Source organism: Arachis ipaensis, chromosome B6 (assembly GCF_059453495.1).
Source record: "Arachis ipaensis isolate K30076 ecotype BB chromosome B6, ASM5945349v1, whole genome shotgun sequence".
Taxonomy (NCBI): domain Eukaryota; kingdom Viridiplantae; phylum Streptophyta; class Magnoliopsida; order Fabales; family Fabaceae; genus Arachis; species Arachis ipaensis.
In genome coordinates, this window is record NC_142441.1 from 17,521,418 (window position 1) to 17,665,596 (window position 144,179).

The 144,179-nt window shown below is 34.2% G+C and overlaps 10 protein-coding genes, 2 long non-coding RNA genes and 1 pseudogene across 15 annotated transcripts; 5 read left to right on the plus strand and 8 right to left on the minus strand.

Moving 5' to 3' along the window:
• Positions 1–16,737: 16,737 nt before the first annotated feature.
• LOC107646432 (glycine-rich domain-containing protein 1-like) lies at positions 16,738–25,528 on the minus strand (annotated as a pseudogene). The gene is made up of 8 exons (XR_015885912.1): positions 25,498–25,528; positions 25,214–25,406; positions 20,161–20,221; positions 19,443–19,813; positions 18,771–19,311; positions 18,427–18,610; positions 17,992–18,147; positions 16,738–17,447 (listed from the first exon to the last, which is right to left on the minus strand). The product of XR_015885912.1 is annotated as a glycine-rich domain-containing protein 1-like (transcript).
• Positions 25,529–26,935: 1,407 nt separating this feature from the next.
• LOC148554746 (protein FAR1-RELATED SEQUENCE 6-like) lies at positions 26,936–30,683 on the plus strand. The gene is made up of 9 exons (XM_088490470.1): positions 26,936–27,058; positions 27,785–27,844; positions 27,934–27,993; positions 28,092–28,828; positions 28,924–28,967; positions 29,027–29,273; positions 29,946–30,282; positions 30,472–30,540; positions 30,627–30,683. The coding sequence occupies exons 1-9, from the start codon at positions 26,936–26,938 to the stop codon at positions 30,681–30,683; spliced, it is 1,734 nt and encodes a 577-aa protein (XP_088346596.1).
• A 9,002-nt stretch (positions 30,684–39,685) lies between these two features.
• LOC107645767 (linoleate 9S-lipoxygenase-like) lies at positions 39,686–49,099 on the minus strand. The gene is made up of 11 exons (XM_088490472.1): positions 49,072–49,099; positions 48,080–48,340; positions 41,983–42,107; positions 41,813–41,836; positions 41,574–41,723; positions 41,092–41,252; positions 40,798–40,916; positions 40,394–40,714; positions 40,204–40,289; positions 40,012–40,119; positions 39,686–39,928 (listed from the first exon to the last, which is right to left on the minus strand). The coding sequence occupies exons 1-11, from the start codon at positions 49,097–49,099 to the stop codon at positions 39,686–39,688; spliced, it is 1,626 nt and encodes a 541-aa protein (XP_088346598.1).
• A 7,527-nt stretch (positions 49,100–56,626) lies between these two features.
• LOC107646431 (ABC transporter G family member STR2-like) lies at positions 56,627–59,092 on the plus strand. The gene is made up of 3 exons (XM_016350613.3): positions 56,627–57,130; positions 57,192–57,907; positions 58,111–59,092. Exons 1-3 carry the CDS (start codon positions 56,663–56,665, stop codon positions 59,090–59,092), a joined length of 2,166 nt encoding a protein of 721 aa, XP_016206099.2. The 5' UTR covers positions 56,627–56,662.
• A 6,332-nt stretch (positions 59,093–65,424) lies between these two features.
• LOC107646429 (protein FAR1-RELATED SEQUENCE 9-like) lies at positions 65,425–66,729 on the minus strand. The gene is made up of 2 exons (XM_088489962.1): positions 65,893–66,729; positions 65,425–65,658 (listed from the first exon to the last, which is right to left on the minus strand). The coding sequence occupies exons 1-2, from the start codon at positions 66,727–66,729 to the stop codon at positions 65,425–65,427; spliced, it is 1,071 nt and encodes a 356-aa protein (XP_088346088.1).
• A 123-nt stretch (positions 66,730–66,852) lies between these two features.
• LOC148554747 (protein FAR1-RELATED SEQUENCE 5-like) lies at positions 66,853–67,917 on the minus strand. Its single transcript, XM_088490473.1, has one exon. The coding sequence runs from the start codon at positions 67,915–67,917 to the stop codon at positions 66,853–66,855; it is 1,065 nt and encodes a 354-aa protein (XP_088346599.1).
• A 7,801-nt stretch (positions 67,918–75,718) lies between these two features.
• LOC107645766 (peptidyl-prolyl cis-trans isomerase CYP19-3) lies at positions 75,719–77,660 on the minus strand. The gene is made up of 2 exons (XM_016349865.3): positions 77,275–77,660; positions 75,719–76,388 (listed from the first exon to the last, which is right to left on the minus strand). The coding sequence occupies exon 2, from the start codon at positions 76,361–76,363 to the stop codon at positions 75,839–75,841; it is 525 nt and encodes a 174-aa protein (XP_016205351.1). The 5' UTR covers positions 76,364–76,388; positions 77,275–77,660; the 3' UTR covers positions 75,719–75,838.
• Positions 77,661–92,269: 14,609 nt separating this feature from the next.
• On the plus strand, positions 92,270–93,516 carry LOC107645765 (AT-hook motif nuclear-localized protein 20). The gene has a single exon (XM_088489370.1). It carries the CDS (start codon positions 92,525–92,527, stop codon positions 93,329–93,331), a length of 807 nt encoding a protein of 268 aa, XP_088345496.1. The 5' UTR covers positions 92,270–92,524; the 3' UTR covers positions 93,332–93,516.
• Positions 93,517–99,023: 5,507 nt separating this feature from the next.
• Positions 99,024–103,917, minus strand: EIN4 (Signal transduction histidine kinase, hybrid-type, ethylene sensor). Its single transcript, XM_016349863.3, has 2 exons — positions 101,403–103,917; positions 99,024–99,905 (listed from the first exon to the last, which is right to left on the minus strand). The coding sequence occupies exons 1-2, from the start codon at positions 103,161–103,163 to the stop codon at positions 99,375–99,377; spliced, it is 2,292 nt and encodes a 763-aa protein (XP_016205349.1). The 5' UTR covers positions 103,164–103,917; the 3' UTR covers positions 99,024–99,374.
• Positions 103,918–110,747: 6,830 nt separating this feature from the next.
• On the plus strand, positions 110,748–114,135 carry LOC148554748 (uncharacterized). Its single transcript, XR_015885889.1, has 3 exons — positions 110,748–111,182; positions 113,202–113,402; positions 113,685–114,135. It is a non-coding gene; the product is annotated as an uncharacterized LOC148554748 (long non-coding RNA).
• A 900-nt stretch (positions 114,136–115,035) lies between these two features.
• Positions 115,036–117,365, minus strand: LOC107645761 (uncharacterized). Of its 3 annotated transcripts, none has more exons than XR_002348391.2 (3): positions 116,965–117,357; positions 116,285–116,693; positions 115,036–116,162 (listed from the first exon to the last, which is right to left on the minus strand). It is a non-coding gene; the product is annotated as an uncharacterized LOC107645761 (long non-coding RNA). The 3 variants fall into 3 exon arrangements; XR_002348390.2 differs by having other exon boundaries at positions 116,274–116,693; XR_001621577.3 differs by lacking the exon at positions 115,036–116,162 and having other exon boundaries at positions 116,341–116,693; positions 116,965–117,365.
• Positions 117,366–117,605: 240 nt separating this feature from the next.
• On the plus strand, positions 117,606–120,802 carry LOC107645760 (vacuolar protein sorting-associated protein 32 homolog 1). The gene is made up of 8 exons (XM_016349861.3): positions 117,606–117,816; positions 117,925–118,096; positions 118,824–118,923; positions 119,433–119,518; positions 119,593–119,684; positions 119,891–120,005; positions 120,138–120,333; positions 120,530–120,802. The coding sequence occupies exons 2-7, from the start codon at positions 118,025–118,027 to the stop codon at positions 120,327–120,329; spliced, it is 657 nt and encodes a 218-aa protein (XP_016205347.1). The 5' UTR covers positions 117,606–117,816; positions 117,925–118,024; the 3' UTR covers positions 120,330–120,333; positions 120,530–120,802.
• A 15,507-nt stretch (positions 120,803–136,309) lies between these two features.
• Positions 136,310–139,209, minus strand: LOC107645759 (uncharacterized). The gene is made up of 5 exons (XM_016349854.3): positions 139,173–139,209; positions 138,564–138,701; positions 138,272–138,388; positions 137,408–137,583; positions 136,310–136,363 (listed from the first exon to the last, which is right to left on the minus strand). The coding sequence occupies exons 1-5, from the start codon at positions 139,207–139,209 to the stop codon at positions 136,310–136,312; spliced, it is 522 nt and encodes a 173-aa protein (XP_016205340.1).
• Between the last annotated feature and the right edge of the window lie 4,970 nt (positions 139,210–144,179).

Below are 144,179 nucleotides of genomic sequence, written 5' to 3' on the forward strand. Positions count from 1 at the left end.
AAAATATATATAATATATATAATTAAGATCAACGGTTAAAAATCACTGTAATACCGATACGACGGTACATTTGAAAACTTTCCTAAGTTTTATACAGAGCCCTCTTAACTTGATAGTTAAGTTTCCATTGGTTTGTTGAACATCTTTCAATGATGGCAAATTGACAAATTAATGATAACCATAAAAGAGAATTTCTTACTCTGCTTGTGACATCACTCTATCTACAGTATGAAGTTGGAAACCGCTTTAAAAAGGTACAACTTAGAAACGGATCAGCATTCAAATCAAAGAAAATTTGGATTTTCTTTATGCTTTCTTATAAATGATTATATAGGTGCGCCACAAACCCACAAGGTCAAAGTAACTACAGTAATAAAAAGGATAGTATTACAAAATTGACCTGGGAATAAACAGTGTACTTGTTGCGGTAGTGGCGACAAAATTCTCGATGGAGATTATAAAATGTTAATTAGTAGATTTATTTTAGTTTAGGGATGATAATGATGATGTTATTGCTTTTGCATTATTATCTGTAATGTTATTACTATACATATAAAGTATATAAATTATACTTATATTTATTAGAATTTATATATATTAGTCAACACAGTTTACATTTATATTTATTAGTTTGCACTTATAAATTAATAAAATTTATTTATTAAAGATAATTTAGTATTTATATTAACTATTTATTTGGCCAAAATTATTAAAATCTGTTGGCCTCCAAAGACTTTTTGTTATTATTTGTTAGTTTGTTTTTACAAGAATTGTTACCCAGACAATACAAATCGTTTAATCTGGATGAATAATAATAATAATAATGCGTGAATCCTCACATTTTACAATTGATGCTATAATGATTAATTAAAGGTGCTGTTCCTTGAGCTGCACAGCGGTAAGTGCATACAAATTTGATGAAGATGATGATGAACTCGTTGCTTTCTTGTTTGTACCACTGCACTGTATCTGCAGCCACACGTGCATGAGAAATTATAGAAAACGGAATTCATCTATGTATGTTAACTTTTTGCTTATGCCTTATCTTTGAACGATAATAATTAATTAAATGCGAGGCACTAACACACAATAACTAAGCTTGCAGTTGATGACGTTCAAAGTTTAAAACTAAAAAGTGAAATCCAATTAAGAATCAAGATTCGCCGCCACTACATCCTGACCAAAGCAGTTCCATGAGAAGATACCTAAATCGTCTAGAACATGAAAACAAAAGTCTCGTGCAATAATCAATAAATGACTTTATTTATTTTTGGCTGGAGTAATCAATTCACTAGTTTTTTTAAATAGATATTAAAGATTCAAATTTTATTTTGTATATATAGTAAGAGAAAATCTTCGCATACAAGCGATTAAGGCTTACAAGCCTTACAAGTCCAATTAACAACTAACCCCCAAAACGCGCTCCTAGTGTTATGTACCTTTCACGTGCTATATAACAGAACGCGCGAATATATAACTTCTAATTTTCAAAAGATTTCGTTTCCTTCTTCGTTCTCCTTCTTGCCAAATTTCTTCGTTCTCCTTCTCGCGCGTCTTTTCTTGCCTTTTCCATCGTTCTTTTCCCTGCGTTTATCATTCGTTTGTTCTTCGTTATTGACGTGAGTTTCTCTTTCTGTAGCTCTAGGTTCGTTTTTTTTCGATTTTCTAGTTTCTGAAATCAAAGTTTGAACTCGTTTTGAAGATAATGGATGATTCAACCTCAGATTGTCAGCTGAATCAGGGCGAAGTAGATTTTGAATTTGAATCTAACGAAGTTCATGAGGTTTGATTTACATTCAGCTTATTACGATTACTCTGAATTTGATGCAGTTATTCGTCTATGATTGTCTAGCTGAATAATTCGTGAACATTGACTGTGAAATTAATGCGTGAACATAAATCTGTGGATTGAATCTAATGTATTAGTTTTGATTAATTATCTGCAATTTATAGCAGACGATCGGATGTAGATAAGGATTTTTTGGATGTATTTTAGGGGAAGTGTGTGTGTATTTACAGTTTATGGCTTTTTTTGTTATTTAAGTTGAGTTGTTGTCATTTGGGTGTAGATAAAAAATTATTGGGTGTATTTTTAGTTTTTGACATGGTGTATTCTGCAGCCTCTCTGTGTTGTTGATGACTAGTTTGTTCCGAAGGTTGGAATGACTTTTACCACCCTTGAAGATGCTGGAAAATTTTACAGGGACTACGCCAAGGCTGCAGATTTTTCTACAAGATTTCGGAGCCCAAATAAGAAGGGAAACGAGATTAAGAATCAATTGATTACATGTAGCAGAGAGGGAAAATGGAAATCTAAAATATCTCCGATCGAGAAGACATATCCCACAGTTGGTTTAAACTGTCCTGCAAGAATTTATATACACACATTGAAGGATGTTGGTGCTTGGATCATTTCAAAGGTTGTGCTGCATCATTCACACCCTTGCTATCCAAGTAAAGCAGAGATGCTCAAACAGCACAGGGAACTAAGCATGTCCATTCGTCATACAATAGAGAATAACGAGGAGGCTGGTATTAGACCAAGCAAAACTTACCAATCATTTGTTGCAGCAGCCGGGGGTCACCGCGAGTTAAATTTTATTGAAAAGGATGTGAGGAATTACATTACGAGAGAAGTGCGGAATATTTCTGAACAAGAAGATGCAAAGGAATTCGGGAAATATTTGTTAAGAATGAAAGAGAAGAATCATAATTTCTTTTTTGAGCTTGAACTTGAGGATGATCAATCGATTAGTTGGCTTTTTAGGCCGATGCAAGAAGTAGAGCTGCCTTTGAGTATTTCGGAGATGTTATTTCATTTGACACCACCTACAATACAACAGGTAATAAACTGTCCATGTTTATGATGCTAAATTAATGTTGTTTTATGAATCTACCGCAGAGGTGTATATTGGATGTTTTTGGGTGTATAAAATCATTTTTTGGGTGTATGTAATGATTTTCATTCTGCACTATGGTAATTTATTTCAAGTATAATTTGGTTTGTGGTTCTTTTGTTGGGGTGAATCACCACGGTCAGTCAACACTTCTTGGATGCTCTTTGATGAAAAACGAAGAAATTGAATCATTCAAATGGCTATTTCAATGTTGGCTTCGTTGCATGGGAGGAAATGCTCCGAAAGGGATTCTCACCGATCAATGCGCATCAATGAAAAGGGCTTTAGAGGCTTGTATGCCAACAACAATTCAGTATTGGTGTATTTGGCACATCATGAAGAAGATTCCAAGCAAATTAAACGGGTACAAGGGACATACTGAAATTGAACAAGAATTGAGCTAAGTTGTTTGGAATTCTCATAGTAAAGATTCATTTGATAGGAATTGGAATGATTTTCTACTGAATTTTGGTCTTGTGGATAACAAGTGGCTTTCAGATAATGTTGTTTAAAATCTGTAGCAGAGGTGTAAATTGCATGTTTTTTCGGGTGTATTTATAGTATATTTTTGGGTGTATTTTACAGATCTCTATGAAAATCGTCATATATGGGTTCCAATCTATCTGGATCACCACTTCTGGGCAAGGATGAAAAGCACACAAAGGAGCGAGAGCATGCATTCATTTTTAACAAGTTTATTACCCGGAACAGCTCGCTTATTCAATTTGTCAAACAATACGATAATTGCCTCAGAAGCAGGGAGCAAGCAGAGAGAGAATCAGATGCTGCAGATTTTTATACGGTCATACCATGTGCAACCAAATCCTCCATTGAAGCTCAGTTTCAAGATGTGTACACTCATCAAAAGTTTAGGGAAGTCCAAGCACAATTCAGTGGAAAGGCAAATTGCATCACTAGATTAACGAATTCCGCATTAGGCTATTCAGTATACGAAGTTGGAGAACAAGTTTCCAGCTCAATTTTCAACAAGTTTGTGGTTACTTATGACTCAGTAGCAGCCGAGGTAAAATGTCAATGCTTATTATTCGAGTCAAGAGGGATATTGTGCCGTCACGCACTAAGTGTGTTAAGCTTTGAACGAGTAAGCCAAGTGTCATCAAGATATATATTGGAACGATGGAGCAAGAAGGTAAAGAGGCGACACACACACATCAAGAGCAGTCACGACGAGCCATTGTTGGAGCCAAGAAGCAAGAGGTTTGACGAATTGGTTTTTCGTTCACAAAATATTTGCGAATTTGCATCAGAATCGGAGGTGCTTACTGCGATTCTGCACCGTGCGTACGATAACGTCATGGTTGAGATGTAATCATTGAAAGCCAAAAGGAAGGGGACATCTTCTTTATCTCACGAAGATGCCAACTTGGAATCTGTTAACGAGCTTCAAAGCCCTCCAAGGATTCGAACAAGAGGACGTCCCAAAAATAGGCTAGGTTCAAAGTTGGACAAACAGATTGCAAATGCCTCAAAGAAGAAGAAAACGAAAGCTTTAAACGAGGTAAAAGTGATGTTCTTTAAATATGTGGTGATTGAGTTTAATTTTCTCGTTAATAGTTTAGCTAATATGTGAGTTTATTATATACAGTTAAACCTCTTTGATGCTGCATCAGTGGTACGTTCAAATTCCAGCCAATATCAAGGACGTGTTATGAATTATCAGTTCAGGGAACCAGCAGCAGCGGATAACTTTTTGGGTGTATAGTTACAGAATATGGGTGTAAAAGCACTGTTCTTTTGGGTGTATTTCTGAATTTTCTTGTGTTTCACATTTTACATATATATATATATATATATATATATATATCACAATCTGCTGTTTATGTTATAAAATATTGTTTGTTTTTTTACTACGGTTTAAGAATTTTAGGGTTTAGGGTTTTAGGGTTTAGGGTTTAGTATTTAGGTTTTAAGGGTTTTATGGTTTAGGGTTTACGGTTTAGATTTTAGTGTTTAGGGTTTAGGGTTTTAGGGTTTAGGATTCAGGGTTTTAGGGATAAACCATCAAGGGATAGATGTTTGGGTGTATATTCAATTTTCTTTGGGTGTAAAAAATCTTAGGTTATGGGTGTATATTTGGTTTGATGTTTTCCTTCTTATTATAGTACCTGTAATTCAGACATTTTGAATACAGTAGAGAGAGTTTTACTCATAATTGGCAAATTTTTACATCATCTGTTTAATTTCTTACAAGACTATATAACAGTTACATTAATCAGCGTCAATATCATTAGAATCTATCTGACAATATGGACTCAATAACAATGAGGATGGCTTGGACAGTCTTATTGCATTACTTCCCCTAATGGCTTCAGCTTTGTCTTGATTCATTTCATAGAATAGAATCCGGGAAGCATATTCTACTCTAAAGTGGTCCACCTCGTCCTACAGTTAAAAAGAATATTCTGTTTAATCAACCATGTTAATTGAGTAAAGTAATACAGAGTTATTTAGTTTTAAACACATTTACCTAGGTCCAATTGTCCCACTCATACTTCAACCTTTTAATGTTTTCGGGCTGAATTATCTCAAGCCACTTCATTACATAAATAGCACAGTCATAGCTGAAAACCAAGAAAATAAATTACAAATTACATATAGGAAAGTTTAATTTTCAGAGTGAAAGATTTATACCTTATCTTTTGGCCTGAGATGTTAATGTATGGCGGTTTAATTTCCTTGTCCTTGTCCTTTTTCTTTAGAGGTGCCCCCAGCATATACTCTAATTCGTAAAATTACATATCCCTTAAAACACAAAACAAATTAGTAATATATGAATAAATTTAATAAATAAATACACCCAAAGGAGCACAAACTTACACCCAACTATTAAAATACAGAACACAGAACCAACTTACAATGAATGTATTTAGGGCCGTTCTCTCATCGGACAGAGATCTCGTGTGATATGGGTCGAGTATATAAAATTTCTGCTTTCTTGTATCAGCCAACCATAACCACCAATGTTGTGAAATGTGAATGGCAAATAGGTGCAAAAATCTAAAGTATGTCCAGATTGAACACTATTTTAGTTTATTTGGCACATAAGTAAAGAATGGTAATAAGAAGTTTTAGAAATGAAAACTTACATAATGATGTGAGGCTAATTTTTTAAGGTCCAAGAAGGGTATAAACATTAGGTAGTCTTCCACCCTGAATGGCTTATTGGTTTTAGGCTGTAAGAATACCCCTTCTGGATGATTTCCAATGGCCATGTTCTGCAAATATTGTGAACCACCAAATGAATACAAAAAATACACCAAAACGAGTGTAGAAAATACACCCAAATGAATACACAACTCACACCAATTGAACACAGAAAATACACCCAAATGAACACATGAAATACACCCAATTTAACACAAAAAATACACCCAAAATTCGTTGAAGCAACCCTTACCACAATATCAGGGGGGGGAGACAATATACTTCCTCTTGAAACCTTTTAATCTCTTGCTGGTTTAGGATGAGGCACATGGCAGAGACAATCTAGAAAAATATGCCGAAATCAATTTACATCAATCAACATTGCAGTTAATTTTGGTGATAAAAATATTAAGGTTATTGTAATATTACCTCAGCTTCTATATGCGTTTCAGCTGCGAGTGATGCGAGGTGGATTTTTGACAAAATGTAACTATCTTGAGCTTTGAGTGTGCACACGGTGTCATACTCATTAGTTAGTCCATTTCCGTATGTCTTCACTCGTATGGCCCAGATGTAGCATTTCTCTTTCATGTCAGCCGTATCTTCATTCGTCCTTGCAGGAGTTTCAAACTTCTCGAAACTCTCTCCGCCATTCTCCTTTCGAATCTGTGGACTTTTTCCTTTTGTTGTCACCCCACCACTTGCAATTTTTTCTACCAGATCCCCTAATTGTTCTAGCAGTTTTGGGGTTTCTGGAGTTTTTGCCCTCCCTCCATCTTCCGTTTCCGCCCCCTCCTGCGTTGCTTCTTCTTCTTGGCTTGAATAAGTCAAGCCAAGGCTGAATGATGGCATCAGACCTTTTTTAGGAACGTACGATACTGTCCGTGCCATCATCATCAGTGCAGCAACGTCTTCTGGGGCTAGATTACTGCGTGATCATGTATAATGTATTATAAGAATAAGAATATACGAATGATAACGAAACATTTATTTTACTCTGATGAACTTACATTTTAGATGGAGCTGGTGGAAGCGTGGGCGTGCTTTCTTCAGGTTTTGGGGTGGTTCAGGAGTGCTGCGGGTTACATAAAATTAATCATGTTATAAAAAAACTATTCAGAGATCAATTGTGAAAATATACACCCCAACAGGGGCAATATACACCCAAACTGTAACCAAATACACACCCAAGACTATTCATTACCTTTTTGTAGTTCCTTCATTATTTTTTTGACTTGAAGACTTTTCAGGGGTTGGTTCATTTTCTATCACAGGGGTTAGTTCAATTTGTGGCACAGTGGTTGTTTGGGACAGTGGTAGACAAACTTAAATCGGAACTCTAAACAAGAAGAAAAATAAAAGGTTAACAAAGCCCCCGAAAATAAAATGGTTATAAGGTTGAAATTTTCTTGAAAAGCTCACATTGCAAGCGCTTCTGTTTGTGACCGTGTCTCTACCCGCACAACCATCATGTTCTCTTCAGCTGGCTCATCACTGGCTGACTCTTCAACCAGACTCAACCTAAAATACACCCTAAGAAAGTCAAAAATACACCCGAAGCATTCAAAAGAAAGACAGGCTTTGTTTTTTGAGAACTTACACACTTCCAGTTTTTGCTTTTTTTTTCTGCCTTTTTTTCTCGAATAAAACATTAAAGGGCTTTTTTTCCTAAAAAAAATACATACAGAATTAGAAGTAGAAGGTAATAAAAGAATAAAAGCAACGGTTATTAGAAAGAGAAATTACATGCTCTCTGCCGGTTTGTTTACGCTACTTTGATCTGTGTGTCCTTGAGACGAAAGATCATTACTTCCTAAGTTTATGTCCGATATTCTAAACATAATAGAGTACATATTATTCATAAAAAATACCATACTGTTAAATCAGGATAACAAGATTTTATCAAATAAATCTTCTTACCTTTCAGATGAGACATAGTGACCTTTTGTCGATCGCGTGTCAGCTTCCTTCTCCATGGCAAACAAGAAACAATTATCAGCAAAGAAAACACCTTAAAATCTGAAATATACACCCCAACCAGACATACCCTTGTGCAACAGATTTTTCATTCTTTTCCCTTAAGAATTCATCTAATTCTTCAGTTCCAATTTCAGATCTGACAGTACATGCATTAAAGAACATGTTAACAAATATAATTTTGATGATAGACGGTAATATAGCTTACAAAGTACTGTACCCATGATAGGATTGAGCTTGCTCAGGAGATGAATTCTCAACAATGACCTTTTTCTTTTTGGATTGTGTCCTGGGGGGGGGGGGAACAAGTATGAATAAAAAATACAAAATTAAATTGATCCGAAAATACTATCCAAAGAAGTGCTTACTTTTGTGGTTTTCTCTGAGTCTTTTTCTTTGTTTTTTGCTTCTCTACTGGTGATGATTCTTCGCTTCTAAAAGTTAATAAGAGACGCTCTGTTAATACATGAAATCTTGATAATAAATCTAAAGGAAAGCAGTAATAATTTCAGAACATTTCTCATCATTTGATTCAGATTCTGAATCAGAATCTTCCTGAATCTTCTTTCTTTTTTTGGACTCCATTCTGAAAGACAAACAATCATTATTCAAAAATATACTAAAAAGGACAAAATACACCTAAATGAATGCACAACATACACCCAAATAAATGCACAAAATACATCCAATTGGATAAACAAAATACATCCAAGTATCTTACTTACTTTTTGACTTTTCGGGTGGGTTGTTTCCTTGTTGAATCCTCTGAGTCCTCTTCAGTCTCAGACTCAGAGGTAGAATGCACTTCACTTTCAGTTGTTTCAGTCTCAGATGATGATGATGAACTTGCCTTTCTTTTTTTTTTTGTTTTTTTGGTTTCTTCTTTTTTTTTTCTTTTTTCTTTATTTCTTTCATTTTCTCCTTTGTTTCGGCCATCTTTACAATTCCCTGAAACATTAGAAATATTAGTTAACAACATTAAGGTAAATAAAATACACCCAAGATATTTTGTTCACTTACCATATGTTCCTCCATTTCTGCCCTCATTCTTTCAACAAACTGCTCTCTAGTCCAGTTGGCAATCCAGGGTTCTGGAGGTCTTTCTCCCCCCTTCTTGTCTTTATTTTTTGATAGATGGAAGTAAACTATCATCAGGGCAAACAGGCAGCCGTCAATTGCCTTTTTCTTTTTCAGATTGTAATCTGTTATGCCCTTAATGATAAAATTCAGAACATGTGCTCCCCAGTTCTCCTCTGTTATTGTGTCCATCTTGAAAATTGGTGCCAGGTGCACATGGAGAGATTTTTTTTATTGTGGTTGGTAACAGGAACGCCATCTGTATATAGAGGATAAAAATCCTCTTGAACATGAGGCGATCCTGTTCATTATCAACACCAATAGCCATCATCTCATCTGTCAGATTTTTGAGGGTCTTCACCTGGAATCTTCTAAAAATTTGTTTGTTGTCTTCAGAAAGATCCTTATAATTGACTTTATGAGGCAGTAGATCTCCTACAAAAAGGAAAACAACATTGTATGAAAATCACTTGAAATACACCCAAGCATCACTTGAAATACACCTCAATATGGCTCATATACACCTATGTTTGTAACGAGTTACCTGACGCGTTGATGCCAAGCGCAACCCCTATTGTTCTTGGTCTTACTTTAAACGAACCGTAGCCGATTTCGAGTGTGTTTTTCCCTAATTTAAAGGAGTTAGCCAACTCCTTTAATATTTGGTGATGCACCCTTAGTGGCGGGATGTGCATCAGGCCACCAAATCCCAAATTCCTAACAATTGCTTTCTTCTCCTCGCTCATATTTCTGAATTTCTCACTCAATAGATGGGTTGCACACTTAAGGTCCTTGGTTTGCTGTAAACAAAGCAAAATTAGAGTCAGATATATTTCTATTATGAAAAACTGATTTGATCCAAGACATATATTTGTTCTTATATTTTTTCCAGTTGGGTTTTTGCCTGCCATTTTTTCTGAAATGAAAAATACACCCATAGATATCAGTCAGATACACCCATAGATCAGCCACATACACCTATACGGATTCTCATAAGTATTTAATTAGATCATTTCAAAATGATGTTCAATTCACTCAAACATGCATAAATATACAAGGTCAAGCAAACATTACAAGGTCAAGCAATATACACCCAAGGACAAGCAATATTAGAACAGTTGCAACAGTTGATTATATTACATTATATTAGTTCAGAAATATACACCCAACAAATTATGTCATATACACCCAACAAATTACTCCATATACACCCACCAAATTACGCAATATACTCCCAAAAATCAGTTACGAGAAGAACTAGAACAAGAAGAACAGTATAATCTAGAACAACTAAGAAGAACAGTAAAACATAGAACCAAAAAGAACAGTAAAACCTAGAACAAGAAGAACATTAAAAACAGTAAAATGAGAGCTAGAACAAGAAGAACAGTAAAACCTAGAAGAACGTAGAAGAACACTAAAACCTAGTTCTTCGATTTCGAAATGTGGAAAATGAGTAAAATAGTAACATACTTTGAGTAATATTTCTTTGTTTTTTCTGGAGATTGTTGATGGAGAGTTCTATCTTTTGTTGATGGTTTCTGCTAATTTTCACGACGAGTTTTATCTCTTCAGTTTGGAATGTTGCTCGAAACTTGACGGTTTGTGTTTTCTTCGAAGGAGAAGAGGAAGAGTAGTGCGCCATAACGAGCGCTTTTTGCGAAGCGTAACCGTTGAGTGACGCGCGTGGCATTGACGCTCCATTCAAAGGGAGTGAGTGCGCATGTAGTGTTTATGGGCTGGGCCAACTTGTAACGCTTGTAGGCCTTTTTTGCTTGTATGTGTAGCAGGCTCCGTATAGTAATTTATTGACCAATAAACTTTTAAATAAAACTCAGTTCCACAACAGATTAATTTTTTATTTATCAAATTAAAGAATACTATAAAAAATAAAAAATAGCTTTATTTATCTTTTTAGAATAAAATTTAGTTAATATATGTTATAAAAATATAACAACTACAAAATATTTTCTCATTAAATTTATTAAATATTATCATATATTATGTTTTACAGTAAAATTATTTATACGTTATAAAAATACATGTTAAAATCATTAATCAAAAAATTTTTATAAAAAAAAAATAATAAAAGTTAAATTTTTATAATGTATTTATTGTACCTTATTATCTACCAAAATAAAAAATGTGTTACTAATAATCTTCACGTATACTTTTAATGATAAAAAAAGAATTAACTAATATGTATGTATTTTAAGAATATAAATTAAGATTATTATTATTAGTAAAATATTTTTATTTTTTTAATAAATATATAATAAAAATATTAAAAACTAAATTTTACATATTTTTTTATAATAATATTTTTATTAATAACTTCAAATGTGCCTTGTAGCTAAACTCATCAAGAAATCCTTTCGAATGTGATCCTCAGCGTTGCAACTTTGTAGTAAAGTCATCAATGGGCATAGCTTTAATGATATATTGATATGGGAAAAATATCGGAAACAACATAAATCACTCAATTTTTTAAACAATTCTATTTAATAATTAATTTTAAATTTTTTAAATTTAAAATTGAAATAATTAAGAACTGATTAAATAAATCTTAATTAGAAATTGTAGAAATTTTTTCTTTTTCTCACTCTCATAGTCGCACAAAAATTCTTCTTCTTCTCTCTTTCTTCCATTCTCACTCTTACAGCCGTACTGTACACACTCCTCTCCGTTGTCATCGTCATCGAACCATCCACCGCAAAGTTTTTTCTGTCTTCTTCAGTCACACCAATCCTCTTCTCCTCTTTCCGCAAACCAGACCTTTGCACTAATTTAAAACTATTATGAGTTTGCTGGTTGAATTGATGGAATATGCTGCTGAATTCATTTGAACTGGTTTAATTGACTTTCTATTGAATTAATGGAGGAATTGTTGTTGGCATAGTTTGAATATTGTTGGGTTATGTAGAGATTTCATGTTTTATTGCTATTTTGATGGAGTTGTTAAGATTATTTGATCCTGTTAATCCACTATGTTATAGCCAATTTTGTAAAAATATGATTGCTGAATTAATTGGATTATGCTTGATTGGATTATGCTTGAGTATTGCTGTTAATCCACTAGTGATACTCCATCATGCTTTTATGTTTCTTGTATTTGAATTTCATTTGGTTTGGATTGACTGATTTGTTTGCTGAATTTTGTTTAGGTTTAATTACAATTTCATTTTTGCTGATTCATTGTTATTGGATATCATTGCTGAAAAGTGATGGGAAGGATACTGCAGTGAAGATTCTGAAAAGGGAAGATCTACAAAAAAAAAAAAATTTCAAATGACTATTAAGCTAATGAAGAATCAGATAGATCCATCAGCATAAAAAATATTTAGTACATCAGAAAGTGTAAAAAATAATGGCCTTGATCCCATTAAATTTGTCATAGCGTAAATGCCAGTTCTATTGACAATTTCATTATGTTTGTTATATTATATTCGAAAGTTGGTATTTCAAATTTCAGAAGCAAAACGAACGAAGCTTGTATCCTTGTATGGAATTAATCTTTTCATTATATTGTTGTTAAAGTATTTTAGAGAGTTTTTCTTTTTTCATCATTATCTTTGGAAGTTACCAAGCTATCATGCAAATAATGATGGCTATTACTTATATGAACACAAGTACATAAACAGAAATTTTTCTTCTTCAAAACTATTGGACATTTAATCAAATACAAATAGATTATAGAAGTAATTTTGGATAGTGTATCTTAAACTATTGGACATTTGTATATGAAAACTTCAAAATACAAGATTGATAAAAAGAATTTTATGATGGAAAACAAGATTGATTATACTACACTCTTAGTGTGATAGTTTCAAAAGTGAAACCAACATGGCATGTTGCTTGGGAAGGTGGTGAAGGAATTTAGAGGCATCCATAATTTCTACACAAGGAAATTTGGAAAATATATAAAGTAACATCCATTTAGTATGAAAAAGGAACATCCTGATGCTTAATAGAAGTAACATCCACTTAAATCTTTGCAAAAACAATCAGGTACCTACATGGAGAAACATGAGAAACATGCCGAGTAGGGTTTTAAAAAAAAAGGTCATGCAATTCTTAAAGAAATGCAGTCTTCCACATCTACAACACAAGAAAACTCAAAAAATGTATAAAGTAACATCTATTTAGTATGAAAAAGGAACATCCTGATACTTAACAGAAGTAACATCCACTTAGATCTACACAAAAACAACCAAGTACCTACACGGAGAAACATGCCGAGTAGGATTTAAGAAGTAACATCTACTTAGATCTACACAAAAATAACCAAGTACCTACACGGAGAAACATGCCGAGTAGGATTTAAAAAGAAAATGCCATACAATTCTTAACAAAATACAGACATCCACAACTACAACACAAGAAAACTCGAAAAATGTATGAAGTAACATTCATTTAGTATGCAAAAAAAACATCCTGATGCTTGAGAGAAGTAACATCCACTTATCATGAATTTTCTAGGTATCTTTTTTCTTCTGTGGTATGACCTTAAAATCTACATGTCTTCTGCAATGGATGGCGAAGAAGGAAAAAAAAAGAGAAGGATAAGTTCCATAGCCGAATCCACATGTGTGTGTCTCTTGATGGTGGCGCGCGATAGTCAGCGGCGAGGCTTTTCAGCAACATAAATCAGGTAATTTTATAATATGTAAAGATCTTTGGGTAAAACTGCACACAGGCAAAACTTTCAATATAATTCCACGGAAATATATATAATAACCATACATTGTCGCCATAAAAAAATTACTGAAATTCACCGATTCAAGTAAGGAACAATAGTATTAAAAACAAGTGACATACACTATATTTGAATGGGATAGAGTTTTAATTTTTTTAAACAAAACCATCCATTATCTAATGACAGCAGCATTCAATATCTAGTTACATGAGATCCCTGTTCTTGCTATAATTTTAAATGTACATATTCAAAACACCTCTAAATTTAATTAATATTACAACATTTAGCAATTCAAAAAAATTAAACGCCCAAATTACCCTTACAAAACAAAAAGTCTTTGTAAAGCGTGCATGCAGAATCCACTAATTCAGAGAACAAACAATAATACAGGAACAAGCTAAATCATCAACTTTTTGAATCGGAAAGAACAAAATTTTCTTTAAAAAAAAGCTATACAATCTATAATAACATCCAATCTATAATCGCATCTAATTCAGCATTATTAAACACAAATCAAAGAAAAAAAATCCCAATTATTTCTTCCTTCCAATATAGGGTTTGAAAAAAGAAACAGATATATTCAAACGCGATAAAAATAGAAACATGAGACTCACGGTGGGAGGGTGACGGCGCAGCGGCGGGTAGCGCCGCAAGGAGAAAGGTCGGCAACGATGGTGGGCATAGACGTCGCTCAGAACGCGCATGGAGGCGCCGGCAAAGACGATGCCTGGAACTGGGTGGAGGCGGCGGATTGTTCGGCACGGTGTTGGCGAGAACACAGAGATCGATCGACGCGGCGGCAGCGACGTTGAACGGAACAAAGCTCGCAAATGACAGCGTTGGCAGTGGAAGGCTCGGCACTGGTGGCCGTTCCACATTGACGTGACTTCACCGGCCGATGACGGCGACGCAGCAGGGGTGGCGAGTGAGGGAAGAAGAGGAAGGATTGTGCGGTGAATTTCTGAATATGAACTTAAAAGGTGAAAGATGATGTTAGGGTAACTATTGAGTTTTTTGGGTGTTTCTTTAGTTATTTGGGCTTTTTGTTACTAAGCCTATTTGAGTTGGCTGGTAATTGACAGATATTGAATTGGTTTCCTAGCGAAATTAATGCTGTTATATGTTACATGTGCTATAAAGACACATCTTAATGTTATAAATTAAAACTTTTTTATTAAAAATATAAAAAATTACATTTTTAATATATTTATTAAGAAAAAGAGATAAAATTTCGTTAATAGTAATTTTAATATATATTCTAAGAATACATATAACTAAATTTTAAATTATATTAGGATTTAGGCCTCTGTAAATTAAACTTATTATTTTTAATGATAATATAAATTAAAGTTATGTAGTTGAGATTAAGGATTTATATTATTATCATATTTAATCAAGAGTAGCCTGGAAAATCATGACATCCATCACTTTCGGTTGTGAAACAAAGCACATCACAAATGGTGATCATATGGAAGCCATCATCAAGGACCTCCACAACAAGACAAACCAAGGCCTTCAACAATTGCATTATTAGCAGCCTTCGACAATCATAGTTTTATGGGGAAAAAAAGTATAATGTACAAAATAAGTCAAATGAAGTGAGTGATCACCGTTAGAAAATTACTTTTAGTAATTATTTATTTTATTTTTAGCTATAATTAAAAATTAGTTGTTTTATATTTTGTAGTTAAAATATTTTAATAACAATTATATAATTATTAATAAAATTTTTTTATTAATCATAAAATATATAATTACTATTATAACATATAAAAATAATGACAAGTATATAATTATTATAAAAATATAAATTAAATAAGACATATAATGATTATTATATTATTGCTATTAAGAGTTTATTACTAGAAATAAGTTTTGGTATAGTCGATAACGAGTTATTTTAGATTCTAGCGGGTTATTGCTTTATATTTATAAAAAATATTTTTTAAGAATGGAAAAATGATAAAACCATCAGATTACGTTTTATTTTTTGTTCCATATTTAATCAGAATATTTCATTGACCAAGAATTCTAATTAGTATATATTGATTGATATATTATATTACACCAATTCTATACTACAAGTGTTATTAGAGGTGAAAACTCAGGTGCAGTCAACTTCACGTAAAATTGATAAAATTGATAACCGAAAGTTATTAAATAAAAATTTAATTAAATTAGTTAAATTATTTAACCTTCTCAACTATTAAGTATTAACTTTACGTGCCCTTTTGACCGTAATAAGACTCAGTTTGCTAATGAATCTCTTTATTGGTTTGAGAGGAGCCTCATATGACCTCTATTATTCCGGCTCTCGATTCAGAGAGGAAATGCGCATTTGTATCATTTTGGAGTCCCCATTTGGATGATCTACAGTGGCAGCGTCCGCTCTAAGAGATTGAAGCTTGGCCGATGGGAGTAGGAGGCCATACTCGGATAGAGAAGCCAGTGATTAAGTTATTGACTTTCCTGACCAGAGAAAGAAGTAAGCAGAAAGCTCATCTTCTTTTCTTGGTCTTGCTATTGACTTAGACCTCGGACTGTTATTAGAATAAAGTGTTAATTCATCTAATACATATCACATTGCATGCCTTTGGAGAATATATCAAAAATATATTTGATGATGGGAAGATTATCATTAAAAATGCATCTTTGTTAAGTATGGCAATTGATAAAGGAATCGCATATTGTTTCTTACAACTTTGATTATCCAAATCCACAAACTCCACATGTGAAGAAAAGATTTTGCATGCAAGCATGATAATATCAACATAATACCCCATGCACACTTGATTCTTAGAACATCACACACGCATGATGTTACAAAGGAAAGGCATAACAGAACAGAACACATGAAATGCTTGGCATCATTATTGCATATTCAACTCTCTCATGTTTATTTAACAAGAGATTAATAGTGCTAATTACAGAAATTAAAAGCTGATATTCACAAATCACCAAAGCAGGCTTCATGTTCATCAGCCACTGCCTTATCACTGTCCATAAAACCACCACCACAACCACCGCAACCACCACCACAACCGCCACACCCACCACTCTTATTCATGTTCTCACCTCCACATCCCCCTGCACCACAACCGCCACAACCACCACTCTTTACCATGCTACCACACCCTCCACCGCAACCACCACAACCGCCACCACAACCTCCGCAGCCACCACTCTCTACCATACTTCCACACCCTCCCCCCGCAACCAGCACCACAACCACTTCCGCAGCCGCTACTCTTTACCATGTTTCCACATCCTCCTCCACAGCCTCCGCCACAACCAGAACCACACCCAACACCACTTCTAACCATATTTCCACACCCGCCACCACAAGCACCAGCACCGCAGCCTCCACAGCCACCACTCTTTACTTCATTGTTCCCAAAGCCTCCAGCCGAGCCTCCAAGTTTTTTTGTCAACCCTGCAGCATCTCCACTTGACAATACATTATTGATGTTTGAGTCCACTCCCTTCAGCTCTATCTTATCTTTTGCCTCATCTGAACCATTCACCTTCAGATCTTTGCTCTTAGCAATGATGCCTTCAAACCCTTCTTTCTTCATCATGTTAGAAGCAACGAAAGCCAATATGATCCCAGGCAACACCATCCATTTTTCTTTAGCCTGTTCAATTTTACACACAGGTTAATATAAAATAATGGGACATTTTTATGTGCATTCTTGTGTATATAGTAGTATATTTCATCTAATATACAATAAAAAAGGTGAATACTACAATGAAGACTTTATAATTGTTTTCGTGTGAAAATATATTCTTTTGATCCTTGGACGATGGATTGTATAATTAGATTTTAATATTTATAAAAATGTTGCCTTTGTTTAAAATGTGGCTAAATAAATAAATCATACTTTTAAATAAAATATCTTCATAAGAAGATGTTTTTGTTATATTCATTTGAGTAGTTGCCATAAAAAAATATATACTTATTTATTCTCGTATGCCAAGTTAAAACATACTCTTCTATAGGATAATGTTTCAGACCCATATAAGATAGGTTTGACGTATGTCAAGTTGGTGCCTGATGGGTACGAAATCGGATAAGTATAAATAATACATTTCTTAAATTGTTTGGAGCACTCATCACTTGATAGCTTGAAGAATATTTAATCAAATTGAATGATGTGCCTTAGCATGAGGGTATGGTACCATGACAATTCTTGATCTCAAGTCAAGCAATGCTACTGCTTTGCCATAAGGATCTTCTGTGGAGAATTCGACTGCGGTTAACAAGCCCGTTTCATTTGCTTGTTTCCTATGGTGCCTAGCTTCATAGTCTAGCTTTCTTCCTGGGAAGAGCTTCACCTGTACCAGAAATCACAAGAGTTAGTGATCAGTTTCTCATAGATTTCAAATCCATCACCACGTTCAACTTCACTGAACAAGGCTATCATGAAATAATGTAAATCGGAGTGAGGTAACCCAATCAATGGATACACTTAAGCATGCAAATCTTGTTTGCCGTCAAGAAAGTATGACAGACTTGTTTCACTAAATAGGGTCAACTACATGGATCAAACAACACTAAAGTTTCCCTGCATGCCAATATATTTTACAAACAAATGATTTTGAATAAATACATACCATCGTGGAGCCAGTAAGCTCAAAGAGATGATCATCATTTTTTATTTTCTTAAACAACCAGAGCTTGTTCATAACAGACCATCCATCTTCCGTTGAGTTAGCTAGAACTCGAGTTTCACCGGAATTCATAAGGCCAACAACCTCCTTTCCTATACTTCCTGTGTTTTCTGAGTCCTTCAAGTCCCTTCAATATAATAATAAGTGAGAAGGCCCACTAATATTGTTTGTTGCCGAACCAAATTTTATTGGAAATCATATGGAAAAATGATCTCATTGTTCGAATTGGCGGCATAACCATGAGGAATCAATGCATGCATTTATTTCAAGTAGTTCCTAAACTGTACCTCATTAGAAGGCTTATGAATGTGGTGCCAGTTTCATCTGTGGCATGAGTCCAGCTCTTGGCATGGCGAGCCCTAACAGAAAGATTGAAGAAACATGCATTTTTCGAAAATGGGGATGACTGAGTCATTTCAAGCACATATGGAGCAGAAACTGGGACAGTAAAGGAGATGGCTACTCTTAACATGATTGGCTTTGAGCTAATTGTACTAGAACATGGTACCAACTCCAACCATTTCTCAACAGAGAGTTGTGAAACTGGGTCTAGATAGTCTTTCATGGGGAATGAAGTAGATCCCAATGTCTTTGCTGATCTTCTAATTGCTATGCTAGAAGAAGAATGTGACATGAGCTCAAAATGTAGCTCCCCTGTAGTTGCTCACACTGGAATGATGCAACTTGTTTTTCTTTAGATTCTGACAAAATACTTAGTCTCCTTTTAGCATTAAGAAATGCATCAGGCTGTGATTTGGAAAATATGACATGAAGACCTCTTTCTTGTCCCTCGGGTAAGTTTTTAACCCCAACAAACTCTAACAGAACCTGAAAAATAATTCAGGCATAAATTACATCTACAAGAACGTAATTCTAAGGTCGAGTTTATGCTTTCCCCATTTCAAAATCTCTGTCAATTTAAGCAAAGTAGTTAAGTGAAATATCAATGTATAAAGTACCTCCACGATTTTCCGATATTGTAGCAAATTTTCATGCGGATTTTCATCTGAAGGAACAACCTTCTTGTACCAAATGTGTTTTCCCACTGTTTTGTTGTTCCAGAAAAACCATTATCCAGTTTCCGTCCTTTAGTTCTGTCTGAGTCTGTATCATCATGTTCCAGTACTTTTCCAAGTGCTTTGTTGAGGTCTTTACAATAAGAAGCTGGATGTAACTGGTGAGAGTGCCAGATTAGGTCGATGTCGTAAGTCGGAACACAGAAGCGCTTGATACCCTTCTCCTTGTTGCTCTTGATAAGATACAGGAAGCCTTTGTACCTGGCCACGGCTTCCCTGATGAACAGATCATTTTTCATGTGGGGTCTTGATACCTTTCACGAAGGAGAAATATAGGATCCATTCAGAAGATAAACGTTTTATGAACTTTCAATGAACAATAATTGACCATTAATAAAAGAAACTACAAAATAAAAAAATTCCCAAAACCACTTGTTATTCAACTAGAAATAGACCAACCAGTGACTTGTGGACTAATCTCATTTGGTAACTATCTCATGACAGAAATATAGAGATACTAGAAGACATAAATCTGTTCCGAACAGAATACATATATAAAAAGCAAGGGAAACATCTCTATCTTGGGACAAAATTTTCCCAAATTTGTGGTTACTCAAAAACCTGAGACTAGAAATAGACAACAACACGAATTCTCCATTACCTGGTAAAAGAATGGACTCTGCCTCTTGGCAGCTGAAACCAGATCATATTTGGTGTATTTTGCAAGACTTGAAATACACGAATGGAGTGAGACAAGGATTGTGTTTTGGATGAATTTCTTGAGAGAATCATCTCTCAGCGTCAATATATATATATATATATATATATATATATATATATATACATAGGTACAGAAATAAAATCCCTTAATACTAGGAGATACAACAGAATCAGATATCTAAAAACAGAAACTATATCAAATCAAAATAACTTATATAAAGCCTATATCTCTAATATGATATTCAACACTCCCCCTCAAGCTGGAGCATATAAATCATATGCACCAAGCTTGTTACATATGTATTGTATCCGAGGACCCCGGAGAGCTTTGGTGAAAATATCTGCAAGTTGATCGTTGGAGTTGACAAAGGCTGTTACTATTTCTCCACTTTGCAACTTCTCCCTTATGAAATGGCAATCAATCTCTATGTGCTTGGTCCGTTCATGAAACACAGGGTTGGAAGCAATATGTAAGGCAGCTTAATTATCGAACACCAGTTCCATCTTACTCGGCTCACAAAATTTAAGTTCCTTAACTAATTGCTTCAACCATATAAGTTCACATGTGGCAAGTGTCATAGCTCTATATTTAGCTTCCGCACTAGATCTTGCTACAACATTTTGCTTCTTACTTTTCCAAGATATCAAGTTTCCACCAATAAAAACATAATAACCAGATGTAGAACGTCTATCAGATGGAGATCCTACCCAATCTGCATCAGTATACCCAACAATCTGGTTATGTCCTTTATCTTCATACAACAAACCTTTTCCTGGACCACCTTTGATATATCTAAGGACTCTAACAGCTGCGTCCCAATGACTATCGCATGGGGAGTCAAGAAACTGACTTAGGATACTTGTGGCAAATGAAATATCTGGCCGAGTGACTGTCAAATAATTCAATCGGCCAATTAATCTGTGATATCTACCAGGATCTGCAAGAGGTTCTCCTTGATCTGGACTAAGTTTTGTGTTGGGATCCATTGGTGCATCTACAGGTCTAGAATCCAACATTCCAGTTTCTTCAAGAATATCCAGAGCATATTTTCTCTGTGAGATACAGATCCCAGCATTAGATTGTGCCACTTCAATTCCTAGAAAATATTTTAACTTCCCCATATCCTTAGTCTGAAAGTGATCAAACAAGTGTTGTTTTAACTGAGTGATTCCCTCATGATCATCTCCAGTAATGACAATATCATCCACATAAACAACCAGATATATGGAGGTCGTGGAGGAAGAATGACGGGAGAAAACTGAATGATCTGCTTCACTCTGAATCATGCCAAATTTAGAAATAACAGCACTAAAGCGACTAAACCAAGCTCGAGGGGATTGTTTCAAGCCATATAAAGATCGGCGTAAATGACATACTAAGCCGAAAGACTCCCCCTGAGCAACAAACCCGGGAGGTTGCTCCATGTATACTTCCTCCTCGAGATCACCATGTAAGAAAGTATTTTTAATATCAAGTTGATGAAGAGGCCAATGGCGAATGACAGCCATAGAAAGAAAAAGACGAACAGAGGCCAACTTCGCAACAGGAGAGAAGGTATCACCATAGTCCAAACCAAAGATTTGAGTGTAGCCCTTAGCCACAAGGCGGGCTTTTAATCGATCAATGGTTCCATCTAAGCCGACCTTAATAGTATAGATCCAACGAAAACCCACAGTAGATTTGTCCGGTGGCAATGGAACAAGATCCCAAGTACCAGTAGAATGTAAGGCAGACATCTCCTCAATCATAGCCTGGTGCCACCCTGGATGTGAAAGAGCTTCTGCTGTTATTTTGGGTATAGAAATAGAAGACAAAGAGGAGTAAAAGCATAGTGCGAAGATGATAAACAATAGTAACTAAGAAAATTATAAATAGGATTAGGATTACGGGTGGAACGAGTACCTTGTCTGAGAGCAATAGGAGGACTACTGCTAACTCCCGAAGAAGGATCCAAGGACGGTTCAACCACGGGTTCAGGAGATGAGTTATCTTGGACTGCAGGCCGTGGGCGGCGATGATAAACCTGGAGAGGCTTTGTGGGAATAGGAGGCCCATCTAAGTACGGAACAGGAAGCACCTCCGTAATGGAAGGTAAAGTGATGTCGGGTGCAAAGAAAAAAAGGGTATTCTCAAGAAAAGTGACATCTGCAGACACGAAGAAATGATTAAGAGCTGGAGAATAACAACGATAACCCTTTTGAAATCGAGTGTACCCTAAGAAAACACATTTGATAGAACGAGCAGTTAACTTGTCTTTGCTTGGGGTAAGATCATGGATGAAACAAGTACAACTAAAGACTCGTAGTGGAAGAGAAAAAATGTGCTCATGAGGAAATAAAATGGAATGAGGAACTTGATTTTGCAAAATAGAAGAAGGCATACGATTAATTAAATAACATGCAGTCAGAACAGCCTCACCCCAAAACTTAAGGGGAACATGAGTATGGAGAATAAGAGTGCGAGCAGTTTCAATCAAGTGACGATGTTTACGCTCAGCCATACCATTCTGTTGAGGGGTATGAGGACAAGACGACTGATGTAGAATGCCTTGGGAGGACAAGTAAGACGAAAAGGGTGCTGAAAAATACTCATGAGCATTATCACTTCGTAAAATTTTAATTGAAGTTTTGAATTGGTTTTGAATTTCAGAACAGAAAGACTTGAAATGTGCAAATAATTCAGATCTGTCCTTCATTAAATATAACCAAGTGCAACGAGAAAAGTCATCAATAAAGGTGACAAAATAACGAAAACCAGAATGAGAAGTAACACGACTAGGTCCCTATACATCAGAATGAATAACAGAAAAGGGAGACGCAGCTTGTGTATTAACACGACTTGAAAAAGAACTACGAACATGTTTACCTAAATGACAAGTTTGACACTATAAGGTAGCAAGACGAGATAAACTCGGGACCATAGCTTGTAACTTCGAGAGGCTGGGATGTCCCAGGTGATAATGGACCACGTCCGGAGACTCAACAGCAGCAACAGAAGACATAGTAGTAGTGGGTAAGGCAAGCCGATACAGTCCTTGAGACTCACATCCTGTACCAATCGTCTGTTTCGTCCCTCGATCCTGCACAATGACGGAGTCATCAAAAAAGGTAACAGAACAATTAAGAAAACGAGTACGTTGGCTAATAGAAATCAAATTGAAAGGACAATTGGGCATGAAAAGAACAGATTTCAAAGGTAATGTAGGAAGAGGAGTAGCTTGACCTATTCCCTTAGCACCAATTTTAGAACCATCAGCCAAAGTGATAGAAGGAAGAAATACAGGGTGTTCAAGTTTAGAGAGGACAGAAGAAGTACCAGAAATGTGATCAGAAGCACCTGAGTCAAGGACCCCTGGTCCAAGAGAAGAGGAATGAGAGATACAAGCAACAGAATTACCAGAGTGGACCACCGAAGCAACGGGAGCAGATGTCTGCTTTGAAGCTTGGTACTTGAGAAACTCATCATAATTAATGCCAGAGACAAATATCCCTTGTGGTTGTGCGGCGGAGTGAATGTCAGATGGCTCATTAGTTTGGACAACATTAGCTACCTTGGTAGGACGACCATGGAGAGCATAACATTTATCCTGAGTATGACCAATCCTATGGCTATAGGTACAACTAGGGCGAGTACAATTACCACGACCATTACCACGACCCCCACGGTCGCTGCGAGTGGGCACTTGAAAGGACACTTGAGAAGAAGATTGGGATGCCAATTCAGTTTGGTCAAAAGTATGGGTCTCAAGAGAGGGGCCGGATTGCAAGAGTCGTGCAAATACGTCCTCAAGGGAAGGAATGGGTGAGGTGCCCAATATTTGCTGTCGAAGAGATTCAAGTTCAACTGGCAACCCAAGTAACGTAAGTACCAAAAACAGCTTCCCCTGTTGAGCATGATGGTCATCAGCATTAGACACATAGGGAAGGAGAGTCGAAAACTCTTCCTTGACAGCTTCCACAGCCCCAACATAAGATTCCATATCAGTTCTTTGAAGCTGTAAACTACACAGCTTCTTAGCAACATGGTAAAGTCTTGCAATATCATTAGTGTCTAAAGCTTTAGCATGGTCCCACACCTTTTTACAAGTTTTGTAAGCCCGAAACATAGTCAGCTTTGGTGGATCAATGGTCTGCCACATAAGGTTACATAGCTGGGCATCAATCTTCTTCCAAGTGGTTTTGTCAGCGGTGCGAACATCATCAACAGATTTAGTAAGGTGGTCTTCATAGCCTTGGCCCATGAACCAAAGTTCCACAGAATCAGCCCAAGAAAGGTAATTTTTGGCACCCATCAATTTTTCAAAGGTCATTGTAGTGGTTCCAGAAACAACAGATGTTAGAACAATCGGTTTGCCACCATTGGAGTTGGTGTCGGGGGTTACCTTAGAAGACATGATGGCAGATACTCAGAAACGGCTAGAAAACACCTGTAGAAGGGAAACGAGGGCCGGAAAAAGCATGGGCAGCGGAGCGTGACGTTCACGCGCATCTGGAGCGGAGGCGCGTGAGGACCACGCGCAGGAAAAGGGGCGGCGCGTGTCGGCGCGTGCGGCGGTTGACAGCGGTGAAATTTTGGGGACAGGCCGAACTTGGCTTTTCGGTTCTAATTCTGGAGTTGCTTTGGAGTGGGTCTGATGTTTGACAAGGTTTTGGCCGGAAAAACAGTTTCTGACGAAGAGACACAGCTGATAGTGTCAGCTGGTGGGAAAAGGGAACACGACTGAGAGATTGCAGCCGAAAAAGAAGAAAAACAAATAGAAACCAGAGCCAGGTCGGAACCCGCTTTGATACCAACTTGAAATACACGAATGGAGTGAGACAAGGATTGTGTTTTGGATGAATTCCTTGAGAGAATCATCTCTCAGCGTCAATATATATATATATAAACTCCCTTAATACTAGGAGATACAATAGAATCAGATATCTAAAAATAGAAACTATATCAAAACATAATAACTTATATAAAGCCTATATCTCAAATCTGATATTCAACAGCAAGACTTGAAATCCTTTCAGAGATATCCTCTGGAAGAAGGTTAGTCAAATCAACATTGTAGGGCTCATTAGGATACATTTTATTCCATATTTCTTCAGTTTGCCTGCTACAAACTCCTTCAACAGTGGAGACAACACCAAAGTTGTCGAGTATCCGACAGTAAAGTTCCTCGCAGTCAGACTTGTATCTTCCTATGGAATAGAACCAAAACATTATAATTAGCATCTATATTCCATCAAACAATCAGGAACATGTAAATATTTTTCTGGTCTGAAACGCTACCGGGTTTAGCTTGTGACAGTGCCAAACCCATTCATAGTCAAGAGAACTACCAAAGGCCCTTCAAAGGTCCGAGACTGAGAATGTTTCGCGAGCAAGGGAAGCCAACAAGCATTGTACCTAGTTATTCATTTTCATTGAGTTAAACTAGACGAGCAAACCAAGAGTTTGAAGTTTAAATCCTTTCTCATAGGAAAAATATCAAACAGCTGGTAGATGTGAAACTCCATAAACAGCAAGGGAAACAAATAAATATAATCAGAGAATGTTCACCTATAGATTGCCCTGTCAAGAGCAGAACCATCATAGAGGTGACGATTCCTATCTACAGCTGCAAGGAACTGAAGCTATTTTTTTTGTAGCGGCTTCAAGGTCCACACTTACTGCAATCCACTATAATTCTTGCTGTGGTTCCATTCTCTCAATTCAACCTGCAAAACACACTCTCTTTCAGAAACAATCTGGTATAAACTTCAACTGTTAATATACTTTAAGACATATTAGTCAACCATATATGTCATCAAAACTGAAAATTGATCAGATTCTTGTGTTATCAGAAGGAATGGTACCAGACAATGAATGTGGCAAATTCAGATTAAAAAGAGACCTTGTATCACAATTCAGAAGTTGGTCAACCAGAAAGATTAGAGTGAAAAAGAAAGGGACCTAATTTGCAAAACCTTTGTGACCAAAACTTAAAAAAGAGTGTGTTCCTGTTAAGATAAAACACTATGATCATCCACTATGTATCAAGTCAATTGGTTTTTTATTTTGAATCACTACTACAAGAAATAAATAAATAAACAAATAAAAACAATTGACTCATATTTCTTTCCGTTAACAGTTACATACCTGGAAAGTGGAAACAACAAAGGCAAAGAAGGTGTTGGTTCTTGTACAGAAATTTGCTGAAGGAAAATGTGTTTATGCAACAGCTTTTATATATGGAAAAGTATGAGGAACCAATGCTCTTATTATACAATGCATACAATGGGGTTTAATTGAAATTAAAATTAAATTATGGGTAATAGGGGTTTAATTGAAATTAATATTGAATTATGGTTACAATCATTAATTATGAAGATTTGCTAATTTGAATGGTTCAAAAAATTAGGATTCAGTTAAACCAAAACATAAACCATGATCATTTCTCTATGAACGGCGCCGACACAACCAAGAACGCAACCCCTCTCGCCGACGTTACTATCTCATCTTCTCACTGGCTCGTGTGTTATCACCGGAAGTCGCTCCCGGAGACGTCGAGGTCCGCAGTGGTGAACGCCCAGAAGCGCATTTCCAGCGTGTGGCTCCTTCTAGCGGCACCGCATCAAGTCCACCTGCCTAGCCAGCCTGTGGTCTATTCGGTTTATTCATCGTGCAAGATAAAGGAGTTAATATTGTCTCCTCTTTGATATGTCCATCACCGCGTGGTAGTGCGTAAATGGCATGTAAGGTCGTGCAGTCTCTGTGTCATGTTCCATCATCCATTCCTTACCACAATCCATTGAAACCACCGGAGGAAGCTCCAGAACATTTTTTCGCTGACGGTCAGCAGCCTAATAAAGTGAGAATGGTCCATTGAATTTTTCACCATGGATGCTTATTTATATAAGATTTAGATGTTCATCTTTGCATGGAGGATATGAGTGCATTAATGAGTCATGGAATATTAATATGAAAATTTAAACCAGCATGTATAAGCAATTTATTTGGTACACTGGACACGTGGCTAGTTTAGAAGTAATCACCCATGATGTGCTTGATGCCTAGAGAATAAAACGATGAGGAGATTATTATATTGCTAAATATAATAAGATAAAACTAACTGCATTGTTATTGTTAAGACTTTTCCCGAAAATGTAAGCTAAATAGAATAATAAGAGTCATGCATGTTTAGATACATATTATATATATGAGTATACATGATAGATGGCATATGCATTAAAAATGCCACTTTAGTGACATTGGATTCACAAACTCAGTAATGAAATTAGTGCATGTTGGTTGTATGTGCTGCTTTTTGATATCGGTGGTACACAATGTGATGTAGCACAGAGAATATTAGTAGTTAAAATGCTTATATAATAGGTTAAATATAATAGTTTCTATCAATAGGTGAGACTGATGCATTTTTTTCTAAATTAATATGGGTAGGATGATGCGGTCCAGTTATATTTTTGTATCTTTATATATGGAGCTTGGAAAGGATTTTTGTGCATCTCATTTACTAGTGGATTATCTAAATAGTTTTCATGAATCTGATTTTCGGTGTTTGTTTTCGTGATTATAGGCCATGCCAAGATTGGATGTTACTGAGGTTGGAAGTGAAGAGATGGATATTTGTTACGAGGTTTGGATTCTAGTTTCATCCTGTATTATAATGCTTGGGGCAATAACCATCGTGATTTTACATTTTGTTCGTTTATTTTGCGATTATAGGACATGCCGCTTTTGGATCTTTTGCAGGTTAGAAGTGAAGAGATGGATTATGGTCACCAGGTTTGGTCTCAAGTTTAACTTTTGCTAGTCCTGAACCGCATGGTTGATTTGAACATTAACGGTTTTGTTTTATTTTTTTTAATAAATTTGATACTTAGGTACCGGACCACGATGGCCTTCGGAAAGATGAAATACCATGTGTTGGAATGCGGTTTGAGCAATTGCAAATGGCTCATGAATTCTATGTGACATACGTGAAGAAAGTCAGGTTTGCTACTAAGATACGGACGACAACCTGTGATAAGATTACAAATCAACCCATTAACCAAGCTATTCACTATAATAGGGATGGGTTTTGTGTGTCTCGTGTCAAAGCGTCAACGCGGAAGAACAGGATCTCAGCCGCTGGATGCAAGGCAATGATATACGTGAAGTTTGACAAGGAGACGCAAGACTGGTTTTTCTTCAAGGTGGAATTGAGTCACTCGCACCCATGTTCAGCGAGAAAGACGGTGCACTACCATGAGTATAGGAAGCTGACCATGCATGCGAAGTGCGTGATCAAGGATAATGATGAGGCTGGGATTCGACCAAACAAGACTTTCCTAGTTTTGGCAAATGAGTCTGGGGGCCCATCTAACCTGGGATACTCAGAAAAGGATTTACGAAACTTTATTATAGCTAGGCTCCGAACCAGCAACGTCAACGTGGATGTCAGAGAGATGATGAACTATTTCATAAGAATGAAGGACATCAATCCAAACTTCTTCTACGTGGTGAATTTGGACGATGAGTGTAAATTTCGGAGTGCAGTATGGGTGGATGCAAGGTGTAGGGCGTCGTACGAATATTATGGAGATGTTGTGTCACTTGATAGCACATACAGCACAAACAAGTATGGAGTAATTACTATGGGGTTAGTTTTCTTCTTTTTTTTTCCTAGTTTGGTCATGACTGATATTTGTTTTTTGTCGCTGTTTTTCCATTTAGGCATGGATTATCGTTTGCGTCGTTCGTTGGTGTCAACCACCATGGTAAGTCGACCATCCTTGGTTGTGCTCTTATTGGAAATGAGGAAATTCCAAGTTATCAGTGGGTTTTCTGCCAATGGGTCAAGTGCATGGGAACTGCTCCACAGCTGATCATTACGATCAATGCAAATCCATTTCTCGTGCAATAAAAAATGTGTTACCCGATACACGCCATCGGTGGTGCATCTGGCACATTACGAAGAAGTTACCGCACAAGTTTGGAGGTTATCGCCGGTACAGAGAGTTATATGATGAGTTTAATGATATTGTGTGGAACTCTCGGACCGAGAAGTCATTTGAGGATAACTGGTATGAATTCATAGACGAACACAACTTACATAACAACACATGGCTGTCAGGTCTGTTAGTGTACAATTATTTTTTGCTCAATAATTGAAATCTTTTTGGTAGATGGCTTTATATGATTTAATAAAAAGTTTATCTTTCTTTATATAAACCTCTTTGATGATCGACGCATGTGGGTCCCAATATTCTTCAAGGGTGAATTTTGGGCGGCCATGAGGAGCACACAAAGGAGTGAGAGCATGCACTCATTCTACGGAAATTTCTTACATAGTCGGACTAGCTTGGTCTAATTTGTTCACGAATATGACAATGTGCTTGGAATTAAGGAGCAAAGGGAATTGGAGGATGATGCAGTAGACTCGAGAGGGGTTATCCCTTGTGCAACGACCTCACCTATGGAGAGACAATTTTAGCAGGAGTACACTACATGCATATTTAGGAATGTTCAAATTGAGTTTGTCAAGAAGGCTATTGTAGAGTCTCTGTTGTTGCTGAAGAGGGGCCAGTGGTATGCATGAAGGTTGAAGAGGAAAAACTAGTGAATGATACTATTCTTTGTGTTCCGTACGACATCCACTTTGATCGATCCACACAGGAGGTTCGTTGTGAGTGCAATCTATTTGAGAATTCAGGAGTGTTATGCTGTCATTGTCTTGAAGTCTTCCATTCTTACAGGGTGTATAAAGTACCTAATCAATATGTTCTCCCTCGTTGGAGCAAGAACATAAAGCGCAAGCATACTTATGTCAAGAGTAGTCATGACGTCAGTCGGTCGGATGAGAGTCATGTTACATTCAGGGGACTATGTGCACACTTCTACAATATTGCTCAGGATTTTGTAAACAATGATGAAGAAACAGCCTTGCTTCACGCTGCTCTGGAAGAAACAAGAGCTAAGTTGATTGCTCACCGTGTCAAGAAGAGGTCCGAGACTGTGGCGGACTCCCACAACAATAGTGGCTCAATAAGTTCGAACGTTGCCGATGTGATGGACATCCAAGCCCCATCGAAGGTAAACACAAAGGGCCGACCAAAGAGTAAGAGGCTCGGCGCTGCCTGGAGAAGTCATTTAAAAAATCTGCTCGGAGGAAAAACAAGCATGACCCCCCGGTAAATGTGTGTATCAACCTCGACCCAGCATCTTTATTTGGTATAGTACTATGGAAGTAGTTAACTGTGGACCTTTTGTTTTGTTAACCAGGTGGTTTGTCCGAAGTCAACTCAAGATGTAAGATTCGATGGTGTTGTAGGCCTGGCTGATCCCGAACAAGTTGGTGGCTTCATGTCTTTGTTAAGCTCCTTTAGAAAAAGTTAAGATTTGTTATACAATGTATTCATTTTTTTTTTCAATATTAGTGGAAGAGGCTGGTTTCATGGGGTAAACATATAGGGTTTAAGTTTCTATGCAGTTGATCAGAGAATACGATTGGATTGATTACATGAAGCATGTTAATGTCACCCGAGTGAACCTTTTTGCGTTATTTTATTCCAATGAATTGAATGCATAATGAGTATATACCATGGTTTTCCTTTTATTTTGGAGTATCGGTATTCACCCTAAGCATGGATGGGTATCCGTGAGTATTTCTATGTGCAGCGTTTGTTTGTTTTGATTAATTTTGACCAAGTTACACTAGATGTTCATTACAGTAAAGTATAGGATGTTTAGTTTAACTATATCTGTGGATGGTCATTGATCGCCTACTCCAATATGCGCACACATGCCTACTTTACTAAACAACTTTGATAACCACAGGAATCTAAGTTGCAAGAGAAATAAAACATAGAGTCTTTTACGGTAACATAACCAATAAATTCTTCTCCTGTGCAACAACAAAATTCATCCTGGTGTCATTCTAAGATGACTTTAATAAATCCCTAGGCATACGAGCATGTCATTCTAATGTGGCATAACTAAATCGCTAAGCATATCAGCAGCAACTTTCATAACTATAGTATGGTAGCCATACGTGAAAGGTCATTATTCAATTAATAAAAGATCATTATTTTTTTAATGCATTTTTAATATATTCTAAAAGTGCATTAGCATATATACTCCTATTTTTTTAATGATTTGCCTAATATGCCTGTAAGAAGTAAATTACAATATTTGCTTGTTTAATACATAGTATTCTTTAATTTTTAATAGTAACACGAAACATAATTATCTTAGTTTAATAAAAAATTATATCTATGGTAGTAACTTCAAATGTATTTTTAACTAATATTCTATTGTTAATTTAAATAATTTACCTCGTTATAAATTAACACAAAAATGAATATATATTATATTTATTATCAATTATGATGATTATATTATTTTATAAACATTATTAAAATATAAAACGTTATATAAAAAATTCTGTATTATTTGTTTCTACACTCGGGGTGACTATAATTTTTTGGATTTTTATCAAGAATTCGAATCAAAGTTAAAAATAACAATTTCTTATTCTTGAGCGGATGTTCAATTTCACTATTCGCATGGATGTTCATTATAGTACTTTATAAGATGTTTAGTTTAACTATATCTGTGGATGGTTATTGTTCCTATAGTCCAGTATTAACAAATATGACTACTTTACTATACAGCTTTGATAACTCCGGGAATCTAAGCTGCAAGAAAACAAAGTCCCTTACATGGTAACATAACCAAAGTATCATTTTAATGTCAAGCCAAAAAAATTTCATCCTAGAATCATGTAATTCTAATGTGACATAAATAAATCCGTAGGCATATCGTCAGCAAGTAAAATAATCACAATAAGGTAGTTCAATTCACTGGAGCTAAGCCTAAGTAAGCAACTTCTTCCTCCCTTTGCGCATTGCCCCCTTCGGTAATCCTTCCGCACGTTCAATCAATGACCTCGTGCTAGGTGCAGTGTATGGTGAACTAACGTTCTTCTTCTTGTTCCGTGGTGCATTGTGCCGAACAGGTTTAACCATTTCCTCCAAAAATGAAATAAGCTGCTGAATCAATGCATTGTGTTGGCCACAAATAATGTCAAGCATCAACTCCATCCTGTATGAACTGAGTGAATCCTGAGAGAACATTTATCAGGCAATTTGATATTAAGAACCGTTACAGTGATATTCATACAACATGAATGATGACATCCGGGCAAATGTTTACTTAACAAACATCGTCCCATTCGTAAAGTTCACGATCTTCTGTCCACCTTTTCATTAGTTTAATAACGCACATGCCACAGTCAAAGCTACATGAAAACAAAATACTATTGCAATTAGGATGTCAAAAACCTGTAACGTGCTATGCCACATTAGTTAAAGAAAACTTAAAAATTCTCAAATTTGGGTTATAATTTCATCTCACTTGTTCGGTTGCATTGGGACCTTGGCGTAGGAACGAGCTGGGCCGTACGTACTGCGAACGAAGGCAGGAATAGCAATGCTTGCCATATCCACTGTACTGTTAAAAAGAGACTAGTAGAGATTGAACCTGTGAGATCACATGGTCGGCCTTCTTATCAAGTTCATTAGTGGTCCATTCAACAATCCAAGGCTCGGGCACACGACATGCATGCAACGGACCATGCTTTAGGCGGTGAAAGTACAAAACATATACACAAGTAACTTGAATATTAGGACTTAAACATAAAGCCATAGATCGTTTTTAAATTTACGTAATTTATTTGCAATACCAGCAACACGAACATGCACCCGCCGCATGTTTCCCGGTTCTCGTCTTGGAATTTCCTTATCGCATCCCGCAGCCACTTTAATATCTGATACGACCAATGAAATCTTCTTGGGTTAGAGACGTCCAATATCAGAGGGAGGTGCCATGGAGAAATAGTCTACTGGCTAGTTGGGTTAAGAAACATCTTCAATACAATCAAGATAAAGTATCTTCTAAATGTCATCCTCTGTTGCTCGGTCTCCATCGGATAGGAAAAGAGAAAGTCCCGCAACTGGGTTGTAGTTTTCTTCTGAAATTCTCTCTTTATTGCCAAATGCGATTCATTTTTTTCTGCAATACCGGTATTAGGTCACCTGCGCAAAATGAAACAGTTTACCACAATCAGTACGTGTCAACATGGGAAAAAGCATAACCCCGAACCGGGAGTTTTACATCTTACATAACTTACATTAACCTTGAGAAGGTATGCCGAATACATTGTCGATAAGTTCGGCGGTAATGCGAATGTCCCCGGCGTCGACCCTTATAGTGTTTGTCTCCACGTCATAGGCCCTAGCTAGTTGGAGCATGATGCTCTGCTTCACATGCCATTGTGGTACCCGGCGCAGGAAGCCAAATCCAATGGCCTCAATCTCTGCTAACTTAGCCTGCTCATTATGTCATTCCAAATGGGTAAATAAATTGTTAATGTAGCAGGATGAGCATTGCGTCTCAACTAGTTTCTGTTGAGCAAAACAAAAAAGGATCAGCATATTTTCATAAAAAATAACCAACTATGGTCATTTATTCATGTAATCAATGGGATACCTTTTTACCCATCTGAGTGTGTCGTCGGCTGGTTTAGGGATTGGTTTGGTCGAGCACCGTGATAATTCACACACGCAATATTCAGCCGGCAATCTGAGTCATAAAGTCTTACAAAAGAAGCTGGTAAGCTGCAGCCAAATAACGTAAATAATAGCATTATATTACATTGCAATTGATGTAAACTTAATCATTGGACGCTATATGGCACGACAATATCATACTTACGTATCTAGACAAATAAGAAAATATTGGACACAGATTATAGCATTTTTCATATAAAGAAAATCTTGGGTAGCAGAAGTATAGTAGAATACAAAACCCTGCTGACTTAGATGCTTGGGACAATCTTGTGCATAATTTAATGTGGTAAAATTCCACCAATCCAACAAAAAAATGGTAGTATTAGCTTTACTTTTATAAAAAAATTGTTTACTAATTAAGTTTGTTGAATAGTAATCACTTCAGTTCAGCCCAATTCAAGTTCATCACGCTTCTTTCATGTTCCCTACCATTTTAGTCTTAACATTCACATTAATGATGGGTTGATTCATCATCATCTACACATAGGTATAATATCTTCAGAGATTAGAGTAAAGTAGTTAACAAAATAACGCATAATCCTATTAGTCTTAAATTGACCTGGAATGAATAAAATATGTAGGTACATGTACTAGCATAAAGAAGCACTAGTTCTTCTGCATGAAATTAGAAAATTCCTATTAATAAATAGTGAGTTAGGCATCTATGCAAAATAGTTTATTTTATGTAAAAAATATCATCTTCTATAATGTAAAAACAAGGCCACAAATGGCCAAAGAAGCATATACGAATGGTTAAATAGCAGGTTCTCTTCCAACATATAATCATGATAATCAGTTGAATTATGGGTTAATATCTTGCTTTAATTAAAACAAATAACAGAAAATGAGTTCATTTAGGAAAATATTGGACACAAAGATTATAGCATGTTTCATACAAAGATCAAACCTCACAATTTTCCCTTTGTCACCATCTATAAATGAGATAAAAAGCTATAACAACAGCACACCACACACGTTGCACCTCAAGTGCATCAAACCTTTACTTAGATCCATACAGCATATAATACCTTGTTAGAGTGTCCTAAATGCAATTTTTTCGTCCGGGTTTAAAAATCTAACTGTCTAGGCCTGTTATGAAAATTACTTTAACTTTATTACAAACCAATAACAATAGTTTCAGCTAATTCTTTGGTTGCAATGGCAATAGGAACACATCAATAATTAGAAATTGACGACACTAGGAAAAAAATTGAAGAATAATCATCCAATATACTATTAAAGTAACCATCCAACATACTATTAAAGTAACCATCCAACAAATATCGACCCATTTTCAACAATGCTCAGCCTGTATACGCCACGTTGCATGCACATGGTCCACACGGAAAGGGACAAAAAAGATTTAAATTTGACTGCTATATAAAAGCGATCCCAAATATTTCGACCTTTTTCGCGCCAAAATTAAATCAACAAGCATATCAAGATTATAAACTAACTACACACTCCACCGTCTCTGCGATAATAAATGGAAACCACTAATTTTTCACCATGGGTCATCAGTGATTTAACCAACAAAATATATTTACTTTCAAACATGCAACAACGACTACCAATCCAAAAATGAACAACAAAATCCACTTACATTGGATGGTTATGATTCTTCTAAGGATGATGTTCTTTATGTTTCCAGTGAACGGTGTGTTGACGAGCAGGTGGGTGTTTTTTCCCGGGTCGGCTGCTCCGTTGATAGGAGAGGAAGCGCCCACGCAATGAGAACTCTGATGCTGCTCGATTCATGGTTGAGCGCTCCTTGGTTGCATTCCTGGTCGGCGGCGTCGCGCCCAGCGGCTCTGTTGCAGAGACGGCGAGATGTTCAGGACCAAGAGTGCGCCCTCCTTGATGCCAACGATGAGGATTAATGGGTTGATGGGTGCCCTACCTCGGTTACAAAAGGGTTTGGGGGTGTTCAAAGATTGGGGGGGTTTGGGTTATGCGCCGTTACTGGTGTGTGCAAAGATTGGGAGGGTTTGGGTGTGGGGGGGGGGGGGGGGGGAACGCCGAAACAAAAGGGTTGATTGATTTGGGGAAAAAGTGTAAATATGAGAAATTGGGTGGTATATTAAACTAAACAGCTATAATAGGATTAGGGTTATTAATTGGTTAATTCTTTCTATTAATATTAATTGGGCCTAATAAATAGCCCATTGTATATATTGTATACATATCTCATTGTCTCCCTAGCAGTGCTCTTTATATATTATTAAATACATATAATATATATTGATGAATAAATAATTATTGTGCATGCGATTGGCAACATTAATAAGTAATTGAGATATTATTGGGGATAGAGTTGTACTTGTACTGTAGCTCAAACTAGTACCAAAATTTAGTCTTTATTACAGACGAATTTTTGGTTACCGACGAAATTACCGACGGATTTTGTCCCTCTGTAAAAGCCTCGTCGGAAATTATTTACCGACAGATTTTTTTCCATTGGAAAATTACTGACGGATTTTTACCAGTTACCGATGGATTTTGTCTCTGTAAATTCTCTATCCATTTCCCTAAAACAATGAACTTTTCGACGGATTTTCTGTCTGTAATTACAGACGGACTTTTCGACAGATTTTTCGTCTGTAATTTGAACCTTGGAAAACTATCTCACACTTTGATTACAGACAGAAAATCCGTCTGTAAATCCGTTTGTAAAATAAAATATAATTTTTTAAAATTTTTTTGTTGCAAAATAAACTTGTTTTTTAGTATTAAAAACATAAAATAAAATAAAATAAAAATATGAAACATTTTTTATATAACCAAATATGCCATCATAAGGGATCAAAGTCTTATTATATAAATAACAATAGTATTAGAGACACAATCATATGATGCTGATCTAAATATCCAGCAGACATCATAGAATAGGTTATATATACAATGTTTACATATCCACTGACATCCTTCGCAACCTTTATGAGCTCCTCTTGAGCCTTGTACAGCGCCCAAGCCGCAGAAAGACGACCGGCATCTTTTCCTGAGTCCGAGTATCCTATCATAACTTCTTGCTTCCCATTGATTCAGTTTCTGTACCAATCAATAGAGAAAAGCCGCGCCACTGCAAGGACAAAAGTGACTCCATCAAGTGAAAATTTGTGATTCATTGAAGCATCTATTCATGGCTTTGCATTGAAGGAATAACCAAATGTTGTTGCTGCACCTGCAAATCCCAGCAGATTCCAACAATATTTCATTAGTCAAAAGGAAGAGATGTTTTTTACATTAAACCATAGAACAGAGGGGATAGGACACTTGGAAAAGTGAGTAAATGAGTTAAGAAGGGATAGAACAAAATAACTTAGAACAAATCCTAAAACAGGCTTATAAACCAAAGTGCGTATACAGAAAGTAATTTAATTATAAATAAAACGACCTCATTCAATTGAATCTTATTACTTTGAAGGGTAAAGTACTAAATTGGTCTCCTAGGTTTGGGCGTAATTCTGTTTTGGTCCTTAAGGTTTAAAGTGTTCTATTTGAATCCAAAAAAGTTTCATTTAGCATCAATTTAGTCCCACAGTGAGGTCAAAATTAAATAATTAAGAAAATGTCCTACATAACAACAGTACAAGAACAAAATCGATAATCTGGAGAACAAGTACAAGCTCCAGAGGCATAAAATCAACCATTGATACATCAATACATTTATTTATTATTTTTTTTATAATATAAATAAAATATTTTCTATAAAACTAAAGAAAATGATAAATAAATGTATTGATGCATCAATGGTTGATTTTGTGCCTCTGGAGCTTGTACTTGTTCTCCAGATTATCGATTTTGTTCTTGAATTATTGTTATGTAGGACATTTTGTTAATTATTTAATTTTGACCTCACTGTGGGACTAAATTGATGCTAAATGAAATATTTTTGGATTCAAATAGAATACTTTAAACCTTAAGGACCAAAACAGAATTACGCCCAAACCTAGGGGACCAATTTAGTACTTTACCCTACTTTGAATGAACCAGATAATCAAGCTTATATAATGAATCCATGACTCCACGCATATATGATACAAATTCCTGTAATCGTAATGCTCATTTTTCATTTCCATACTCCATTTTACTTTGTATTCCATCATAGTGCATTAGCACCTTGAAAGAGCTTAAAATAATTTCCATAAAAGCAGGTCTAGACTAAAATCACAAATTCCACAAAACAGGCTCTGCAAAACTTGGGTTTTCAATTTTACAGCGCAATAAAAAATAGAGTTATACATTGTACTATTGATACAAGTACAAATGGCATAGCTAATGTTAGTCTAAACTGAAATAAAATTGCTTAAGTCTTGTTTTCAACATCGCTTCTAAACATAACACTGATTCCTAAATAAACTATATCTATCTGTCTAAAGAAGTATACTTGAGCAAAATTTTGTGCTTTGTCCACACTTTGATCCTGACCAGCTTATGTATAAGAAAGTATTTTGGAAATGTAAACTAAGCCTAGAGGCGTCTCCACCTTAGTTTTCTAGTCAATTGGTCATCCTAAGGTTTAAAGAGGTTTGTGCTCAAGGAGGATTCCAATTGGAAGTAAAATCTAGGTTTCAATAATGTAAGTCCTGGGACCAGAATGGCTAGATGGTAGAAGAGTTTTTCTAGAAAACTGTAACATAACAAGAGGCATAATAGTAGTCATGAACCCTCTCTATTAAAATTTTAAACTCTTAAGTAAAAGGCACGTGAATGTTTATATATTGATTACTAACTCCTCCAATCCTCTTACCATTGCTTCAGAGCTCACAGAAGATAAGAATTAAAGGGTTAAAAATTGATTAAGTATGTCTTCAAGACTTGGGAGAGACAAGGAGGGCCAGCTTTACCTGGGAACTAATATAATTCAGTGAACCCTGATGAACAAGTTGCAAAATACATAAGCCAACAACACAGAGAAAGCATTGTTCTCCTCAAATCAAAAAATAGATTGAAGCACCGATTTGAATGCTCTGGCAGCAGTTGACGAAACACAAATCAAAAACCCAAACAGATGGAAACTTCGTTCACCCTGCATCACAAAATAAAAATATATATATATATATTAAAAGAGTAACATCGTATACATGTGAGAAAGAGGATAATTGCTTTGATTATTATAAGGTCCTATCAAATTTGATGATGTGTTATAGTGCCAATGTCAATGTCAGTGTCAGTGAGAGTAATTACCCAAAGTGACATAACTAATAACATGAAGTTGAAATGGCAATTGGCATAATGAATTAGCAACATAATATTACTTTTCTTAATGGGACTAATGGATAATAATAGAAGACTAAACTAAAACACAATTTAAAATGTGAATGATCAAATGAATAAATTAAGATGAGCACAAATTTTGAATAATTAAATATAGATAAGGACTAATATAATTAATACACGCAATTGTTTGAAAAGGCTGAGTTCATAACCATAAAAATAATAAAAAAGTTAAGACTGAAATAATGAGGAGAACTTTAAAGCTGTTGATGCTGGAAAACTGGTGCAATGGACTTGTTACATATCAAGCAAGCTGAATAGTCTTGCATTTTTAGGGTATCTTGTCTTTTTCCAAGTAATTGGCTTATCAAAACTTTTTAATTGGAATACTACTTTCCTAGCTAAAGAAACATATTGACTGATCTATCTTACCTAGCAATATATGTTAGAAAAATTAAAATGTAAACAAAAGCAGATGTATATTTTCAAGGACTGCAAGTGTAAAGAATTAAAACAGAATGTAGCTTTATCATGTGAAAAACTCATATAAAGGATTAGAAAAGTACAAACCGTGTCCCACCATAGTGCCGCGAGTGCCTAGCAACGATAGTCAAGTGAAGAACAGAAGCATGTAGCTAGATAGACATCACTCAAATATAACCTTCAACGCCTTCATATGCTGGTAGATAGACATCACTCACAGGACCATGCTCTTCTCCTTGAGGATGTGGCTTGCTTAACTCAATGGCTAGTGGCTTTAAAGTTCCATCATCTTTCAAGAAGAAAATTGTCCTTGTAGCATAGGCCTTTGTCTTGCTTGAATTTATTCTTCTCAAATATGGAATTAAATAGTCATGGTGATCTAGAATGAACAATTTCTTCTTCTCAACAGCCTGAGTTTCACCCAAATTAATTCATTAATTAATTGTTAGTTGTTCATCACTACCACATACTAAAAAAAAAAAAACAAAATTACCTGTTCTACAGTAAGCCCTCCTAAGTTAGGCTCTAAATGTTCTTTTTTCATTGTACTAGTATGATCACCATAGACTTTACTATCTAGCTTGCTACCTGGTGGAAACTCCTGCATACATGAAAATTAACCAAATCCAAGCTATAATTGAATGCAATTCCCTAAAAACTTATTACCACAAATTAATCGAATTACCTCAAGACTCTTAATGACATTAGGATTTACACCAGCAAGTGTTTCTCTAGAAAATTCTTCATCAGTCATCCATGCAGATTTATTCACTGTATATGTATCACATAATTTCAGTTTAAAATTATACACATTATTCGCCACATTAATATTGTTTAATGTATAAGATAATTGTAGCATATATATAAATATATACCTTGCATGACTTTGGGTGGTGGATATTTAAGGAATTGTTCACCATCTGTTCGTAGAATTTCCTTGAGTACTGGCAAAGGGGAAAACTTGCTGAGAAAGTTTGTAGGTAGTGTAATTCCACCAGTATAGAGTTTATCCACTTCATCAAAATCACCAAACTCAAGAGTTAAGATATTTGCATCAAATGCATCTGTGAGAACAGGCATCACATCTTGGGCTATAGATTTTAATCCATAAGTTAGAAAATCCGATGACTTCAAGTGACCAAATGCTTCGTCCCTTGGTAGGTAAACAAAATCGCTCCGTTTCTCACTCTTAGGATCTGTTTAATTAAGTTGAAAGAAAAATTAATTAGCACTAATAACACAAATTAAACATGTTATATATTTAGGTGAAATAATTGACCTTTGTTAGTAGGTGGCCTTCCTGTTCTTCCTCTACGAGAGTACGGTAAAGTAGATCCTCCAAGAACAGGGCGAGCATATTTTTCATTGCTATCTGGATTCCCCAAATCATTGTAAAAACTAGACATTTCAAATGAAATTAATAAACTAGACAATTATGGAAACCAATCAGAAGCATAAAAATCCAGATCAATGTCATCTTGTGAAAATTCTCAGATTTCACATACACAACAATTCATGAATCACACCTTAATAAACAGGAAGCATCAAAATCCCAATTCAATAGATAACCAACAGATAAGGATCATAGGTCGAATCTTTATGGAGACCAAGAGAGTCCACAGATAACCAATGGCATTGTAGAATCAATGGAGAGAAAAATAAAATATAATCAGATCCATAGAAAGCATCAACAATACCAGTAGGTGGATCTCTACTTATCTTTGAAGCTGCAACCTGAATATAAAGAGACTAATAGAAATTTATATCCATCATAATACAAACAATAGCTAGCTCCCTACAATTCTGCCATAACCTAAATTCTGTCTGACACAAGTATACCTAATTTCAATCCTATGTCATTCCTTAATCCCTTTGCTACCTAATTAACAGCCAATTGAGACATACATCCGCCAGTAACTTAATTCACAATAACCAGCTTGAATTACATTGTTAAATTTTTTCCCCCCAAGGGTTTATCCAGTTGGTTGATTTCCTAACAGAAATAATTTCCTGCTCTGCCAAAACTCAAGTCTATTAAACATAGCAAAAATGAACCTGAGAGAACAGCACAGAAGCTTCACCAAAATGCCATCGCAGAAGCTTCACCAAAGCTTTCTTGCCGCATAGAGCCTTCAACTGGTTCGCATTGCCGCTTTTTGCGTCCCTCAACGATAATACTGCTTTTCTCTGCATTTCAATTCCAACCTGGAGGGTGAAAAAAAAAACAAAAACAGAGATATGTTCAACTATACAAAATTGATAGCAATTAACCACTAATCAGCACTATTTCAAACCGAATTTGAGACCAGAGCAAGACACTGCACAATAACGCGTTTGGAATGAAAAATTAGCGAAAGAAACAAGGGATGGAGTTAGGGCTAACCTGGTTAGTGGAGTGCGAATAGATCAAAAGATTGAAGATCTATGCAACCCTATATATAAAGTGTTTGATTGAAGTTCCAACTTGAATCTCAAAGGAATCATAACGAAGGAAGAGTTCAACAACAAGAAGCCTTGAAACAAGCACAACAAAATCCTTCCCAGCACATTGCTTGTTGGAAACACTGGGATTTTTGGTTTCAGAAAACACTGGTGAATAATCAAAGAACTTGATGAGTTAATCCAAATTTAGGAAAAACAGGCAAACGCAGAGATTAAATCACAAAATCGGAAATGAAATCACAAAATCCAAGGCAAAGGCTAGCTTAATCCTAAATAAAAAACGGCGAGGAGCAGAGAATCAGAAACAACATATGGCGAGGGGGGAGGAACCCTTCGCGACGGCGATGCCACGAGCTCAACTCAGAACTTCGTGCGACGGCGAGAAGAGGAGGAACGATGAGAAGAGGGCCGAGTAAAGCTTTCCCAGATGACGAAGGCACCGACGGTCTGTCCCCGCCGGCGGCGACAGCACCTTCTACCGGAGGAGAAAAGTTCGAGGGATAAGGGCAAAGAGTTTGAACATCACCTTCTACAGCCACGTTCGAATGGAGTGTGAATGGGTGGTGATAAAATTAGGGTTACCTCAATATTTTCAATGGAAAATTTAAATTACACACGGATTTTCCATCTGTAATTATTTTTTCCGGAAAAAAATTAATTTTTTCGACGGAATTATCGACGGATTCTCTTTTCCGTGTGTAATTTATGCTAATCTATTTTTTTGTTTTTCGACAAAAAATCCCTCTGAAATTTCCTCTGTATTTCCGTGGGATAAAATCCGTCGGAAATATCCGTCTGTAATAACTAGTTTTCTAGTAGTGTAGGAAAAAATTTGAAGAATAATTATCCAATATACTATTAAAGTAACCATCCAACATACTATTAAAGTAACCATCCAACAAATATCGATCCATTTTCAACAATGGTCAGCCTGTATACGTCACGTTGCATGCACATAGTCCACACGGAAAGGGACAAAAAAATTTAAATTTGACTGCTATATAAAAGCAATCCCAAACATTTCCGACCTTTTCCGCGCCAAAATTAAATCAACAAGCATATCAAGATCATAAACTAACTACACACTCCACCATCTCTGCGATAATAAACGGCAACCACTGCTTTTTCACATGGGTCATCAGTGATTTAACCAACAAAATATATTTACTTTCAAACATGCAACAGCGACTACCAATCCAAAAATGAACAACAAAATCCACTTACATTGGATGGTTATGATTCTTCTAAGGATGATGTTCTTTGTGTTTCCGGTGAACGGTGTGTTGACGAGCAGGTAGGTGTTTTTTCCCGGGTCGGCTGCTCCGTTGATAGGAGAGGAAAGCGCCCACGCGATGAGAACTCTGATGCTGCTCGGTTCGTGGGTGAGCGCTCCTTGGTTGCGTTCCTGGTCGGCGGTGTCGCACCCAGCGGCTCTGTTGCAGAGACGGCGAGATATTCAGGACCAAGAGTGCGCCCTCCTTGATGCCAACGATGAGGATTAATGGGTTGATTGGTGCCCTTCCTCGGTTGCAAAAGGGTTTGGGGGTGTGCAAAGATTGGGAGGGTTTGGGTTATGCGCCGTTACTGGTGTGTGCAAAGATTGGAAGGGTTTGGGTGTTTGTGTGTGTTGGGGGGGGGGGGGGACGCCGAAACAAAAGGGTTGATTGATTTGGGAAAAAAGTGTAAATATGAGAAATTGGGTGGTATATTAAACTAAACAGCTATAATAGGATTATGGTTATTAATTGGTTAATTCTTTCTATTAATATTAATTGAGCCTAATAAATAGCCCATTGTATATATTGTATACATATCTCATTGTGCATGCGATTGGCAACATTAATAAGTAATTGAGATATTATTGGGAATAGAGTTGTACTTGTACTGCAGCTCAAACTAGTGCCAAAATTGCACGTCAACAATCAAAGGTAGTACAAGTTTTTTTTTCCAACACATGGTATTACTCAATCTGACATGCTAAAGATTAATTCGTTGTGGATCTGACTCTTATTTAAGAGTCTGACACTAATTAATGAGTTGCTGCATACACAAAGCAGAATTCAAATTTTCGATACTTACTTAAACAGATGAATAAACTGATTACTCGACAAATCCAAATTGGTTAAATACAGGACAAGTTGAAGTAGTCAAGTAGCTACCTATCCAAAATTAAGGCTCTCACTTGTATGTATACAAATATGTATATATAATTTTAATATGAGATAATAGAATTATAAAGTTACACAATTAGTTATATCTCTGGTATAAAAGTTTATATAAATGTAATTTAACCAATTAAATCGAACAAGTCTGTTTGGATTCAAGTTCAATCCGATCAAATTTAATTATTATAGTCATATATAGATAAATAGATAATAAATGAATTCGAGTAGCATAAATTATGATATTGCAATAATGACAAGAAGAACCTTCATTTTTGAAAATTAAAAGTTGCAATGGTTGTGGTGTATACAATTTTATTTTTGTTATTTTTCTAAAACTTTTAATCATTATCTGAAGAGTAATGATTCAGAAATTCAAAGTGAACTTCCCTTTTGTATATATATATATATATATATATATTTCCTTTTATTAGTATTTTAACCGTGCCATAAAGCACTTGCTAAAAATATAATTTATAAGCAATCACAAGAAACCTTTTTTGTCAGTTAAAAACGTTCTTAAGGCTATGAAAAAATATTTGATATATATATAAAACATAGTTTTCTTGATGGAAGCTACATTTTATTGGTGAGAAATTAACCATACTTGAGAGAGAGCCATTTTTGTTAATAATTCTTGGCTTCTTTCTTGGGTTATCAACAACCTTATTGATGGTAGAAGGTTGAGGTTTAATTCCATTGGCTCCTCATACTTTTCCTTTATATATATATAAATAGGTAGCTAGAGAGATGCTTCATTAATTTGCACCTAAAAGAAATACTATCCAAAATTATGCCATGAAAACATGGATTAATAATACAATTCTCCTAAATTTTAAAACATACACTATCCTAAAGTCTACAAATCCTTTTTCCCTCACATTTAATCATTTTCTCTGCTTCAACTTGCTACTATGATTGTATGAACAAGGACAAGTGCCTTAAAACTCATCTATTGGCTCATATTCCTCTTCAATAGTCTCCTTCAGAATAAGCAACCTCTGAAAAACTATTGGCTGGTCCAATTGCCTTGCTTCCCTAAAATCTGCTTCTTCCTTATTCAGATTATATATTTATATGCATCACATAATAAAGATTAGAGATCACAATAATTACAAAAGAAGATGCATTTCAAAGAGTTTTGATTTCTATGCATTGTTATTTGATTGAATAAGTAGGAAATCCACTCACGTGTATAGAGCATCGGGGATCTTGACTTCATGTTTAGCAGATGCTTAAGTAGCTTGATTTCTTTTGCTTCATTGTGGTAGATTCTTTTGCTTTAGCCCAAGCACCATTGATCAACAATATCAACGAAGAATCAAGGTCCTTTGCCTTCGTAAGGCTTTTGATCTTCTCACAAGCTACATCAATAGAAGGAGAATCAAGGATCTCGAATATCATCAAACTTAGCAAGTGCCTCTTCGATAATATTTTTGGTTTATCAATACAATTAATATTATGGAGAGAGGTCAATTTCTGCAATATTAAATTATTAATTATTGTTTTTGTCATACAATATTATCAGATGACAGAGATTAATAGTGGAATATATGTCAATAAATCCATTGGAAACATCAAATTCGATTTGTTGGGTACAGGCCTGCCAACTAGATCCCAATTGTTTATGATTATGAAACAATAACTACTAATAAAAGCTTTAATCTCGCTAAATTTATTTACATAGTTTACTATACACATTATTTTAATAATAGTATTTTTCTAACCTAATTAATTAATTAATAATAATTATATTTTTATACGAATGTTAAAAATACTTGGTGGATGAATAGTATAAAAACTTTGGTTTCAATATTGATATGGTCGTTACACCTACAAAACTCGGCAAAACATGTTACACTTCGGCCATAACTCGGCGATATACGTTATAAATACCACCTTCATGAGTAATAATTCGGCAAAACTGACATTATGGATCCAAACAAACGAGTAAAAGACAACATAATGACCATATACGTTATCAATCCTTGCTAAGATAGATGTTAAGGAAAAAATCGTTAATGACAGAAAACTGATCATATAAAAACAAAATAAAAGTATCTTTTTCATAGACTTCTTACTTGAATTTTATACTGATTTAAGCATTGGAGTGCCTTTGCAGATACACTCCCCCTCTCTTCCTCTTTATTGTCCACGCTTTTGCAAGTTGAAAGGAAAAGCTCGGAAGTGACGAGCTAGCAGTGCAGCCTCCCGAGGAGATAGCTCGGCTGACGTTTCATACGAGTAGCCGACCTACTCTACAGGCAAGAACAAATATAATACACAATAGAAAAAACTTCGTTATGTTATACCTAATAAAAGGCTAATTTAACAAGAGATTCCAGCATTAATTTATATATATATATATATATATATATATATATGTTGCCATGGATTGATGAGGTTTTTGAGGATAAAATCGAAGTATATTATCGTTGAAATTATTGATTAAACATGGGTCCTTTTTAATTTCTTCTATCTATCTCCGTTGTCGAAGATCACAGTCAATAACCATTATTTGTGAATTACGATATCACTTCTTTCAATTGGCTAAAGATCATTTTCAAAATACATTTTCTTTCAGGAACAATAATGAAGCAGCGATGAGACTACGCAAAATGTTTTCTATATGTTATTTTAATTTTATTAGTACCATGACTTGGCTGGGCTCTTGTGTCATTTATAAAACTCCTGTTTTCGTTCTCAGCAGGAACCTTAGTTGTGTAGTTGACCTTTTTTTGCAAATTTTGGTGCTTTTTTAACTACCAATCATCAGTTAATAAAAAAGTAATGTTAAGTAATTAATTATTTTCAGTTAATATTAACTATTTTTTTTAAATTATTTAATTTATATTAAATTTTAGATTTTAAATCATAAATTCTTAACTTTAAATTTTAAATTATAAAGATAAATTTTAAAAGTGGCTAATGTTAGCTAACTAAAAATTAATTTTTTATACTTTTTATTAATAAAAATGTTTAAACATTGTTATTCTCTTTTAGCCAACAAAAGAGAGAAAAGATAGAGGAAAAAAATTGATAGAAAAAATGTTAATTCTCTTTTTTTCTTATTTATATATTTAATTTTTTTAATCGAAATTAAGTGACTTATTACAATGAGAATAAAGATAGAGGTTATTTAGTTTGACCCTTACAAAATGAAGGGGAAAATCTCTCTTAGTAAATGGAGTGATAGTGAAGTCATTTTATTGTTAAAAATATAATTGTTTATTATCTGTCTTTTAATCTTAAAGAAAAGTAATTTCGTAACACTTATAATTTATACGTATATGTTAAACTCTCGTTAATATATATATATATATATATATATATATATGTGTGTGTGGGGGGTAAAAACTCACAGTTTTCTTTATGTGAAATTAATAGATAAAATTGTTAGATGATAATTTAGTTAAACTTATTAAACCATCTAACGATTTTCACACACACACTATCAATTTCATATGAAGACAACTACTGCATGTGATTTTTTACACACAATATAAAACTCGAGAAATTAGAAAATAGAATTTTATAGTTTAAAGGAGTAGAGAAAAGTAAGGGATAAGTATTGTTTTGGTTCCTAACGTTGAGGGTCAGAATCGAAACCGTCCCATCGTAATTTTGGATTTAAAATCATCCTTAAATTTTTTTCGTATTAAAATCGTCCTTTTTAATAAAATTTTTTATTTTATTACTAAACTACCCTTCTTTTAATAAAAAATATAAAATAAAAAAAATAAAAAAAAGAACGCAATTTGGAGAGGGGGGAGAGGAAACGCGTTTTTGTTTGTGGGGGGGGGGGCTAGGGATGGGGGAAAGGAAACGGGAAGGAGGGAGGGAAGGAGGCCACCGCCGATCTACCCAGCCCACGGTGGTCCTACTTCGGCCTCTGCATCTGCCGCCGCCGTGGAGTGCGTCGCCGGGAAGGGGAGCTCGAGCTGCCGATCTACCCACCGTTCATGCATGCTCCTGCCACCGCCGATCTACCCAGCCGCTGCTCCTCGCCGCCTCGCCGCTGCTCCTCGCCGCTTCTGCTTCTTGCTTCGATCTCTGTTTCTGCTTTTTCTACTTTTGCATCTTCTGCATCTTCTGCTTCATCTTCTACTTTCTGCTTCTGCTTGAGTGCTTTTGCTTCTGCATCGTCTGCTTTTGCATCTTCTGCTTCATCTTCTACTTTCTGCTTCTGCTTCTGCTTGAGTGCTTCTGCCTCTACTTCTAATTTAATTTTAATTTGTTATTTACTGATTTTATCATTGTTGTATGTTGATTTGTTGAATCTGGATTGGAATAATGGATTTGTTCATCATAATCCCTAATTTTTATTGTTGGTTTTGTTCTTGTTTTGATTTCTGAATTGCTGTTACTTTTTTTCTGTTTTTGGATTCATTGTTGATTTGTTTTTGGATTTCTTGAATTTCTGATTTTGAGTTGTGTGTTTTTTTTTTTGTGTTGAATCTGTATTTTTAATTTGTTAATGGAAGAAGAATTTGTTCTTCTGGAAGAAGAAGAATTTATTTTTGGATTTCTTGAATTTCTGATTTTGAGTTTTGTGTTCTTTTTTTTTGTTGAATCTGTATTTTTAATTTGTTAATGGAAGAAGAATTTGTTCTTCTGGAAGAAGAACCAGAAGAAGAAGAAGAAGAACAAGAAGAATGAAATGGTGAAAAAAGGGTATTTTTGTCATTTAAAAAAAATTATTAAAAAGGACAATTTAAAAAAAATGTAACATTAAGGACGATTTTAAATCAAAAATTACATCAGGGACAGTTTTGATTCTGACCTTCAACGTTAGGAACCAAAACAATACTTACCCCGAAAATTAAAATAGGAATTTTGCCACCAATTTTAAAGAAATCGGCCCAAAATTGAGCCAAACAGACCGAACCAAACAAACCGAACTCAAAATGGACCCAAGGCCCAATTCAACCCAACCATTTAATCAAAACCCAGCTTCCCTTCCTCCTCCCTCTTCATTTCACGCTGGGAAACATTTTGGAGAAGGGAAGGAGAACTTAAAACCCTTGCTCTTGAATTTCAATCCAACGTAATTTTTTATCCGGAGTTCCGATTGACGAGCCGTCAGCGGCTACGTGTTTGTCTCGGAATTCTCTACAAAATTCAGTAACTAATTTGGACCAAATTGTCTCCATGAACTTGATCGGTCTTGCATCAATTCTCTGTGGGTAAGGTATATATATATATATATTGGAGCTTCAATTATGAGCTTTGGAACTTGGTGGAGGTTGGGTGATGTTGCCTTGATGATTTTGGACCTCTTGGGGTTGTGTTCGGTGCATTAGTGGGTTGCCTTGGGTAATACGTGAAAATCGGTCAAGGTATGGTTTAGGTTTCTCGTATTTAATATATAATATTTTGTAAAAACTTAGGCTAGTGACCCTAAGATAGGAAATGAAAATTGGTGTTATGTTGGTTGAGAATGATTATTATGTATATGATTAGTGAGTTGTGGAGGTTGAGATGGGAGCTTGTATATGTAATGTGTGTAATTTGATATGAGTATGATGGTTTGATGATGATTGGTGTGAGTAATAAAGCTAGAATGCTATATAATGATTTTGTTGGTTAATTGAGGAATTGTGTATGAGATTATGTAAAATTGAAGTATGGTTGATTCTAGTAGGATCTGGGGATTACAATGCTAGTAGTCTTTCTCCGTCTTCGTCGATAATCTGCCAGAAGATATATCAAGAAGAGAACTGTTTCATATGTTCAAATGGACAGAGAGAATCATCAACATATATCTGTCACGAAAGAATAAAAATGGACAGATATATCTGTTTGCCTTCATACGGTACACCACAAAGGGAGGAGTTTTGAAGGCTATTGCAGACATGAACAACATGGTGTTGAGAGGCAGAAAGTTGTTTGTTGGAGAAGCGAAGTATAGAAGGGAAGCTGCGTTACAAAATATGACAGACAAACGAATGAAAGTGACCACCAGACATGATGCTGGAGGCCACAATACACTGGAGCAGAGGGTGGGAGCGGCTGAAGAGAAAATGGTGAGGCATATATCAGATGCACCCGTCAAAGGCCAAAGTAGCAATGGATGGACAAAGAAGCTAGAAGTGTCGATAGCAAATGAGAATGTCACATGGCTACAGAGAAGTATTGTAGGCGGCACGAAGACGGCGATTGATTTTAATTCACTACAACAAAAGATCCACAGGGACTGGCCAGGTGTGACACAGGTAAGGGAGTTGGGGGCATATAAAGCAATGATAACGTTTAATACAGTGCGTAGTGCCGAAGAAGCTTACACATTTAGAATGAACGAACTATTAAAATTGTTTTATATGATCTGGAGATGGGATGAGACTGAGAAAAGTGAGTCTAGAAGGGTTTGACTAGAATGTTATGGAGTCCCAGTACATGCATGATCAAGGAACACCTTTCACAGAATAGGAGAGCAATGGGGCGAAGTGGTGGAATGCGATAAACTGACGGAATTGTGTAATTCGTTCAGTGTGGGTAGAGTTCTCATCAATACATGCACCTTTGATATGATCAACGAATGGATCCACGTTACAATAGGGACAAGTGAATTCGACGTCCTTGTAAGAGAAGTGGATGGAGAGGTGTATCGGGAGGAGTGCTTTCGGAAAAAAAAGGAGGAGGCAGGAGTAAGGCACATGATAAACGGAAAAGCGACGCAGCGGGAACCAATGGCGGTTGGATGGGATCCGGCGGTAGTACAGATGAAGGTGGACCATAGGAACGACGAACCGGGGAGGGGAGTTTCGTAAATTCAAGTCTCATTTTAAACGAGTGGCATCACAAAAATTCAAATCCATCATACGAAAACGGTAATCATGCGGCATTAAAGGGTTGGGCGGATTCAAAGGGATCGCATGAAATCAATGAGATTGATTCGGAAGAAACGGTTTCAAATAATTATTATGAAGGATATGATTGCCATATATATATGAAGGTACAAGCAAGAAAAGTGGGCTGGAAGTCAACAGGCCCAATAAGTTGATGATGAGACAAGATGATGAGTTGCTGGTGAAGGGCGTAGGGGCTTGGCCAGCGGGTGGGTCCTCTAAACGGGCTGGATCTGACCCGAGCGCAAGGATGACTCGGCAGGAAGCGGAGTGAATCTCCCTAGGGTGAACATGGCACCTCCAGCCTTGGGGAAGCACGCCGTCGGGACGAGGAGCAGGGGAGAAGTCGGTCAACAGAATGCGCAGGAGGAGAGGGAACCGGGCGCATGATCGATCGGGCATGGGCGGAAGCTAGCGGATGTGCGCATGGCGCCTAGACGCATGGATGGCGCATCGGGAGATTTGGGAATCGGAGTGGAAGGCGGCAGTGGGCTGAGATGCGACCAGGCGATCGGTGCATGGGGAACGGAATGTAAGCGGGCTGATGAAGGGCAGAGCACTGTCGAGGAGGTTGCCAATGAGAAGAGTGACCGACGACAGAAAGGAAAGAAGGTGGCTTTGGATGCAGAAATTAAAGAAGCTCCAAGGACGAGCGGCGCAGAGAATGGGGGACAAGGAAATGCTGATGAGATAATCCGATACTGTAATGATCCGGAAGTCAAACGGCAGTCTAGAAGAGGAACATGATTGGGACTGGAGGAAGGGAAAATCTTGGTGGATGATACTGTACAGTGATAGGGTAAAGGACGCGAGGAAGAACATGAGAATGACGCAGATTCAGAATCAGAGATGAGGAAACTAGGCAGAGAAGAACAGAGGCTGACTTGGGAAGAAGAGATGGCTGAGAACAAAGAGGTCTGGAAGTTAGCTGTAGAGTCAGGTGCTCAGTGCAGCGACGAGGATGATATTATGGCAATCTTGCAGGAGCAGAACGAAGTCATGGCGATGAAACGATGACAGGCCAAGCAAAAAGAAAAATATCGAAGAAGCCGGCCAAAAAATCGTAAACAGGTGTGTAATATTTTGGTAAAATGATTTTTAGTTCTTGGAATATAAGGGGGTTGGGAGATGCTGCAAAAGTTAGTATGCTAAAGAATTTTAAAAATAAATTTAGGCTGAAAATGTTGGGTTTGATAGAAACAAAGAAGGAGGTCATGACTAAATTTGATGTTGCTCGCATCTGGGGAAGTGACAGAGCGTGTTGGGAGTTCGTAGGATCGATTGGGTCTTCAGGAGGACTGTTGTTAATATGGAATGAACCGGCCTTTAAAATGTATAATTGTTATAAAGGGGATAGATGGCTGTGTCTAGAAAGAGTTGTGGTAAAAGATAACTTTCATTGTGCTATATGTTTGGTGTATGGACCGCATGAGAAAGCTGAGAAAATCTCCATGTGGGAGGAGTTGAGTTATATTGCAGGATTGTGTCAGGTGTCATTCTGTTTTTTGGGGGACTTTAACGAAATTCTGCTCTTTGAGGAAAGGAAAGGAGCTACGGCATTACCAGCGTCTGCGACAAAGTTTAGAACATGGATAAATGATATGGAGTTGGTCGATTTGGAACTTAATGATTGCAAGTATACATGGTTTAGGGGACAGTCGTGCAGTCGTATTGACAGGAGCTTGGATTCTTTAGGGTGGCTTGATATGTACCCGAAGTTGCGTCTAAGAAGTGAACCTAGAGGTTTATCAGACCACTGCCCGTTGATCATGGAAGACTTCAAAAGATTTGATGGTTCAAGACCGTTCCGTAGCCTGGACTCGTGGTTCACACATGAAGGGTTCTTGAGAATGGTGAAGGAGGAATGTAGGGAATTAGGAGACGTACAATTCCTAGAGAAGATGAAAGCACTGTCAGGACCTTTACGTTTATGGCATAAGCAGCATTTTGGGGATATGACTGAGCGGATAAAGAGGTTTGAGGAAGAAATACGTAAGGTGGATGATATGGTTAGTAGTGGACGGTACGATGGTACAATAGAGGCAAGAAGAAGGGCGTTAGTGAGGTGCTGTGAGAAGTGGTATATAAGGCAGGATATGCAATGGAAGCAAATGTCAAGATCTAGATATGCCACTGAGATGGATAGAAACACAAGGTACTTCCATAATATTGCTTCGACGAGGAGAAGAAATAACCGGATTGAGGCTTTGGTGATCAATGGGAGGCTAGTAAGGAATCAAGCAAGAATCAAGATTGCCATCCGGGACTTTTATAAACGTCTGTACCACCAGGAAGCGTCCCCAAGGGTGACTTTTAGGGATGGATTGGTTAACCGTCTAGAGAGGGAGGAAGCAGAAGCCTTAGAGGTGCTACCATCAGTAGAGGAAGTGAAAGCGGCAGTATGGAACTGTGAATCTTCTAAGGCTCCGGGGAGTGATGGATACAATATGAATTTTATAAAAAAGTGTTGGGATGAGATTAGCACGGAGTTCACTGCAGCTGTGATGAACTTTTTTGAAACTGCGAGTTTACCAGCAGGCACTAATATCACTTGGGTAGCGTTGGCTTCGAAATTCGTTGGGGCTAAGGAGATAAAAGACCTCAGACCTATCAGCATGGTTGGATGTGTCTATAAAGTTATTTCTAAAATATTGACACGGAGAATGAGGGGTGTTATGCCATGCTTAGTTGGGGAATCTCAGAGTGCTTTTGTGAAGGGGAGAAAGATACATGATGGAGCTTTAATAACATGTGAAACTGTGCAATGGTTAAAACTGAAGAAGAAGGCTTCAGCGATTATTAAATTGGACTTCCAAAAAGCCTATGATAGAGAAAAGTGGTGCTTTGTTGACATTGTGCTTGAGAAGATGGGCTTTGGAAGAACATGGAAGGCGTGGGTAAGGGAGTGTGTTACATCGGCATCTATATCCCTTCTAATTAATGGATCACCGTCGAAACCATTCAAAATGGAGAGAGGGCTACGTCAAGGAGACCCGCTATCGCCATTCTTGTTTGTCCTGGTGGTGGATGTGCTGAACAGGATGATTGGGGAGGCGGTTAGAAACAGTCGGATATCTCCTCTATTAGTCGGTAGGGATAAAATAGAGCTATCACACCTACAATTTGCTGATGATACTATTTTATTCTGTCCGCCAGAGGAGGAGACTGTCAGTAACTATAAGAGGCTTCTGAGGTGTTTTGAAATGATGTCAAGGTTAAGCATCAACTTCAAGAAGTCTAACTTGATACCAGTGAACTGTAGCCAGGAGTGGGTCAACCAGATGTGTCAGCTACTAGGTTGTCAGGAGGCAGCTCTACCGGTGCGGTACCTTGGCATTAGCCTAGGAGCAAATTCGAGGTTGGTAAAAACTCAGCTTGTGGAAAGTAAAGGTTTTTAGCAAGGCCGAAAAGCTGGTACTCATCAAGTCAGTTATTAACAGCCTGCCTATTTATTATCTGAGTTTGTACAAGATGCCAAACGCAGTTACAAGAAGAATTATCTACTTGCAGAGGAAATTCTTTTGGGGAAAGGATGATGGACGACCTGGTATGGCACTAGTGAAATGGGAGTTGATCTAGGCACCAAAGAAGCTAGGAGGATTGGGGGTGGGTGATACGGTGGTCTGAAATACGGCATTATTGTTTAAATGGTGGTGGCGGTTCTCTAAGGAGGATTGTCCCCTATGGAAGAGGATTGTATGCTCTTGCAATAACTTGAACCCAAACCACTTGTTGTCGACTCAGATATTGCCAAAGAAGGGAGGACCGTGGAGAGACATATGCCAAGTACAAATAAAAGAGCAACATGTCAGACAGAAGATGATTGATGGGCTTGCTATGGAAGTAGGAGATGGTAGGTCCACCAGATTTTGGGAAGATACATGGCTCCAAGTGGAAAAACTGAAAGACAACTTTTCAAGACTCTTCTTGATTTCAAACAAAAAATGATCAGTTATTGGGGATTGTGGGTTCTGGGATGGGATAGAGTGGGTGTGGCAATTTCAATGGAGAAGGGAACTACGACAATGGGAGACAAATGTACTGAACCAGTTGCTGCATTTCCTACAATCTGTTAGATTGATAGCAGATGTGCAAGATAGAGTGGTGTGGAAATTTCACAAAGAATGTGTTTATTCAACTAACTCATTTGTGCAGGTGTTGCAGGAAGAGACTATGGATGAGGAGCTTCTGAGCTACAGATTCACAAAAGAAATATGGAAAGGCCTAGTTCCGCCACGAGTGGAACTGTTCTTCTGGTTTGTTTTGGTAGGCCGAGTCAATACAAAGGATAGGCTTAGTAGATTGGGAGTCCTACAACAGAATGATACCATGTGCATGTTATGTAAGAAAGATGCTGAAAATATACAACATCTATTTATTACTTGTGAGTACTCGTGGCAGGTATGGTGTGCTTGGATATCGTCGTTTGGAAACAAGTGGATTATCCCCGGCAGTGTGAAAGAGCAATTTGAGAGTTGGAAAGTTGTCCCAATGAGGAAAGAGTTACGCAGGTATTGGCTAGTTGCCTTCTTGTCAGTGATATGGACTATATGGTTACACAGAAATGATGCCATTTTTCACAATAAAATAACAGGGATTAGAGGCTGCGTGGATCAATCCTTTTCATATGTCACAGAATGGTATTGTAAATGACTCATGTTGTTGATGGCAATGCCGGAGATGACATAGAAGTTGTACGATCATTATAATTGTTTGTATTTTTTGCTCCACATGTGTGTTGAGCTCCTTTTTTCAAAAAAAAAATCTCGCTAAATTTATTTACATAGTTTCCTATAGACATTATTTTAATAATAGTATTTTTCTAACCTAATTAATTAATTAATAATAATTATATTTTTATACCAATATTAAAAATATTTGGTGGATGAATAGTATAAAATCTTTGGCTTCAATATAATACACAATGAAAAAAATTTCGTTATGTTATACCTAAAAGGTTAATTTAACAAGAGATCCCAGCATTAATATATATATATATATATATATATATATATATATATATATATATATATATATATATATATTTTGCCATGGATTGATGAGGTTTTTGAGGATAAAATCGAAGTATATTATCCTTGAAATTATTGATTAAACATGGGTCCTTTTTTAATTTCTTTTATCTATCTCCGTTGTGGAAGATCACAGTCAATAACCATTATTTGTGAATTACGATATATATATATACATGTTGCCATCATTGGTCATGATTTATTCATTTAAAAATATGGAGTCTATTAAAATACATTGTAAGAAATGAATGATAAATTAATGGTATTTTATGATTTCTATGCAGAATGAGTAAACAAAAAATTGGTAATTATATGAGAGTTATAGGTCCATACAAAATAAAGAATTGATTGAAACATCTTTGTATGATTCATATGAACAATACATAAGTTGTACTTATGCTAAATAATATAATGTCTCAAATATAACAAACCAAAACCATTGATGAAGAAAACAAAAAGACCATGTTCTTCCACTTTCGATGAAAACGACCCTAAATTGAATTCATCAATAAAGACATCATTTCCATAGCTTTGGAATCACCGACTTCCCACCTTATAATGCTTCCTCACCACACCACTCCCTCAGTTTTCCGATCCATTTCTTAAATCCTAAATCTTGAGTGATGGCTCCTCCACCACCCAATGGTTATCGTCACGAAACGATGATTGACATAAAGAACAGCAACAAGACCGCTCAACAAACAGTGGGTTCCAGCGGCGGTCTGGAGTTCTGGAACCTCACCTACACCGTGAGCAAGAAGTTGAAGGTGGAGGAGAAGTGGTCGAATGAAGACGTGGACTTACTCCACGATATCAGTGGCTATGCACCGAAGGGGTGCATCACGGCGGTGATGGGGCCCAGTGGTGCGGGAAAGTCAACGTTCTTGGACGGACTTGCTGGGAGGATCAAGAGTGGGAGCCTGAAAGGAAGGATTTCATTGGATGGTGCAAGTGTGAGTGCAAGCTTGATCAAGAGAACTTGTGCATATATCATGCAGGACGATAGGCTTTTTCCTATGCTCACTGTTTATGAGACTTTGATGTTTGCTGCTGATTTTCGATTGGGGCCTCTCTCGCTTGCTGATAAAAGGCACAGAGTCGATAACTTGATAGATCAACTTGGCTTATCGGTAATTAATTGTTAAAAATGAATACATGATTTAATACATGTGACTAACTTTTTGTGTGCAGACATCCAGGAACACGTACATAGGAGACGAAGGAACAAGAGGAGTTTCGGGTGGAGAGCGGCGGAGAGTGTCAATAGGAGTGAACATCATCCACGGTCCGTCCCTTCTCTTCCTAGACGAGCCAACCTCCGGGCTGGACTCCACAAGCGCACACAATGTGATCGAAAAGGTTCACGACATTGCACGCAGCGGCAGCACCGTCATCCTCACCATCCACCAACCCTCTTCAAGAATCCAAATGCTCCTCGACCATCTCATCATTCTCGCCAGGGGCCAGCTCATGTACCAAGGCTCACCTAATGACGTCACGCAACATTTGACTCGCATGTCCCGCAGGGTACCAAAGGGTGAGAACCCTATCGAACATCTCATTGACGTGATCCAAGAATACGATCAATGTGAGGTTGGAGTGGAGGCGCTTGCTGAGTTTGCACGCACTGGAATGAAGCCCCCTCTGTTGAAGGAGGGTGTGTCTGTCGAGCCGTCGCCGTCGCTCGTGAGGGCACGGCATGGGCGTGGGTATGAGGAGAAGTCGTTGGAGGTATCTGGGACATCTCAAGTGAGTAGGAGAGTTGCGGATGAGTATGGTCACAGTTTGAGGAGTCCGTACAACAAGAATTCGCAGTCGTGGAGCAGTAGTCACAGCGCTATGTTTCTCAAGTTCACTCCTTCACGACTCAGGAATAAAGAGTCCAAGCCACACAATAATCCTGCAAGGTAAACCATTCCCCAACATTGATCCATATAATGATCCATATAATAAAGTAGAAATTGAAGTACAAGTAAAAGTAATAACTGAAAATTATTAAATTTTTAATAAGTATTATGTAACAATTTTTAATTATCTGTGAAATTAAGTAAAATTAAGTGTATCTAAATTTTTACCGCACGTGATAATATTTGTGTATTTGTCATGACAGGCATGGTTCCTCACCAGGGTACTACACATACTCAAGTGAGATCCTGGCAGCGACACCAACCCCTCACAGCAGTGACTACACTGTGAACGAAAACGACTATCTCACCCCAACAACCGGCGCTGCCACGCCAGAGCACCTGGCTCCAAAATTCGCCAACTCCTTCCTCTCGGAAACCTGGATCCTGATGCGGCGCAACTTCATCAACATCCGAAGAACCCCAGAGCTGTTCCTGTCACGCCTCATGGTACTCACCATCATGGGCTTCATGATGGCCACAATGTTCCACAACCCCAAACAGAATCTTCAGGGAATCACCAACCGCCTCAGCTTCTTCATCTTCACCGTCTGCCTCTTCTTCTTCTCCTCAAACGACGCCGTCCCTGCCTTCATCCAAGAACGCTTCATCTTCATTAGAGAAACCTCTCACAATGCCTACAGAGCCTCTTCCTACACCATCGCCGGCTTAATCACTCACATGCCTTTTCTTCTCCTCCAAGCTTCCGTTTACGCTGCCATTGTTTGGTTTGCCCTAACCCTAAGAGGTCCTTTCTACTACTTCCTCATCGTCCTCTTCGTCTCGCTTCTCTCCACCAACTCCTTCGTCGTCTTCATCAGCTCCGTTGTTCCCAACTATATACTAGGTTACGCCGCTGTCATTGCTTTCACTGCCTTGTTCTTCTTGTTTTGTGGATACTTCTTGAGCAGCCATGATATACCGGTTTATTGGCGGTGGATGAACAAAATTTCCACCATGACTTACCCTTATGAAGGGCTACTAATGAACCAGTATCAGACAAACATTACTTTTGGACACAACAATAGCATCAACATAACTGGTTTTGGAATCTTGAATAATCTTCACATTGGGACTGAGGAGTATAAGAAGTGGGAGAATGTGGGAATCATGTTAGGTTGGGCTGTGTTATATAGGCTTTTGTTTTACTTGGTGCTACGATTTGGATCTAAGAACCAGAGGTCCTAGCTAGCTAGTATATATGTAGTTAAACTCAACTATATATATATATATATATATATATATATATATATATATGTTTCTTAATTATTAGTTAAACAAATTGTTGTATTGTATTTGCAATTATACATATAATTAATACTACACAACACATTATATACAAAATAATTATATTTTAAAATAGAATTTACATCAAAATATAAAAATAATAACAAAATAATTATATACATATTCTTATGGAATAATACAACAATATTTCAATATATAAAAAATTATTTCTAGTAAATTTATTTATTTATTTATTATTTATGACAATATGTAAAAAGCACCTCAAATTTGATTCGAAATTTGTGTGCTATGAATATAGTGAAAATTTAAAATTATATCATCAATAATTATAAACATGAATTTAGCACAATATTACATCCCTATACATGAGTTAGAATTGTTCCAAATTTCATAACCTTATGTTTTATAATTGACATTTATATTGTGTTATAGAATGGTTTTGAGTAGAAAAATTCGAATTTTATTGACATGTATTAAGATAGAACGCTATTGATTATTAGGTGGTTATGATTAATAATAATAATAATAATAATAATAATAATAATAATAATAATAATAATAATAATAATAATAATAATAATAATAATATATTCCTTCTATCCAATAAGTCTTATTGTGCTAGTAGTTACCATACCAAGTGCCTCTTGGATAATATTTTTGGTTTATCAATACAATTAATATTATGGAGAGAGGTCAATTTTTGCAATATTAAATTATTAATTATTGTTTTTGTCATACAATATTATCAGATGACAGAGATTAATAGTGGAATATATGTCAATAAATCCATTGGAAACATCAAATTCGATTTGTTGGGTACAGGCCTACCAACTAGATCCCAATTGTTTTTTTTTTTTTTTTTACCAAAGATATGAGACTCGAATCCGCAACCTCTTAATTGAGTATGGAGAGACTATGTCATTTGAGCTATTACTCATTGTTTATGATTATGAAACAATAACTACTAATAAAAGCTTTAATCTCGCTAAATTTATTTACATAGTTTACTATACACATTATTTTAATAATAGTATTTTTCTGACCTAATTAATTAATTAATAATAATTATATTTTTATACCAATGTTAAAAATACTTGGTGGATGAATAGTATAAAAACTTTGGCTTCAATATAATACACAATGGAAAAAACTTCGTTATGTTATACCTAAAAAGGCTAATTTAACAAGAGATCCCAGCATTAATTTATAGGTGAGTTCTACCCAATTTCCTCTAAATCAACATGTAAATTACCTTCCATTAGATGTTTAGTTTTAGTTTGAGTTAATTTAACTCAACAAGAGTTAATATCTTAACTAAAGTAGGACAACTTTGTAATTAAATATTTTTATAAGAGGGATAAAAATATAATTTCTGTAAACATTAAAAAGTAAAGTTATATTTCTTAGAAGCTCAATGCCCCTTTGTCACATTTCTCTCTGAAATTGAAAGAAAAAATAACTCAACCTGTACCCACCCATTGACCCAGTCCCGCCGCTCGCAGCCAGCAGCCACGCCAACCACCGCAGCCATCTCAACCCCGCAGCTCCGTTGCATGTACAGGCATCGCATGTGGAAGATCGGCGCCGTCGCAGGAGCTTGAAGTCCTCTCCTCTGTTTGAGAGCGCTCTCTCTGTGTTCACCGTGCCTCCGTCACCGTCACTGTAACCGTCACTGTCAAGAACTTCTTCGTGCTTTCCTCGCCGCCTGACATCTCTGTTCGTTCTGTCTTCATCCGTTAGCCGGAACCTTCCCTCGCCGCTGACATCTCTGTTCGCTCTGTTCGTTCTTCAGGTAAGTCTTCTCCTTTTCTCCATTTTGAAAGAGTGATCCTTCTTGGTATTTAATGAACATTTCCCTTTTCATTTATATGGCAGTGTGTCCCTTGGGTTTGAGAAATTTTCATTTCAAACTTTCTTTGGTTCGACAATTTTCATATCACTCTGTAAAATTTTGCTGAAGTTACTATCATGGCATTACTTCAATGTTCAACTGCATTTACTCATATTTTTCTTCAATTATACCAATTTGAATGCAATAGAAACGGTAATCTAGAGGTAGAACAAGAGGCTTCTACCCTTTTTGATATGTGTTTTGGAGTTATAAGTAAATACAAACTCTTAATTAAATAAATTCAGTTCCACTTTGATATGATGCCCAAATTTTCTTCCACTTATAAGTAAATACAAACTCTTAATTTTCTTCCACTTTTACTCATGTTTAAATTCTGTTAAGGAGCAAGAAAGCTCAAATGAAGTCAAGTGCAATAAAAATCACCACTGGCTATATAGAAAAACAATTGCTAATGCAGATGAAGCTTTGGTCGGAGCATTTATAGTTGACAGTGGCTTTAAAGCTGCAATTGTATTTCTTACGTACGTGGCTTGGCATACAAGTTGGTTTTGAAGCCTCACAATTGATTAATGTTTGCCGAGGAAGTGTTGGCTATTAGGGGTGCACATGGACCGGGTGAAGCCGGGTTTGATGTGATCTAGACCCGACCCGAAATATACACCGGGTCTATTTATTAGACCCGAATGGGGCTGGAAGTGAGTCAAGCCAGCTCATGAGCCAGCTCGAACTCGACTCGTTAACAGCTCGATAAGCTAAGCTCGTGAGCTGGTGAGCCAAGCTTGAGCCTAAAATTGAGCTCATAAATTAAATGAGCCGAGCTTGAGCTTGGATAAGCTCAACTCATTAGCTCGTGAGCTGGCTCGATTATATATATATATATATATTATAACAATCTTAATTATTTAATATTTATATTTATTTTTTACATATAATTTTAATATAGGACATAAATATAAAATTTATAATTTATTGATAGATAAACAATATATAAAATTAATCTTTTCAAATATTTTTAAAAATATATAAGTTATAATTTATTGATATAAAATTATAGATTATGTATTTATGTTTCTCTTATTTGAGCCAACTCGTGAGCTCGAGCCAGCTCGTGAACTTTTGGTGAGCCGAGCTTGAGCTTAAGAAATAAGCTCGATTGTTAATGAGCCGAGCCGTGAGCCAAGCTCAATTTTCGTGAGCCGAGCTTGAGCTTGGTCTAGCTCGACTCAGCTCGACTCACTTCCAGCCCTAGACCCGAACCCGGTCCTAGACCCGATGAAACCAATACACTTTCGGGCCACAATTATACCGGGTAAAAACCGGGCCGTTAACATTACATTACGTTGATACCTTCTTGTAAGCTAGCATGTAAAAATATCCAAATTTTCAAGACTCTAACTATTATTTAACATGGTAAAATTCACTTAGAAAAATATAACAAGAACCAACCCTTCTTCAAAATTAAAGCATAACCACAATCAATACTAAAGTATAACCACAATCAATACTAATATTATCTAATAATACCAAATATTTAAATCAATACAAATAACACAATATTATGCATTAGTCTAAAGTCTTATGCATTCTAAACATAAAACATTAACTTATAGTCTTATAATGACTAATAACACAAAATATTAAGATTTACAATACTTAAATTCCACATAAGAATAGTCATGATCCATCACTAATAACACAAAATATTAATTGTGTATGATGACCGGGTCACCGGGCCGACTTCGGGTGACCCGAGCTATGGCCCGGACCCGACCCGAAATAATGACCGGGTCTATTTTTGAGACCCTTACCCGACCCTAAACCCAATGAAATCACACCAAATTAGCCCCAAAAGTGTTTGGGACCGGGCCGGGCCTTCGAGCCGGGCCGGGTTTGTGCACCCCTATTGGCTATAGTCCTCTCTCTGTTGATGTATAAACATTCTTTCCCTCGAAGATAAGTTGGGATATCACTTCATCCATAAGGATCTGCTTCTTCAGCCATTTGTGCATCCTTCTAACAATAAGCATGGAGGAGGTTGCTACCAGGTAAGGTCTCAGTTATGATAGGAACTATTTATGTACTCTATAAATCTGAGAACTCCGATAAGACACTGATTATTTATCTGTTGTAACCTGACATTTCTTTTTTGCAGCGACTGGAGTTTCCTGAAGATGTTGTGCTAGATTTTTTTATTACTTCATACCTGTACTCAGCTTATCCCAAGCTAAAGCCTGGTAAATTGACGAATTTAAGATCGTTGTCTGTTAATAATAAGGCATTTGCCTGTGTTGCTGTGGATCGCAGTTTTGATAAATTTCTTTTATGTGATTCTAGCAATCTTTATTGGGCAGTAAAAAAGTATGTAGACTATATTAGAAGACCTTTATCAAGTAATGTCAATGAAGGGCCGTAATGTCGAAAGGTACTAAGATCCATTTACATTTACTAATATGCGTTATATTTCTTTTGCCATTGCTGATCTAAGATGAGACTTCTAAAGTACTATACTTGAAACTTACTTTTGGAAAATTTTTTGGTCTACAGAGGTTAGCTATTATTTTTCAAATTCTTTTGGGGTATCTTGAATTTGAGTGGCTTTATGAGTAATAATAGATTGAAAGTACCACAACCTTCCATAATTCAATTTCCAAATTTCTTTTGTGATTATCTGTTGTAAACTTGTAATATGTTTTCTTTTATTGCGATATTGAATCCAATATGGTTTTATATGTCTTTTGTATTCATTTCTAGCGATATGGTTCAATCTCTCTAAATAAATTGGTCATTTTTCTTCTCAATTGATTTTGTCCCTTTGATTTCTTTCATTATTGTTTCTTTGATTTATAGTTTAATTCCAGTGAGTTCAGTGTATAAGTGAACACTTTTATTGGTGAGTATTTATCATAGTTAATTGTCATTAATTGAAAAATTGATTTTTATTACTATGATGTTGTTATGCCTTGTTGGTATAGGTAATGAAGGATGGGAAGATTACTCAATGTGAAAAGTATGCTGATCTGCTTAACAATGAAACTGATTTTATGGAACTTGTTAGTGCACATAAAAAAGCTTTGTCTACACTTGATTAAATAGATGAAGGAATAATATCCAATGAAATAAGTACCTTGAAACGAGATTCAGATTTTCCTATTTCTCATGGTGGAGAAAAAGAAGAGGAAAAAAAAGATGAGAAAAATGATAAAACTGGTAACAAAGTGATGAGACAAAAGGTCAACTTGTTCAAGCAGAAGAAAGAGAGAGTGGTAGAGTTGGATTTTCAGTGTATTGGCAATATATCACTATGGAATATGGAGGTGCTCTTGTTCCTTTCATTCTATTAGCTCATACTCTCTTCCAAGTTCTCTAAATTGGAAACAACTATTAGATGGCTTGGGCAACACCAATCTCACAAGATGTTGAGCCACCTGTTTCTGGAACAATTCTTATAGCAGGCTATATTGCTTTGGCTGTAGGGAGTTCCTTTTGCATTCTTGCAAGGACAACACTAGTTGCTAGTATATATTTGTGTACGAATACATATATAGTTTAAATCTATTCTACCTTAGTAGTTGATTTTGGTGTATAGCTCAAATGGAATAACTTGGCTATACTCACCTAGAAGTCACGAGTTTAAATTTCACTTCTAATTTGGACACACAAAAAAGACATTGTTTTTCTATTTACCAACTTTTTTGGGTTGATTATATTAAAAATAAATATGATAATAAGCATCATCAACATGAAGATGTGGTTATGTGTATAAACAAGTTTAAAAGTATTTAAGGCAAATTAAAGTATAAAATATAAATAGTTAAGAAAGTGAAAGATTTGGAGATTTATTTGAAAGAAAAGGCGAAGGAAGCTGTTGTTAGCATACTCATACAAACGGTCAAGGCTGGAGAAGACAACAAGAGCGACTTCAGCATCATAAAGCATAGACACTTCATATTAGAATTATCTTTATAATTTTTTATTTTAACTAAATTTAATTTTTTACATTTTTAGATTTAATTTAAAAATTTGTGTTAATGTTAGAATATTTTTAAGAAATAATATTATAGCTTAGTAAATCTATTAAAGACAGGTCAGTTATGGCACGTCAATGTGAGCTAATTTGGTGATAAATAGAAGACACGAGTTAGCATTCGTAGTTAAAATTTGGTGGTTAAACTCCGTGGTAATTACTTACTACAGTACATGGGGACACATCAAATGAACTAAAACTAAGATCAAGTTCTGTTATTGATAGAATAAGTCAAAAAGTAATTTCAAAATTTAATAGTAAATGAGTAATATGACATAATCTTCCTAGTTCAATAATTGTCAATTCAATCAATGAATGCAAACTATACAAAACATCAATAAAAGGAAATTAGTAAATGGTACGAAATTATCAATCATTTCAAAGTCTGAATCATCTTCAATCTGCCATTCCAGTTTCAGGGGCCACAACAGGAGACTCTGCTGGTCTGGAACTCAACTCGGACTCTTCGTTACTTGTAGATGCACAAACCGAGATATCGGGACCAAGACTTGATGTTTTTACTTGATCAGTAAAATTCGATTTAGCTGCTGAGGTTGGTGCTGTTCCACCACCAATGTTCCTATCTTTTTCCATCTTCTGCTGATTTTTCAGACTATCATGTCTTTTGCGCTGATCACAAACCAAACATCACCTTCCGTAGGTTGGTGCTATTCCACCACCAATGTTCCTATCTTTTTCCATCTTCTGCTGATTTTTCAGACTATCATGTCTTTTGCGCTGATCACAAACCAAATATCACCTTCCATTACAAAAGCATAAAAATAACATAGTTTATAAATCTAAAACACAATATGCCGAATTAGCATACAACAAATATCTAGACATAGTTATAGTATGAGATACCTTAGTGAAGATGTCAAGATGGCTGCTGATATTCTTTTCTGTATCATCGTCTACTGGCTCCTTTGGAATTCTACCAGGAAGATTAGGACAACTTTTGTTGTAGTGCCCTGTCACACCGCAGTTTGAGCACCTTCTCTGTTGCTTAAATTTTGAGTTTTTCTTGAGGGCTCCCTTACTCTTCACCACCAATGGGTCAACAATGTAGTCATCGTCTAAGTTACCGTTGCGTGAATTTTCACCTCGCTTTTGAAGTTTTCTAATTGTGTTGACAACAACATTCATTGCTTCGACAAAATCACTTGAGTTCTTACATGCAACATCCATCAACCTAGAACACTCAGCACCCAACACACCCAAACGACACTTTAGTACCTTATCAGAATCACTTGGATCATCGACGTTTGTCTTCATAAAGTCACTCTTGGCAATCTTCGTCCAACGCTTACACACTAAGCATTCTGGAATAACTTCAACGTGTTGGTGCTTTAGGCAGACAAATATGTGCATGCAGGGAATCCCTCTATTTTCGAACCACAGACACTCGCAACGAAGCATCTCCCTAACTCTGTCAAACTCAACCACATGATCAATCTCTGGCACTCCAAAAATGTTACACTTGAAGTATAGTTTTCCACTATCGTGAATTACCAACTCTGTATTCATTGCACAAGCACCCTCAATTTCCTTTCTGACCTCCCGGAACATGTTACGAGTGAAAGTCTTTGCAGCAAAATCTTCAAGTGTCGGCAAAGAAGTCACAAGTACTGGATCGGTATATTTACTATTGAACTCTGCGACTCTTTCATTGTTCCTGTAATGGCTAACCACGGTCTCCATGTTATTGATGAATTCAAGGGTATCTTTCTTTCTCACATATGCTTTTATTAGAGAGTTAATCCCTTCACACTGGGATGTTGTCCTGATTCGCCCAAAAAATTGGTCCCTCAAATATGCAAGAGCCTATAGATTCCTCAACTCATAGGTTTGGATGACCCAAGAGTTGCTTAATAAGTTATACCTGGCCACCATGTCTTCCCACATGACCTGAAACTCTACAACACTCACATTGGCATAAATCAATTTCTTGAAGTCATTTAGAAATCCACTGTTCTTAACCTTCTCGCATGCATTCCTATGTAAGTGCCATGCACATAGTCGATGTGTTGCATAAGGAAAGACCTGTTTAATTGCTTCTCTCATTGAAAGATCTCCGTCGGTGACAACTGCCGTAGGGTGTTTACTCCCCATTGCTTCCAAAAAAGTTTCCAAGAGCCACTTGTATGAACCAATATCCTCATTAACAAGAAGACCACAACCAAATATGACAGTCTGCCCATGATGATTGCTACCAGAAAATATCACAAGTGGTTTATTGTAGATATTCCTATTGTAAGTCGAATCAAATGTCAAGACATCCCCAAAGCACTCATAATCAATACGGCTAGTCCCATTAGCCCAGAACAAATTTTCCAATCGATTCTCATTACTTAATGTGTACTTGCCAAAGAAATAAGAATCATTCCCAACTTTACCTCTCAGGTAGCTTATTGCAGCATTTGCATCACCACCCTTCACCTTTTCCTTCCTATGTTGAGTAATGAGGTTGTACATATCTTTTTGGTTGAATGACAAGTTTGCATATCCACCTTTTTGAGCAGCCAAGTATCCCAAGATGTGACAGGTCCTGATGCCTATGTCGTGCAAATTCTTTCCCTGATCTTTATCCGATACACTGAATGTGCGAAACTCAGGCATCATGCTAACGTCGAGTGGATCAACTAATTCATGAGAGTGCTCTTCGTATAACGAAACAACCTTCCATTTCTGAATTTTTGTATCTAGTCTTGCACGAATTCTCGCCCGGCAACAACTTCGAGTTAGGGGTCGGTGGTCCCTGATTCTTTCGTCCTTTTCAACCTCTTCCTTTCTTGAGCCCGCCCGATTGCAAACAATTTGGCGTATAATTACGGAACCATCGCTATCGCGTCTGACTTCATCCAACCTCACAGCGAAACCGTGCATCATTGCATAAGTCTTGTAGAATCGATAAACAGCTTCCTCATCTGTAAACTAAAGTTGCATGATATCTTCTCGTGACAGCTCTGCTATTCTCTTATCTTGAGGTCTATCTTCATCAGCCTCTGAATCGTCGTCTAAAAAATCTAGATTGTCTCCTCTTAGGAACTCCTTATCGGAGTTTGTTCCAAAAAAAATCGCTATCCGACGGCTCCATCTCCCAAAAACGAACATACACCTACAATTTATAAAAAAAATAAACACAGGGATTCGTCCCATGGATAATATTGAGTTTGGGGTGTTGTCTCCCCTTGTCAGTTTGGGATCCTGCCCATGGTTATCATTGAGCTTGGGGTGTTAACTCCCCTATGTCAGCTTGGAATTCTTTTCATGGTTAATTTTACACTGTTATCAATCAGGACATGTCGGGCTGGCTACGTAACCGACAGTTGATATCAACAGCCATAGGGCAGGCATACATCATATGTATGTTGTCTGATTTACTTTCTTGTGAACTATATGGGATTGTCTACGTGATTATAATCTGCTATTTGTTATAATTATCATCTGTATTACTTGTGAACTACTTGTGTTTGCCTTGTTTTGCTTGTTTGTCTGTGAAACTCATAGGAGACAGAGGAACGGAGGGAAGGTGGGAAAGTTTAGTGTATAGGTTAAGTTTAGTTAGGTTGAGAACCTTTAGACGACCACCCATTTATGGCTTCTGTTTAGTAACTTAAACTTTATTTCTAAGTGTCAGCGTTCTAGGATTGCCTCTGGCATTCCCAGGACCTTATATCTTATGTGCGTGGCACCTTTACCATGCTAAAAATCTCTGGTTCTGATTTCATACTGTGTTGTTATTTTTCAGATACAGGTCGAGAGACACCTTGGTTGGCGTTTGGAGCTTTTGCAGCGAAGTGGTTTCCATTTGGGGTTTTCTTATTCTTTTGATATTTTGATATGTGTATATATGTATTAGACTCTCCTCCTATGTATATTACTACTTTGCTATTGTACCTCCTAGAGGTTTAATGGAGAACTAGGGTTTTTAAACATGTTTCGTTGGGCTTAAGGTTATATATTTGTATGTAAATATTTCTCCGGCCAGCCCTAGCTTTGCAAGCTGAGTTAGGAACTTGTTATTTTGTATCCTTGACTCCCTGCTATTACTTTCTATATATTTAGGTTTATGAACCTTAGTTTTCTTCGTACGCAAATTTTCCGTTCACGTGAGTGTTACGACTTTTGTTTTAAACTTTCCTTCACAGGCTCCTCGATCTAAATTCCTTTCAACTATTATTATTATTATATATTTATACATTTTTACTTTTAGAGTTCGTGATACCTTGCCACCTCAGCTTTATGACTTAAGCATAAGACTATGTGTGGTAGGGTCTTACATTATGGTATCAGAGCAGTTCGTTCCTGTAGAGCTTGGGGAATGGACTAACTATGCTTCTGAGCATACTCTAGCTGTGTGTACATGCTATTTAGGATTTCTGCTTGACATATATAGCATAAATATTCATGAGCATTACTTTTGGAGATTTGAAGCATTAGACTTTAGATATTAAGACTGATCACCTTAATATCAATTGTTCGGTGTGGACATGACCCCAAAGGGCGTCTCGTGGACGCGAGTGAGGTAATACGGCTTAATTTTGTGGATGCTGCTGTGCGAGCTACTGCTGAAAGGATGGAGCAAATGACCTAAGGATTGTGATGGAGAAGGTAATAGATTAGGTGGTGGAGAAAGACAAGGATTAGAACTCGTGCAGCTGGAGTAAAGGTCGATGACATTTAGTTAAAGAGATGAAGGGATTCAAGGAGTGATCTGGCAGAGTAGGAGCATGATTAAAATCTTAGTGGCTTATAATTAAACAAACGCTGCGGAAGCATGGTGAATTTGGTGGCTCTAGAATTATAGTGACGTGAGAAAGGAGTATTAGGATATAAAGGTGTCTTGAGGAATCGGCGTAGAATCAAGGAGTGAAAAGTGTGTGTGATTTAGGTCACAGCAGATTAAATTAAATTAAGAGATTGGAGAATTGATTAGTGTTTAAGATAGCTAAGAAGGACTTGAAGTTAATTTGACTTAGATGGAACTCTTGAAGGGTAAAAAGATTGCAGTCATTGAAAAAAGAACTAGACTAAGTTAAGAGTGAAACAAACGGATATAGTTAGGCTTGAATTTGATTAGGTCTTTTATGTTGTACCTGAGACTAGAGAGTGTGAATTTGTGTTTGAATTCATGTTGGAAGAATGACAAAATAAATGATAATAGGCCGGTTGGACATGAGAGAGCATATATGAAGATTTGAGAGCGAATTTTCGATGACGAAAATTTCTGTTAGGGGGTAGGATGTAAAACCCGTAGAAAATATAATTTTATAGTTTAAAAGAGTAGAGAAAATTAAAATAGGAATTTTGACACCAATTTTAAAAAAATCGACCCAAGATTGAGCCGAACGGACCGAATCAGACAAACCGGGTCCAAAATGGGCCCAAGGCCCAATTCAACCCAGCCATTTAATCAAAACCCAGCTTCCCTTCCTCCTTCCTCTACATTTCACGCTGGGAAACATTTTGGAGAAGGGAAGGAGAACTTAAAACCCTTGCTCTTGAATTTCAATCCAACGTAACTTTTGATCCGAAACTCCGATTGACGAGCCGTCAGCGGCCATGCGTTCGTCTCGGAATTCTCTATAAAATCCAATAACTAATTTGGACCGAATTGGATTCATGAACTTTATAGGTCTTGCACCAATTCTCTATGGGTAAGGTGTGTGTGTGTGTGTATATATATATATTGGAGCTTCAATTATGAGCTTTGAAACTTGGTAGAGGTTGGGTGATATTGCATTGATGATTTTGGACCTCTTGGGGCTGTGTTCGGTGCATTAGTGGGTTGCCTTGAGTAATACGTGGAAATCAGTCAAGGTATGATTTAGATTTCTCGTATTTAATATATAATGTTCTGTGAAAACTTAGGCAAGTGACCCTAAGATAGGAAATGAATTATGATTTTGTGTTGGTTGAGAATGATTATTATGTATGTGATTAGTGAGTTGTGGAGGTTGAGATGGGAGCTTGTATGTGTAATGTGTGTAATTTGATATGAGTATGATAGTTTGATGATGATTGATGTGGGTAATAAAGTTATGATGATTGATGATGATTTTGTTAGTTAATTGAGGAATTGTGTATGAGATTATGTAAAATTGAAGTATGGTTGATTCTAATAGGATCTGGGGATTATAATGTTGTAAATGATATGTTGTGGTGCTATTTATATAAGTGGAATGTAGGAATTAAGTTGGCTTTGATGAAAATAAAGGTTTATGAACTTTTGTGAAAAACTAATTTTTGGCCGAATTTTGACGAGTCATAACTTGGCTTTCGGACCTTCAAATTGTTTCAAACTTCTTTCATATGAAAATTGGGTCTGTGAGGTTTATGCCATTCAAAGAACGAATGAAAAATCTTTTAAAACAAAAAAGTTATGCGCGTCGAAAATCCGAAGGGCAAGGTTGAAATTCTGCAGCACTCAACATTTTTGCTAATATGCAGGTCTTACATATGCGACCACTGCACACGACGCGACCAATCTCTACGGGTTGGACATCTCGTGACCAACCATTTTTTATGGGGCCTGGATCCTTTAACTGTAGTTTGACTTCACTTGGGGTGCCAGAAAATCTCAACTGCCCCTACAAATTCACCCATTATTTTAAATATGGGATCACAACAACCCTCTAAACAAAGAAAAATAACCACCTATCACTATAGGTGAGGAGTTACAAAGTGAGGGCAAAATCCTCACCCCAATTGTATAAATATCTCATTACACACAGGTATTTCTCAACCCTAATTAATAAAACCTACTTAAAATCCTTGTTAAGTTAAGCATCTGAATCCTTTGTAGGTACCACATCTCATTCACCATCAAAGAGCTCGGGAGGCATTACCTCGCTGAGAAAGATGTCGAAATTCTCATCATAAGGACTCTGAACCTAACGTTCAGGCCCAAACCACCTCAGTTTCAGGTAATTCTCGAAACGGAAAATAACCGAATATTTTAACTTTAAAATTACAAGAAACCAGATGGACGCAAACTCCAAAAATAGCACTGGAATCAACAAAAGAAATAAAATTATAGTATGCTAAAACTGTATCGTTTTTGGAGTCTATATTCAAAAAAAGGTAGTTGTTGAGTTAAGAAATTAACTAAATTAATTAGTGATGACAAACATTATTTTTGAGTAAAATAAATAATTAGTGTTGAGTGTTAATAATGATATGTTGCTAATTATTTATTAAACATTGCAGGCCAAGACTTTGTCTAGCAGCCCAAAATGGAATAAAAATAAAACATCAAGGCTAATGGGCTGGTTAGTCAAGTAGAGCCCAAAAGAAACAAAGCCAAAGAAACCAACGGGCTGAATATGAAGAAAGCCAACCCAAGCCCGAGATGCTTACCCAAGTTGATCCCACCAAACTTCTCATACAAGATTGAAGTCTTCACTCTCTCTTATTGCTTCGGTCAGCAACAAAACAAAAGAAAGAGAGTTGTGTTCCTCCTGCTACTTTTATCAGAGAAGAAAGAAAGAGAAAGCTTAATCATAAAGCAAAGATCTAATCACCCATCAAGTTGAGTTAGAAATTAAAAGGTGATTTATTTCCATTTGCATGCAACTTACTTTCTTCACTTCATCTCAAATCTTCTGCTTTACCATTTTTGGATAAATGAAAAAAGTGTTCTTTGATCTTCACTGCTGTGCATCTACATTCATATATGTGTCTTGGGGACCAAGTTGTTTTTCAATGGCCAAGATCTGGGATTACCATTAAAAATGTTTGTTTCTACTGCTCTGTGTCTTCGGTCAAGCAAAAAAGAGACAGCTTGGAAATCCCTAATTTGGGATAAATGAAGAAAGCAATCTCTGTTTACCACTGCTGTACATCAATGGTCAAGATTGTTTCTTGGGGACCAAGAAGTATCTCAAGGGTTCAGATATGGGTTCACTATTGAAAATAATTTTCTTTGCTTCCCTGAGACTTTCGGTCATGAAAGAAGGTCAGACTCAAACTTCCAATTTGGGGATTAATTGGAAAAAAGGTAATGTGGTGTGTGAGTAAAGCACACAGCTCGAGGGTTGACCTCAGAGAGAGAAACTCAGCAACATGCAAGGAGATAAAAGAAGACTTTGTGCTCATTCAGAACCAAGGAGAGATAACCCAGTGTATTGAGGTTTTTGTTCTGTGAAGAAGTTCTCTGAAGAAGTTCCTCTACTTGGACAGTGCTTTCTTTCAAAGAAGCATTCCGCCAAAAATGAAGAACTGAATCAGAGACATGCAAATCTGGTTTATCACATAGCAAAGAGGCTGTTGATGTAGTCAATCTCCTTCATGTTTTACTGATTGTAATGTACTTTTCTAAGTTTATCTTTCTGTAATTTCTTGTGAGAAAAGGCATTGTGAGAAAGCTTAAGAAAAAGCCATGAGTGGAAAAAAGTTGAGAGAAACACTTGAGAGAAAAGCCTAGAGTTATTTTCTGATTTCTTTAGGTTGGTTAAGTGTCTTGTATCTTGTACCTGTAAGGTATCTCTTTCTTAGTTGGGTTAGCACTAAGAGTGATTAGTTAGGTATTAGCATAGCCAATGTCAAGTTAGGTTAGAACTTGAGTGTGAAAGGATTGGGTCAATCCTGTGAAATTGGTGTATGTAATACTGTTAACTATAGTGAAATTCTTCCATAGTTGTGGAGGAGACTGGATGTAGGTTGCATAGTACAAGGCAACCGAACAAGGATACATACTAGTGTTAGCTTTTTTCTTCTCTGCTGAGTTCTGCTTTCTGATATTCATGAGACAAAAATAAATTGTCTCATAAATTTTCACTACTGAGTTCAAACAGAACCTGAATTGAAAGTTTATTTTAAAAGAGTAATAACAGCAACTGAAAAGGAAGGCATAGATTCAACCCCCCTTCTCTAAGCCTACCACAACCTTCAGTAGTATAATCGAGCAAACTCAAAAGAGTAAGAAAAAAGTAACATAGAATGTAGTGTATAAGTATAAAAAATAAAGACAATTTTTACTGTACAAAAAATCTATATTTTTTAATGAAAGTCTGATTTAACTCTAAACATGAGTTGTATCGGAACTTATAGATAAAGATAAATGTTATAATTCTAACTAAAAAAATGATCATAATAGTAAATTATTAAATAATAAACGATAAAACCTAATTCTAGTTAAATAAAAACAACTTAAATTTAAAAAAATAACCAACTTGTATATGTTGGGTATATGAAAATGGTAAGATGACAAAATCTTATATTTGTGTAGTGGTTTCAAGGCACGATTAGATCGCTTTCTTTAGAGAGATATTTGTTCTCACACTTAGTTGTTATAAAGTTGATGACAATACTCTCCTAGGATACAATGAAACCTAAGAATTTCTTAATTAGCAATAGTAAGAAATTCTCAACTCTCTTGAACAAAGAAATTCTTTTAATGGTTGAGTAAATTGTACACTTAATACTTCTAATCTGAAATAGTGGATAAGGACTTATTTATACATATTGCACGTAGCAATTATGATTAGTTACGTATACAAATGGTTGTGTCTTTTTTATTGCCAATAAATACAATGTTTTGAACATACACAACTTAAGAGTTGTATCCCTTTAGCCAATAGGCACAATGTTTTGAACATACACAATCCTTAAAAGGTTGTGTCCCTTCAACCAAATAGTACTAAACAGTTAATAACCGTTTATTAATATTAATAATATTAATAATAATATCAATAATATTAATTAATAAAATTTGTAAATACCCTTCAGTATATTATGCAACAGCTTCCTTCAAATTGGATGGCGTTTAAACGAAGGTAAAAATCTAAGAGCATCAAGCAAGTAATTTTTACATCATTGATGATCAAATAAAATGATGATATATGTGTGGGAATAGGCAACATTGAGATGATCAATACTCTTGTCAGACTTACATGAATGTGTTATAGACGCTAGAGGTTCTCCATTAAAGTCATTGGAGCATAATGTGATCAAAGCTCTTGCCAAAGATATCTGTGTGCTTGAGGAGCGACCTTTAAAAGAGGCCAACGAACCATTATAAAAAGGGTGAAGATTTTCCTAAAAGACTCGGTATGCTGTAAATTTAGAAGCAACAATCATGACACTTGAGACTAATATGCAGTTCACTTTAGAGGAGTGCAACATACACCCTACAAGAAGGCCATAGCATGGGAGAACAACTATGTATTATAAAAATTCTGCTCTATTAAATCTATGTACAAAAAGCTGAAGTTGCAGGACAAGCCCGTCGCGGCCTTTGCTTGGTGGCCTTCATGGGAAATTCAAGCCAACACTAAGGATGAATCATGGAATGTATGGCTTTGAAGAGAGGGTACAAAACAGGGGAGCAATAAAGGTACAAATAAAATCTCTGTAGGTAACTAGAAAGGCTAGAAATTATGGAGAATCATAGACATATTCAGTGAGGAAGTAGGATATACATGATGATGTAACAGGAAATTTAGGATTTTATTAGCATTTTTGTTTTATATTTGTTTAAAAATTTTTAATTTTCCTGCAGATAGAATTAGATAGAGTAGGATTAAGAACTTTAGGATAGAACAGGGTTGAGTCTTAAAAAAGTTTTCAACCCACAGATAAGATTAAAATAAAGTTCAAACCCTACCCATCCCATTCTCGGTTCTAACTTAGTGTACTGTGTGGTACTTCTCTTCTAAATCATCTGGTCCAACAAAGCACAAAGCAATTTATCAATTAAAATCAACTTAAAAGCATTTTACTTGTAATACATATAATCGCTTATTAATTTACATTGTATTACTAACAAGGCTTAAAACTTGCCATGAAAAACCCATGGATGATGAATTCAATTCTCTGCTATCTGACCACAATCTTCTATAACAACCGGTTCAGATGTCTTCCCAGCATTTGAACCAACCTTCTCCATCTCCTTAACCACACTGTACCCATCAATAACTTTTCCAAACACAACATGCTTCCCATCAAGCCATTCAGTCTTGGCAGTACATATAAAAAACTGAGAACCATTTGTATGGGGCCCTGCATTTGCCATGGAAAGCATACCAGGTCCTGTATGCTTCAACTTGAAATTCTCATCGGCGAATTTAGAACCATAAATTGACTCTCCACCAGTCCCATTCCCTCTGGTAAAATCTCCACCCTGACACATAAACTGAGGAATAATTCGGTGAAACGAAGACCCTTTGTAGTGCAAAGGTTTCCCAGAGTTTCCAATCCCCTTCTCTCCGGTGCATAGAGCCCTGAAGTTTTCAGCTGTTTTTGGTGTTACATCAGCAAACAGCTCCATTACTATTCTCCCTGCTTTCATCCTTCCAATTGCAATGTCAAAGAAAACTTTTGGATTCGACATCTTTATCAGATTTGACCCAAGTTCCCTATCCAGGTAAATACAATGTTGTCACACACTATCATTGTACTGATAATCAAATCAATAGATAAATAAATTATAAAAGCCAATAGGTGAGAACCATATATCAAACTAGGTTAAATTACTTTGTCAGTCTCTATAATTTCAATAAAATTGAACTTAACTCCCTACAATTTAAAAGCTTCCAATTGAATCCCTACACTTCTTTTAATTTTGTAATTAGATCTTATCATGCCAAAAACACTTGGGTTATCAACATATTCCTCTTCAAATTGAAAATACCCACGCCTCCGGTCTAAGTACCTAAACCTTAGCATAAAGATCTAATTAAAAAATTCAAAATAGCACAGAGAACTAATTAAAAGCTTTTAAACCATATGAACTTAATTACAAATTTGTTAAAACAGAACAGCAGAGTAATTTAACCGTCAAACTATATATCAATTCTCGCTGTTGTTCTTCCAAAACTAAAACTAAAACTAGCTAACTTATGATGCAATATTTGCCCCAATGCAATAGAGCCTTTCCGATTTAATCATAGAAAGACACCGAAAGATATACATCGAGGAGGCAACGTTAGATGTAGCTTAGGTTTATGTTATGTGATGATGTCGTAACTAATCAACACAAGACCGTCCATAAGCACACTAACAATAATTAAAGAAATAAAAACCATAATACAATGGAAATCAATAAATAGAGAATGTTCATCATTCTGTGTAAAATCCTCAGAGCTATGAACAACAAGCAAGAGGATGTGAATGAAGATGAAATGAAATTTTGCACATGTTTTGAACTCACAGACTACGAAATAAAGCACTAGAGAGTCTTCGAAATGTGCAGAGATATACACAATAACATAGCAGAAAAGGTAAAAAGGAAGAAAAGAGTACCTTGGATTTGAAATGAATCTGAGCTTGAGAGTTGAGAGACAGTGGCGAAGAAAAGGCTTTAAATAAACGGTGGCAAGAGAGTTTAGGGTTTTTTTTGGGTCAGATCCAGGCCCAGAACCAAGGAAACGCGGGTCCAGACCCGGATTTCAAACTTCGTCCTCCTTCTCTACGCCGCTGCGTGTGTGCGTCGCGTCGCTCTAACACCTCCGAACTCCCAAGCAGACCTTTATCCACCGCGAACATGCCACCATCGCCCGCTTCACCCGCTAGGCCGGTTGTTTCTCGTGCTTGCATGGCCGTCGCGACCAATTGTCGGTCTTTCCTTTGCTTCGCTTCTCTGGTTCCATTGCAGCTTCCGTGACCACTTCCACACTGCCGTTCGCGTCGCCGTCCACCTCGCCATCTGCCTAGCTTTAAAATGGTTGTCCTCCGTTCCAATTAGGGGTGCACATGGGCCGGATGAAGCCGGGTTTGATGTGACCCAGACCCGGCCCGAAATATACATTGGGTCTATTTATTAAACCCGAACCCGGCCCTAGACCCGATGAAATTAATACACTTTCGGGCCACAATTATACCGGGTGAAAATTGGGTAAAAACCGGGTGAAAACCGGGTCATTAACATTACATTATGTTGAAACCTTCTTGTAAGCTAGCATGTAAAAATATCCAAATTTTTAAGACTCCAACCATTAGTTTTTTTTTTTTTTTTTGGTTTACCCAAACGGTATCCCCCAACCCGACAGGTTAAGGACTAATCCGTCGCGGATCTGAGCTCCATTTAAGGGTCTGCCGCTGGCCAATGGGTTGCTGCATGCACAAGGCGGGGTTCGAACTCCCGACACTTGCTTAAGCGGACGAGTGAGCTGACCACTCGACCAACCCAAGTTGGTTACCATTAGTTAACATAGTAAAATTCACTTAAAAAAATATAACAAGAACCAACCCTTCTTCAAAATTAAAGCATAACCACAATTAATATTAAAGCATAACCACAATCAATACTAATTGTCTAATAATACCAAATATTCAAACCAATACAAATAACACAATCTTATGTATTAGTCTAAAGTCTTATGCATTCTAAACATAAAACATTAACTTATAGTCTTATAATGACTAATAACACAAAATATTAAGGTTTACAATACTTAAATTCCACATAAGAATAGTCATGATCCATTACTAATAACACAAAATATTAATTGTGTATGATGACCGGGCCACCGGGCCGACTTCGGGTGACCCGAGCTATGGCTCGGGCCCGACCCAAAATAATGACCGAGTCTATTTTTGAGACCCGTACCCGACCCTAAACCCGATGAAATCACACCAATTTAGTCCCTAAAGTGTTCGGGACCGGGCCGGGCCGGGTCTGTGCACCCCTAGTTCCAATTGACTTCGCGCCGTCTTTCTCAACAAACACGTGGTCCGGCTGAGGGGTTTTAGGGTTAGGGTTTTGCATATTTTGTAGATTGGGGACTGGACTTCTTGAACCAGGGCTTTTCAAACAAAAACATTTTTGAGTAAAATGAAATTTGGGCGAGGTACAAACTTTGTATGGGTCAGACCAAAAATCTTTCATAGGTAACATTACTTATACACTTTATCACAAAAACAAATAAAAAATAATAATACTAAATAGATGGCACTCTATACTAATTTTTTTTTGCATTATATGTTTACATGAATTTATAAAAAAATTAACATTACTAAAATAAGAATAATAATATTCATTTCGTAAAAGAAAATGTCTCTTTATCTTTATGGGTGCTTATCACCTAGTTTTTTAACCATGAGGTTGGAGTTGGAATCTTACCACCTTTTTTTTTTTTCAAGATAAATCTTACCGCTTTGAATATGGTCAATTTTATTTATCTTCGTAGCCTTGTTGTACATTTAACTCTTTTTTATAACTAAATTTAATTAAGTTAGTCTAAATTTAACAAAAATTAATTTTATTATTGAGAACGTAAATATACACTCCAATTTTTGGTTACTAATGTAAATTTCATATCTTTTTTTTTTTTTCGCATTCTTCTTTATTTTTTGTGTGTTTTCTCTTTATCATCGTTCTTTTATTACTACTGTTGTTGCTGTGTTTTTTTTTTTTTTTCTTTCTTTTTTTTTCTAAGAAGAAAAAGAAGAATTTTAAATTATGCATAATTTATCAAAAAAATAACATCGAAATTTCTTAAATAACTTAAAAATTTCTTAATTTTTACACCGAAATTTTGCTACAAAAATGTCTTCTTTAATACTATACTTTTTTCTTCTTCTTTTTATTCTTTTTTGTTTCTTTTTTTCCTGTTGCTCATATTCCTTTCTTTTAGGAGCATTGCTTCTCATATTAGACTCGAATGAACATGTTTATAATATATTGCAATCTTATTTAGTTGAATGAATGTAGATTCTTCATCTTTCTAGTAATTTTGTAGCATTATGTGTTTTTTCTTCTTCTTTCTTTAATTTTTTTTGTTATTGTTATTCTTGTTAAGAGAGTAAAATAAGAAAAATCATGAGAAGGTCAAACAAAAAGAAAAAGATGAATAAGAAAAGAACAAGGAGATGATCATGATAATGAAGAAGGAAGAGGAAGACTTTTGAGTTATCATTAAGTAATTTTGGTGCATTCTTGATTTAAATAAGGTGCACTTGGTCTGTGCTTGTTTTGAATCGAGTTTGTTCATATATCGTCAGTAATTTCGGTGCATTCTAAATTTAATTTTGGTGCAGTTTGAATTTAAATAAGGTGCATTTTTAGTCTGAAAACTTATTCTAAACTTTGTTTGTCTGTCGCCATCATCATTAAGGGATTTTATATATATAAGAAGAAGACGACGATAATTATTATAATAATGATGATGGAGTAGGAGGTTGAAGAGAAAAAAGAAAGAGGAGATCAAAGAAATTCAAATGAGAAAAGAAGGAGGAGGAGGAGATGGAGGTAGTAACGTGGTAGTAGCGACGGCAACGATAATAAAAGAAAAAGATGAAGAAAAAGGAAGAGAGGAAGATGGAGGTGAGGAAGGAGGAGAAGGAAAGAGGAGGTTGTGGTGGTGACGGCGACGATAATAATGAAAGAAGAACAAGAAGAAGATGCAGTAGTAACATAGGTGAAAAGGAGGCGCCCATAAATTTAAAACCCTTGATCATAATTTGGTTGGACTTGGTTAGGTATTTTACTTAGTTGTAGAGTTTTTCTCTTATATTAAATAAGATAATTAATGAACTAAAGCTAATATATGTCACTTTTTTTTGTGCATCTTCTTTTAAATATTTTATTTTTTGTAACAAAAGTCAGGTTTAATTACTCTGTTAATCCCTATAATTTCATCAAATATTTTAATTAGGTCTCTATACTTTTTTTCTTTCAATTGGTTCCTTACACACTGTTTTTAATTTTGTAATTACGTCCTTTTCAAGTTGAAAATGTTAAAATTAACATAATATTTTTACCAAAATACATGCGGTCAAAAATTTAATAAAATTTTTAATTATAAATACCTTCAATTTACAAAGAAATATTCAGTTAACTCTAATATTTTTTACACTAGGAAGGACTTAATTACAAAATTAAAACAGTTTAGGAACCCAATTAAAAAGAAAAAAAGTACAGGGACCTGTTCATACCCTGGTCCAAATCATAAGTCAGGCCCAAATTTAGCTAAAAGGTCCAATCTTGAAGGTTGGTCTTCACTGCCTATCCGAGCTCCACAAAGAGGTCGGGACCGACTGAAACAGGCAGCTCATACTTATCTAAGTGAGTAACTGCCTCCCTGAATCTCTCTCCTACTTCTAAAAGAGAGATCTCAACAATCCCTAGAAAAAGGAGACAGTTATCCACCACTAATAGTGGAACTGATCCAACGGCGATTATTAGCTCATCACCTATAAATACACTGACACCCCTTAGGTATATTTAAGTTTCAATATTCTAAACCTGCTTAATCCCTTGCTGACTTAGGCATCGGAGTGTCCTGCAGGTACCACCCCCTCCTATTCAATCATACAAACAACTCGGAAGGCTGCTTACGGATGCGAACCAGTCTAAGACCCCCTCTTTCCAATGTTTGGGCCATACATTCAAGATCAGTCCGGTTTTAGGTAACCCTCGGAAAATTGGCGCCGTTGTCGGGGACTCGGAGATCAACGCATAATGGCGGACGATCAGCATAAAGACGAACACACTGCATCTGAGCCCGATCAAGAGTATCAAGACGCGGTTAATAATGACCAAGCAATAATATCCCTACAAGGGGCGAAAGGACTGCGTGGCGACGGCCCCTCAAATACCCAAGGATCAAAAAAAGTTTCCTCTGAGGTTCATCAGCCTAGACAAGAGGGGCAACATCGTTCCACCGATTTCATGGGAATACTACATGGCCACCAAGGTTGACTCGAGCAACTAGAACAAGAGCTAGAGCAACAGCGTGAAGCAGAGCGAAGTCTAAGGAGAGAAATCGAGTGACGAAGAGAGCTTGAAGAAAAGCTCTCAAGACTGGAATCCAATCTCCGAAATAAGGATTCCTATGCAGATCGAGAGGACACCCCATTGGGGGAAGAAGACCTATTCACTGAGGATATCATGAGGGCTAAAGTTTCCAGAAACTTTAAAAGCCCTGACATGGATCTGTATGACGGGACGACTGACCCGAAGCATCACCTCAATAATTTCAAAAGTCGGATGTACTTGGCTGATGCCTCCGACGCTCCCCGTTGCAAAGCCTTCCCGACGACTTTGACAAAAGCGGCCATGAAGTGGTTCGATAGCCTCCCTCCAAGGTCAGTCACTAGCTTTGACGACCTCTCGCGTAAGTTTCTTGTGTGATTTTCAATTCAGAAAGACAAGGTCAAGCACGCCACTAGCCTACTGGAGTGAAACAAGAGGTCGGAGAACCCCTGAGAGACTACATGAAAATGTTCAATGAGGCGTGCTTAGAAATTCAAGATCTGCCCACTAAGGCAGTAATAATGGGTCTCGTTAATGGACTCCGAGAAGGATCCTTCTCCCAGTCCATCTCAAAGAGACACCCGACTTATTTGAGTGATGTACAAGAACGAGCAGAAAAGTACATCAACATGGAGGAAAACGTCAGATTACAAGAACCAAACTGGTGGCTAGGGCACCCTCACCAGTCAAAAGAAAAGGAGAGGGAGCCCAAGAGAAAGAAAGAAGTCGGAGCTGAGAGACCTAGAAGATATCACTCTTATACTCCTCTACGAGTAATGAATACTGTGAATACCATAAACTATATGGACACTCCACTAATGATTGTTACGACCTAAAAAATGTGATAGAAAAGCTGGCCAGAGAAGGTTAACTAGATAGATATCTCATGGAAAGGTCAGACAATCAGGGGAAAAGAAAAAGAGATGATGATGGCCACAAACGAAGAAGTCCACCCCCGCAGACTCTATAACGACATATCCATATGATATCGGGAGGATTCGCTGGAGGGTGGTTGACCAAGTCATCTCGGAAAAGACATTTGAAGAGTGAAGGATCCGACCCTTCAACCATCTCTTTCACCAAAGAGGATGGACAAGGAATCATACCAGGGCATGACGATCCGATAGTAATTACGATGATCCTAGCCAACGCTCACCTACACAGAACCCTGATAGATCAGGAGAGCTCAGCCGATATACTGTTCAAGCTAGCCTTCCATAAGTTGGGGTTAGAGGAAAAGGAGCTAAGAGCCTATCCGGACACACTTTTCGGTTTAGGAGATACTCCCATCTAAGACTTTAAGCATCGACTTTATTGTTGTCGATGTAGCCTCTGCTTACAATGTCCTAATGGGCAGAACGACTTCAAATCGGCTAGGAGCGGTTGTTTCTACCCCTCATCTCTGCATGAAGTTCCTAACGTCAGAGGGAATTGCTACTATCAGGGGAGATCAGAAGTTGGCAAGAAAGTGTTATAATGAAAGCCTGAACCTTAGAGGTAAAGGCAAGGAAGTTAATGCAGTAGAGCTCGGAGGAACCCGAGTAAAAGAAGAATTACGACCATATCCGGGAGAGAAGACGAAAGAAGTCCAGATTGGACAAGAGGTCGAAAAAAACACCAACATAGGAGCTAACATAAGGGCAGAGTTTAAACAAGAGCTCACAAAGCTGCTACGAGAAAATTTCGACCTCTTCACCTGGAAAGCTTCCGACATGCTCGGAATAGATCTCGAGCTTATGTCGCACAAGTTGGCAGTCTATTCAGGATCCCGACCTATCCAGCAGAGGAGACGAAAGCTCGGGACAGAGCGAGCTCAAGTGGTTGAAAAATAAGTACAAGCCCTGCTAGAGGCCGAATTTATCTGGGAAGTCAAGTACCCGGCCTGGATGGCAAATATAGTGTTGGTCAAGAAACAGAATGGCAAATGGAGGATGTGCGTTGACTACACCGACCTTAACAAGGCGTGTCCGAAAGACCCATATCATCTACCCAATATTGATACCCTAGTAGATGCCAGCTCGAGATATCAATATTTGTTATTCATTGGATGCCTACTCAGGATATAATCAAATCCCGATGTACAAGCCGGACCAAGAGAAAACATTGTTCATCACGGCCAGAGCAAACTATTGCTACGTGGTCCTGCTATTTGGATTAAAAAATGCAGGGGTCACATATCAAACGCTGATAAATAAGGTGTTTGCACCTCACGCAAGTCTTCAATACCATAAGAATGCATCGGATGAAATTAAATTTCGATAAGTGCACCTTTGCAGTGGAGGCTAGAAAATTTCTAGGATTCATGCTAACACAAAGGGGGATTGAAGCTAACCCCGATAAGTATAGAGCGGTCCGGGAAATGAAAAGCGCAACGTGTCTAAAGGAAGTCCAGCAGCTAAACGGCCGACTTGCAGCCCTATCCAGGTTCTTGGCAGGATCAGGACTAATATCCTTACCACTTTTTTCCTACTAAAAAAAGGATGCCAGTTTGAATGGACTCCTGAATGTGAAGAGGTATTTCAGAAGTTCAAAAGGTTTCTGAGCCAACCTCCCATCCTTACCCAGCCAAAAGCAAGAGAAGAACTCGTGTTATATATAGCTGTCACCGAGAAGGCTGTGGCGTCAGCATTAATACGGAAAGATGAGTTCGGACAGCATCCCGTCTACTTCATAAGCAAGGTGCTACAAGGCCCTGAGCTAAGGTACCAAAAACTTGAAAAGTTCGCATATGCCTTGGTTGTAGCATCTGGGACTCTTCGGCCCTATTTTCAAACTCACACCATAAGGGTTTGAACGAACCAGCCCATGAAGTAAATTCTTCAGAAAATAGATGTTGCGGGCAGAATGGTTCAATAGGATATAGAATTATCCGAGTTCGACTTGAAATACGAAACTCGGACTGCAATCAAAGTTCAGTGCCTCACTGACTTCATAGCGGAGTATGCAGGCGACCAAGAGGAGGCATCCACAATCTGGAAGATATATGTGGATGGGTCTTCTAATAAGGTAGGAAGTGGAGCTGGTATCATACTAGTCAATAAGGAGGGAACCCAAATAGAATTATCCTTAAAATTCGAGTTTCCTGCCTCCAATAACCAGGCTGAATATGAAGCTCGGATTGCGGGATTAAAGCTCGCCAAAGAAGTCAGTACTTCCAAGGTAACAATCTCCAACGACTCTCAAGTGGTAATTTCCCAATTTAATGAAGAGTATCAGGCGAAAGATCCCAGCATGAAAAAGTACTTGAAAAAAATACTCGAGCTTCTTAGACAGTTCCTTGAAATTGAAGTCAGGCATATAACAAGAGAGCTCAACAGTAGAGCAGACGCTCTTTCCAAACTAGCAAGTACCAAGTCAGAAAGAAATAACAGAATTTTGATACAAGAAACTCTCTAGGAGCCCTCAGTCACAAAGATGGATAACAGGTTAGACATATTGCCAGTCTCCGACTTAGATCTCGGATGGATGACGCCGCTAATCGAATATCTAAAATTTGACATCCTTCTCGAAGAGCAAAAGGAGGCTCAAAAACTCAGAAGGGAAGCGCAGAACTATACCTTGGTACAAAACGTCCTTTATAAAAGAAGGATATCCACACCACTGTTAAAATGTGTCCCGACCTTTAAGACAGGAGAAGTCTTGGAAGAGATACATAACGAGATTTGTGGAAATTATCTCGGAGCAAGGTCCTTAGGCAGAAAGGTGATACGAGCCGAGTTCTTCTGGCCGACTTTGCAGAAGGACGACACCGACTTCGTTAAAAAATGCCAACCCTATCAAATGCATACGAATTTCCACGTCGCACCCCCCGAAGAGCTCATTAGTATAACTTCTCCCTGGCCTTTTGCAAAATGGGGATTGGACCTACTCGGACCTTTTCCTCAAGGGCCTAGACAAGTAAAATATCTCATAGTGGGAGTAGACTATTTCACAAAGTGGATTGAAGCAGAGCCATTAGCCACAATCACAACTCAAAGAAGTCGGAAGTTTCTTTACAGGAATATCATTATCCGATTTGGGGTCCCACACTCCATTACCACGGATAATGGCACCCAGTTTACCGATTCTACATTCAAGAGCCTAGTAGCCAGTATGAGGATTAAGCACCAATTCACATCGGTAGAGCATCTCCAACCAAATGGGCAAGCCGAGGCGGCCAACAAGGTTATACTGGCAGGATTGAAAAAAAGGCTCCAAGAACTAAAAGGGGCTTGGGCCGAAGAACTTTCTCAAGTATTCTGGGCCTATCGAACTACACCTTATTCAACCACCAGAGAGACACCCTTCCGACTTGCTTATGGCATAGAAGCCATGATCCCTGTTGAAGTCAATGAGCAAAATCCGAGGGTGAATTTTTTCAATGAGGTCGGCAACGTTCAAGCCCACAAAGATGAGCTCGAGTTGCTCCCAGAAGTCAGAGAACGAGCCCAGATAAGAGAAGCAGTGTTGAAATAAAGGATGGCAACAAGGTACAACCAAAGAGTCATTCGAAGAAACTTCACCTCAGACGACTTAATTCTCATCCGTAATGACATCGTGGTGAACAAGTCTGGAGAAGAAAAACTCGCTGCAAACTGGAAGGGGACCATACAAGATAGTCGAGGTATTGGGAAAGGGCTACTACAGAGTGTCCGACCTAGGAGGCTCCGAGCTTCCAAGGTCGTGGCACGCTTGCAATATGAAGAGATATTACAGCTAGAAGCGAACCTCGCTCCCTGATTTACTCTTTTTCCCGACTTCACGATTTTTTTCCAAAAAAGGATTTTCCTGGAGGGGGTTTTAACAAGGCATCAAAGCGAGGACTAGAGGCAGAAAATACATTCCCTCAGTAGCAAAAACGCCCGTGTAAAGCCACGTTTCATTAGTAATAATATCTCTCTCTTTATTATCTTTTTATCTTTCTCTTTAGAATTTTCATTTATCATTACTACGATACGCACCAGCTTAACCTCGAAAAAACGCAAAAATCAGTTGCCCGATCTAGAATGTCGGCAAGATAAAGCGATGAGGTACAAGTCGGTGTAAAGAGGTTATGAAAGACGATCCTAATAGCTCGAAAATAAGACAGCATTCGACTTATAAGTCGGAAAGCCTGAGCAAAACAAAATGCATCGCAAAAATAACCTAAGTTATGAAAATGGTTCAATAAGCAAAGCAAAGTTGAACATAAGCAAAAATAAAGGAAATACTGAAAAAATGTTGCAAACCAAGAAGGACTAACTTTTTTTAGTTACAAAAAAGAGGAGTTCCAACAACGGAAAGATGAAGGTTGTAAGGCACCAACGAGCGAGAAGCCAAAGTATTTGAGTAAGAAAATGAAAGAGCAAAGAAAGGAAGCGTCGAAGACAAAAGAAAAGAGAGAGAGGAGGAAAAGTTATTTATAAGATACTAAGGGCATAATCGTAAAACGACGCAATCATTTAAAGAACGCACCATTGTAATTGCCGTCCATGAATAAATGGGAAAAGCCAAACGGATGCAACAGTTGACAAGATATGACGATTGATAATTTGAAATCACGTAGGTTTTTCAAAATTGAAACCACGTCAGTTTCTCAACTTGGGAAGAAGATAATGACCTAGGCAGTCCCGAGCTCTATCAATACTCGAATCCAACTCCTATTAAAGAGATCAGACTCGAATAGGGATACTGTTCATACCCTAACCCAAATCATAAGCCAGGCCCAAATTTAGCTAAAAGGCCCAATCTTGAAGGTTGGCCTTCACCGCCTATCCGACCTCCACAAAGAGGTCGGGACCGACTGAAACAGGCAGCTCATACTTATCTAAGTGAGTAACTGCCTCCTTGAATTTCTCTCCCACTTCTAGAAGAGAGATCTCAACAACCCCTAGAAAAAGGGGACGGTTATCCACCACTAATAGTGGAACTACTCCAACGGTGGTTATTGTCTCATCACCTATAAATACACTGACACCTCTCAGGTATATTTAAGTTCCAATATTCTAAACCTGCTTAACCCCTTGCTGACTTAGGCATCGGAGTGTCTTGCTGATACCACCTCCCTCCTATTCAAGCATACAAACAATTTGGAAGGCGGCTCATGGACGCGAACCAGTCTAAGGCCCATTCTTTCCAACATTTGGGCCACACATTTAAGCTCAATCAGTCCGGTTTCAGGTAACTCTCGAAACAGGACCTAATTAAAAATTTGGTGAAACTATAGAAACCTACAAAGTAATTAAACTTAAAAGTAATTGGACTCATTTTTTTGGATACGAGAAGTATGTGTGTGTTGTGTATTATTGTGGAAAATGTGAGTGCTAGACATGGATGTGGGAATAGATTTTTCTAAAACAGGGGTGAAGAAATCGGACCATTCGATTTCTTTGTAAAAAAAATTAAGCCTACTAATCGGACAGTCCAATTAGTGTAGAAGAGAAAATTTAAATTTTGGTGAAGGTAATCAGACTCTCCGATTTGTATTTAAAAAATAAAAAAAATTTAAATACACAAATCGGAGGTGTACTCCAAATTTTTTTAATTTTTTAAATATAAATCGGACCCTCCGATTTGTGTACTCAAAAATCGGACGATCCGATTTTTGCTCTTGACACTACACTTGCATAAATCACCTATACACTCTATATCTGCGTTCTACACCATTTCTCTTTCCACATCTAAATTAAAAAGTGAAAGTAATTGATAAGAAATAAAAAAAATTATTTTTATATCATAAAAAAATATAAAAAATAATATTACAAATATCATTTTTCTTAAGCAACATTCCTTTCAATTTCCTCTTGGTCTCTGAGACAATCATGGTCATGTAGGGTCAGACTTGAGATACCAAGAGGACAACTTGGTGGGAAAAACAACAAAACCAACTACACCAAAAGATTAATAATTACTAATCAATCTATCAACCCACTAAAAAAATGAGGTAGGGATTTAATAAAGCACATATTAGGCGACTCAAACCCTTTGCTAGTTTTTCGTTTTCCATCATGAAAGCCTGAAAGGGATAATTTTCCTCTCAAACTCACACAGTGTTTAATGTATATTCTTTATATAGCTATACTTTTTAAAAGAGAAATATTAAGTGATTAATATTTTGTATTTATCTTATATTTAAGTTAATATATATCAATTATTCCTCATTTTTTTTAAATATTAGCCTCTAATATCTTCTTTGGATAATAAAGGGAAAAAGTGACTTCTCCCAAAATTATGTAAGACATTTTAGTGAACTTTTTCCATGCATTATCTCGTACATTATGTTCATGTCACATTATTTTATTTATAGCGGCTTTTATTAGGAATCTTACTTGATGAAACAAACAATATATGTATATATATAGTTGTACGTAGTTATATATAATTAAGTGGATACTATTCTAAAAATTTTATAATAATCTTTATATAAAAATATATATTTTTTGGATAATAAATTATATAATTAAATTTTGATATATTATAAAAATATTATTTTTATTTAAAATGTAACTAAATAAATAAATTATATTTTTTAATAAAATATATTTTTACAAAAAAATATTTTTACTATTTTTATTTGAATAATTGTCTTATATATATTCCCACATAATAAAGCAAATATAAAATTTTTTTTCCTTATTATAGAACAATATGATATAATCATAAATATAAAATAAATGGGACGATAATGAAATAGTTACTTTGATTTTGCAAACATGTTGTCCCACAAAAGCAGTCATGTCAGCACATAGATTTAAGCTACATGACTCTACATGTGACTTGTAAAAATATTTTTGTCAATAAATCAACTCATCACCTAACTAACAAATTAAAGCATATTTATGCTAATGAGTAATACTTCAAATGCCATAATCTTTTTATACTAATTTAAGAGGTCGTAAATTTAAATTTTTTTATCTTCGATTAAAAAGAAATTAAAGCATATTTATGCACATACACATGTAGAGATGAAATTGAGTAAGGCTATCTCCCATAACTTTTGGACTTGACCTAATAAAAATAAATTTTAGATTTAAATTATAATAGTTTTTTTTTTATTTTTTTTTTATCTTAAGAGACTAGACTTGAGTTCATTAAAAAGCCTACAAAACTTATCACGTCGATTTAAATTTATTTAAAATCATTATGCATATATGTTATTTTTTAAAAATGTTATAAGTGGAGTTTAAATTCTAAAGCCTTTAAATTAAAAAGCCCCGGTCACATCATCAAAATTGCAAACCCGTGAAATTTAAAATAAATTGTGTGACATGCCTAATTCTATAATCAGTCTCGACCTAATCAAGATGCATTTTCACTATGCACATTTTTTTAGTTCCTTTCTAATATTTTCTAAACTTCAATCCTTTTTAAGTGAGGACAAAATACAGGCTCAACCAACAGAATTATTGGAATGTCAACTCTAAACCTTTTTCAATATATATAATTATCATCACTATGGGGTCAATGATGACCTTACAATTGTTTTGTGTGTGTGCTTTTTATTTTTTACTTTTTTGACGTTACAACAATTTCAGCAATGAAATTTTACCTTTTCATTTAGAGTATATACAAGTAAATTAGTAAGATATTTAATTATCTCAATTCTCCAAAAGTAGTATGAAAATTAAGTTAAGGAGGTTGAAATTATCTCCGTTTATCAGTCAAGAAGACAAGTAACTGACATTGCACTGCATAACATGGCAATTATTAAAACGAAGAATAAAAGGTTTAGATGGTTAACATTTTCTTTAGTTGTGTATATGAATAAATTATATATTGATTACTATTCGAATTGGCTGGTGCCAATGAGTTATAGCTCAAATGGCATAGTCTTTTCATACTCAATTAAGAGGTTACGGATTTGAATCTCCTATCTTTGATAAAAAAAAAATGGCTGGTCTATTTTAAAAGTTAACTCAAAATTATGTTGAGGTGGTTACTGATATAATATCAGAAATAGTAGATATTTATCGTGTAAATGGAATCGAACACTAATAGTAGTATCCATACCACAAATAAATCGAATAGATTAAGTCAATAATTAAGATCTCTTTAAATTTAGACAACTTTCACTAGATCCAAAAATATATCAACTCTTTTTAAGTCATAATTTTATTTGAGCCATAGTATAAACACGCATAAACACCGTATAGACTTGTAGAGTGACTATAACTTTTATATAACGTGGTTGATAGATATGAGATTAATAATGGTAAAAGGAAAAGAAAAGTGAGAGGATTAGAGTTCCAAGGGCCTTGATGAAAGCAAAGATTCCACAACCTTCGGTATTCTCTCCAAACAGTTACTTGATCGAAAACACAATCGAAAGTGAAATGCTATTATTCTGAAAAAATAAAAATAAAAATAAGAAAGCAACAAAGAATCAACGAAAAAGAAAAGAAAAAAACAAGATGGGTTCTTCAACAACCGTTTCTCAATTGAAAATTTGAAGCAGTTAGTTGTCTACATATTAATTAATTGATGTGATCTGATAAGGTCACTACTCACTAGCTAGTAGCTACGAGAGGAATCATGCTATTATGTTATGTGAAATTCTCAAAAAGTCATATTATATATGCCGAACGTAACGGGAGATTATTACTTCATTATTTTACAACCAAACTGCAGAAAAATAGTGACTGTGTATTTAATAGAATAATAAAATCTTATTTTTGTTATGAATGCGTGTCTGAATATATGATATACGTTGAATTTGTATATTTTTTAAAGTGAAAAGAAGTAAAAGACTTGCACATTTAGCCGCAAAACGTGACGAAGCAAATCAATATATGTAAATCGTGGGGATAAAGAAAGGAAAAGAGTCATCGCCAACAAAATTATTCATTTTTTATTAATACTTGATTAATATTTTATAATTAAATTTTAAAAATTAAATTCCAATTTTTAATAATATAAAAATAAAATGTTAGCTAATATTAATAAAAAGTATTATTTCCTAATATGTTTTAAACTTGTTATTTTTGGTACACTAACTTTAGATAGATAATAACCTCGTTTATTTGTACCTTTAAGATAAAAGTAGTATTTCTTTTAGTTTTTTCCTTGTACTTTTTAAAGAAAAAGAAAATATTTTTTGAAACTTACAAAACAAAAATAAGAGAAGAAAAAAAAATCTGCAAAATAAAAAATAATTTCACATTACAAATATTATTAGACTAACAGCAAACAAGTCCATTTACTTATAATTTCTTTTAAAAATTATTATTTTACCCCTTCTCACTTCTTCTTTCGATCACCAATGTCAATTTCGACAACTATCATCTATATTTCTACCTCTAAATATCTTAAATCTTAAAACTTAAATTTTAAATATTAAATATTAATTTCTAAACTATAAAATAATTTTATTTTATTTTGCTTTTAGATTATTTTTTACTTAAATTTTAGATGTTTTTATTGTTTTTAATTCTCAAAATTTCTTTTAATGTTTATTGTATAGAATTTTTCATTAATTATGAAAATATAATGTACCTTAGCAAAAAGCAATGAGTATACATAAGAGCAATAAGAAAGTTTAGGCGAAATAGCCGTGAGCATAAAAGTAATAAGTATGATTTAGAGGAGATGCGAATAATGATGTGATTGGGCCACCTTCCGCCAGAGCGAATATATATAAAAAGAAAAATGAAAAGGGAAACCCTAAGTACGAAGCTTATTTTTTTGAATTCCCTAGTGTTTTTGTTTACTTAAACTTACAAGAAGCGTTTGTAATTTGTACATACATCTCCCCCAGGAGAAACCTTCTTCCCCACTTGCCTTCTTTCTTTCCATTTTAATAATTAAACTTCTCACTTCTCTACTCTCTTTTTTCATAGAACCATGGCCAACCGATGGTGGACCGATCCGGTTGGTCTGCCCGGAGTAGACAACTCCACCAACTCTCCGATCAAGAAACCCGATCTGGGTTTCTCCATGAACACCCAACCTGCATCTGCTCCCATCGACAAGCACGAAGAACAAGACGACAACAACAGCGACGACTACCCCAAGGAAGGAGCAATCGAGCTCTCCGCCACGCGCCGCCCAAGGGGCCGTCCTCCTGGCTCCAAGAACAAGCCCAAGCCGCCGATATTCGTCACCAGAGACAGCCCTAACGCTCTCAGAAGCCACGTCATGGAGGTTGCTAACGGTGCTGACATCACCGATAGCTTGGTTCAGTTCGCAAGGAAGCGCCAGAGAGGGGTCTGCGTTCTCAGCGCCACCGGAACAGTCGCCAACGTCACTCTCCGGCAGCCAACTGCTCCCGGCGCCGTCATGGCACTCCATGGGCGTTTTGAGATCATATCTTTAACAGGCTCGTTTCTTCCCGGGCCGTCGCCGGCGGGGTCGACGGGGCTGACAGTGTACCTGGCTGGAGGGCAGGGGCAGGTGGTGGGCGGCGGGGTGGTGGGCCCTCTTGTGGCGTCGGGATCAGTTATGATAATGGCGGCTACGTTTTCGAATGCAGTTTATGAGAGATTGCCAATTGAGCAGGATGAGGATCAACTTCAAGAAGTGCCTCCTGCTGCAAACGGCGGTGGCTCTCCGCCGGTGTTAGGTGGTTCCGGCGGGGACGGTTATATGGTTGGGCAGCTCAACCATGAAGGTTCTTGGGGTCATTCGAGACCACCGCCACCCCCCTATTGATTCTATTAATTATTATTATTCCTTACATTCCATCAACCCTTGAAATTCAATGTTTAATATAATTAGTATGTTTGTTAATTACTTTTTCTTAATTAGTAAATCATAGATACTACTCTAAGTAGTAACTCACCATCTCATCTGTACATTTAATTTACTGCAAAAAACGGCTTAGCTTATTGTTATTATATCATCTTTTGCATTTCCTTCCTTCTTCTATGACGTACCATGCCATAAAACTTTTGAATCCAAATGCATTATTTGGTCTTTTTTATGTAAGTGCGTGTGCTTAACCAATACTGTCAGTATTTTAATCCATTATCCATATAATCCTTTCTTTAATGCCTTTAATTTGCATCTGATATATTGAAAATGTGAGTAACAGAAGTGCATTTCTTATTACTTTATAATTTTTAAATTTACTATTTAAAAAATATCTGAATACATAATTTAATTAGATAATTATCGGGTAAAATTCTTTACATATGGTTAATACAACTAAATTCGTTGACTCACACTGCACTTATAATGCTAATAGTTACATAAAGGGGGAAAATGGCATATGAATACTTCTGATCCCAAATATATATAAATAAAGGGGAAAATAATAGCATGAATAATACAGTACCATAACTTAGGCGTTGATGTGTGCTTCATGCAATGATGTCTACATCTAGTGATTTCGAGAAAAAAAAAATTCTAATGTCCTTCCTATTAATTAAAACAATATCTGTTAAATCAATAGTATTAGTAACATTTTTTGTTGGGGAGGGGGGGGGGGGTTTGTTAAATGAGGGAACATACAACACAGATTACAACTAATAATTAATTCAAGAGGAAATTATACATACAAGTTAAGCTGTTGACACTTTGGATAATATAAATTATCAAAAATTCAAGTGAACTCTAGAATGTCCATATATATAAAAATTAAGTTGACCAATTATCAGATTAATATATATATCTCTCTTTCTGTGACTAGGAGTTCATATACTCTTATTAGTCGCTCTTTTTTCAAAATCTTAATTTTAATTAGTATATTTTTGGGCTCTGAACACAAAAGTTTTTTCTTTTTTTTTTTCCTTATTAGTCCTTAAAATGAAAATCCTAATTTTATTATGGATGAGTAGCTTCAATTTTACATGGAAAGAAATAAGAACAAAAGTAGTCACATATTTATTTGTACCTTATATACATGGATTATTTTGTTAAGGCTTTTTAATTCAATGAATGCGTTAGAGTAAAAAGAGAGAAGTAGGTCAAAATTTCAAGTCATCTTTTTTAACTTTATCCCAGTAAAGTGCAGCCTTCTCTAGTTAGCTCATCTCATCTATCAAGAACAAAATCATGCGGGATTTTGGGCAGACTTGTTGCACCATATTTATAATTCCTAGTCATCGAAAATCACCAGAACTATATAGCTAGATAGATTGCTTTGTACTTTATTTTGTCACTAGTTATTGCACCTAGCTAATACTACTATAGCTAGAACACTTACATTACATAACATACATAACAAACTCCTTTATTTAAGATATATGTACTAAAACGGATCCTAGCACAAGATTATTTGTAGAGGCTATTGTTGTGATGAGCCTTTCTTGTACAATATATTTTTATTTTATTACTAAAAGATCAATCAATGAAATACTTTCCCTTCATGCATGGGACAATATAATACAGGTGATTGAATCTCTATTATATATAATATAGGAAACATTTCAAGTGCATCGGGAAGTACCGGTGCACCAGTTATTTTAATCTTTGATTTTAATTAATATATATTATATATATTTTTTATAATTCAAATCAATCGTTAAAACAATTGGAGCACCGGTACTCCTGGTGCACTTGAAATGTTTCCTATAATATATTTTGCAGATGCACCTATTTGGTTGGCAAGTCACAAGTTATGCCTAGCAAACTTGTGCTTTCATATGGTAACTTTTCTACTGGAAGAGTGAAACATTCACATTTTATGTATATGGTTAAAGTATGTTTGTTTTTTCTTTAATGTACGGTATTTTTAAAAATATTTCTAACGTTTTTAATTTAACGTTAATTTCATCTAAAATATTAGAGATAAAATTAAAAATATTTAAAAATAATTTTAATACAAATGAAAAATTTTAAAAATGAAATTAAATAAATAAAAAATATTTAAAATATTTAAAAAAAATTAAAAACATAAAAAATAAAAATGAATAACTAATTGATTCAAATAAAGGATGTTATTAATTGTTTTCCTTCACACTCAAAGGATCCTCTCTAGCTCTATAGCTATAGTAACAATGAGGAGGCCAACATTGAGGACCCAATTCACATGGATTCACGTGTTAATGTTTAAATCAAGAACAATGAATTTAATATTTAATTATTATTAATTAGCTAAGCTTACTTGCATATATACAACATTCGAATCGTAAAGTAGTTGTGCACTTGTGATGGGTTGGAGCCCCACTAAGGTTTGAGGCTTCCATATTCAAATGCCTTTAATTAAAATAACACTATACAAATAAAGACTTACCAACCAATCCCTTATACCTATTTTATTATTATTTTATCTCACACTCTACTTTGTTACAGTCATCAGGCCTATTAATATTTAATTCAAAAGTCTAATCAGAACCCAATTTGTTAATTGATAATATACTACTTTAATAAACAAAGATAAAACCCCATAGCTCAAGCATTAAGAAAACATGAGCCACTTGATACTTATTGTTAAAGACTATAGAGCACAAATGAGTGACAACTATATAATATGGTTAGGGTTATATAGTTAATCGTCAAAGCACTTGATGCTTATTAACATATTTTATTAATAAACCGTACACCCATATGAACTTGCCGTGGAGTACACGCCTTCATGAGGCCATTTTTCATTTTTCAACCTAAAATATCAAAATATGTAGCTTTAGCAGGTATTTATGTATTTATTTTTCAACAATGTAAAACATTCTACACGGATCAGAAGTGAATACTAAGAATTTTTTTTCTTCTAAAACCAAAGTCAATTTTTGTAGCATATGTATGAATAATATTGATTTGGCTTTATAATGAGTTCGATCGAGTCAAATTATAATGATCAGGTCATTCTACAAATTAAAGTAAATTTCTGTAGCATATGTATGAATATTGATTTTTAATTTGTCTAAATCCAAAGTAAATTTTGTAGCATAATGTTAATTATATTACCTTTCGGTACACTAATTTTTTTTAGTAAAATTTATATTTTTATAAAATTTAATTTTTATGTATTAACAGTTACAATTATTCAATCAGATTTATACATTTAGATAATTTTTTAAATAAAAAATTGAAAAATCAGTATTTTGGTTGATGATTGTGTATTTACACTAACCATGCATGAAAATAATTTTTTTTTGGTTACCTATACTTTTTTTTTTTTTTAATAACAAAAAATTAGCCGACATTAAACAAGTTATTAAGAACACTTAAAAGGTCTTTTAAATAAGGATACTCAATTATTTGAACACGAGAAAGGAAGAGGAGAATAAAGTCAGCATCAAATAGAAACAATAGCAGAAAGCCAGAGACATGATTTTGATGAACACAGTCTCCTATCACTTCTTTCATCCAATCTGGTCAGCACGAAAACACCCCGAATTATTTTCTTGATCAAGTTTCAATAACATGATTTTATCCTAATAATTGTCATCGTGGTAATGGATTTATGATATTTATTAAAAAAAAAGTAATTATTCAAATCACTTCCCAAGAATTTTAAAATCGGACATTTTAGTTCCTAAGAAAAATTAATACATAGATCAATTCTCAAGGTTTTACTCTGCCAGACAAATCAGTCATCAGTTCATTTTTCGGCAGAGTGATTACCCAGATCAGTTCTCAAGGATTTTAAAAACGGATATTTTAGTCTCCAAAAAAAATTAATGTACAAATCAATCCCTAACATTTCTCTCCGTTAGGCATAACAGTCCTCCGTCCAAAAATAAAATAAAATAAAATAATTATTATTATTAATTGCACAATAATATTGTACTATAATTTTTTTTATATTTTTTAGACAAAAATAATGATAAATTTATTCATTAGATTCTTTTATATATATATATATATAGTCACTCAATAATAATAATAATAATAATAATAATAATAATAATAATAATAAAAAATAAAACTATTAGAAATTATTTTATAATAAATTTAAAATTAAAATCATTTGATATTTTTGTATTTAATACAATCAAAAGATGTTTTATTAAAAAAATATGTTTGTATTAAAAAACATATATAAAAAAAATATTTTAATTTGGATTTATATTAAATACATATTTCTTTTAATACAAACATATTTTTTAAAATAGGATATCTTTTGATTATATTAAATACAAAAATATCAAATAGTTTTAACCTTGAATTTCTTGTAAAATAATCTCTAATTATTATTATTATTATTATTATTATTGAGTCACAATATATATATATATATATATATAAGAATCTAATGAATAAATTTATCGCCAATGAGCTATAGCTCAAACGGCATAGTCTCTCCATACTCAATTAAGAGGTTGCAGGTTCGAGTTTTCTATCTTTGATAAAAAAAAATGAATAAATTTATCATTATTTTTGTCTAAAAAATATAAAAAATTATGGTACAATATTATTATATAATTATTATTTTATTTTATTTTATTTTTAGATGAAGGACTGTTATGTCTAACGGAGAGAAACGTTGGGGATTGATTTGTACATTAATTTTTTTTTTGAACTAAAATATCCGTTTTTAAAATTCTTGAGGACTGATCTGGATAATCACTCTGCTGGAAAATGAACTGGAGACTGATTTCTCTGCCGGAATAAAACTTTAAGGATTAATCTGTGTATTAATTTTTCTTAGGAAGTAAAATGTCTAATTTTAAACTCTTGGGACTGATTTGGGTAATTACCTTAAAAAAAATTCAAACTCTGCCATATCTTCTTCATATATTATAATATGTACATATAGCTAATGTTAAAGGAACGAACTTCTTTATTCTTATAATAAATGAATCTAATTCAAATAAAATAAATTCAAGAAGTCTAATACACTTCCAGTTCATGCCAAAATCAAAGACGAAATTAAAGGAGTAAGATAGTGATGATCGATGAATAGCATGGATTCACGGATAGCATATAGTTTTTAGATGTCGATGTCTCACAAAACCGATGTTGACTGATTGCAATTCTTGTTGTTGTTGTGGCTTGTGAGCTTGCTTGCACGTTGCATGATAATATTAGGTTCAATTTATCTCCCACTATAATTTTATTAAATTTTAAAATTAATAAAATATTTTTAAAATAAATGAATATACAGGCTTAAATATTTAACCTTTAAGTGTAAGTATCTTTAATTTGGGAAAAAATTATTCTGTTAACTTTAAAGTTAAAATTTTTTGTACGACAAAGACCTAATTACAAAATTTAAAATAATATAAAAATCTAATTAAAAACTTTTAAACTATAAAAGTTAATTACAAATTTAATAAAATTATAAAGAATATTAAAGTATTAATATTATTGTTGCCCACACACTTCACAATCATAACAACACAACCTCTCGTGATTACATCTCAAATTGTTCACTTAATTGTGTATGAATGTGTGTTGGATTAGCAATTAATATATTGCATGGACATATAATTGTAAATCTATCTGTAGTGTGGAACACAAGTCTTGAAACATATATATTCACAATCATGAACCATATGACATGCCTCAATAGCTCATAAATCTTAATTAATAGTATTCTTTCCCCCAGAAACATATACATACATGAAATTATTACTCATTTCCGGAATCTTATGATGCTTCATCTATTTTTGTTCCATGGTGACAACTGGTTCTGTATACCTTGTGAAAAAAAGCCTAACTTGTTATATGGCAAAAGAGATCAAACAGGAAAATGGTTAGCAGAATGAACCTAGTGTGTTAGAGAGAAAATTCCAGGTTCCTTGTGGGATCATTGTGTAATTAACTTTTAAGGGAAATTAAGAAATTTGAGGCACTTGAAACTGTTTTTTCACAATTTTTCACCTGCACGTTGCAACACTGTCCTGAGTTCATCGGCTATCTCTTGAAGAAGGATCGGTTTGCGAATCAATCCATGCATTCCCACCTGTATGCATTTCTCCCTCACATCATCTTCCGCGCTCGCGGTAAGAGCTATAATCAAGGGCCAACTACGGCTATGGAACTTTCGGATCCTTCTAGCTACTTCGAAGCCATCCATTTCAGGCATGTGAAGATCTAAGAGGATAATTTTGTATGTGTTGCCGGAGGCGCTTACAGCACTGAGGCACTGGAAACCTGATGAAACAGCGGTTACTTGACAACCAAGCTTCTCGAGCAGCTTCTTTGTCACGGTCCTGTTTACATTATCGTCGTCTGCCAACACAACCTTGAGGCCTCTAAACTGTGGGTTTGGAGCATCTTTTAGTGCAAATGTGGATCTTCCAACCGAGGGTCGACCTAGCTGAAACTTGAGAAGAAGTGTCATGCCTTGAGCCAAACCCGACGAGTTTGGTGACATCCAGATATTACCTTGCATCATCTGCATATTATTCCATAATATATGGTCAGAATTACTCAAAAAAATTTCATATAATACACTATTACAGCTTCTTTTACTACTAAAGGGTACTCGTGCAGCCCACCAAAACTGGTTCCAATGAAACATTGAAAGATATACACACAATAAATCTATAAAACCTGCTATTGGACTCCAATGCCAACTGATGAATTGAAATTGTAAAAGTAGCTGGATGATCATCAGTTGGAAAAAGCAAACCCCATTAGTTCATTCTTTTTCCCCTTGATGAATATGATCTTTGAATCAGTAATTCCCAACTAACTAAATTTGAGTAATGATTTTCATACATCCTCTTTTTGGTACTTGAGAAATCATGTATCAGTAACTGAAGATTTAGGTCATGTTGCATCATTACTAGTCAATCAACTTTCCCAATGAGAATCATGTGTTGATAAGTGATAACTTGAAATTTCAGTTACTCTACTGGTGGTTCATATTGTCATGTCATGGGGATTCGACTATATTTTTATGGTGGTTCATATTGTAACTAACAAAATATGTAAAATCCTTTTTAGAAATTTGTAAGTAATACAACGAAAAATCCTTGGTAATACACATGATTCAAGTAAATTCGCTGACAACTTAAATCCCCATTATTGATACAGAGATCCATTGGTACCAAAATTATATTTGTAAAAGGGATGAAACACTAGCAAACTAAGTTAAGCACTTAAGCCCCAAATGAGGATAATCTGCATAAAAATGAGGAATAGACACGAAATGATCCATTTAATATACAGTGAAAACAGAATCTGCACACTCTGCAATTCTGTTAGACCACCAAAAGGACACCGAGACTACATTCTGATGATAATAATAAAAAGGGCAGGACAGGGGTTAGATTATGGGTCATGACAGAAAGGACGCGTCAACCCATGCCTGTGACATGTGAAGAGAGGAATATATGAAAAATTCTGTGTAATTCTCGAGTAGCAATTATGGACTAACAGAGTAACCAAAACTTGTGTTTCCCAATGGATAGTTAGAAGAAATACTCCCACTCAAACGTTGTATAAACTGAAAAAAAAAAAAAAAAAATCAATGGCCATAAATGAGTCCATTCATCAATTTAATCATTGCCTCCTGGGACAGTTGGGACTACATCACATATTAAATAATCAGGAAAGGTGGCAGATCAATGTAAAGAACACAGTTTCAATTATATTCCAAACTCCTTTGAGCATCCCAGCATGCACAACTATTAATCAGCATTGAAGTAGGTGCTATGCATTTAAGCAATGAATAATAACTCATCTATCTAAACAAACACCATCCATGACTAGTATTAGTATTTATGGCTCTCCTAAAGTCAAGGAGATCACCAAAAAGCTAACTTCAGAATAATTCATGAGTATAAATGCAACCACCAACAAAAATAATAGATAAATTTGATTTCTTTTTCCTATTCAACATAATAAAAAAAAAACATAAAATTGACAAAGGTAATGTAGCATCTACCTGCACCAGCGTTTTGCACATGCTGAAGCTCAGGCCCTCATTAGGTTCATTGTTGTAGTGCCTTCTACCAGAATAATGTTTTGCTGAATTTAATACATCTGACTCGGAAGTAATACCCGTTATCTGAAAACTAAATTTTACATATACATAGTCATGTTGCACACTTGATCTCCATATTCCAAGACCTTTATCATCCTTATTTCCACTATCATTTTCAGTAAATGCTCGAAAAATGAGAGTCCCTTTATCATACATGTTCAACAGATAACCTATCAAGTGCAAAATTACTTGGAAAGACCTTGCCTCATCACCTATAACCAACCCTGGTAAACCCTTGTGGACATCAATTTCAAGACCAAAGCCTTTATGTACACACAAACACTTAGCAATGCAAGAAACTTCCCTCATCATGGAATGCAGATCGAAAGGTTTCATCTCTAACCGAAAGCTTCCTTTGTCATTTGCCGAAATCTCCATTACATCACTAATCAAACTGGAAAGTGCATTGCTAACTCTCAACATTGTGTCAATAATAATCTTCTGTTCAGGTCTTAGATTGTCCTCTTGAAATATTGAAAGCAAGCCAAGGATTGAATGCATAGGCCTTCGCATTCCATTACTCATGACTTTCTGAAATGAGCTCCTTGCCTGGCTGGCCATCATTGCATTCTTTTGAGCCTGTTGCAGCGCTCGGTTTTGCTCTGCAAGTTTCTGCCTCATCAGCTGAGACTCTTCAAGAACAGATGCATGAGACAAGGCTACAGCAACCTGATCAGCAACTACTTCCACTATATCCATCTCATGGGGGTTCCAAGCCCTTGAGTTTAAATTTGGGAGAACCAAAACCAGTATAGCATAAGATGTATCAACCATTTCCGGTGTCCCTCCTTTGAAATTGGAAACATGAAGTATCGGCATGCGGATAGCTGCTACAGAACCCGACTCCCCATATTCACCACCACTAGCAGCTCCCAATGCAGAATCAGGCCTCAAAATCTGCACACCCTTACTCTTTCTTATCTCCAACACATCTGGATCACTTATAGGAATAGAAATTTTTAATTGATTAGCCGAACTCGGTTTCAATTCATGGGTCAAATGCATCTCTCGCCTGTCATTGTCGGGCATCCACACAGCACAGTTATGCAGATCCAAGGCCTTGGAAAGCTCAACAAGGGTGGAATACAAGATAGTGTGCTTATCCAGAGACTTCCTAATTTCGCGAGTCAGCATTCGAACATGCCAGCTCGCTTCCTTCTGTTTCTTCATCATCCCAACCTCTTGGCCCAGTTCCAACACATTCTGCCTCAAGAAAAGCTCTCTCACTTTGATCTTGAGAAGAAGGGGAATGAGAGTAGGAAAGGTGATTGCAGTAGCACAGGACACAAGAGCAGTAAGGAATTTCGCGACGGTGAGAGAGATCAAAAGCTGGAAGGAGGGAGAGCCATAATAGGTGTAGGCATTGAGCAAATGTGTCAACCCACAGAGAACAATGAAGGCAATGAACTGAAGGAAGACCAATTTGAATGGGACATTGGAGTAGCTAATGAAGTAAAGTAGCTCAAGGGGTATGGAAAAATATGCAATGGCAATGAAGAAGTCACTGACTTTTTGGCAAACCAGGATGCTCTGGATGCTCCAAATCCCTTCCTCATCATCACAATTATTGCAGGGTCCAAACTCAACATCCATAGCATAAACAGAGAGCACAAGAGAAAAAACCAGCACCAACAACAGGATAGGACACACTCCTCTTTCCATGGTAATAGGTCAAGTCAAAAGTTCCCAAAACCAAAACCATCCATGAATTTCACACAGTGCACAAGGTAGATGTTGACCTATTATCTGCCACACCCATGTAAGGTCAATACCCTAGATCTAACCCAGCTAACTAACAAAATTAATCCCTTCTTTCAAGTTTTGGCCTTTCTAATTCAAGTTGAAAGGAATTGAATAGAAATACTCCTACTTTAGATTTACTGTAATCCAATTCAAGAAAGACGAGAAGCTCAAAAAGGATTCCAATAACATAAATCTTACACTTCAGAGTCCTTCCCACAGTGATGGCTCCCTTTGATTAGATACAGGTGAAAGAAGAACCGACACCACACCAAATCATAACAACAAATCAAAGGAATCTATAAGCTAGAAAAGTGAAAATATATTAAATAACAACAATAATAATAAAAAAGAAAGAGATATAGTTACAGTACTAAGTCGGGTTTCCTAAAGTTGAAGAAAAATAGAAACTTGAAACTGAAAGGAGCAGTTCTGAAGAGCATGATCATAAATACAGTTACACGTGATTTGTTCAGTTGATATGATAGAGTGTGTCTGCGTCTCCGTGTCTCTCTTACCGCTTCAGAAAGCAAATGTTGAAAAACAGAGAGAGACAGGAGAAAAGAAAGAGAACACACAGGAAAGGCGTTTGTGTGTAGAAGTTGGAAGAAAGAGAGAGAGAAATGCGAACTGTGGGACCCACAGAGGCTTGCATCAACCGAACCTAGACTCCTTCTCTTTTGCTTCTCTGCATAAATTAATTTTGAAATACACTATGAGCTATGAACACTTTATTGAGTTGTTGTATTTGTCATATGTGGTTTAATAAAAAATAAAAAATTATTATTTATAGATACATTTAAATATTACTATGTGTCAACTTATCTAATTTTATTCTTAATATTTATTTTTTAAATGAATTTAAAAATGATATATATTATTATTTATTAAAATAAAAAATATTTTAAATACTTTTATATAGATAAAAAAAGATATTAAAAACCGTTAAAAAATTATTTTATATTTTAATACCAATAAAATATTAAAAATTCATTGTAATTTATCTAAAAAATATTTTATATTTTATATATATGTTGTGTCTCTGTGTCTTATAAGATTTTAAAATTCGTATGTCTGCGTATCCTGTGTTGTGTCCCGTCCCGTATTAGTATCCGTGCATCATAGGATATAAAAGTAAAATAGTTTTACACGTGTATCCAATTAAATAATATCACATTAATAAAAATAATTATTTTTTATATCGAGCACATGAACAGGCATCCAAAAAAACACTTTTCACGATCAATACATCAATATTAAACTCTAATAATAATAAAATCTAAAATATCATCAACCCATATTTATAATGTTTATAATAAAAAAACATATACTACTAAAAGTCAATTATTATATAATTGTGTATAAATATATATAATATTTAATTTATATTTAATATATATTTTATACTAATAGTAAATTTAATAATTGATATTTTATATATATTATAATTATTATAATAATCAACAGTAATTAATTTAAACAATTAAATTTTGAAGTTTGGTTTTCAATTATGTTTTGAATATATTTAATTTTGATATATTGAAAATATAAAAAATTTTATACAAATAATTAATTATATATTATTTATTAATATAAATTAATTTTAAATTTATTATATAAAATATTATATAAATTTAATTTAATAGATATATAAAACGTTTTAAATAATTAATATATTAAAATTAAATTCATTCTTTCAGTCATTCAACTAACAATCTCAAGCTGGATTTGCTTTCGCTTGGCAATCTTATTCTTTCTATTTCTGTATAGTTTGACGCACATCCAAAATAGCACAAGCCTAGGTTATCTTGTGGGTAAGACGATTCTGCCCATGATATGATAGTGCAAATATTTCCTTTTTAGTTTTTTACTTTCAGAGATCAGCGTCAGCGATCAATAATGGCAAACTTTTTAAGTGGCTGTTACGTTAGATTTAAAATTTTATGAAATTTAAATTAAAAAAATAAAAAGAAATTCTTTTTATTTATTTATTTAAAATAATATAATTATCCTGTTTATTTTTGTCTTTTCTTTTTTTTTTAACTTAGTCGGCCATTTCACTGTACATTATTTTTGTTTCTGTATCATTGACGCTGCACCTCCACCACGTCAGGCGGTCAAGATCCAATTTATAATTTTAAAATTATAAATTATAAAGTCATAATATTATAAAATAAATAAATAAAAAAAATAATAAAAATAAAATAACAAAGTGTAAATAGAAGATATTAATATTAAAGTTCACTAATATTATTATTTTACTATAATAAAAATAATTCATATATATTTACAAATATTATATACGTTGCAGTTTATACTGACAGAGAGACAAAGAAAAAGAGAAAGTTTATATTATATATAAAAGAAAAGAATATTTTGTTATGCACGTATGTAAACCTATACTTCACTATTTACAGAGATAAAATGTTTACTTTTTCAAACATTTTTAATATAATTTAGCTTTGAGAATGTGAACTATCCATAATGAATGGGCATCACATCTTCATTTTTATTACAATACTTCCTCTTAAATTACCATTTAGGAGTTATTAAAACTTTACTAAAAAAATTCGAATGAAAGAAATTTTAGTGAAGAAAAAAGAGTACGATATTCTTTGTGATGAAGACTATCTCATTAAAAATATTGTCAAGAAAAATCTAATGGGAAAAAATCTGACCAAGAAAAAAAGAGTATAGTCTCCCCCTCTTGTCGACATTATTTAATATCTCGAAATCGGCGCATCCCAATCTAATGTACCAATTTTTAAAGGAGGATTTTGGAAGTGACTTTTTAAATAAATCTGCCAGATTATCGCCTGAGCAGATCTGTTAGACATCAATCGTTCCTTGATTTTGAAGATCATGAGTGAAGAATAATTTGGGAAAAATATGCTTTATTCTATCACCTTTGATGTATCCACCTTTAAGTTGCGCAATGCATGCTGTATTATCTTAAAACAGAACAGTTTGAGCTATCTCATGATCAATCAGCCCACATGATGACATAATATAATTAGATCAAACTCTTGAATAAAAAACACTCGCGAATTGCTTCATGTATTGCTAGTATTTCATCATGATTAGAAGATGTTGCTTCTATCGTCTGTTTCGTGGACCTCCATGATATAGCTGTATCACCATATGTGAACAGGTATCCTGTTTGAGACCTTCTTTTGTGTAGATTAGACAAGTATCATGCATCTGCATAGCCAACTAGCTGTGACTTTGATCCATATGGATAAAACAATCCCATGTCAATCGTTCCATAAAGATATTGAAAGATTTGTTTGATTCCATTCCAATGTCTTTTGGTTGGAAATGGATTATACCTTGCTAGTAAGTTCATAGCAAATGATATATCGGGTCGTGTATTATTAGCAAAGATATATTACTGCTCCAATAGCATTAAGATATGGTACTTCAAGACTAAGGATATCTTCATTTTCTTTTTTAGGACGGACTTGATGCCTTTTCACATCCAAAGACCTTACGATCATTGGGGTACTTAATGGATATGACTTATCCATATAAAATCTCTTCAAGATCTTTTTTGTGTATGTTGTTTGATGAATAAGGATCCTATTTTTTGTATGCTCGATCTACAGACCAAAATAAAATTTAGTCTTTTCAAGATCTTTCATCTTAAACTCTTCTTTTAGAGCTTTTATAATTGTTGGAATCTCTTCAAGAGTTCCAATGATATTTAAATCATCAACGTACACAGCAATTATAATGAATCCAAATGTAGATTTTTTTTATGAAAATACATGGACAGATATCATCATTCTTGAATCCATTTTTGGCAAAATACTCAGTAAGACGATTATACCATATTCATCCAGATTGCTTTAGACCATATAAAGATCTTTGCAATTTGACTGAGTATAACCCATGCGAATATTCATTGGATAGTTTAGATATCTTTAGTCATTCGGAGACTTTCATATAGATATCACGATCTAATGATCTGTATAAATAGACTGTTATCACATCCATTAGATGCATATGTAGTTTATGGTATGCAGATAAACTGACCAAATAACGCAATGTTATTGCATCCACTACAAGGGAATATGTTTCTTCATAATCTATACTGGACCTTTGTGGAAAATCTTGTGCTACAAGTCGAGTTTTGTAGAGTACAACTTCATTTTTCTCATTTCGTTTTCTCACAAATACCCATTTATATCCAATAGGTTTTACATTTTCTGGTGTATGGACTACAGGTCAAAAAACTTCACGTTTTGCAGGTGAGTCTAACTCAGCCTTCATAACTTCTTTTCATTTTTGGCCAATCATTCCATTGTCAACATTCTTCGGTTGTTCTTGGCTCAATATCCTTACTTTCATGCATGATATTTAATAATACATTATATGCAAATATTTCATCAACAATGTTCTTATTTCGGTCCCATTTTTCTCCTGTAAAGATATAATTTATCGAGATCTCGTAATTTTCACAGTTTTCAGGTACCTGAACGTCTTCTGGCGTTAAAACTACATTATAATTTTGGACAACTGCAGGCGTCTTTACTATATCTTTATCTTTTTCAACAGGAATAGTATTTACCTCTTTTTTTTTCGATGATTTTTGTCTTTGGAACTGACAGGTCTACCACGCTTCTGACGTGAATTTATTTCGGTCGTCATTTGTCCGACTGGGATATCAATTCGAATTGAAGCATTTTCAACTAGTATATAGGATTTAGTTATCCTTTTCGTATCAGAAAATGCATCAGGCAATTCATTTGCTATTCTTTGCAAATGTATAATCTTTTGAACTTCTAGTTCACATTGCCTTGATCGAGGATCTAAATGTATCAAGAATGATGCATTCCAATTAAGTTCCTTTTCAGGAAGCTTATTCTCTCCCCTAATGTTGGAAATTTTGATTTATCAAAATAACAATCTGCAAATTGGACTTGAGAAAATATCACGGTCTTTTGATAATTATACCTTTCTTCAAGATTTTTTTACATATCTGCAGACTGCAGGATCTTTTAGTGTGGGATATTCATTTTTTAATCTTTCGTCAAGATGACGACGAAAGAAGATCATGGCTTTGCCTTTATCCTTTTAGGATGCATTATTTCAACCTTAATGGTATATCCAAAATTCATTGAATCAAGATAGATTTCGGCATCTAGTATCCATGATAAGTAGTTGTTTTCAGATATATCAAAAGCATTAAATTCAAGATGAGAGAGCTTTGATATAATGAAAATTTATTACTTAAGTCTTCCTAAATTTTGATAAGAGTCTCGTGCTGATAATGTGTTGTAAAATAAATAAATAAATAAGAGGTAATAAAAATAGAATAACAAAGTGTAAATAGAAGGCACTAATATTAGAGTTCACCAATATTATTATCTCACTATAATAGAAGTAATTCATATATATTTACTAACATTATATATGTTGCAGCTTATATTCAGAGAGATAAAGAAAGAGAGAGATTTTATATTATATATATGAAAGAAAAGAGTATTTTGTTATGTACGTATGCAATGACGGATCCAGAAAATTTTGTCAGTGGGAACAAATCATACATAATAAGATTAATTTTTAGGATAAAGTGTATTTTTTATTCTTAATATTTGCAATTTTTTCAAAAATACATCTAACGTTTAGTTATATTCAATTTTATTTCTAACATTTTTTATTTGTGTCAAAATTATTCCTAGACATCAACTTATATAAAATGTTAGGAATAAATTGAAAATTTTTAGGAATAGTTTTGACGCAGACAAAATTAAATGAATAAAAAACGTTAGGGAGAAAATTGAATAAAATTAAATGTTAGAAATATTTTTTTAAAAAATGCAAACATTAGAACAAAAATTATACTTTACCCTAATTTTTATAATTATATTTTGTTATTATAAACATAATTTAAAATTTTTCGTCATTATCCAAGATCTGCTATAAGACTTTTTACTTTGATTTTTAAAATCATCTTTCTACTAAAAGAGGTTGATAAATTATTTTGAGATCCAAACTCTAATAATAATGATTTTTTTAAAAATATTTTTTTGTTACTAAAAATAAATTTATAAACTTAAATTAATTTATTAATAAATATAAACATTATAAAAATACAATTTATAATTTCACAAAAAATTAAAAATATAATATAAATATAAAATACTCAGCAAATCAATCATAATAAAATACTAATAAAAATTTACTGTATAATAACCATTAACAAAAAAAATTATAAAATAGTATAATTATGAAACAAATGCAGTATAATTTAATAAAATACAAATTACAAAAAGATTAAAATAAAATTTTAATTAAAAAATTAAAAAATAAAATAGAAAAAATAGAAAACTAAGAAACTGAAAAAAAAAAGTAAAAGAAAATAGCAGCGAAAAAACTGATTTGGAAATAATTTGGATTAAGGTTGTTTATTTTGACTTATCATTCTTTTATTATTATTTATTTAATTATTTTTTTATTTAAAATTAAATTTTATATATTTATAAAATTAAATTTAATTAAATATCTTTCAATAATATTGTAATTATAAAGAATTGGGTCAAAATTATTTATATAATAGGGACAACTAAAATTTAATACCATATACTATTTGAAAATTTTATAAAACTCAATGGAGCACTTACCTTCACATGTCACCAAGTAGATCTGTCCCTATAAGTGTATAAACTTATGCTTTACTATTTATAGAAGTAAAATGTTTATTCTTTTAAATTTTTTTAATATAATTTAATTTTGAAAATGTGAGCTGCACATAATAAATAGAGTCATAATTATTAATTTAAATTATAATCATATAAAATTTAAATTAAATATTTTTATAATTTTAAAATTTAAAAATATTTAAATTAAATTAAATGAAATAAAAAATAAAAATCAAACAAATATAACATCAATTTAATTATACACATGTCACGGTAGATTTTATATATTTTCGTAAATTTTGTATTTATTATTTTTTTTTATTTTTTACGGTATCTTCAAATTCGACAGATCAAGAACTAATCTGTGGCGATACTGAGTTCTATTTAAAATTTGTCGCTGGCTAATGAGTTGCTGCATGCACAAGGCAGAATTCGAATCTCCTGATATTAAACTATTCTTCTACCTTAATCCATGACAACAATAAAAAAGTCTAACGGTTCATAAATTTAGCCCAACAAAATACATAAATTCAATTACAATTTTAGCCATTATTATCTTATGTTATCTTTATATTTTATCTTATATTTACTTTTATCTTTCGTAGATAATACTCTATATATATTTAGTTTTACCTTCATAATTCAATCAATCAACAATCAATAAAATTTTTTTCATCTTTTTTTTTTATTTTTCTATTCTTTCACAATTTTATTATCCGACACTTGTTTAAGCAAACTAATAAACTAACCACTAGAACAAGCCAACTTGATTTTATTTATTTAATTTAAATATAAAAAAAAATCCGAATCGGACGTGGCTCCTTTTTTTTGAGTTTAAACTTGGGCAAATCCACCTGATTTTGGACCACACCCAATAGTCCATTCTATGTGGATTGCCACTACTACCTTTCCCAAATTCTCAAATACTCTCTTACTCCCAAATTAAAAAAGAAAACCCCCCACCTCGCTGTGAGTAAACCCTATCAGAACGCCATCACCATCGCCGTCGGTAGTGATAGCCAGTGGCTGCCTTCGTCGCCTCTCGAAGGTCTGCTCGGTCCTCTTCTCCTCTGTCGTCGTCGTCAAGCCAGTCTCCGTCTTCCTCGTCGGCCTCGTCCTAGTCATCAAGCCTCTGTCTTCGAGCCCCCGCTCTCTCCCTCTCTGTCTTCGATCCTCTTCTCCTTTACGTCGTCGCCACTAGACTTGCAGATCGAAGCTCTTGGTCGTCTCCTCTCCTCTTGAAGTACCGTCTGTTTCGTTCCTCCGTCGCCGTCAGGTTGGTTTTCCGTCACCACCGGTAAGCTCTGCTTGTTCTGTTTTTTTTGTTAAGTTTTAAGATTTTAAGTTTTTATTTTTGTATGATTCTAAAACCTGGAATAACAGAATAATGTTTCTGATTGAGTTTTTGATTGTTTTGTTATATTTTTTCTTTTATTAATTTGTATGAAACTAGAATAAACCCTGATGATGGTCTGATGATGGTTGATTTCAGTGATTCTGAAATAATTTTGTTTATGGTATTTCACTGGTTTGTTAAATAGCCTAGTTGATGGTATTTTGTTAAGTTTTCTAGAACAATTTTATTGATGTTTAATTTTTTTTTCGCTGGGTTAATTCTCTGTCCTAATTTTTTGACTGTGTTTTTATATTCTTTGCTACATTAATTTGTCTGAAATTATTTAAATGTTGTTGGCTGTATGTTAAAGATAAAATTGTCACTTTGATGTATTATATATTAATTTCTTAATTTTGTTTTATATTTAATTAAACTGATTAAATTCTAATTAATCGTTTACCTTCTGTATTTTCATGATTAAACATCATAATATTTTCATGTATCATGTTTAGATCTTTTACCTTCTGATTTCTCCTCTTTCTGAGCCTGTAGTTCCTCTTCTTAGCCGATAAAATCAATTGCTTGTATCCCTTACCCTCTCTATATTTTTTTCTTCTAATTAAACTTTTATACTGCTTTTAATTTTTTAGTTTGATTTTTTTCGTGTTAAAAAGATTAAAACTAAAAAAATATTTTTATTAAAAAATATGTAATAAAAAATTTAATTAACTTATTAAGGCTACGGATTTCTTACTCCTATTTTTATGTAGGAGAATGATTAACCACTGTTAAAATATTTATAAAATAAACCCCTTTTTTATTTTTAAAAGAATTAATAATTAAACATTTGGCCCTTGATTTTTTTGTTTTATACATTCCTCCATCTTCCTTTAATCTGAGTTTCAAAGAGAAGTCAAGAGTTCTGCTAGGGCTTTGCCTCTCTTTTTGCTTCCCATCAACAGTCGCTCGTTCCTTGTTCCTCTCTCTCTGCGGTAGCTCGTTCTCTGATCCCCTCCCAGCGCCATGGTCTTTCTTTGATCTTCTCCATCCGCGCGGTTGCTCATTCTCCCCTGCACCGTGCTTGTTCTCTAATCCTCGAACCGCAACACGCTTCCGCCGCCGCCGCTACACTCGGGTTTACTACTTCATTGTTTTCGCCTCTCTGTTCCTCTTTTTCACTAGGGACTCTGATCTTTGTCCTTCTCCCTCCACCTCTGCCTACTCCTTTAAGGTTTCATTTTTTTATTTTTATTGTAATTTATTTTCTTTTTTATGAAAATTTAATGTTAATTTGAATGTTCTTCGTTTGCCAGAATATTGAATGTTATTTTGATTTCAAAAGAATTTGATAATAAACCAGTGAAAAGTTTTAAAACGGATTAGGAGTCCTTGATTATGCTTGAATGATTGAATTTGATTATTGTGATTTTGTTGGTAGTAACTATTTTCATTTCTAATTGAATAAGGTTCCTACTTTTTTCTTGTTTGCAGTTTAACCTCTTGTGAAAGTAGGAGAATGATTGTGTCAAAAACTAAAATACAATACATGGTGTCTTATATGAGGGAACTCCTTAGATTAGGAGTAAATTTCAGAGATTGTATCATTAGGAACTCAATGATATTTCCAATTATGCTTATTTGCTGGGTAAAATAATATAAAATAAGGATGACTGAGGAAAGAGATTTTATTGATTTTATCTCATGATGTATTTTGTGAAACTTGTTAGTTTAAACTTCAGAAATATTTAGGAGGAATTATTAAGAAGAGTATTAGGGGGATTAATCATTTTCCTATAGAATTTCCTATTGCTAATTGCTACTACTGTTGAGGACTTAAAATTACATAATTGTATGTCTTACTCAGGAGATCTTTTTATCAACATTATTAAACAATATGATATCATATTTAATGGCTTATAAAACTTGCTATTTTACATCCATGTTTTAAAATGATTTTGTTGTAATTTTTCTTTGTTGTAGTTAAACTGGTTAAGTTAGTTGTTGATAAGGGCATGACTGTATCATGTGAGAGATCGGTTTTATATCCAAAGCATGGTGAAAATCTGCACTGTTTCACAGCAATAACACCTTGTGTTGTGCTAGACATTCTTTCACCTCCTTATAGAGAAGATGAAGGAAGAAAGTATACTTATTATCATGATTATCCATATTCAACATTCTGTAAGTAACTCTTCGAACTATCACTTATATTCCATGCACCATTAAATATAGCATTGGTACTCGGTAGTAGAAATGATCTTAGAAGTTCTATAAAATCAATTTGCTCCCTTTCTTGAGTTTGAAGCCTTTGATTGAGGATTTATAAGTTTAGTTAGATTTTTAGTTTTTCCCCTTAGAAAGTTTTTATCCTTTTCAAAACTTGCAAATCACTTAAGAGAAGGGAGAAGCATTATCTGATCAGCATCTCAGTTATATTCTTTTTTAATGCTTGTTGCACTACAGCAACACAAAATGGCCCTAAGATATGCGACAGCGAAAAGGAGGAATATGCTTGGCTTGTATAGATAGGAACGCCGAACGCCTGCAGATCTTTATATGCACTCGGAAGAGTACACTGGTCCGGCTATCCAGTTTTAGGTCTGTTGCTCAGATTTAAAGGTGATTATATGATTCCTGTTGTGAATGGCGGATGATGATGTTAATGCCTGTAAAGTATTCATTTCCCATTTTGCACCTGCTGACGAGCAAAGAGGATCTATTTGTTTACAACGCATGCCATGTGAAGGTTGATTTATGCCTCTTTTGCTGGAAGCATATTTTGAACATAAGATTTTGATACATAAAATCTGTAATAGTCCTCATACTTTGATAAGCAAATCTATTTCTGTAATATTCCTTATATAGTGCATACGATGGATTGTAGGATCAATGAAATGACAATACTTTCTTATCATTTTGCAATATCTACTATTAGTATTTGTCAAAAGCAATGGAAAAAATTATCTTGAAATATCCCCTCCTAAGTTAATCCCTATTTTGGACATTTTGACCTTATATTTTGTATTTTCATGAATAATTTTATAAATAATTATGTTAAGGATCAATTTATATTTAAATCGTTTTAAAATGCTATGAAATAACTAACTTGTGTGACATTTGAAATTTCAGAATGAGTCCCCCTCCCCTCCAAACACACAATAAAAAAACAATTTGTAGTGTTTTAACTTGGTAAACAATTTCAATACCCCAAAAAGGGTGAACAATATGGCTTTGCTAAAAATGGCACAATGATAGCTTTGAATTTAAGTTACTCAATTCACTAAAGTGGTTTATGTTCATCCAAAACAACACACATTCGAATTAAATCATCACGTAAATTTATTTGAAAGTTGCACCTATAGTCTCTGCATGAAGTTACATTAAGCTACTTCTTCACATCACAATAGCAGCTTCACCAAGCTCAAGTTTCTTATTCCTGGAGTAATTATTTCAGTTCAAAACTAACACATTTAAGGGCTAAACCCATCGATTGCAGATCTCAAAACTCTAGATTTACCTTGGTCATGTTTGTTTTCTTAACTTAATCGATGATGATAATGACTCTTATAGAAATAATATTTCAAGATACATATTTGAGATAAGCACGTATTTACTCTAAGGTGATCTGAAGGCTTCACCAGCATATCGCATAGTGCATAAAGTGATAATTACAGTATAAAGAGGAGCATTTTTCTTTTTATATTTTGGGTATTGGAGAAGTGTTATTCTAGAAAGCTCACGCCACTTGCACAGAGAGTGATGGGGAAGATAGTGTATTAGTAGTTCATAAATCTATCTTTAAAGAAGAAATCAATTGAAGAAAACGTCATTGATTCAAGAGAAAGTTCAATAGGTGAACAATAATTACTTATCTACTTATTTGTTCATCAAACAATATATCAAGTAACCACAAAAATAAGTCAATGAATAAAAGAAGAATGAACAATCTACTAAAAAACACATAGTAGAAGATGATATCAATATTCAAAAAGTGAGCTCTTGATATCTTAAAATAAGTTTGCACTACAAAGTTCTTTAATGGCATCGTGTAATGCAAAATTGTTGAAACGAGCAATTTTTGAACCATTAAGCATGCTTATCCACAAACTTGTGCTATGTTTTTCTGGCATACTCCAGTCTTGTTATCTGAACACACTAGGCATTGGGCACCTCACAAATTTGTAGTTAGAGACGCTAACACTACCAATAGACTTCTTAAAAGAAATTTTTGGAGCCTGATATGATAGAATATAGAAAAATCAACTTCATAGTTGCTTATTCGAATATATAATTAGTACCGTACTGAATAAAAAATATTAGTTATTACAAATGTTATAGATATAATCAAAGAGATTCTCTTTACTATTAGAAGAAAATAAGAAAAATGTGACCTAAGACGTTAAACCCCAATATCTTGGCTATTCACTGATTGTTCAACAAAGAAAATGAAACGATACCCCACTGTACTGGAGTATTATCTGCCTTTTTCTTCAAGTAATAGTTTTTTATTTATACACAACTTCCAATGGCAAACAAACAATATGCATATCAGAATGTAGATAGAACCAATAGTGCATCTTAATGTCCTACAAGGTATTCCATAACAAAATAATGTCACAAAATAGGAGAGTGGAAGCTAATATTCTTTGAGTAGGTTTTTCAACTGCAATCACATTTGAAACTATATAAATTGGGGTGTTTGGTCGTGATAAACAAGACAATAGTAAAAAATAAACATATCAAATCTAATCATCTTTATCTGGGTCATGATGTAAAATCGCATAAGAATCATAAAAAAAAAAACAAATACAGAATCTGAGTGTTTGGTGGTTATGATCAACAGATCAAGAGAATAGCAATTGAAAAAAAAAAGACATACCAATTCATCATCAAATTGTACATCATATTCTTCATCATCATTAGGTGCATCCAACCGATACTCTTTACAAATGAATTAAGTGAAGTTAGTAAAATAAGTGACGACCACTTATACCTTAACATACATGTCTTTTACCAATTATAAAGGGAATATTGAATAACTAGTATTATTACCCTTAAAATACCTTGATGAAGCTCCTCTTATTGATTGCATTATAGCATAAGGGTACAATCACACAAGTTGAGATAACAAGATCATTATGCTTCACAAAACCAGACCAAACATCTTGTCATCATATATCATTGCTACAAGTAAAAGGGGCAGCTAGAGCAACCCCATGCCATTAAAAAATTTTGTAGTGCAAACTTATTTCAATTTTCATACAGCAGTCTGATATCAATTTATAAATTGAGACTCACTATAGTTTAACTATCTGAATTGATTCTGCAAGACTCTCCTACAGCTTGATCCATATGAGAGTTTCATTTTCCAATCTGTGTCTGCTCTACCATATCTTTACTGAACTTGAAGGTGACGGATGAGCCGTAGAACACCAAAGACAGCAAGATCTGCTTAATTAAGATCCATTCCACCTGTCAAAATCAATAAGTATATAGCAATTTCTTTTTGAAAAGGAAAAAAAAAAGAGGCAAAAGTATAATTATTTTGGATAGTTAAAATCATAAGCAACTTGCAATAGTGCAATCAATTAAAACGAATCAAAACATCAAACCAAAAAGTGAAGGTACAGATAGAGAAAGAGACAGAGAGAGATGCATTTGTAGATACTTGAGAAAAAAGGTAATTGGTAAAATGGTCATCAGAACTACATTAATAGAGATTTATATTAAAGGACGACAGTACCTTTTAGAAGTTCCTTAGATGAGGTGAGTACTGGAAGCCATGTAGGGTACGAATTCCATTTCGAAGCAGCGACGACGAGAAACAGAGTAGCAGCGACGACGCACGGTGAAGAGAGGAAACCAGCGACGGCCCAGGGCGAGCATCAGAGAACGAGCATGGCGCAGAAAGAGGATTAGAGAGCAAGCAAGCTACGGCGGAGTGGGAGGAACGTGAAACGAGCAACATTGATAGGAAGCAGAGAGGGGGAAAAAACCCTAGCAGAACTCTCTTTGAAACTCAGATTAAAAAAATAGGAAGAATGTGTAAAACAAAAAAATTAGAGGGGTAAAAATTTAATTAGCAATTCTTTTAAAAATAAAAAATGGGATTTATTTTGTAAATATTTTAACATTGGTTAATCATACTCCCTCATAAAATTGGGAGTAAGAAATCCGTGACCACTTATTAAATATGAAGACCTTTAATTTATAAAAAAAATTTATTTATTCTAATATTTTTATATTAAAAAAATTTTGACACAAAATTAAAAGAATACGAACTTATTAAGATAATTTAAAAAAAAATCACAAAACAATGATTTGCCGCCACGCGGTGAAGTGAAGAGGTACAGCGGCTTCCATCGAGTTTCTTTTTTGTTTCTTGTGTAACTTCTTATCCCGAATCTCAAGTCTCAACTACGGACCAAAGACTGCGGTATTATTATACGTAGAAATTCCACAAATACATACATACGCTCTCCTTTTCTTTTCTCCCTCCCCACTCGTAGATCTCTCTCTTCCTCTTCTCCCTTCTCGCTTCTTCTCAAACACCCAGACCCCCCCCCTCTCTCCAAACCCTATTTTTTTCATCAGGGTTTGTTCTATCTATCTTTTTTCCCCACGCGATCAAACCTAATTTCAGCATTGAAATTCATCGATTATTATTTCAATTAATAATATTTTCTCCTTTCACCTGTTGCAGGTCGATCGCTTGGTGAATTGGGGTCTCAATTGACCTTTGTTGGATTTAATTTTTCCTCTTAGAGGCTTGAGGGTTTCGGTGTTTCATCTCTATCGCAACCATGTTTACCCGAATTTTTGGTAAACCTAAACAGGAGGCCAATACTCTAACCACATTGGACAAGTTAACCGAGGTAACTCCCATTCGATTCTCCTTAGATACTCATTTTTTTTCTCCTTCTCCTAATCGGCAAATTGTGAATTGTGCATATTCGATCGATGGAACTATTATCTCTTCAAATTGCGCGTTAATTATGTTGCAATTTCGTTATGTTTTTCTCTTAATTGATAAGCAACGTTATTGTCTTGGGAATTCTGATGCAAACTATGCTAGACCTATGAAGAAACGAATTCCCGTTTATGATGGATGTTGAATATCATCAGTTAAGAGAATTTTCGACTTGTAATTTGTTTTAGAGCTTGTTTGGGCACTATTAAGTGGTTAGGAAAATTTTTTTAATGAAAATTTTTTTTAGCATGTTTGGCAAACTTTGAGTAGTAAAAGTAAAAGTTTTAGAAAAATAAAAAAAAATTTAGAAGTTACAATTTTTTTTAAGGAAAAACAACTATTTGTATTCATGAACTTTGGGAATGCTGATAAAAGTATTCAAACCCTAATTTTTTGTTGAATTTTTTATAAAATTTCCAAATTATCCCACCATTTATCTTTAACTTCAATTCCATAGCTGTTTCTTCTTCCCAAAATCGCAAACTTTCAACTTGAATTCCTCATAATCATTATCACTAGATGGATAAATTAGTAAGACTCCTGTATCTTAGTAAATATTGTTCTAGCAATTAACAATTGGTGTCTGCAGGTTTTCTTCTCAAATTAACTATTTTGTTCCTTGAATCATGTAGACCCTTGAAATGCTAGAGAAAAAGGAGAAAGTGCTCGTTAAAAAGGCAGCAGCAGAAGTTGAAAAAGCCAAAGAATTCACCAAGGCAAAGAATAAGAGGGGTATGTAGCAAAACACATTGATGCTTGTTCTATAGAATATCATTGGGAAATACAATGTCTTCTTGCTCTGTATCACTTATATTTTGTGTTGCTGATGCCATTGAGCTTATAAATGCATATTTTGGCCAAATTTTCTTATTCTTGAATATATAAACATGATGTTAATAATTATTCCATTCCTAGTTGATGGTAATAATGTTTCCATTCCTACTACTGTAATCCATGTGAACCAAATAGGATTGTGGTACCACATTGATCTTATCTATATGAATTCTTTCACCATATCCTCTTTTTTTCTTTCTTTTATCCGTGATTAGCTATGTGAAATGTGGACAATAACGAATCTTATCTTATTCACTTGACCGAGTTTTATAAAAATGATATAGACCCTGCCTAATTTAAGTGCTTGTGTTCTTTCTGTGGAAAAATTTTTTTGGAGCTTATTCATGACTCATGAGTTGATGTTACATTCATCTACTGTGAAATTGATTTTGAATTTCTTCATGCAGCGGCAATACAATGTTTGAAGAGGAAGAGGCTGTATGAGCAGCAAATAGAGCAGCTTGGAAATTTCCAGTTGCGTATTCATGACCAGGTCTGAATGAAACTGGTTAAGTCAATGATTAAACATTTCAGCTTCACTCACTCATGCTGCCAATTTTCTTGCAGATGATAATGTTAGAAGGTGCCAAGGCAACCACAGAAACAGTTGATGCGTTGAGAGTTGGAGCAGCTACTATGAAGGCTATGCAAAAAGCAACGTACGTATCACTATTTATGTTATTAAGTGTTTATTGATTTCACGCATGATATGTTTTTGTCCTCTACTTCCCGGATTATCTATGATTTGAAAAAATGACAAGTTTAGTATAAAGTCGTGATAATGTGAACATGGAGAATTATGTCATGTGATCTTATGAGCAGGATGCTCATTGTTAAATTATTGAATTGCAATATTATTCTACAGGAACATTGATGATGTTGACAAGACCATGGATGAGATCAATGAGCAGACTGAGAACATGAAACAAATTCAGGAAGCATTGTCAGCTCCAATTGGTTCAGCTGCTGATTTTGATGAGGTTATCTTTTCAAATGTTGATTTTGTTTCCATTATTTGCTTACAGGATATTTGTGCTCTCTTAATAGACTATTTTGTATAGTTATGTAATAAATAAATTTGGACAACATTTTGAATTTGCATGCCTTTTCAGGACGAATTGGAAGCAGAACTTGAAGAGCTAGAAGGTGCTGAGTTGGAAGAACAACTTCTTCAGCCTGCAACTACAGCTCCCGCAGCTCCTGTACATGTCCCAGCTGGGCGGCAACCTAATCGTCCTTTCCCTGCAAAGCCTACTGCTGAAGAAGATGAATTGGCAGCTTTGCAGGCTGAGATGGCTCTTTGAGAAGGTCCCTTTTCTCATCTGCAACTCTGTTCAAGCATATGCTATCTGTGCATTATTCTCTTTTTAAGTTTAATTAGCATTGCAATTAATAACTAAATTGGATGGTTTGTGTTTGCACGAGTTGTGTTTGATATCAGCCTTTACTCTTATGCTATACTTTTGCTTTTGCTGCTGGGTTTAATTAGCCCAAACTTTTGCAGGCACTGATATGCATGATAAGTGGCCCCTAAAGAATTTCAACCAGTGACATGGAATATTCTGCCTCTCCGTGATCATCCGTATCTGTGTAAAAATCATTGAACAGAGAATGTATATAAAGGTGACAAATATTGAAATGCCCTAAAAATATAGTTTGAGTTTGTCACCCATTTCGATGTCTTATTTTAAAAGAAGTTGAAAACCCCCACTCTTGTGTTGTTTTTGTCATCCATTGATGCAATTCGGTTAACTATTTCTTTTCGAACCCAGTCCAATTGACATTGCCATTCAGATTGATTTATATATAGGAAAATTTTCACATATACCAGCCAATTTATTGATACAGCCGTATCCCATGTACGGTTCGGTGGCTAGTAAAATTTTTGTCCTCTTGCTTGATGTGTATTGACGAAAAAATCCACAAAAGGGCAGAAAAAAGACACTAAATAAAGGGTAATAAATTTATGGCTAAATGATGATTTGTATTGGTAAGCCAGTCACATTAGAATAAATTTTGGATGGCTGAGAGCTGATGGGCTATATAAATTAAATCAGGTGTGAATGTACATGGAATTTATTGGTTTGTAAATGAGAAAATAATTAAATAATAAAGTAGGTTGAGTTATTTTTTACTAACATTGATGCATGCTAAAAAAAAAAGACAATCTTTTAAATAGTGTTCTAATACGTTATAATGACCCAAACAAATACATAGGTTATAAACAATAAATTGAGAATAATATAGTAAATTCGTTTTTTAAATGTTTTGGTCGAAACATTTAATTTCCAACAAGTTTTAATTATTAAATCAGTTACTAAACGTATTACACAAATTAATTTTCATGTTAAATTCTACAAAAAAAAATAGACAAATCAACCTTTATTGTTATTTAGAGAAATATTAGAAAGTCATAAAAATTTATTATTTTTTATCACCATTTAATTATCTGTTCAATTTTTTTAGTTTAATTTTTTTAATCTAATAACCGAACAACATACTTTTAAATATTAATGATTACGTCATGACAAAATATAATAAATTTTGATAGCTTTTTAATATTTTTTTATTATTTAATAAAGAGTAAAGTATCGCTTTTGTCTCCAACATTTGGATAAGTCTCAAAGTTGTCCCTAACGTTTCAATTGTTCTATTTAAGTCCCTAACGTTTCAAAACTGACTCAATGTTGTCCTGCCGTTAGGGATCCGTTAACAGATTTGACGGCGGGACAAAATTGAGACGATTTTGAAATGTTAGGAACTTAAATAGGACGAAAACGTTAGAGACAAAAATGATACATAGAAATAAATTTTAATTTTATCCTTCAATAATATCATTTTTTTACTATACATAGTATTCAATTATTTTTTAATCACATCTAAGTAAATTACACTTAATCATATTACTTTCATTTTAAATAAATTATTTTTTTTTATAATTTTACTCTTAAGATTTTTAGTTATCATGAAATGTTTGTAGAATGACTAGTATATAAACTTACAGAAAAGAAAAAAATAATATATACAATAAAATATAAATTATACATTTTGTCTCTAATGTATCAAAATTCTTTAAAACTATTAAAAAAATAAATTTATTTAAAATGAAAGTAATGTGATTAAGTATAATTTATTTAGATGTAATTAAAAAATAATTGAATACTATGCACAGTAAAAAATTAATATTAGTGAAAGATAAAATTAAATTAAAATTTACTTTTATATATTGTTTTTGTCCCTAATATTTTCGTCTTATTTAAATCTCTAACATTTCAAAATCGTCTCAATTTTGTCCCGCCGTCAATTCTGTTAACAGATCCCTAACGGCAGGACAATAATGAGTCAATTTTGAAACGATAGAGACTTAAATAGGACGATTGAAATGTTAGGGACAACTTTGGAACTTACCCCAAACATTGAGGACAAAAGCGATACTTTACTCTTTAATAAAAAAATGAACATCTATATAGACAAATAATTTAATATAAAAACTAATTTTTTTAACAAAATAAAACTTTAAAGAATGATTTGATAATTAAAATTTATTAAAAAATTAAAATAATGTTTCATAAAAATTTCCTTAAATATCGATCCAGTCAAAAGTTAATTAGCACCAACTTACTATGACCAAGACTAGTAATTTTGTTCGATCTAAGGCATGATGACGAATAATTTTACATTCTAAATAAAACCAGTTTAATAAAATTTTGTTGAATCAACGGTTATCTTTCATGTAAGGTGAATTTGCTTTATCTATGGTCATAAACATGAAAAATGTTTATTTGTTTTTGTCAATGGCAAGTTTTTTATTTTTTGTTATTAGGATCTCTTCCACCGCTAAGTGGAATAGATACATAATGAATTAATTATGATATTAATGATAATAAAAATTTCAGGATAGTAATAACTCACATTATAATAACTAGACTCTGCAAGATACACAAAAAAAATTTATAGTATACATTTAAAAATGTCGTATTATTTATAAATTAATTAAATAATATATAAATTAATATTAAATTTAAAAATATTATATAAAGTATTAATTTTATGATTTGTATATATAATTCAATATAGTTATTCAAATAGAAAAAAATATGAAGTGAAATATTATGTATTTAAAAAAATATATAGGTATTTGATATTGTAATCATACAAAATTACATATTCATTTTTTGTTTTTATTTTTATATTATTTGTAATTAACAGACTTATTAATCTTCTTATATTGTGTTCGTTTTCAGGCATCATTAATAAGAGGGCTTCTTAACAATAACTTTAAAAAATTACTTTTTAATCATAACTTACAACTAAGATTTTAAAAATTGGTTTGAATTGGCTGATCGAACTGTAAATCGACAGAAAAAAAATGAATGAGTTAAATATCAAAACTAAAAAAATTCAAAAATCGTCATTTAACTGTCGAACTGGCTAGAATTAGTCGGTCGAACTGAATCATGACTCGGCCGGTTCTTAAAAACGTCGTTTTGGATGACTTAAAAAAAAAAGAAAACCTAACGCGTCAGTGCATTACCCCCTTCCCCCAACACCTCCTCATTCGTGAATGACACACTCAGAATAAGAAGCAAAGCTCAAAAATCGTCCCAAACCAAAACACTAGCTTCTTCAACGGCTCTGCTATCGCCATCCGTGGTTGTCGACACCTCCGTGGCTTCCTCCTTCCCCCAGTTCCGAACCCAGGCCCTCTCTTCTAGTTCGGCACGTTGTTCCCATCCTCTATAGCTTCTTTGTTCGAGGCTTAGAGCAGCTCGCTGTCGTATCGCGTTCGTCACGCTGGTCGCCGTCGTCTCGCTGCTCGCCATCCTGCTCTCCTTCAAAGGTTAGTGACACTGCTTTCACTTTTTCGGTTATTCTTTTTATGCTCTGTTTAGTGATTTCTGAATGTAAAATTGTGAATGGAAATCAAATCATTGATTTTGTGTTATTGAAATTATTGCTAAAAATGGATTTGTTACTCTGCTATTACTTTTTTTAATTTCTGAGTATGCTGATTTTGAATATTTTTTATAGGTTTATTGATTTCTGATTTGGGGTGATTAATTATTGCTGTTTATTAAATTTTTTTGTTGATTGTTCTTGATTCTTGGCTCTATTCTGTCTGTTGTGCTATTGGTAATAGTATTTTTTATTTCACTTATGGTTTTATGGATGATTATTTGATTGATTTATTGATTTTAATTATGGATAATAGTATTAATCAAGAAATAATTACTGATAATAATAATAATAATAATAATATGTCTGTCAATCCTCCTATTTCGAATGATGCTGCTAATCCTATTTAGTTATTTTTTTACTATCTAACTTTTAAGTTTGTATTTTGATAAGATCATATGGATTTAGTTGATGATATTTTATGTACTGTTTTAAATTTGGAAAATATTTTAAGATTTATATTAGATTATAATTATATTTTAAGATGTTTATTATTATTTTATTTTAAAACGGTTTTTTCGGTTGAACTACGGTTGGACCAATAAATTAATAAACCAATGACTAGAGTAGTTTGATGATCGGTCCGATTCTTAGAACCTTGCTTATAACCGTTGTGTTACCCTTTTTTTTTTCATTTACTTGTGTTACTCTTTTGCAGATTTTTAGCAAATTTAGGTGGTTCGACATTTAGTAATCTGGGAGTCAAATCTACTCTTCTTGTACTTACTAATTTTTTGAAAGTGCATCAAAGGTTCTTTTAATTGATTAAAATGATAAAGAAAAATTTGAAAAGTAAAAAAATAACTTTAAAAAATAAAATAACTGAAAGTAAATGAGATGACATTTAATTTAAAAAAAAGCAAGAAACTATATTCGATAAAATCGAAGGACTTTAAAATCAAATACAAAGTACAAAATCTTTTAAAAAAAATGAAAAGAACAAACTTATTGGAAAGATAAATTTGCAAGAAGATAAAGGTTACAAGAAATTTAAAGTAAATGTAAAAAACATGGAAGGAACTCTACAGAAAAAAAAAGTTCTTAGCAAACTCAAAAATTTACTGAAAATATAAGAATACGAGAGTATTTTCTGAAATAAGATTTCAATCTCTATTCCTTCCAATCTTCATCTATTTATAAGACTCTTCGACTAATTAAGTTCAAATATATTTTCAACGTGCATTAATCTTTAGGTAACCGCGCTTTGAATGATATGAATAATTATCTTCACTCATCAATCTTCTTTGATAAGATTTGTCGTTCAACCTTACCTCTCTCTTCGATGAATCCCTTTCGACGAAAGAACCTATCAAAGATACTTCTATTTGTTTTACATTTTACTAACTGTTACCCTTCTTTTTTTTTTGGTATTTAGTTACCCTTCTATTTTGTCATGGCATGTTACCTTATTTTTTTGGAAAATGCTATGTGTCCTTTAAAATTCAGCTTTCAATTAGCCTTTTAATTCAAATAATATTATTTAATTAAATTTTGATTAAAACACATTCCTAGTTTGTAGCTAAATATGTTAGTAATTAAAATTAATTCAAATTTCAAATACTAAAATTTCTCTAATTTTCTACTCACTTTATAAAGTAGTTATTTTATCATTTTTTCATTTTCTTTGTACGTTTTTTCCTCTCTCTTGTAAATTCTCTCCTTCTTCTTTCTCACGTTCTTCACAAAAATCTCCACAGAAGAATATTACAGGTAAATTTACTATTTCATATTTAATATTTTATTATTATTATTAGATGAGTCGTGCTATTTTGTTCCTATTTCGAGTGACTTGCATGCTAACTCAAACTCAAAACTTATTCATCATCATTGTCGAATGAAATTTTAATAAGATTATATCAACATTTGAATTAAACAATAAATAAATTACCAGTCTATGTATCAATATTCTTTTCTTCTTCTTCACTTTCTTTTTTCTTTCTTTCTTTTATTTTTTTTAATCTTTATCTCTAAAATGATTAGAAAAGACCACCAACATAAAATAATTAGACCGAATTAAAGATAAATAAAGGAGCAATTGTAGGTATTCGGGAGAAAAAAAAGATAACAAATAAAACTTTAATAAAGGTTTATAGTTTTCAACAATTTTTTTTATTATTAGTTGGATTTTTTTATTACTTATTTGAATATTAACGCTTTTAAAATTATTAAAATGTATGTTCATAAAAATTAATTTTTTTAATTGTAACACATCTAAAATTATTAAGTTATACAAAAAATATTTTTGAAACACATCCAAAATCATAAATCTAAAATTTAAATTTAAACATTAAAAATAAAATTAATTTTTTATATCTTATTCAATAAAAACTCATCTAATATTTTTCTTTTTTTAATAGTTAGATTTTTTAGTTACTTTTTTTAATATTAACACTTTTAAAATTATTAAAATGTATGTTCTTACAAATTTGTTTTTGTTTTCAATTGTAACACATCTAAAATTATTAATTGATACACAAAATATTTCTGAAACACATCCAAAATCATAAATCAGAAATTTAAATTTAAACGTTAAATATAAAATTAATTTTTTTATATCTTATTCGATAAAAACTCATCTAATATTTCTTATTTTTTTATTATTTGTTGGATTTTATCGTTACTTATTTGAACATTAATGCTTTTAAAATTATTAAAATATATATTTGTAAAAATTGGTTATTTTTTTAATTATTACACATCTAAAATTATTGACTTATATATAAAATATGTTTAAAATATATCCAAAACCATAAATCTAAAATTTAAATTTAACATTAAAAATAAAATTTTTTTTATATCTTATTCGATAAAAATACATCTAATATTTTTTATTTTTTATTAACGTTTTTAAAATTATTAAAATAAATAATTAAGCTAAATTTTTTAGATCTTATTCAATAAAAGTATATCTAAATTATTAACAAATTGAAAGATTTTCAGGTATGCCAATGTACTTGGCTGACATACCGGTATATAATGATTGTATAGCGTTGAGATATTAATTTAATATGCTAACGGCATAGATTTAAATGGAAACTTTTCACATGAGCATGCATCTGAGTATGCAGATCATGGTGAGTAGTTGACCTGCTGTGGCGTTATCCGAAGAAAAAAGAATGGAGTTTTTTAGTTTGTCCCGAGGTAGTATTATCTTGAGCGCGGCTGCTAAACGGCTTATGTTTCGGCTTCAAAATAATCAAAATGAGGAGAGTAGGAGGGTCATTGAGTAGAAATTTGCATGGCAGAGGCAAGATGTTAGGCATCAAGGACTAATTTGTCCATTAAAAATTTGTTTTTCATCCACATCAACAACTAAAATGGACACCTAACACTCTACTCTTCCAGGTCAGCATGTTCCGTTGTTGTTTTGAAGCCCAAGTCGACGGAGGATCTAATTGTCATGCGTTTTAAAATGTGAAGGATCGAAATGTATTTTCCAATCTTGAGAAACGAAAATGTCCTTGTTTTAAAAGGTCAATGACCTATTTGTCTTTTACTCTAAAAATAATACACATAATATATAAAAGTCTAAAATATCTAGTGATAATTTTTTATCAATGTCAAAATTAGATAACCTAACTTAGTTGCAATTTTTGGCTTAATCAAAAGATGAGTTGTTACATGATGATAAGATTAAGTTAATATTTATCAACTTATCATATAACTTAATAAAATTATGCAAGATGACAACTTGACAAGATCAAGTTGATCAACTTGGTATCATGATTGTTAGAAAGGGGAGAGGGAGCAATAGAAAAAATGTTTGGGAGTATTCAAGTTATGTAAAATGATATAATATAAAAGGGGATTTATAGGTGCTAAGAGAATCAAAATAATAAAGACATAATATCCTATAATAAATATTAAGATATGTTAAATAATACTAATTGATCCTAATTATACTCTAATGTCCCTCTTCAAACTCAAGTGACAATTTGAGTTTGAAACTTATTTGAAACAACTAAATAAAAAAATATATAAACTGATAGAACGGGTGCAGACGGAACTGCCTGAAGAAAGCACAGACGAAACTGCCAGAAGGAAGCACAGACGAAACTGCCAGAAGGAAGTGCAGAGGAAACTGCCGGAAGGAAGCGCAGAGAGAACTGCCACAAGGAAGCGCAGAAGGAACTGCCACAAGGAAGCGCAGATAGAACTGCCGGAAGGAAGTGTAGACGAAACTGCCAGAAAGAAGTGTAGACAAAACTGCCGGAAGAAAGTGTAGACGAAATTGCCAGAACAGAATGCAGATAGAGCTGCCAGAAGAGAACGCAGAAGGAACTGCCGCAAGAGTGGCCAACTGCCAAAAAACTGTTGAAAAGATGGCGAACTACCGAAAAACTGTTGAAAAGTAACAAATTGCGAAGAGATGACAAACTATCGGAAGGTGAAGAAAACATATGGTTTCTCCATGAGAATAAGTAAGTAGTAGATGAGCTAATCGGTGAGGTCAGAAGAGTATTAAAGCATTGACAAAAGAGAAGGAAAAAAAAGGCAAGAAAGAAAAGTATGAGAAGTATGGTGATTTGACCAGAAGAAAATCAACTTATCCTCCTCAAGGAGGATACCATGACTCTGATATCATGTTAGAAAGGGGAGAGAGAGCAATAGGAAAAATGTTTGTGAGTATTCAAGTTGTGTAGAATGATACAATATAAAAGGGGATTTATAGGTGCTAAGAGAATCGAAATCATAAAGACGTAATATTCTATAATAAATATTCAGATATGTTATATAATGCTAATTGATCCTAATTATACTCTAACAATGATAACTTAAACAAGTGGTGATTTATTTATTTGTCGTATCATTGCTTTTAGAAAACTATATATAGGAGTTAAGGCATTTATTAATGTAGATTATGTTTTGCATAGAATTAATGAGTAAAAATTAAAGAGAAAATTAGTAAAGTTTTTCGTATGTGTAATTCTTTTATATGAATTTTTATATTATGTAAGAGAGTATTATAGACTTCTTTATTTATTTTGAAAGATTATAATTTTACCACTTATCTTTTATAGATATAATGTCAATTTTTTTTTGTAGATTTATTAAAGATACGGCTAAAACAAGTCCAATAATTTTGTACGTATTAAATGTGTCACTTCTTATAAATTATTAGATTTATTAAATAAAAAAATATTATAAAAAAGAGTATTGATAGATTTTATAAATATAGAATATATTAGTATATATATAAATAAATATTTTTAATATATAATATTTTAAAAAGACATGTAATCTTTCATTTTAAAATAAATAAATATAAAATATATAAAATATTATTTATTAAGATTAATTATTATACAATATTTCTTAATTACATAATATAAAATAATTAAATTATTTATTAAAAAATTTAAAATATTGTAATAGTTAATTTTGTTAAAAATATATTATTATATAATACATTTTTTATTTAAATATTTGTAAACATATATTTTATTTAAAATATTATATATAATACAAGAAAATGTTGAGTTTTTTCACACTTTTAATCAAACATTTTTGAATTTTATAAAACCTGCAAAAATAATAATTAATTAGTAAATAAATTAATAATTAATTAAAAAATTAGAAAATAGAATTTTATAATTTAAGGGGTAAGTATTGTTTTGGTCCCTAACGTTGGGGGTCAGAATCGAAACCATTCCCGACGTAATTTTTGATTTAGAATCATCTTTAACGTTTTTTTTCGTATTAAAATCGTATTTTTTAATAAAATTTTTAATTTAATTCCTAAACTACCCCTATTTTAATAAAAAAAAAACTCGTTTTGGAGGAGGGGCAAAGGAAACGCGTTGCGGGTGGGGGGAGGGGAGGGGAAAGAAAACGTGTTGGTGATGGGGGAAAAGAAAACACAGGAGGGAGGGGAGGAGTCCATCGCCATAGCCGCCGCCACCATCCAACACCTGCATCGTCGCCGGTCCGCCCACGAGCCGCCGCCAGAACCACGACCAGAGGAAGACGTCGCCGCCTTCCCTTCATGCATGCTTCTGCTGCCACCGTGGAGTGCGTCGCCGGGAAGGGGAGCCCGAACTGCCGATCTACCCAGCCGTGGAGTGTGTCGCCACCGTTCATGCATGCTCCTGCTACTGCCGATCTACCCAGCCGCCGTCACTCCGTCGCCCACGAGCTGCCGGTGGTCCTGCTTCGCCTTCTGCATCTGCTTCTTTGTGCTTTGAATTTCTGATTTGGCTTTGTGCTTCTCTGTTGATTTGGCTTTGTGCTTGAATTTTCTGCTTCTGCTTCTCTTTCTTGTTGAATTTTCTACTTTGTGCTTCTGCTTGTGTTGATTTAGTTATTGGATTTGTTGAATTTGTATTGATTTGTGCTTGTGGTAAATTTGTGTTGATTTGTTGATTTTCTGCTTCTCTGTTGATGCTGTTATTCTTGGAGGTGGAGGTGGAGGTGGAGGTGGAGGTGGAGGTGTTGGTGCTGGTGTTAATGCTGGTGTTAGTGTTGGTGTTGGTGCCGGTGCCGGTGCCGGTGGTGGAGGTAAAGGTGCCAGTAGTGATGAAGGGTATTTTTGTCCAGAAAAATTTAAAAGGACGATTTTAATACGAAAAAAAACGTTAAGGATGATTCTAAATTAAAAATTATGTCGGTGATGGTTTCGATTCTGGCCCTCAACGTTAGGGACCAAAATAATACTTACCTCATAATTTAATGAGATAGAGCTAATTAAAATAAGAATTTTAATACTAATTTTAAAGAATTTAGCCTAAAGTTGAGTCGAACGGACCAAACCGATTGAACCGGGTCCATATTGGACCTAAGTCCAACCTATATATCATTACCCTCACCCTTTGTTTAAGCAACAAAGATCCTAAAAGAGAGAGAGAGAGTGCAAAAATGGTGTGAAGGATGGGGAAGAGAACCCTCATGTAACACTATTCACTCCCCAATTGTTTGGTTCATAACTTTCAATCCGGAACTCCGATTGACGAGCTGTTTGTGGCCACACGTTCGTCTCAGAGTTCTCTTCAATTTTATCCAAACAAAAAGGTATGTATTTCTCTAATTTGTGCCCAGTTCTCCATTCAATTCTGTTTTCACGTTTTAGTTATGGGTGTTGAGTGATTTTGATAATTTTAGTGGTTTAGTTACAATCTAACATGGGATGATTGTTGTATTTTACCTCAATAATCAATAGGTAAGGTAAAAAAACTCTAAACCCTTGTGATTTGCCCAATTTTGTATGTCTTTGTGCTAAATTGTTAAATTGTATGAACTAGTTAAATTTATGTTGAATTAGAGTTGAATTTGTCAAATTGGAGCTCTTGGAATAAACTTTTGGTGGCTGAAATCATTGGGTGTGGATTGGAGTCTTTGAAGCTTGAATTGTGGTGGTTTTGAGCTTAGGGAAGAATCGGGTAAGGTATGGTTTCGATTTCTCGTAAATAATATATAATGTCTCGTGAAAACATAGGTTAGATGACTATAAGATAGGTTGGATCATGTATGTACGTTAAAAGTTAGTAATCCTAACAAAAAGATTGATGATTGATGATTTTGATGATGATTGATGAGGAATGTGAATTGTTGAATGATTGACGGAAGCAAATTTGGATTGTGTATTGGTGCAAATTTAGTGATTTTAATTAGTGCAAAAATGTGTTTAAATTGATATGGTTGATGATGTTGGTATTTGATGATGATAATGTATTATGATGAATAAATGTTGTTGATGTGTGATGCGATAAAAGTTTGGTTATGCTAAGACTTGATGGGGGATGGTGAAAATGAAGTATTGGCATGTTGAGGCATGTGTGTGGTGTGTGTATATGAATGATATGATGAAATTATGTAGAATGAGGTTAAGTATTAATATGGTTAGAATGATGATCATATAAGTGAGTGTGTGATCTTAAGTAGCAATGAATTGTATTGGGTTGATTGATATTGAAATTGTAGTTTGACTCGTAGATGAATTTGAAGTAGAAAATGGTAAGATTGAGTTTGGACATGTTGTAGTAATGGTAGGAAATTATATTGAGTATATTGGAACTGATTTGGGTGTAAAAATCATGGTTTAAATTGAGAATTTGGAAGGTTTGGAATGGAAAGTTTTGAAAGCTTTGAGGTTTGGTGCTTTTATGAAACCTTGATTTTTAATGAACTTCAACAATCCATAACCTGAGTCTCAAATTTTGAATTTGAATGAAACCTATTTCAAATTAAAGATGATTTCAAGAGTTTTAAAATGATAAAAATTTTGTGAAAATCTGAATTTTGTAGAGGAAGTTATGGATGTCGGAAGTTAGGTGCAAAAATTTGTTTTCTGCAAACTTAACATTTTTCTGGTAACTGGTTTGGATGCGTACGCGGAACCCACACGCGTCGTGGGTGTTGGCCTCTGTCCAGCACTCTCGCATACGCGGCGCATATCTATGTACACGACATGGTCCAAATTTACCTGCGTGTATACGCACGAGGGGGTGTGCGTACGCACAATCTGAGAAGTTTGCAGGCGTGCGTACGCACACACATGTATGCGTATGTACACTCCCCTGTTTTGCTCCAAAACTCCGTTTTTCACGATTTGACCTTTCCGACAAGCTTGTAAACCTCCAAAATTATTGTTTAGATGAAGATTCACTATTTTGAACTATTGAAATTCCTCTGATTTTCCAAACCTCTAAAAATTCTGATTAAAATTTATTAGTAAGGTTTGAGTCACGAAGTAAGGGTTAGCGAGTGGAAGAAGATAGAGATGGGCATCGGAGGAGTTGAAGAAGGGGATATCTGATTTGATGAGGTGATTAAAGTAATGAATGAAATGTAATGAGAATAGTGGTGATATTATGAGATGATAATGAAGGAGTTTGATTGAGAAGATGAGGAATGATCATGTTTGAGATATACGTGATCGGGTAAGACGCAGTGGTGTTATCCACTTGCTCCGGATATGAATTATGAATGAATGGATGAACAAGAATGAACTGTAATGATAATGAAAATGTGTTTTTGAATGTGACTCCAGGTAAGATGCAGTGGTGTTATCCACTTGTTCCGGGTAAGATACAGTGGTGTTATCCACTTACTCCGGAAGAGTTCGATGCTTCGGGTAAGATGCAAGGGTTGTGTTTCGTTGCCGCTTGCTCAGGTCGAGAACTGTAACACCGTTTGGGTAAGAGGCAGTGGTGAGATTGTCCTCTGCTCCGGATACGCAGGTAAGATACAAGGGTTGTGGCGTTGTCATACTTGCTTCGTGTTTGGTGTTTTGTCCAGAATTAGCTACCAGACATATCGGGTTTTGCTTTATAACCGACAGATGAGACTTATCAGCCATAGGACATGTATACATCATATGCATATGTGTGTTTTGTTTGATTGTGCATTTAATTGGGCCTGCCTATGTGATTATTATACTTGTTATATTTACTTCCTGCTATATCTGTATCCTACTTGTGTTTGCTTTGTCTGTATTAATTGTCAGTGCACTGAAATTTGGAAGATTAGAAGAAGGTGAAAAGTTAGGACTTAAGTTAGAATGGAATTAAAAATAAGAACTTTAAATAACCAACCCTGTTTATAGTTTTTAAATGATGACCTTAAGCTTTTCAAAGCTCTTCGAATATATACTTATTTCAACTATACAATGTATATGTATATTTTATTTTTAGAGGTCGTAATATTTCGCTATTTCTACCTTACAATTCAAGCGTAAGTTCCGTGTGGTAGGGTGTTATAAATTTTTTTATTTATATTCTTGAAAAATAAAAAAATAAACATTACTTTTTTTTTTAAACATAAGTAAAAATTTAATGCTAAAGATTACATATATAAACACACTAACGATTAGAAAGATGTACACATACTAGTTTGTGACTTTCATGGATCTGTGTGCAACAATTCTCTATCTCTCTGGTAGCTCTTAAATCAATCACGGTGAGTAGTATTTGTAACAAATAACAAAAAAAAAAAAAAAAAAAAAAGAAATAAGTAAATGCATTTTTAACTTTTTGCCCAAAGAGGTCAATTACTTATTAAATTGTAGCTAGATAATTAGTTTTACCTTTTTTTATTTTACTTTCTGGTAATAACTGAAACATCGATTTCATGTAAAGTAAAAGGAATTTATGAAAATAAAAACTATATATAATTATATAAAGATTATATATATAAATATAAAAATGTTAATTTTAATTATATAATTTTTATGTCATTTTTGCTTTTTCTAGAAATAAAATTTTATCTATATTTAATAAAGTGGAAATAATGTTTATTTTCTAATTCTATTTTTTGAGAGTATAAATAAAGAAATTAAAAAATATTTGTTTAAATGTGTGAAAAAATAAAAAATTAATATTTTTATATATTATATATAATATTTTAAATAAAATACACGTTTACAAATATTTGGATAAAAAATTATATTATATAATAATATATTTTTATCAAAATTAACTATTACAATGTTTTATTTTTTTTAACGAATAATTTAATTATTTTCAAGTAATATAAAATAATTAATAATTAAAAATAATACCGCATAATAATTAATTTTAATAAATAAAAAAATATTTTTATATGTAATTATATGCTTTATATTATTTATTTTAAAATAAAAGATTACACTTGTCATTTTTAAAATATTATATATTAAATATATTTATGTATGTATGTACTAATATATTTTATATTTATAAAGTCTATTAATATTTTTTATAATATCTTTTAATTTTTATTTAATAAAATTTAACAAATCATAAAAAATATCGCATCAAATTCACATAAAATTGTTGGACTCTTTCAAAACACACCTATTTATTAATGCTTTGAACATCCGTAAATACAAATAATAGTTTATTCTATATATAACTAGTGAATGACCTATGCGATGCACGAAAAATATTTAGCACTGAAATTAACAAGGAAATAGATTCTTTCCAGTTTTTTTAACATTTGAGAAAATGCAGTGTGATCTCTCACTGTTAACTTTATAAGTGGGGGCAAAATTAAATATGAGAGAGAGAGCAATCAAAGGTAAAAGATCACGATTGACACCATCCAGTTTTTTCTTCAATGGAGAGGATCCATTCCCAATTAACAAAATACATTATTTATGCATAATATAGTGTGTATCATAATCAAATAAAATTATACTTAAAAATTTTAATGTCTGTCCTTAATCGAATTAAACTAACATATACAAATTTTTCAACATAAATGAGAAACTGAAAATCATTCTTTGCAAATTCGTTATTAATGTAAAAAAGTTTCTTCATGTCATGTTACATAACAAAAACACAATTTCATATATTTGCTGAACAATCAACAAAAAAATAGGTTTAACATTGGATAGAGTTACCTAATAACCTCCTATTAAACATTGAACCACCTAATAAAAAATATCAAGACTTCAACTTAAAAATGTTATCCACAATTTACTAATCAATCATCCTCAATGATACAAATAGAGATTTTTCTACACATAAAAAAATTAATGCTCCGAGTCATAGATTATGAAAAATCTCCTTATACACAAAGGCCATAAATGCATTAGGGAACAAAAGAATCTAAAAAGCATAAAAAAAAGAGAAACAAAAGTTGATAAGAAAGCAAATGAAATTAAACATGAAATAAATGAAGGGTTATTTTATTTAGAAATACATAATAAAAAAATATAGGAGAACGTTGGTACTCTGATAATTATATAGAAATATTTAAGATTTCATCAAAATCATGATTTATTAATTATACTCTAATATTAGCCTCTAATAAAAAAATATTGCTTCAATGTAATATTGATAATATGCATTATAAAACACATAATGCATATTGAATTATAAATTTAATTACCTTTATAATAGTTAAAAGAATTAAATGTTAAACATGCATTAACTTTTTATATACTAAAAAGATAAATTATAAAATATTAAAAATCATATTGTATTTCTATTAAAGTTTTAAATAATTTGTTAAAGATTGCAACCATAATTATTACAGTACTAAAATATGTATATAACTTGTTCTATTTATTTTAATTTCGCAAGAAAAACTGCAAAATATCACTGATCATACTAAAAATAAACACAAAGGCATGATCTTCCATTTTATTAGTGATTAGATTCAAACTAAACTATCAATACTCGTGTCAATAATTACTTAATATGTCAACAATGCACTTATATATTCTATAAACTTTAGAAATAATATTGGTCTCTCATTAGATTTACAGTGAAAACGAATGATACAACAAATTTTAATTTGTATATATAGACTATTTCTTAATGGATTGAAGTTGAGAAACCTCTCAAATCACTCTTTTGGGGTACCAATTGTATCACTTGTATAGCAAATCGTTCAAAAGTACTGAAGATTACTTCTTCCCTCCATCGAAGTCTGAAAAAAGGCAAGTGCTACTAAACCAAAACTACAAAAAAATAAAATAACAATAAGTTGTGTTAAGAAACCAAACCTGTTATCCAAAAAAACAGATGGTGCACAATTTTGATTTTTATAGATTGTTATAAATCAATTTAATAATATGATAATAAAAAATCTTTAAAGCCAAAATTATATCCTTTAAATAAAAAAAATGAAAATACAATATACAGACAAATCAAAATTAGCACACAACTCTTTTAAAAATAAATAAAAAAGAACACGTAGACATATAGAATCTTCTTGCCCACTTAATTGCTCAAAGACGGAATGATATCAAATTTATCAATCACATGAACAAGTCTTTCAAGAACTTTTTAGTCCTAAATCATTTTAGAAACATAAATGGTTATTTTTTTTAGAAAACTGGATGCACAATACACAAAGTCTAACAAAGAGGACCTAAATACAAATGGTCATATGATAATTCAACACAACATTTTTCTATCAATGGTTAACTAAATCTCCAAAATTCATAACATTTCCTAATTATTCAGCTGATGCATATAGATATGCTCAAACACACACAGAAGCACCAAGAAAGGAAAAAGAAATAAGAGTACAACTAATTACCAATCACAAACTTGTAAGGTAAAAATCCTATGTTCTCATTGTACTTCCTTTGATAAAAAATCTGCCCCAATAGTTTTTTTTGTACTAATTGCTAAACTTATTATTTATATTTCTAAATTATATTTATTAGGAAAATATAAGAATATGAAGCTCCTTGGTATACCGTTAAACTATACAAAAACAAATCACAAAAAAATACAATAAGAATCAATAATGATAAATAATTTTGAAGACAATCAAATGCCAAAGAATACCTTATTCATCAAAGATGTCTTTCTCACTAATTGATGTAAACTCAAGCTTCAACCACAATTGAAAGTGCACAAATGATTCAAATAATTGTTACATATAGTGAAAATTATTTTACAGTATCAACAAATCATAATAATAATGATAGAAAACTAAAAAAAAAAAAGAATTGGTATAACAGTAAAAGAACAAAAACTCACAACTAAGTTACCTGAAAAGGATTAATTTCAAAAGCATGAGTTTCTTTCTCTTCAATAGCTGCTGCCACCTCAGCTTCATTTAGCAACTTACCATGAATGCCTTCAATTTTATCTGCTGCTTTGCTAATTGCAAATCCATCTCCATTTGTACATATAAGAGAAAAGTCCATATGGAATTTGAATTTCACTGGTTCAGTCAGAGAATGCACATTGCATAGTATTTAAGATACAGTAACATTTTTAAATGTTCACATCCAAAGTTGCATGCATCCACAACATCTATACCACAATCACATATTAAACAATATTAAAATTGTGAAAAAAAAGAAAGGTACTTTCTGCAACCCCAAAATCACAAACAAATGCATCTTTTATGACAACAATTTCTACTAAGATTTAAACATGAAAATTCTAGAAGTATGCATATACTTTAAAGGCACATGCGCACATCAACGGTAAAAAAAAATACCCAACCAAGACAAAATAAGCTGAAAGCTTTTTGTTCATATCAATGCCTCAGGAGCTAATGTTCAAACACAAATAGTTCACTGCTCTGATCAATTTTAGCCAAAGTTATTTAAAAATAAAATAAATTAAAAAGGTGTTCATGAGGAAGAAAGCCTGTAGAGTGATAAAGCCAGAAAAATGTTATTCGTTGTTATGCTTTAGAATGACACTCTCATCCACCCATCCATTTTCCTTCCGAAAAACACTTTAACAACAAATTTGAGAAGCTAAAAACTCGAGTTTTCTCAGTATTATGAACATGAATTCATATAACATCAGGCAAAAAGAAAAACAAAAAAGTCCAGATTTGAAGTAAACCAGTTACAAAAATAGAAAGAAAATCGTGAATTTAAGAGAGAGGAATGTACCCAGAAGCTGATATGCACTCTTAGACTGCGAAGAACAGCGGAGCAATCGATGCATATGAAGAAGCCATACGTAATGGACGCTCATGTTGGATTCTTCACATTGCAATCGAAACACATCTAAAGCGAAAAAATAAAAAACGAATTTAAAAATCACAAAAAGTAAAAATATAGTAGATCAGAAAAAAAAACTTGAAAAACATCAAACCAAAAATCTCAAAATTGAAAATCTGGACATCAGAAGTGATCAAACTTTGTTTTCAAAGAGCTTGTTTAGAAGTCCCTTGTAAAGTACCCAGAATCCCCATAGTTGTAGCGGATCCGCTGCCACCACCGTTGCCGTGCATGCCTCCACATCTGCGTCCTCCTTGGTTGCAATCCCTGGCCATATGGCTTATCCCCACCACAGCTGTAGCACGCGCCAGAAGAACGACTGAATACAGTAAACAATGAAAACAGGAGATTATAAATATACTTGTTTTTTCAATTCAAAATTGAAATTTGAAATTTCATATTCTTTTGACTTGTCTGAAGAGGTGGAAAATAAATGTAGGTGAGAATGAATAAGAAATAGTTAGTATTGAAAGAAAAATTAAAAGAAAGAATTGTCAGAGTCATTAAAGCCAAAAGACAAAATTTACAATGCCATAAATTGTCAGAGTCATTAAAGCTCAGATGAACAAACATTACATATATAACACCTTAAAGAACTCAACCCTCATGCCGTCCTCTTCAAGACAATTGAAATGCATTCACTTACTTACCAGTGTGTCAAGAAAGAAGAGCAAGTTGTTAACTTGTCTTACCAGATTTCTAATGCCAACATCCACGAAAAAACTTATCATGAAATCATCACAATTTAAACAATCAGCAAAGAAACTTTTCTGAGAAAGCTAATATGTACTTCGAAGATGCGACGAATAGCGGAGCAAACGATGCATATGAAGACCCTATACATAACCGATGCCCATGTTGGATTCCTCACATCGCAGTCGAAATGCAACTGAAGCGAAAAAATAAAATCAAATTAAAATCACAAAATTTTAGAATATGGAACAAAAAATTGAAAAACCTCAAACGAAAAACCTTAAAATTGAAAATTTATGGAATCGAAAGTAATCAAAGCTTGTTTTTAGACTTGGCCGTGAATTTTCTGAACATTGCGCTAGGAATCAGAGAAAAAACAGAAGAGCTGGAAAATAAAAGCTTTTAGGTCAGAAATTGCTACAAACTCAACTACCACTTCTCCAAAATTCAAAATTTAAAATTCACTAAAAAAATTAGAAAAACAGGTAAAAAAAAGAAGGAGAAAATTAATTGAAATGAAAGAGTGAATAACACTATTGGGAGTGAAAAAGAATAAGAGGAGGAGTTGTTAGAAAATATTAAAGACATTGAAACAACCATACAAACTGAACAATGAATGCTGGGTTATAATTATACTCTTCTTTTGCCATTCAAATTTAAAATTTTAGGTTTTTGATACCTGTAAGGTGAAGAGGAAATAAATATTGAAGTAGAAGATGAAGGAGAATTAATTAAAGGAAGAAGTTGTTTTAAGAAGCAAAGTTTACTTGAAAAAAAAATAAATGATTGAATGAGAGACCACACATGAACTAACTATTTAGAGAATACCATAAAATGTCCAACTCTCAAGCTCTCTCTAACATGACACGTTAGATTTCCACTATCTGACAACCCTCTATTAATAGTTTAGTATTAGATTAAGCACTTGTCAGCTTCGCAAGTGACAATGGTTAAAAAAAATTTTGACATGTACTTTAAATATACATATTAAAATTATTAATTAAAAAGATTTTTTTTAATAAAAATCGCCCAAATTTTAAGTTTTTACTATATTTATTATACCTCTATTATAATTAAAAAAATAGCTATGTAAATATGATGCTACATAGTTTTTTTTTTTTTTTACATTTCTCATTCTTTCGCAACGACTTTTAAAATTAATTTATCTTTATAGTTATACAAATGAGAAGCTCTTATGCTGATGTGACGTTCATACGTTGAGTCTGGGAGTTTATTTGATTAGGTGTCGTCACTAAAAATTTTTAGAATTATATTTATAAATTATAAATTATTATTTGCTTAGATTGTTATTTTCAAATTTTAAATTATTTGTTTGGGTTGTTTTACTTAAGTTGTTATTTTTTAAATTTTAAATTATTTTATTTAGATTGTTGTTTTTAAAATTTTAGATTGTTTTACTTAAGTTGTTAGTTTTTAAATTTTAAATTGTTTTACTTAAGTAGTTATTTTTTAAATTTTAACACTATTAAAAAAAATTTGTTGATTCCTTTTAGCACTTTTTTTTAAATATTGTTGATTCTTTTTAAAAATTGCAGCTACAAACGTTCTTTTACATATATTCACCTTAATTTAGAATTTAAAAATTGTTAAATATTTATTACTTTATCTGCAAGTTTAATTCAAATTTAAATTAAAGTCAATCAAATTAAAAAAAAAAATTAGCTATGAATCAACTATAAAAGTATAAGTTATGAGATATGTATAGGACCATAATTCAAAATACATCAATCCCTTTCTTTGCATATATCAAAAATCTAAAATTTCTCTACTTATTCCAACGACTGATATTCACAAAATTATAGAATTCAATTTTGCAATTGACAATTGTGTGTACGTATACGAGTGATACGGTTATGAACACTATCTTCCTCTTTATCGTTGAAGTTCAAATATCTGATAGTCCCCATTTTCATCTTCTTATAAAGTTAAGAAGATGACGGATAACGTGGACCTCATAAATAAATTAAAAAAATGCTCACTCTATTCAAATTGTGAGTACAGTTATAAGTGTATTTTCTATTAAAAATCAATTTATTTTTTGCTTCCTTGGTCATTAGTAGTATCTAATTTATAAATAATAATTAATAACTAATTATAATTTTAGAGTATTGACTATACCGATGGTTTGTGATGGAGGGCGGAGATCAGCCAATTAAGAAATCAATATAGAAATACATTGCGAGTATAGTTCTTAACCAGCAAAAATCCGCTCATCAATTTAGAAAGGTTGTCACAAATTTTAAAATAAAAATACTGGGAGTATGAATCCTAGGTCGTCTTCCAACGAGTTGACAAACGGGTGCTATCTTATTAATCAGGAGTTTTCTGAGAAAATTGAGAGTTGAATGACAGAAAATAAATAATTATAAATTAAAGAGAATTATATATTTAGAATAAAAAGCCTTGACCGGGGGAATGATCAATTGAAAGTTCTATCTTTATTGGAATTCTCTCAAGTGTAGTATAAAGAGGTTGTTATTTTCACTTAGTTAACCCTTACTAAATAAAGGAAAGTCAACTGATTGAGTTAACTCTTATTCGCAAATCCTAGTTCTCTCCCTTGGGAAGGTCTAGCGTTAGTAAATAGAGGATTAGCCAACAACTTCCAATTTAACTAATCACTTGAGCATTCTAACTCAAGTGTCTCCTTTTAATCAAACCCCATGTCAAGTTGGGAATCTACTTCATTGACATGAAAATTACTTGCATAAAATTAAAAAGGGAATAAAAAGAAGACATGATAGACAATAACTACAAATTAATTAAAAGTAAAAGTAATTCTTTACATTAAAAAATTCTAAAAACAATCCAATTGTAACTCTAAACAAGAATTAAGAATATGGAAGAGTAAAGGAGTGAGAAAACAAACTAGAATAATATCTTCAATAGAGGTAATGACTCTTCAATATCCAAAGCAAAAGCATAAAACTAAAAATATGTGAATGTAAAAGAAAACCTAGAGGAAGAGTAATTTCTCTCTAGATTCAGATCTAAAAACTAAACCTATGCTAATGAGAATCTGTGTTAGTCTCTGCTCGTTCCCCGGCTCTAGTTTGTGTTTCTGGACTGGAAACTGGGTCAAAATTCGGTCCAAAATCGCCCCCAGCATTTTCTGTTATTTCTACAGATCGCGCATGTCACGCGTATGCGTCAGTCACGCGTACGCGTTGCTGGTTGTCTTGGCGTGTCACGCGTACGCGTCATTCATGCACACACGTCTTTGTGCAAACTCCAATCCATGCGTACGCGTCGCTGCAAATTTTTTCATGTCGCGCACACGCATGAGCCATGCGTGCGCGTCGATGCTCGCTGGTTATGTTCTTAGTTTCTTGTGTTCCTTCTATTTTTGCAAGCTTCCTCTCTATTCTCTAAGCCATTCCTGCCCTATAAAGCCTGAAACACTTAACACACGGATTACGGCATCAAATGGTATAAAGGAGAATCAAAATACACAAATTAAAGACTCTAGGAAGCAAGTTTTCAACCATAGAATAACACTAGGAAGGAATTGTAAAATCATACAAATCATATGAATAAGTGGGCAAGGACTTGATAAAAACCACTCAATTGAGCATAAGATAAACCATAAAATAGTGGTTTATCAACCTCCCCACACTTAAACATTAGCATGTCCTCATGCTTAGCTCAAGGAGATCAAAAGAATAGATAGGAAAAAAAAACAAGACTCATGAAATGCAACCTATATATGAATGCAACTATATGCTAAGATGATTCTGTACACTTGGTTAAAAGTAAATAAGTTCTCTAAGACACACATAAATCAGATATCACTAATTTAAATCATACAGTAAATACAATTAGACTCGTAAGTAGACAGCTCATGAAAGCAGGGAACATAAAATTAAGCATTGAACCCTCACTGATAGTGTATGTGCACTCTAATCACTCAAGTGTATAGGGTAATCCACTCTAGTCTTCTCTAGTCATGCTTTCTAAATTTTGTTCTTCACCTAACCAATCAACAAATATTTAATGTACCAATACAAATATCATGAGGTCTTTTCAAGGTTGTAATGGGGTTAAGATAAGGGTGAGGGTATATATATGGCTGAGTGAGCTATAAATTGAATCCTTGACTAACCTAAGCTCTCACCTATACATACTCTATATTCTTCTTAAATCATGCCTAGCTACCCAAAATTCTCATTTTTGCATCTCATACTCATGCATCAACTTTTCTTTAATTTTATCACATATGCATTGATTTTTTCATTAACTTAACATTGGGATAATTTTGTCCCCTTATTTATTTATTTATTGAATATTTTTCTTATAGAAAAATAAACATAACTTATCAATGCACATGGATATTTAATTTTTTTTGGTCTCACATGAGTAGGTACCTAAATTTCCAACATTTTATTATTTAAACATTATACACTTTCATTAACCCAAGTTCCCACAGTTTTCCCATACTTAGTTAACATACTATCTTAAGCTAACCAAAGATTCAATTGGAGTATTTAATTTATTTTTATGCTTAAGGCTAGTAATGTGGTAAAATATAGAACAAATGGGGATTAAAAGGCTCAAGGTGGCTAACAAAGGTAATTGAAAGGGGTAGGCTATTTGGGATAAGTGAGCTAATAGAATAATGTCCTGAATCATATGCATGCATATAAACACATGAAACATTGGACATATAGAAAAGAACAAGGTAAAGATTACAATCATAGGGAAGAAAACACACAAGAATAACAATTCATGGTTAAATAATATAACCATATAATTAGGCTCAAAAATCTCACTGGGTTGTGTGTTCTTAGCTGTCATTCATGTTCCAATTTACAGTCTTTAAACAAGTTTATTTAAAAAGTTTTTAATTTAAATTAGTGAAATATCATAAAATAAAGTCTTGAAAAGAATTTTATTATTTTAACCAAGCAAACATACATGCAAATAATTATTATCATGCAATCTATTCTATCTAATAAAAGAAAAATAACCTATTGGTGTTAAGAAAAACATTTACCTCCGGAAGTTAGGTACTGACCGACCTCCCCACACTTAAAGCTTGGTATCGTCCTTGGTGCCATCAGTCAGAAACAAAGGGGGGTTGGTA

Bases quoted from the DNA above. Each gene is read 5' to 3' on its own strand.
- LOC148554746 (XM_088490470.1), top strand. From the start codon at position 26,936: ATGGCATGTAAGGTCGTGCAGTCTCTGTGTCATGTTCCATCATCCATT. The intron at 29,274-29,945 runs GTATGAATTCAT...CCATTCTTACAG, and splicing joins AAGTCATTTGAGGATAACTG to GGTGTATAAAGTACCTAATC. The intron at 30,283-30,471 runs GTAAACACAAAG...TTTGTTAACCAG, and splicing joins ACATCCAAGCCCCATCGAAG to GTGGTTTGTCCGAAGTCAAC.
- LOC107645767 (XM_088490472.1), bottom strand. From the start codon at position 49,099: ATGAAGAGGGAGGAGGAAGGGAAGCTGG. The intron at 40,120-40,203 runs GTAATTCGATTA...TCATGTATGCAG, and splicing joins ATGTCATTAAGAGTCTTGAG to GAGTTTCCACCAGGTAGCAA. The intron at 39,929-40,011 runs GTAATTTTGTTT...GGTGAAACTCAG, and splicing joins GAGGGCTTACTGTAGAACAG to GCTGTTGAGAAGAAGAAATT.
- LOC107646431 (XM_016350613.3), top strand. From the start codon at position 56,663: ATGATTGACATAAAGAACAGCAACAAGACCGCTCAACAAACAGTGGGT. The intron at 57,131-57,191 runs GTAATTAATTGT...TTTTGTGTGCAG, and splicing joins TAGATCAACTTGGCTTATCG to ACATCCAGGAACACGTACAT. The intron at 57,908-58,110 runs GTAAACCATTCC...TTGTCATGACAG, and splicing joins CCACACAATAATCCTGCAAG to GCATGGTTCCTCACCAGGGT.
- LOC107646429 (XM_088489962.1), bottom strand. From the start codon at position 66,729: ATGGAGACCGTGGTTAGCCATTACAGGAACAATGAAAGAGTCGCAGAG. The intron at 65,659-65,892 runs GTATCTCATACT...GTTTGTGATCAG, and splicing joins ATCTTGACATCTTCACTAAG to CGCAAAAGACATGATAGTCT.
- LOC148554747 (XM_088490473.1), bottom strand. From the start codon at position 67,917: ATGATGCACGGTTTCGCTGTGAGGTTGGATGAAGTCAGACGCGATAGC.
- LOC107645766 (XM_016349865.3), bottom strand. From the start codon at position 76,363: ATGTCGAATCCAAAAGTTTTCTTTGACATTGCAATTGGAAGGATGAAA.
- LOC107645765 (XM_088489370.1), top strand. From the start codon at position 92,525: ATGGCCAACCGATGGTGGACCGATCCGGTTGGTCTGCCCGGAGTAGAC.
- EIN4 (XM_016349863.3), bottom strand. From the start codon at position 103,163: ATGGAAAGAGGAGTGTGTCCTATCCTGTTGTTGGTGCTGGTTTTTTCT. The intron at 99,906-101,402 runs GTAGATGCTACA...AATAATATGCAG, and splicing joins TGTGCAAAACGCTGGTGCAG to ATGATGCAAGGTAATATCTG.
- LOC107645760 (XM_016349861.3), top strand. From the start codon at position 118,025: ATGTTTACCCGAATTTTTGGTAAACCTAAACAGGAGGCCAATACTCTA. The intron at 118,097-118,823 runs GTAACTCCCATT...TGAATCATGTAG, and splicing joins CATTGGACAAGTTAACCGAG to ACCCTTGAAATGCTAGAGAA. The intron at 120,006-120,137 runs GTTATCTTTTCA...ATGCCTTTTCAG, and splicing joins CAGCTGCTGATTTTGATGAG to GACGAATTGGAAGCAGAACT.
- LOC107645759 (XM_016349854.3), bottom strand. From the start codon at position 139,209: ATGCATCGTTTGCTCCGCTATTCGTCGCATCTTCGAA. The intron at 138,389-138,563 runs GTACTTTACAAG...TTTTCGCTTTAG, and splicing joins TACAACTATGGGGATTCTGG to ATGTGTTTCGATTGCAATGT. The intron at 136,364-137,407 runs GTAACTTAGTTG...ATTTTTTTGTAG, and splicing joins TTGAAATTAATCCTTTTCAG to TTTTGGTTTAGTAGCACTTG.